This window comes from Vulpes lagopus, chromosome 16 (genome assembly GCF_018345385.1).
Source record: "Vulpes lagopus strain Blue_001 chromosome 16, ASM1834538v1, whole genome shotgun sequence".
NCBI classification, from domain to species: domain Eukaryota; kingdom Metazoa; phylum Chordata; class Mammalia; order Carnivora; family Canidae; genus Vulpes; species Vulpes lagopus.
The window spans coordinates 27256103-27400281 of NC_054839.1; the positions used below are offsets into that span (position 1 = coordinate 27256103).

General features: G+C 33.9%; 1 long non-coding RNA gene across 1 annotated transcript; it reads right to left on the bottom strand.

Annotated features, from left to right (window-relative positions):
- Positions 1 to 19397: 19397 nt before the first annotated feature.
- On the bottom strand, positions 19398 to 61013 carry LOC121476745. The gene is made up of 3 exons (XR_005984027.1): positions 60636 to 61013; positions 54433 to 54527; positions 19398 to 19506 (listed from the first exon to the last, which is right to left on the bottom strand). It is a non-coding gene; the product is annotated as an uncharacterized LOC121476745 (long non-coding RNA).
- Positions 61014 to 144179: the final 83166 nt, after the last annotated feature.

A 144179-nucleotide genomic window follows, 5' to 3' on the forward strand; every position in this document is an offset into this window, starting at 1 on the left:
GATTTTTGATGAAGTAATAGTTTGGTCTCTGAAATGTTTCTTCCTTAACTTGAATATTATAGTTTAGTAGAGAAATGTAAATTGGCTGTCATTAGATAATTGATAAATGAGAATGAATATAAATTAGCTTTGATTATAACAGTAAAATGATAATGATAGCTTAGAACAAAAAATAATAATTATTATTTGGAAGAGGATCCTATGGATAGAAAGTTTTATTATTATTTGGAAGAGAATCTTATGGGTAAGAAGCATTAGAATTATATCTGCTATGAAGTTTAAGTATTTTGTGGTTATCACTTGAACAGTTTATAAATTTATTCTAGACTTCTTTGTGTTCTGGTCTCTATTAATAATGATAATTCTGCAGCCAGAATTCTAATTGTTTTCCCTCTGCACATAATTATTGGTTCTTTTTATGGGTCTTTCTTTAGTGTGTTAGAGGGTCAACTACACGCCTAAGATTAGATTAGTTTTGATTTGTTTTGTTCTCGCCTCAACATTTTTTAGTTTTGGGACTTATATCTTTCTTTATGTCCCATGAGTTTTTAGACAATGTCACTTCAAATATAAAACTCTCAGATTCACTTTAAAAAAATTCTTAATTGTCCATTCTCTTGCTTATAAATTGCACACGTGTATAATATCTTCTTTGTCTCAGAACCTCTCTGATGTTTTCACTGTGTTATATCATTGTGATGCTTTCCAGAAAATTTCCCTAGATGTTTCTGCCAGTTCATTCATTCTATGTTGAACTATATCTAATCTGATTAATTAATCTATTAAAATTTAATTATAATAAAATAGTTCATTTCTAGATAGTCATTTGGTATTTTTCAAATCAGTCTATGCTTGTTTCATAGGGCCCTAGGCTTTTATTTTTTTCTCACTCATTATTTTATAATTTAATTCTTTAAAACATATTTATTATTCTATTTTTTAGTTTTTAGTCTATCTTAAATTTTAAGAATATTACTCATATTAGTTTGGTCCAAATAGATTTGGTCATAAAAGATTATTATCTTTGTTAATTTTACTTATAAGCTCAATTTTAGGGGAAACTTTATTTTTCTGTGGATTCTGTTGTGGATAATTTCTCAAATAAAGGTTTAATACACCTTTGGTTAGTTTCCTGAGAGTTTCCACAGTCTCCAAATATATTTATGTATTTTCTCTCTGTAAATTATCTGCTCGGACTCCCTTACATTATCCCATAATTAGCATAGGCTTGGATTTTGATTCTTCAAAGAGTTGTTTTGTTTTGTTTTGTTTACTTAAATGCCAAGACAGATATGAGGCTGCAAACCTGAATTATGTTATGGTAGGAATATTTTATTAGTAAACTAATTAATGCAGTAGTTCTCAACCAGAGAAAATCAACCTCCCTCACCCTACTCACATAGACATTTGTCCATATCTGAAGATATGTATTGTTGTCTCTAAAAATGGCTGAAATTGTACTATTGACGACTACGAGGTAGAGATCAGGAGTACTGCTAAACATCCTATCATGTAAAGGATAGTCTCGCACAACAAATTATCCAGCCAAAATGTCAACAGTGCCAAGGTTGAGAAATTAATACAATTAATTTATGTTGCAATTAAAATCTAAACTTTATATTACTGCACAGCAGGAAAGCAAGTTTTTCTCTTTTAGGTTTTTCTCTTTCTTCATAAAACTTTGTAGCAGAAAATATACTGCTGTGTAAGGGAAAAATCATAATCTTCTTTTCTGGAAAACTGAGATATTTCTTTTCCTTCTTCTAGTAAGTTTCTTCTAAGTTTAATTGATCTTTTTTCTCACCATGTTCAAGAAAATATTCATTTTTTAAATTACATTGAATAGTATTGACACCTTGGTAAATTACATAACAGTTCAATATTTTGCATAGTGCTGGCCTGAAAGACCAATACATCTTCTAATTATCATGAATAAACTTTCTATTTTTAGAATATGCTAACGTGAAAACCTGGAAAATCTAATAACTATGTATGAGCTAGTTTTTAATGGATTTAGGTTTTACTTTACGTTTTTTTAAATTTTATTTTTATTTATTCATGAGAGACACAGAGAGAGAGGCAGAGACACAGGCAGAGGGAGAAGCAGGCTCCATGCAGGGAGCCTGACATGGGCCCCAATCCCAGGACTCTAGAATCACACCCAGGCCCAAGGCAGGCACCAAACTGCTGAGCCACCCAGGCATCTCTGGTTTTACTTTGCTTTTAGAAATACAGATTATCATAATATAATTCAAAAATTATCTAATTCTATAACTCAGCTCAGTGATACTACACATAATAAATTATATTTTTCAAAAATAACATCCTGCTTATTATTTTTATTCTTTACCTGATAGATTTGTAGTAGCTTTAATTCTTAATCCGTGATTTATCATTTTTAAAAATTAATATAATGATTATCATTTATAAATGGCACATGTCAGTGGAAATAATCAAGAATCTTTCAGAATGAGGTCAACCCCTCTCAGTAACATTGCAATATATCATGATGATATGTTTCTCCATTATACGCAAATGTGGAGGACAAGATGACTTTGCAATCCCTGATTGCCTGGGAACACTGCCAAAAATTGAATTTTGTGCTACATTAATGTAATGGAGAAAGACTCACTCTTGAATGGCACTTATGGTCTCTTGTATTAAAAAAAAAAATCACTATAACCTTGACTAGCCATTAAATAGAAAACCACATTTATAAAGTTAAGGCAAATTAAAATATTTTAGATATTATAGTAAACAGATATAATGTCAGTAATATTAAGGATAAACAGATATTATAAAAATTAATTAGTAATACATGCATGCAACAAATCCAAATTAAAGTCTTATTGTATGTTGTACACTCTTTTAGGTACACATCTAGGAAATTCAACAAAAGAAATAAATGAGGTCACTCCCTCATGGAATTTATTCTTTATTTGGGGCAGGCATAAAATAAAACATTAATTAAATAAATACAAAACTATATTTGGTCATGGCAAGTACTTTGATAAAAATTAGATACTGCATTAAAAGAGTGAGTTTTATATGAAGCACACTCAGAGGAGGTGATATTATGGGTTGAACTGTATCCTCCAAAAAGAAGCCTAAATCCTTGCTCTTTTTTTTTTAAAAAAAAGGTCTCTAGATATAATCAAGTTAAGATAATTTCCTTAGGGTGGCCCTAACCCAATAAATGCTGATTTTATTATAAGAAGAAAAATTGAGAACCCAGAGGCATAAAGAAAATACCATATGGAGACAAAGGTAGAGATTGTTGTGATGCTTCCACAAAGTGAGGAATGCCAGAGATCACTAGCATTCCAGAAGTTAAGTTATGGCATGAATTCTTCATCAGAGCCCTCAGAAAGAATCGATTCTTCCAATATCTTAATTTTAGACTTTGAGACTCTGGAACGCTGAGACAATAAATTGCTGTTATTTTAACCCACCTTGTTTGTGGTGCTTTGTTGTGGCAGTTCTGGGGAACTAATATACTTGATATCTAAGTTTTGAGACCTAATTTATGACATGAGTCACCTGGATGAAGAATTAGGGAAGATAATTCTGAGCAGAGGGATAAGATATTGCAAAGACTTAAGGCACAAACAATATTTTTATGTATAAGAATCAGAAAGAATGTTTTTATAACTGTAGTTTGAAAACAATAAGGCAGAAATATAGTTTAAGAAATGATATGGATTAGGTAGGTGAACAACAAATTGTGTTTTCTAGGTAAGGAGTTTATATTTTATTATAAGTAAATGAGAAGAGTTATTTGAAGATTTTGATAATAATTAGATGTAGTCAGAAAGGAAATTTATATTTCAAAGAGTATACTCTGGAGAATGGAGAGTGTGTGAGGGAGTGGACAAGAGAGAAACAGACAGAGTGGGTAAGCATGTAGTACAGAGATCCAGTGGTCTAAACCATAAATTTTGTAATTTTTCTTGGGCTGTTAATTACTAGATATAGAAAAGAATGAAAGGTTTGTGATACATTGGTAGGAGTCAGTAACAGAGAACATGAGTGGCACGAAAAAGACAAAGAAAATTCCATGGTTTTTGGTTTGAGATCCTAGATAGTTGTTGATATCATCTTGATATTGGAGACACTCAAGAAGGAACAGTTTCAAGTGGCACATGTTTAATTGTAACATTCCAGGAAAGATCTATTATTTATAAAACTTAAAAAATTTTTAAAATGTTTATTTATTTATGATAGTCACAGAGAGAGAGAGAGAGAGAGAGAGAGAGAGAGAGAGGCAGAAACATAGGCAGAGGGAGAAGCAGGCTCCGTGCACCGGGAGCCTGACAGAGGATTCGATCCCGGGTCTCCAGGATCGCGCCCTGGGCCAAAGGCAGGCACTAAACCACTGCGCCACCCATGGATCCCAAAACATAAAATGTTAAATTGACAGTCTAGATATATGAGTTTTAAATTCAAGGGAGATGTTGAGTCTAAAAGTATGCATTTAGGAGTAATTAACCAAAACTTTATATTTAAAGCTGCAGATCCAGATACAAGGTAACATTTTAAAGGAATATATATTCCTCTGAACTACTCCTAGGAGCTGCAATATTTCGAGACTGGGTGGGATATGGAACGCACAAAGGATATTGATAAAGAATGACTTTGAAGGAGAAGGAATTCCAGACTTGATGCAAAGAGGAGCAGAAAATGAAGATCCAGAACGAGATTAGTCTAGATACAAGGTTCTAGCATGAAAGGATGGGTAGAAGTTAGTTACTGAAATGAATTAAAGACAATTCCAAGTAGAAGGATGAGCATATACAAATTTCTGAAGGTGAATGGAGAGCATAATACATTAATAAGTGAAGGGAAAAAACTCCTACAACTTTCAGTATGTTCTGGGGAAATTGATGAAGACTAGGCGAAAGATGTCTTTGGCAGCAGATCAGTTGTATTTAGTGAAACCCATAGTAAGCATGCTGAACTTCATCCTAATGCACATGAGAGGGCTTCAAATTAGGCAGGGAAAATATCTAAATAACATTAAAATATTTTACCTGTGGAGTAAAACATGGATTTGAGAGAAGTATTAGTAAGCCCCTTTGCCTCATTGATGCTTTTTCAGTCATTAATTTAATATAGCAACTGCAAGTATGACCGATAATGGAGATTACCCTATGGCTCAGTTACTACAGGAGACTTGGTTTACCCTGTGTTTTGACATAATTGTTAAACATATACACTTTCACGTGCTGGTAAATGTTCAATAACTGCTGGGTAGGGGAAGTCTCAATTTATAACATTAGCTGATTTTCATGTTGAAAATGCTAACACGATGGTAACCAATTTCAAACTAATGTTTTTTAATATCTAGCTGACAAATTTCTTTTCAATAATCAGCTCATCCAAGCCAATAAAAGGCAGTTCCAGTGCACCATTGGTTCTATTTTTTAAAATAATAACTTACTATTTATTTGCACTACTCTTTCACCTTCAAATAAGCAATTTTTTTAGGATTTTATTTATTTATTCATGAGAGACACACAGAAAGAGGTAGACACATAGGCAGAGGAAGAAGCAGGCTCCTTGCGGCACCGCAAGATCACACCCTGAGCCAAAGGCAGACGCTTAACCACTGAGCCATCCAGGTGCCCTGAGCATCAGTGTTGATTTTAAATTAGTCACTGTCTAAAATGGAAGTATGTTATTGGGAATAAATCACTATAAATATGCTAAGCTATTGTTAACTTGTATCATGGTTTGTAAATTACACAAAGGAATAAAGGATGGGATAAAGAATTCAATGTAAATAATCCTCCTAGAATAAATAATTAGATTTACAATTTTACTTCATATATAGTACTTTATTAAATAGAGACTTACCATCATTGTAGATGTTAGTTTTGGAAGATATTTTCTACTTCTATAAAAAAGTATTAATACATGATGCTTACAAATACCCCCTAAAGTTTACTGTGGAATTCTTTAAATCAGATCCATAACCTTTGTATAAAGATTTTTGTTAATAAATTGAATAGCTTTTATCAGTATTTATTAATGAATTGCTTAGGAAACCTTGAAAAAATAGAAATGACTCCTGTCAGAGTATTATAATAGGAGTTTTTACTAGAGCCCAGTGATTCCTTTAATTACCAGGTAACAGTGAGCAGCCCCAGTGACCCAGCAGATTGCGCCTCTCTTCGGCCCAGGGTGTGATCCTGGGATCCGGGACCGAGTCCCCTACCAGCTAGTTGCATGGAGCCTGTTTCTCCCTCTGCCTGTGTCTCTGCCTCGCTCTCTCTCTCTATCTCTCATGAATAAATAAATAAAATAAAATAAATAATTACCAGGTAACAGAAAAAATATGAGATTTATAAATTAGAATTATTTATAAGAAAATTAATTCAAATTATATGAAATAAGCTGTAACAACATCACCAAGTAATTGACCTAAATGAATAAGTTGACTTCATCTACTACATTTTTTATGTGTCAAATACCCTTTTGGTCTTAGGTACATTTTTAAAAGATATTATTATGAATTTTCAATGTTAAAAATATAAAATATCTATAGTACTGGCTAACCAGGTGCAAGTCTTAGAATCTGTTTTAATCACGATGTCTGTCAAATAAAGATGCAAATTAGGAGTAATTTGCAAAATCATGATAATGGTTTTCAAAATTCTAAAGCAATTCATACTTAGATGTAATAGCAAATTCTGTTAAAGATGTTTATCTGAAAAACATCTTTCCTGAAAAGTCAGAATAAAGCCTGTTGGGTGTGTAGCACCCATCATTTTCTGCAATTCAACTAGGATATGAGTTATAAATGGTTCTTGCAAATATCAGCTGAAATTCTCCATATTAAGGAGAGTGTTCAAGGGTATCCTTTGGGGGAAGGAGAATTTAGTTTTAATGAGTCAATCTCTCTTTCTGTTTGGTGTACTTTAGCTTCTCTGTTCTGAGTCTTAATGGTTATTGCTGGAATGGTCTCACTTGGCACATTTCACTGAGATGGATTGCTATTTGCTCACAAGAAAAGTTTTGTAACTGACTAATTATGTAACTCATTGCAATATTTCCCTCATTTCAAAAAACCAAAATTTGGATATAGATTTCTGTTTTTTGTTTGTTTATTTTTTTATAATTTGTCTTGATTTAAGTGTAAATACAAGATGCAACAAAATTGTCACTGAGAAAAATGACCTTTTACACATCAAGAGAAAATATTCATGTACCGTCACACAGAATATCAGAAAATAGTAAAAAAAAAAAACAAAACAAAACAAAAAAAAAGAAAAACAGAAAGAAACTTCATTACTTCACCAATATTAACATATCTGCTTTATTGTTAAAAATGTCTTCATCATAAAAAATATGTTGCTTATCAATAATGTATCATCTTAAGCCTTTTTTAAAAAAAAGAGAGCAGTTTGACCCAATCTTGTAATCAACTTTATAACATTATGGAGGACAAGACTTTTTTTTTTTTTTTTTAATTTTTTTTTTTTTTAATTTTTTATTTATTTATGATAGTCACAGAGAGAGAGAGAGAGAGGCAGAGACACAGGCGGAGGGAGAAGCAGGCTCCATGCACTGGGAGCCTGATGTGGGACTCGATCCCGGGTCTCCAGGATCGCGCCCTGGGCCAAAGGCAGGCGCCAAACCTCTGCGCCACCCAGGGATCCCTGGAGGACAAGACTTTTAAAAAGAATGTGAAAAGCCAGTTTGGAAATATTGTCTTCAATATAAAAAGTAGTTCAGGAATGTTGCCTCCAGTAGTATAAGGCTTGACCCCTTGGTTTTCTTTTTTTTTGTGATACAATACCTGACCTAAGCTTTAATTGCTGAAGCTTCAACTTCAAAGATGGCTGTCTTGAATAAACTCATTGTCAACCACACAACTAGATAAAGTGCCAACCCCTACCATCTACCCCCAAGCTCCTCAGACACTGACCATTGGGGTATTTGTTTTTTCCTCTCTGTTCTTTAAATCCCCACTCTTAAGTTTTAAGTTCATCAACTAAGATTCAGCCTAGGAAAACCTTATGCCTCCCCCTTGAGCCCAATAAAGGCAGAGTCCAGGCCCACATGTGCTCAACTTCTCTCTTTCTCTCTCTCTCTCTTCCTCTTCTCCATAACCTCACAATTATAAGTCTTCGATTTGTAAGTAATAAACATTTCCCTCCCAAAATTCCCTGATAGTTATTTCTGAGGTCATCTTGAAACCTTAGGAACCACAAAGGCTCATTCACAACACTGGTTCATTCACAACACTGGTTATCACTCCCCTAAAAGAAAAAAAAAAAAAAGGTAGTTTATATCTCTATAAATTTAAAGGTTACATTTTTCAGACTATTGTATGCTTTGAGTAATGTAATTATTTGAATTATTTTAATTCCCTGTTCCCTGTTGAGGAAACAGACATAGACTGAATATGTTTCATTGGAAAAACTTTGCCAGGGGCCCGGAAAAAAAGGAAAAAAAAAAAAAAAAAAACAAGGAAAAAATAAAAAACTTTGCTAGCAATAAGAAGAAAAAGACATTTGCCTTCCTTCACCTGCCTTCCCTCTCCCTGTAGCCTGCCTCCAAAACCACACTTTCACTCATTTTCTGCCTTCATTGAAATAGATTTGCAACAACTCTAAGTATATTTACTATTGGTTAAGAAGGCTACACTCTCAATAAGTATTTCCCCATAGATACTGTTATCAAATCAGTAGGTTCTTTCCATACTCAATACTTTTTTGTTGTTGTTGTTCATGAGAGACACATGTGGGCGGGGGGGGGGGGGGGAGCGGGGGGACGGGGGAGGGGCGGGGGGAGCAGAGACACAGGCAGAGACAGAAGCAGGCTCCATGCAGGGAGCCTGACATGGGACTTGATCCTAGGACTCCAGGATCACGCCCTGGGCCAACGGCAGGCACTTAACCGCTGAGCCACCCAGGGATCCTCCATACTCAATACTGTTCACCAAATAGCCAAATAACGAAACAGTATTTGATGGAAACAGATAATTTATTCAATAGCTAGAGAGTAGAGAAAAGGAGGTCATGATCTAAAGGCACTTCCTTCTTCCTACAATTGGAGGGGCATAGATGATGTAACTGGAGGCAAATCTAAGATGCTTGTTGTGGGCTGGATTTGGGGGAAGAGCAGAAATTTCCAGGAACTTAGGCCTCCCTTTTTTTCCTCTTTATTTGATCAGGGGTCTCCCACCATGGGACCCTCAGGAAAGAGGTTTTAGCATGTTAATACAGTATAAAGAAGGAATAATCTGAACTTTACCCTATTTTTGTCAGCCACCTTGGGCCCATCTGGTTTGATCTAGTTTCTTGTGGTCTGGCATCAGGCTTATCTGGGCAGGAACATCTGTGGGGGAGATACTAGACCAATAAAGCAGCTTTTAGAAAAATTCTCTATGGAGTTTTTTTTTTTTTTTTTTTTTTTCCTATGGGGCTTTTTGAACTCAGTCTGGTGACAATACTAGTTAAATTGAGGCATTGCTATAACTCAAAAATCCTAACCTTATAGCTTGTATTAGTTCTCCTAAATAACTAAATGCTGTACAACTCTAATACTATGTTAGTTGAGAACCAGATATTACTTCCATTTACCTTTCCATATTTTATTGGCAGAGCTCTGAAATTTACAGATAGTAAGCTTGTTAACCGAAACAAGAAAATTGATCATACTAAATTCTTCTACTTACAGAGACAAATGAGCAATTGATATGTTATCAAATTCTGCTTTAATTATATTTCATATGACACATTTTGGCATTTTATTAAAATATAATTTTATTATAATTTTGTTGCGTAAGTATACATGATATATGAATATTAAAATATAACCATTTATATGGATTTTATGGAAATAGGAACAATAAATTCATATGGTCATATCAATAAATTTGTCCTCAATATTCTGGATAAGCTTGTTCTGTTGAAAAGTTGAGCTTTGTAAGTTTGTGCCTAAAGTGGCTTTTAAAGCCTATTGTGTGACTTGTTTTCAAAGTATGTTTCATTGGTGGATCCCACAAATATCACTATTGACAAGAGTCATTCAACTAAAATATTTTTTTTCAACCAAAATCTAGTAACTAATCAAACCTATCATGAAAGAAGAAATTTTTCTAGTCAACAAGAAAGACATAGAAAATGGAAATAAGATATATAAGTAACTCTGATGTCACCAGACAAATTTTATCTGGCCAGTTATTCAAGTAAATTGCTATATGTGTTTGTGTAATAAATAAAACCTACTACCTGACATGCTCTTTCTTTCTAAGCTAAAGAAATACCTTATCAGTAAAGTACAGTAATTTTAGTACATGGATTTAATGACATCTTTACAAGTGTACAGGAACATTTTTTTAAGCTTTTTATTTACCACTCATTAGCTGTGTCCAGCTGTGTTTGCAGTTGGCAGGTAAGTGAAGTCCAGACTATTGAAATACTATGCATTGTTTTTATCACACAAGTTTGAAGCCACAGTTGATGATTTTATTAGTCTTGTTCCCAAATGGCTACTGGTTAACAATGTGTGCTGTTCTTTGCTTCAAAGTTTTGCATATTCTCAAAGAAAAGACTCATTCTTAAGATCTATTTGATCAGTAGTTCAATTCGTTCAGTGGTTAGTAAAAGTCAGGGATGAAAAACATAGAAAAACAAAGAGAGTGAATAAGAAAAAAATAAGATTAGAGGGAGAGAAGGAAAGAGAGAGAGAGAAGAGAATAGTACTATTGGTCTGTAATGAGTAAGAATAGGTTACTAGATTCAGAAAGAATTAGCTTAGGAATTTTATCGTACAATCATTTAGCTTTTGGTATTGGTCAAGTTTTTGAATGCTCTGAAACTGATTTTCTTTTACAAAATTGTTATAATACATTTTCCTACTTCACAAATTGTATATGTGTGTGTGTGATAATCAAATGGATTAATCCATATGAAGTGCTAGCCACAGTGCCTGTCACAGAGCATGCAGTTGATAAATGTTAGCTATTATTATTATATATGGTTGTGGAATACAAAAGGGATGCAGTGATGATATGCTTTCAATGTGTAAAACTGTTTCTGCTTCAAAGATGAAAAGAAACAAAAGTAAAGTACTTGTAGTTGGAAGTTAATCTATAATTTCTAGTTTTTTTTGCAATACATACATGTGGGAGTTCCTATTATGTGCTAGGCACTCTGCTAGGCAGGTAGACATTGGGGTACAAGGAGGAATTACAATTCAGTTTGGAAGAGAGAGATAATTACAAATGAATATGCTGATGTACTCTGATCAAGGTATGAAAAAGATATTATGAAAGCACATAGATAAAATGGCTACACTTAACAGTGGCATTAGAAGGTGATTTCTCTGAGAGGATCCCTGATTACTGAAAGAGTTGTTTGTACACACTTCTGTAGGAATGTATGAGTATTAGAGTGGGAATAAGCCAAAGGATTCCAAATAATAGGATCATATTTGCAAAGATCTTGATATGTGTAAGAATATAACATTTTGACCAGTACAAGGAATTAATATATAGGTTCATGGTAGAGTTTTAAAAATGTGAGAACCATATAAAGTATTTTACTTCCAATAAAACATTTCTGGTAAATTATCTGTGTATGACAGTAAAAGTTCTTTTCTATGGCATAAAATGGCTGCATTCACTCCATAATTTTCCGCATTGCATCACTTTAGAACGTTCCATTTTACTGGCATAGATCTAGATTTTTTGATGAATCTTAATGGAGTATATTATATAGTAAATAGTTTATTGCTTCCCAAATATCATGTCAGTAGGCATTTATTACGAAATGAACTTACATTTTGTAAACTTCAACATAGCATTCTTTAAACAGGATGAAACTTGGTTAAGTGTAGCTTACTACTTAACCATGTTGAAATCGTGTCATATTAAACATTTTTTTCCTGGGTGACTTATTCTCGCTAGAGTTATGATAGGGCTTATTTATGTAAGTATAATTACCTGGCCTCTGAACTGTAGATAGATCCAAATAGAAAACACTATCCTATTATCCACCTTCTGCACAATGTGCAGCTGCATGTGTCCTGGTGATAATGTTCTGTCTTCTATTTTCTCTCAAGAAAATTTCATACATTATTGAAAAAAAATGACTTTCATGTTTCATGGCATTGTTTAAGGGTAACTGATTGGTAGACTCTCTGCATTGCAATAACCATATCAATATCCTTTACTATTAAAATAGTTACTCCATAACAAAATAAATACAAATTTCACAAAGAAAAATAACACAAACTTTAAAACAGAATCATTATTTTGGAGTCTAATAATGTCTTCTTTTCTTTCTTTCTTTTTTTTTTTTTTTAATGAAGAGATTTGTATGACAAAGTTTATTCAGGAGCCACAAATTCTTCTCTGGTTAAAGGATGTTTCTCAGCATGTGTGCAGGGTATTCAGAGACAATGACTAACATTATTAAAAAAATAATCAATTATGCATGACTGAATGGAATAACTACTAAGAAACTTAAGCATTAAAAAGTCATTCTGATCTAAGGTAAGTTTAATGGAGTGCAAATCTAATACTTGTTTTATCTGACTGCTTAAAATCAAAGGAAGTGACCAAAGTTATAAATTCAGGAGAATTTTCATACTGAAGGTGTGGCAAACTAGCCAATAAGTGTTCATCTACATTTCATTACCTATAAAATAAACATCTATGAAATCTCTTTTCTAAGAAAATTTCCCATTTTTCCCCAGTCTGAAGTGACAAATGAACAGAAAGATTACATCAACTTTAAGCACCGCTTTAAAAGATAAATAGAACAGAAAGAAATCAATGAAGCATGTTTCAGCTCTCTTTTCCTATTCCAATTGTCTGAACCTCTGGTTTCCTCATAAACTTCTTTTACTCTGTATACCCACCCAAACCACTTCAAATATTTTTATTTTCTACTTGATGTAAAAATACCAAAATACAGTGTTATGTATGTCTAAAGCTTTAATAAAAGTATCAATTCAATAAATACTTATTTTGCTGTTCAAACAAACAACTTATTTTTGCAAAGACCTGAGCACATCAGAGCAACATTTATATGTATTATTTTATTTAGTCCTAATCTTCAAAATACAGTAATAAACTAAATATATGTGGTGTATATTAAAACACACACACACATAAAAATAATAACCTAATATCCAGACTATATTAGTTGATACACATTAGTTTCCATAGTTACTACTGTTTGCAGAATAATAATAACAGAAAGCAATGTGAAAATGTTTGCTTAAATGTGAAAGTTTAATTCAAAGGAAAGAATAAAAGAAGAAATTGAACTTTAGAAGATGCACTTTAAAATAAATTACATTGTGAACCTCAAACCACATATTTAACTGAAGAATTACTATTAATCATATAAATTATAATGATAACATAATTGCCTAACTCAAATAAACAGAATAATTATGGCTTGAGAAAATATCATGGTAAAGTTTTTCTTGAGTAAGGATGCCTTTAGAAATTTTGTCCTTAAACTTGAATACTCATCTGTATTTTGGGTAGACATTCAGACATATCATAGAGGAAAATGACATTCTGGAAATGCAAATAAATAAATAAAGGGAGGAAGGAAGGAGAGAAGGAAGGAAGGAAGGAAGGAAGAAGGAAGGAAGGAAGGAAGGAAGGAAGGAAGGAAGGAAGGAAGGAAGGAAGGAAGGAATGTAGGAAGGAAGGAAACATGAGAAAAGTCCCCACACTTACCCCATCTCTCTACTAGAGATAATTCCTCAAATTGGTCTCAGGGTGAAGGTCTTATTGAGAGTGGAGTTCAAGGATACTATTGCAGGTGGCATTAGAAGCACAGTGCATCAGAAGGAGGGAACTGTATGGGACTGGGGTTCTCTAGAATCTTTGAGCTCTCTTCAGTTTTAGGGTGAAACTTCACAAGGCCAAACAGAAAGCAGCTGTCACAGGATGATGAGGTCACATGGGGCCAGAGACTTTGGTATTCCAATCCATGTAAGAGAGACTTTGATAATACCAAAACATTCTTTGAGATACCTTAAAACCAACAACCACATCACATGGTAAGAACTTCTCTAAGACCTCCAAAATAAAGACTACTTTGAAAGCCTCAGAATGATAAGAAAAGCTGTCATAGGTTAATTCCCTTTTAAGAAAGATAGCATAGTTCAAATCCAGGTATTAGAAAAAGCAAGGATATTAGTGCTATAGCTCAAAGGTAGAGCATTTAATTGTAGAAATAGTAAAAGCTTGAAAAACTATTATAAATATATTTAAGGAATAACAGATGATGCTAAAGTTGAGGACTCATAGGGGAAAAATAAAAATCGTAAAAAGAGCCAAGTAGAAAAATCTATGTCAAACATAGAAGGAAATGAAAAAAAATTATCAGATACACATCTGATATTATTAGGAGATTGGACATTGAAGAAAAAAATCAGTGAACATGAACAATTTAACAATAGAAACTATCCAAACAGAAAGACAAAGGGGAAAATTGCGATAGAATGGTAGAGTTTTTGTGAGTTATTAGAAAATATCAGGGATTATGAGAAAGTTTCTAGCACTATAGTAAATATGTATCAGAAATCTTAAACAGAAGAGAGAGAATGTGGCTAAAGAATGAAGTAGTAGTTTCAAATTTACCAAATTTGTTGAAACCACTTTAGAACAAACACTAAAAGTATATAAAGATAATCATGGGAAAAATTTTAATGAAGCAAGTAGTATTTTTAAAAAGTAGATTAAATTTTTCCACATCTTCGTGAACCCAGAAGAGGTTGTTGGATCATATGGTAGTTCTATTTTTAATTTTTAAAAGAGTCTCCATACTGTGTTCCATAGTGACTATGCCAGTTTGCATTGCCACCAATGGTATACAAGACTTCTTCTGCCTCCACATCCTTGACAGCACTTATCTTTTGTCCTTTGGTAATAGTCATCTAACAGATATGAGGTGAGTGTATCATTGTCGTTTTGATTTATGTTTTCCTGATGATTAGTGATTTTTTTAAAGATTTTATTTATTTATTCATGAGAGACACAGAGAGAGAGAGGCAGAAACATAGACAGGAAGAAGCAGGCTCCTTGCAGGGAGCCCGACGTGGGACTCAATCCCAGGACTCCAGGATCACAGCCAGGGCCGAAGGCAGGCACTAATCTGCTGAGCCACCCATGCATCCCTGATTAGTGATGCTGAGCACTTTTTCATTTACCTGTTGGCCATTTGTATGTCTTTTTTGGAAAAAAGTCTATTCAAGGACTTCATCCATTTTTTAAATGGATTATGTTAGTTTTTGCTATTAAGTTAAAGGAGATTCTTATAATTTTAGATATTAATCTCTTATCAAATACATGGTTTGAAAATATTTTCTCCCCTTCCATAGGTTATCTTTTCATTCTGTTGATTATTTCTTTTGCTGTACAGAAGCTTTTTAGTTTGAGATAGTCCCACTTAGTATTTTTGCTTTTTCTTACTATGCTTTTGATGTCTTGTCCAGGAAATCATTGCCAAGACTGATATGAAGTTTTCCCTGTTTGCTTCCAGGAATTTTACAGTTTTAGGTCTTAACATTTAGGTTTTATATCTTGAGTTGATCTTTGTGTATGACATAAGATAAAAGTCTCATTTCAGACTTTAGCATTCAAGTTTCTCAATTTACCTTGTTGAAGGCACTATCATTTCCACATTGTATATTCTTGGCACCCTTGCTGAAGGTCAGCTGACTGTTTACGAGTGGCTTTATTTCTGGGATCTCTATTGTATTCTGTTAATCTAAGTCTCTGCAGATACCATACTGTTATGATTACTGTAGCTTTGGAATATATCTTGAAATCAGGAAGTAGGTGCCTGCATCTTTGTTCTTTCTCAAGATTACTTTGATTATTTAAAGTCTTTTGTGGTTCTATATTAATTTTAATATTTTTTTCTATTTCATTAAAAGATGCCATTGGGTTTATGACAGGAATAGTACATGCTCCTTCATCTTAAAAAGAAAAAAAAAGTTAAGCCAAAAAATAAAGAAAAGAGAAAACACAGTTTTAAAAAGCACATAAAATGAGAAACAGGGACGCCTGGGTGGCTCAGCAGTTAAGCATCTGCCTTCAGCCCAGGGAGTGATCCTGGAGTCCCAGGATCGAGTCCCACATTGGGCTCCCTCCATGGAGCCTGCTTCTCTCTCTGCCTATGTCTCTGCCTCTCTTTATCTCTGTGTTTCTCATGAATAAATAAATAAAATATTTTTAAAAAAATGAAAAAATAAACAAATGAAAAACAGAGAAATGGTGTATATAAGCACAAACATACCAATAACTACATTAAATATAAATGAACTATATGATCCAATAAAGGGAAGTAATTTTCATACTTAAAATGAGATTAAAAAGAGAATATAACTGTTTTATAACTACAAGACACACAACTTACATATGTATAAACTCACAGATAGGTTGAAAGTAAAAGAATAGAAAAGTGCACCATGAAATTTTAATCAAAAGAAGGCTTTATGGCTCTTTTTAATTAAATTAAAAAAAAAAAAACAAGAGATTTCACCACAAGGCAGAGATAGTAACATTTCATAATGATAAATGAGCCAGTTGAGCAAGAAGACATAAAAATTATAAATGCATATGTGCCCAATGAGAGAGTCTCAATATAAATGAAGCAAAATCAAGCAGTACTACAAAAAAAGAAAAAAAAAAGAGACAAATCCACAATTGTCTTTACCATTCATCTCTGGATTTTACCATTCATCTGTGGGAAATTGAAATAAAACAAAAAAGTTAAGAAGAATATTATCTGAATGACACCACCCATCATTTTGACTTAATTTTCATGTGCAAAACACCATACCCCAAACTATTATTTATAAAGCTTTTAAATTGAACGTAAAATATTAAACCGAGAAATCCATATGCTAGACCATAAAACAAATCTCAATAAAATTAAAAATATTGACATATTATTGAGTAATTTTTCTTACCATAACAAAATTAATTAGAAATCAGTACAAATACATACAATCTACAATGTTCATATGCACAATAAAGTCACAATAAATACATGTGTATGTATATATTTTTTAATTTCTATCTCCTTTATGTATATGTAATTTCCTTTCCTTTGAAACTTCCTTCCAAAATGTTTCACTTTTCTATAAATATATATAGAAAGGATATATTTTTTATACTTAAAGCCAACACAAGCCAGGTGGAAAGAAGGAGCCTAATTTTGAAATATAGTGCACCCTTGATCAACACAAGTTTAGACTGCATGGGTCAACTTATGCACAGATTTTTTTTTTTTTGAGAAATACACTATAGTGCTATAAATGTATTTTTTCTTTTTGATTTAAATAACAGTTTCTTTTCTCTAGCTTACATTATTGTAAATATGTAGTATGTAAAATAAATTACATACAAAATATGTGTTAACCAAGTGTTTATGTTATCAGGAAAACTTCTGGTCAACAGTAGGCTATTACAAGTTAAGTTTTGGGGGAGGCAAAAGTTATACCCAGATTTTGAGTATGTGGTGGGTTGGCATCCCTAACCCTCACATTGTTCAAGGGTTAACCATAACAAAATATAAGTTTTCAACATAATTAATTTTTTTAATGTCATCATATAAACTGAGTTCCAGTGTTAAGTAGGCTTCAATGCTTCAGCCACTGGTTTTCAGAAAGAACTGTGGACCAGCAACAGCACATAACCTGGGAGTTTACTAGAAATGAATATTCTTGGTTCCTGTCCTAGGAATTTTGAGTCAGAAACTCAGGAGTTGAGACCTAGAAAATTGTGTTTTATCCGGTTCTCTAGGTGATTGCAATATACACGTAAGTTTGAAAACCATTGGTTTTAAGACATTTCAGTTATGTTCTATCAAAGACATACATGCTCAAAGTTGCCATAGATGGTAAGATGATTTTCCTGCATTACCATTTCCTGAACAATCCTTTAAAAAAACAGAAAAAAAGAAAAGGCAAAGTCATAGATGTATATGTATCTCCAAATTTATAAAGTTGTTTACATTAAATATGTATAGTTTTTGTATGTAAATCATATCTCAGTAAAATCGTTTTTTGTTTGTTTGTTTGTTTGTTTTAAAAGCCAGCCAACAAACAAAACAAATAACTGTTTTTGAAACAGTCTCGCATTTCCAGTTTGGTAGCCTTCAAGTAAATGAAGTGCAATAGACGTTAGCTTCTCAGGAAAATTCTCCAAAAATTTGAATTGTTTGGAAATCAAAAATATAATTTGGAAAACACTTCAAGTCTGCATTTATTTCTACGGAGCTACTTGATCATTTGCTAAAAAACCAAATAATTCACCTAACATATTAATTTCTCAAACAGTGCCTTTGGTTTGAACATTTGACTCAACGAACTGGTTAATTCAGTCTGGATCTTCAAACCAGTTGTATAGAAGTATTTTGGGATAACATAGCAGCTATGATATGAAGAAAGCTAGCATTTTCAAATGCCCTCATTAAAATTGTAAGCTTATTGAATTATTCTTTTTTCCTTTGGTCTCACAAATTTATGAAGTTTAATTCAAACTCTGAATTTCTGAAGTACAAACATCCGTACTAATTAAAATTCAGTCACAACAGAGAAGCTTAATTGGGACCAAAAACCTCCTGAGAAAATTACAGTAGGTTATTTCAAGTCTGAGTATTTCAAGGACTTCTTTGTTATGCCAAGATCCAGTTATTAAGATTGCTCTTGTCCTTTCACGATTTCCCCACAATAAGTTTTACTTTCCGTATAGTTTCATAAATGAGTAACTGGAATACCACATCTAGTTCTCAGGACTTAGTAATTATAAGCAAAATTGCTTTCATTTTTGTTGCACTATGTAGATGATAAAATAGAAATAAAAGAAAGACGTGTTAATAAACACAGGGCAGGATCATCTTATATGTATAGGGATATTAGAGGCAAAACGTCTTTGGCAATTTTACTTTGTCAGCATAAACACACATTTAGGTATTTTTATAATATTCACTATGAACTAAATTGGCAATCATGTCTATTTCATGTGTAAATTAGCAATCAGTTAAGATTAAAATCAAAATTATAGATTTTGAATTGTTTGTAAGTTTCTAATTTTACTTCAGATTAGGAGTATGAAAATCTGAACCCTATAAAGCAATGATACATATGTATATATATGTGTCACTGTCAATGTTTTAGGATTGCTAGGGCATAATAATAAAAACTCCAATATGTTAAATAGTCTAAACACAAAAGTTTATTTCTCAATGTAGTTTTCCTGATTAGTATGTAGCTCTCCTTTATAGTATGAGTCAAAAGTCCAGTCTTGTAAATCATTTGAGTCTCTCATCCTCTAGGGCCTTGTTATGACAGGAATCCACCTAGAATAAGGAGAGGGAACAGTCTGGGGAGGAAAATACTCACTAAGCTTAGTCTTGAAATAGAACCCATCACTTATCTCACGTAACACCAAACAGAAGGTAGTCATATGGGTTTATGCAAATCACGAGAGTTTCAGAAACATTGAGTAGTTCTATGCTGAAAAGGAAAAAATGAGGTTTGAAAAAATGGTAGCAATCTTTGTTGCATTCCTTTACAAATAATTTGATATTAATGCTAAAATTGTACCATCATAGTTTAAATTTTTACCCATAGCGAAGTATCTGGATGATCTAAGTGATAATAGAAAGATGAGAAGTTAAAAGAAATTTCACAAAAACACACCAAAGTCATAAACCCAAAACATAGGATTGTGTGTCTGTGTTAATGTATGTACTCATGTGATGTCCATGATACTTAGCTGTAGTGGATAAGGAAAAATGTCGCTTTGTTTCTACTTGAATATAAGTTGGATATTGTCTTTAATAAGATATGGTTTGCTTCAATTATCACTCCAATACAGACACAAAGCATAGTTTAAAAAAGTGTAAGTTTCAAACCTTCCAAATATTCAATCCTGGTTAAGCTGCTTACTAAATTTGTGGCTTACTAATTGTGTGACTTTGGGCAAGTTTTTTAATCCCTGTCAGATCTAGTCTCCTCCTTTTTAAAAGGGCAAACTTTCTGCTTTGAAGATTTTGAGGATTACATGAAATAATGCATGACAACTATCTGACTCACAGAAAGCAATCCATAAATAGTAACTACTATTTTTATGCCTCTCATATTTTCAGTCCTATCTCTCTTTTGAACTAATGGTCTATTCTCCAGCTTCTTACTAGATATTTCTATTTTTTTATTTTCCTACTTTACTTTTCCAGAAACTAAAAGCATTGCTCTCTACTAACTTTCATCCAGATCCAGGAAACGTATTTAGAATGCACCTCCACCTTTATCATAATGTCACTAGTAGAGCCTCATTATATCTCATGTATAATGTATGAGTAGCAAAATAGTGTCTGTTCTCACTCTCGCTTGTCCCACTTAAAAAAAAAAATTCTAAACCTTCAAAGGCAGGTTGCAGCTTATGTGAATTTTCAAATCTTTACCATAATTTTCAAGACCCTTCACAAATTTAACCTATCAAAACTTTTTAAATTTTACTTCCTGCCATTCCTTTTTCCAGACCCATACATGTTATCTTAAACTCTATCTACACGCTTGCCTAAAAAAAACATTCTTCTTTTTGTGCATCTGTCCATCCTGGAACATCTGCTTAGAATGCATTTTCTTAGTATCTTTCTCTTCCTATGTTATTTGTCTACTCTAGGGTTTCTTTAAGACTACGTTGAAATTTGAATTAAGCAACAATTTTCTGGGACACTTGATGCATATATATTCCTTGCTAGAAAAGGGCAAAATTAGTCCCCATATTAAGAATAACTTTCAAGTAGAGAGTGCATTTTCTATTCTTACTTCCAACTATTGCTTTCAATTCAGTGTCTCCAAAGAGACATCTTGCTTTGGCATAAGTGTAGGCACCTCTCTAAAGCCTTTTGCAGGGTGAGAGCAACTTCCAGGTTGAAGCTCACATTTAGCATTATGAATCAACCAGACCTGGGACTTAGATTACTATGATATTAAACTTTTAGTATTAGATATAACAAAACACACTTTTAGCTGTTGGAGCATGCATTTCCCATTGTGAACAATAAGACATTTATTAGAATTATTGAAAGAAAACATAATACCTCTCTCTCTCTGTCTTTTTTTAGAGTTGCTTAAAGGTTTACCCACTCTTTCATTGGTACCTTGCAACATTTCTGAGATGATGGCTTGTTTTTCAGTTGTTTTTCTTTTGTTCAATTTGTCCATAGCTCATATCTTTCTTTTGCTTGTACATAGCAAACAAGAGTTTTTATATCGTATTTGTTGTATTTCTTTCATTTCTCTAATTTCCTATTTAACTTATCCATTAAGGGCAGAAAGATTTTACCATTTACCTCTCTGACGGTCCACTCCTCCATAGCAGGAAGTTATTTGTATTTTCGTACTCAGGTATTGATTGGCACTTAAAAAATATATATATATATATATATATATATATATATTATTTATTTATTTGAGAGAGTGAGCACAAGCAGGAGGAGTGGCAGGCAGAGGGAGACTGAGCAGGGAGCCCCATGTGGGGTACTGTCCCAGGACTCAAGGGTCATGACCTGACTGGCTGAACCACCCAAGAACCCTGATTGGCACTTTTTAATTCTTACAGTAGCTTTGCATGGATATAAATTGTTTTTTATTGTTCATAAAAAGTTTTGTAGACTTTTCTTATGCCAGCAATAACAAATTGGGTGAAGTGAGATGAGGAGTTTGGATGGTTTGTTTATTTTCTTTAAGACCTTTCTATTTTGGTGTTACAGTGAAGCTCAGCTCTTTAATAAATGGTACCTTTAATGGTGTGTGTGTGTGCTGGTAGGGCAGGGGGCTGATCAATGTGACTCTGCTTGTGACTCAGTGATGCTTTCTTATTTTCATAAGTTTATAAACTGAAGGGCATGATTACTTCTTTCTTTCTTTTCACCATCAATCCTATCCTTTTCCCTCCTTGTTTTGTAGATATGCTTCCACATTGCTTCCTTTGGAATTGTACACTTTTTATATCCTTTCTTTTTCATGCACCTGATATGATCCATTATCAACCTAACTAGGGCAAGAAACTATCTCTGGGGGGTAGTTTTATTTATATTTCATCAATATTGGAGTTTCTTTACACAACTTTCTCTTTTTTAGTCTTCTTTTAAACTTACTGCTCTTCAAAAATGGGCTTCACACTTGGGTCTACTATTTTCAAATATGGTTTCCCCAGTTATATGTAAATTGAATTTTACTGTCTGTTAATTGATTGTTCTATAGATGTGTGAAGTAGTTCCAATTCAAAGTTGTCAACGGGGGATCCCTGGGTGGTGCAGCGGTTTAGCGCCTGCCTTTGGTCCAGGGCGTGATCCTGGAGACCCGGGATCGAATCCCACGTCGGGCTCCCAGTGCATGGAGCCTGCTTCTCTCTCTGCCTATGTCTCTGCCTCTCTCTCTCACTGTGTGCTTATCATAAATAAATAAATAAATAAATAAATAAAATAAAGTTCAAAGTTGTCAACGTTATCTTACATATATCAAGGTGTCTTGAGCCAGTGTATTTCAGGTTGTTGAAAGTCAATGGAATTAAATATATGACCCTGATCAAATGTTTTTCATAAATTGATCCACATAATAATGAATACCTTAGTGAAGACTAGGAAGAAATACAAAGAGTAAAACTTATTCTGGGAGTAAAGATAAGAACTTAGATTGTTATAAACAAATTCTTCATTATTATTCAGGGAAACAAAGATTTCATGTGAGGAGATGACAGCAATGAAAAGAAAGCAATGGCTCATCTTTGACGATTCATTTATTCACTTGATACTACAAATAAATGCTATTTTGTCCTTTTAGGGTATATTTTAAAAGTTAGATACAATATAACAAAATTGTCATTTATGGACTTTCAGTTACTCTAGGCCATAAATATAGTTATTTGGAGGCTGACAATTCTACCTTGAATTGTATACTTGTCTCTTGAATTAAAAGGGTAACACATTTTATATTATATGTATGTAAGAGGTGCTGTAATGATCACTCTTTAATTCTTTCTCCTCTAAATCCTTTATTTTTCTTATCACATATGCATCTCCCCTATTGAAAACACAGAAAATCAATTATTTTGGAAATAGGAAAAATGATTTCACATTAACATGGTGTTGTTGTGAAAGGCATTCTCATAATCTTTGGTTTTACACTTACCCTGTCTGAAAGGAAAAAAAGAATGGATTCAGTAAGCATAAAAACCTGGAAAATATAGCCTAGTGAACGTGACTATTATCTAGATATAGCGATTATGTGCTTAACTTACACTTCAAGGAGCATATTAAGAAGTGTGATTTTAGAAAGCATGCTCTCTAGGAGTTCTATACCGAATAATTCAGTAATTCCATTCTATAGAAATATAGCATCACTTTTTCTATGCTTTGTTAAAACCAAGAAATTGAGAAAGAAATATAGATATATTAATTGAAGGTCATCTTTTTATATATTTCAAGCAATAGTCTGAAATTCACTTTACTAAACATCAGAAATGCTTATATTTCACAACAATGTGCTTCAGACAATCATTGCAGGAAAGATTTATTTGTTCACATTTTTAATTGGCATGCTGTATTTAACAGACATTGATTGAGTGCAAATCACTGGACTAGAGGACAGAGGTGTGTGTATTTGTTGGTGGGAGTGATGATAAGTATATAACTAATATAGAGGAAACAAAATGTCTTTACATTTAGCAGGGGGAAAAAGACAACACAGAATGCAGTGTCATTGGATGGGCTCTTTGCCAGTGTTTGGGTAGATTGAATGATTTTTACATCTACATTTCATTAGTTTATGGAAATTGTTGGTTTTTTTTAAGTGTTTTTCTAAGCCATGAGTGTGATTAGACTATTTATTATAATGGCATAAAAACTTAAATTCTTCTTTAAATTATTAAATTCTTAAATTATTAAATTCTTCTTTAAATTATTAAAGCCCTAATACTGTGAAGTTTTCTTCTGACCAAATTAGAAAACAAAACAAAACAAGACAAAGAAAGACAGCTCTTTTGTCTGAGCAGGATTATGAAGAAACTTCTTCTTCTTTTTTTTTTTTTACCTATTCTAGTGATGCATGGCAAATTCTAGAAGAAAATTTTTGCAATATATTCTAAGGAATTAAAATATTTTTATTATTTAAGTCCATTATCATTATCTTGATTGTATGGATATCTGCATCTGTAAAGAGACAATATTTTAATTTGTAGAAAAGTCTGCAAGTATAAAATGCAAATTTTGATGTCCAAGAAAATGAAAATATTTCAGTAATTTAAGATGTACTCAATGTGATACAGATATTCTACAGATATTTAAAAATGGATTTAAGTATCAGTCCAATCATAGGAAATATATAAATTGACCAAGGAAAATATGGGAATATACCAAATACTACCATCAGCAAAGAAAGTTTTATGAGTCTTGTTTATAAAATTTCTGTACTTTATTTCAAAATTGAGGTTATATTACATATGAGGTTAAAATTTCTATTTCTTTTTTAAATCTGAGAACACAACCTTGGATAAAATTGACATTAGCTCCTACCATTGCACCATGTACATTTCCATGTGAATATCCACATTTCCTTGAGAACATATTTTCCTTGAAACATCCTGTGGAGATGGTGATGCCCACCACTGCAAGTGCCACTGCATGTTTTTCCTGTGAACTTCTCCTGTGTGGTTCTTTTGCAGATTAGCTTGTTCATTGCTGATCAATTTCAATTTCATTTCCATAAATGCTTTAAACATGGCAATTATATAACCATAACAGAGAATTTCAGCATCAATAATTCAGTTTCTAATTTTTTCATTCAGGTGACTTTTTCTCTGTAGCTGTTTTACAGTGGTTTTGTGCTTGGTGTTTTTTGGCTCATATTTAGGTGATCTGCATATATTAATTACTGAGGAATCTGAGCAATAAGATCTTTTGCTTCAAAGGTTTTGCTTTGCTTCTGCAAGGCACCACTTTCTTTCAACCCAGATTATTATGCATTATTAATTGGTGTGCTGCTACAAAATATGAAGGGAATCTTGTTTACCTATTCTTCCCTCCTTCCTCTATCCTGCTCCTCGTTTCCTCTGTCTTTTTCTCCTTTCTTGCTTTCATTATCAATATATTTGGTTGGGGTTTTGGGTTTTTTTGTTTGTTTGTTTGTTTTTTGCCTGCAGTTGCTTTTCCTTTTCTGACCCATGTTTTCAATGAAATCCTAGCTTTAGCTGGAGGACATATTTCCAAGGGCACGTGTTCTTGCCTTCTGAATCCTGGCCAGACTTTCACAAAAAGAAGCTCTATATTCTTGGTATCACCATGTGCCCTTAACATACCGTCAACTTTAGCACTAGTTTTTCAAAGTGGAATCATACCTCCTCCTTTTAGCCTTGTGATTTATCACAAGCCTGTGAATGCAAATATATTTTATTTATGTTTATTATACCCCCCATCAAACCTTTCTTTCTAATGAAGGTCTTCAGACTCTCTAATCTGCCATTTTGTAGATAGTGGGGTCCAAAAGTTTCCATTAATATATAATTTTTGCATTGCTTGACTTCCTCAAAGAAGTATATTTTTGTATTCTGAAAAAGTAGTATCTTCTAAATACTAATCTATATAATAAAATGCACATTTTATTTTCATTTTTAAAAGATTTTATTTATTTATTTGAAAGAGAATATGAGCTAGAGAGAGAAAGATCACAAGCAGTGGGGGAAGGGGGAAGGGAGAAGCAGACTCCTCCCTGAACAGGGCTAGCTAGCCCCATGCAGGGCTTGATCCCAGACCCTGAGATCATAACCTGAGCAGACACCTACCCAGCTGAGCTACCCAGGACCCTAAAATGCACATTTTCTAATCTTACACCCAGGTGGTGGTTTTCATTTTATAAAGACTTCATTTTTTTTTAGAAGAGTTTAATATTTACAGCAAAACTGAGGGTAAGGTACAGAGATTGCCCTTACACCTCCTGCCCCCGCAGATCAGTTAGGCTCTGATAATACCCAGCAGGTCAGGCTATGGTTAACTAGTTTCTCTGAGGGCAGATTTGGTCAAATACAGAGAGCTCTTTTGTATTTCACGATGGTTCCTTTTCTCCTCTACCTATCAGAAGGGAGGCACTTTGTTCTGACACTTACTATGGAAATCTGGTCCAGCGCCTGAAGTTTCATCTCACAATATTGCTGGAATCTTCTTAAGGCTGAGCCCACCTGGAGTTTATAACTCTCTAATTTGTCCCCCCTGATCCTCCAGCAATTTGTAGATTCCAGTTCTTGTTTTCTTCCTGTGCTGATTTCTGCAGTGGTTTCCTCTCCTACTTCTGCTCTGGTAAGACATAACCCTGGGATTTTCCTGTCTGTCTCTCGAGTCTTGGGGATAGCAGTTTGCCTTCTAGCTTCCCATACAAAGCTTTTCACATTGTGGCCCATGAGTGATTATCCCTTCTTAACTCCCTCACTTTAAATTTTCCCCATTCCCATTTCATCCTGAATGTCAGCAATATTGGACTACAATTTATTTGAAATGCCCTAAGTGCTTTAAAAATCCAGCTTGAAAATGACTCCTTTGTAATATATTTTATGAATTGCTAAGATACTGAGGCAACATATTCTGAGTTCTATGGGGAAATATTTTTCTCATTAGTTATTTTTGAAAGAACACAATAACTCATACTATTCATTACATAATGCATTTACCGAATTGTTAAATACAGTGTCTTCCTATCTCTTTGTATTTATGTACAGCTCTATGTCTTTATATCTTTGTAAGTTTGAGAAGTTAGAATTATGGCAAGATAAACAAATACCAAGAGAGTTAAGATAGTTATATGAGCAGCAACTGAAGATAATCTTGTTAGTGCAATCAAATATTATATTTAACTTGGAGATTTATTGGAGTCATGCATAAGGAAAAAATAATAAATAGAAAATTCTTATTGACTACTCATAGTTAATTCTTTAAGTCTTCTTAGAGGTAAAACTATAGACTAATACCAGTATTAAAAGGAATGTATCATATGAATCCTTTTTTTATTCAATGATATTGTCATTGAATCTGACAATAGACAATATCTTCAATTGTGAAGCTAAAGCTACTTTTTAAAATTATGGTAAAATTGACATATAATATTATATGATATTATAATATGATATAATATTATATGATATTATATGAATATAATATGCAACATGATTCAGTATTTGTAGACACTGAAAAATGATCATCAATAAGTCTAGTTATAATTTTTTATATCTATCATCAAAGTTATAATTTTTTTCTGTGGTAAGAGCTTTTAAGATTTACTCTCTTATCAAGTTTTAAATCTGCAATATAATATTATTGACTATAGTCACCAGGCTGTACGCTACATACTCATGACATTTATTTATAATCAGAAGTTTGTACTTCTTGATCTCTTTCACTCATTTTGCAACCTCGCCTCTCCCTCAGCAATCATCACTCTGTTCTCTGATTTATGAATTTGGTTTTGGTTTAGTTTTATTTTGTTTGTTAGCTTTTTGGACTCCACATTTAAGTGAAATCATATGGTACTTGTCTTTCTCTGTTTGACTTATTTCCTTAGTATAATATTCTCAAAGTCCATCTATGTTAACAAATAGCAAGGTTTCATTATTTTTGTAGCTGAGTATTATCCAACCATGTATATTTACCATGGTAAATACCATCTTCTTCTCTTTTTTTAAGATGTTGTTTATTTATCTATTTCAGAGAGAAAGAGAGAGCACAGGGGGTGTAACAGAAAGAGAGGGACAGGTAGACTCTGTGCTGAGTGCAGAGCCCAACACAGGGCTCAATCACACGAACCTGAGATCATGACCTGAGCCCAACTCAAGAGTCAGACCTGATGCTCAACAAGCTGAGCCACCCAGGCACCCCTTTACTACATTTTCTTTATCCTTTCATCTATCAGGGCACTTAGGTTATTTCTGTATCTTGGCTATCGTAAATAATGCTGCAATGAGCACAAGGGTGCATGTATCTTTTAAAATTAATGTTTTATATTCTTTGGATAAATACTCAGAAGTGGAATTACTAGATCATATGATAGCTTTATTATTAATATTTTTCAGGAAACTCTATACTGTTTTCCATAGTGGCTACCCCAGTTTATATTTCACTAACAGTGCAAGAGGGTTCCATTTTCTCCACATCTTTACCAACACTTGTTATTTCATGTCTTTTTGATAATAGCCATTTTAACAGGTAAGAGGTGTGGTTTTGATTTGCATTCCCCTAGTGATTAGTGATATTGAGCATCTTTTCATGTGCCATAAGGAAAGCTGCATGCCTTTGTGGAAAAACTACCAATTCATATTCTCTGCTCATTTTCCATTTGGATTATTTATATTTTGCTTTTGAGTTGTATGAGTTCTTTATATATTTTGGATATCAGCACCTTATTAGATATGGAAATGGGCTTCAGATAAACTCCTTTCTGGGAGGTACCATGAACAATAGCAAGACCATGGGAGAGAACAAAGATGACAACCTTCACCTATGTTCTCTAAGAGTAGCTCCATCACCTCTAGATGTGTTCTGAAGCTCCAGAACAGTAAATAGGACTTTTTTTTTTTTTCCACAGGAAGACTAGGAATTTGTTTCTGTCTGCAGGCTATCCAATGCCCGGGCGGTGGTAGACTGCCAATAACAGTCTCTCTGTCAGTCCCTTTGCGGCTCAGAAATGTACCTCAATCTGCCCACCAGAGCCAGGTGATCAATGAGTGTCCCTCATTGTGGAATGCAAGCATCTGCCAAGGCAGTGGGAGAGCACAGGGCTAAGATGTCCCCACTGGCTTTAGTGAGGCAGTGAAAATATTTTCATTTTAAATGTGTAGCAATTAAAAAAAATCTACATTAGGTCATGATAGCTTTGGATTTCTTTTGTAAAAGAGTCTTAAAGTTTCTCTGGAAAACAGGTATGCTCTTTGTAGTCAAACTTCAAATATGAAGAAAAAAGCTTAAAACCTACAACAATTAATTTTTAGCATGTTTCTTGACTATCAAATATAATTTTGAAAATGGAGCTTTTGGCAGGAACTCAAAACAGTTAGCTCAACATCATGTCCCTAGGCAAATGAGACATATATGGCTTCTAGTCCAAATATAAAGATGGAAAAGCTATCATTCTATTTTTTGAATTAAAGAAATTGATTATATTTCACTTCAGATACCCAGCCATGTGGTAGAGTTTGTCTATAGAAGTAGCTTACACTGAGGACAAATTTCATTATTTCAGTTTTACATTGTACAGATGGTTAAGATAAACAGTTTATCCCCAGAGCTCTGTACCATGACTCATGGGAAATATTTTTGAATAGAAAAAATATGTTATCAATTGTCAGTTGATATTATTAACTGACTTCTTAATCATACCAGATTATCATTATGATGACTCCTGATTTTCTACATAGTTTTATATGTGTGTACATATATATGTTTGTGAATAAATTCTGTATCTACTTTGAAAAATAGACTATACAATAATTAAATGAGTTAGAGCGACACACTGAGTTATTTGTTAGTATCTCTGTAATTTTAAATAAATGTTGTCTTATTGTAAGAACACTAACTTGAGGGATGCCTGGGTGGCTCAGCAGTGGAGTGTCTGCCTTTGACCCAGGACATGATCCTGGAGTCCCGGTATGGAGTCCCACATCGGGCTCCCTGCATGGAGCTTGCTTATCTCTTCTGCCTAAGTCTCTGGCTCTCTCTTTCTGTATCTCTTATGAATAAGTAAATAAACTCTTTAAAAAAAAAAGAACACTAACTTGAGAAATATGTCAAGATATTTCATTGCTAAGAGGAGCTAGCCTGGTAAGTGTCATTATTGTCCTTATGTTAAGATAGGCTGCCTAACTAAGAAAGCATTTATGTAACCCTTAACTTTCATGTACTGTGTGAATTTTATTTTGTCCTAGATATTCTTATGTACCTGATTATTTTCAGAATTTCATCTCTTATTTCTTGGTTTTATTATTGTTGTTTTTCTTCTTTTATTGACTGGGCATTCTTACTTGCTAGCTTCCTATTGAACACTTTTTTTTTCCCTTCCTACTTGATTAAACTTCGCAATCTAATTGCAAAAGACCTCAAATCAACTTTAAAAGAACCAAAGGGCTAAATGAAACAGTTTTCACTAAACTACTTTAACACATATACATTACCTCTTGCCCTTTTTTTCTCATGATAGAAATTACAAGAACTGCAGTGCGTTTTCCCCCACGCCAAACAAATATTGCTAGTCATATGGCTTTGAAACAATGATACAGATCCAAATACACAATAACAAACAAATAGTATATATTTAGTGCTTTATACTGCAACGTGTAAGCTTTGAATATACAGAGTCTCCCTGGTGTCTGATATTAGGAGATAATAGATGTGTTGAGTAGACAGACATCTGGCCTATAGTAATGGCTGATGAAGAGCAATTGAATGAATATAGAAACAACCTTTCTTCTGTGAATTCTTTTCTTTTTAACTTAACTATTCTGTGTTTTCTTTGTCTTTCAATCGTTGCCAGCATAAGTGAATTTTCATATGTTACCAACATTTACATTTATTTTATGTACCCCAATTACAACAGAGATCGGCTGCTTAATCAGTGCCTTCATAGGCGTACAAATGTCTTCATTTTTGGAGACTGTGTGGTTAAAACTGTCTCTAGTAAGTAAGCATAGCTGCTTACTTTATTTCTACTAAGAAAATATGTTGAATTATTCAGCATCTGAAAAATCAAAAGCAATTTGCTTCATGATTTGAGCTATCAATTGAGCTTTCCTAAGTCAGTAAACCAATGAAAATAATTTTGCCACTTGGAATAATTTAGAACCAATAAAAATTATCAGCAGCAAGAGAAAACTTAATTTCTATTATGACACTATTTTATAATCAAAAGGGACAATGAATACTCTCTCCTGAAAATTCATAATTTCAAGGAGAGAGATAACTTGCTAGGCTCAAGTATGGAAGAATATATACAACATTTCTCACTGAATTTTAAAAATTTGGTGATTCTCATCTGACTATTATACTTAATTATTATGCTTAACATTTTAAGTGGTAATTAACAAATTAGTATTTTTTGCAAAAGCCTACTGACATGAAACTTTACAAAGAATTCCCCAAAATAAGTTAACTTAGATAACTTACTTTGGGCTTCATCCAAGAATTCATGAACATTTCATAAACTGCTGGAAGGAATTTCAGTGTGATCAAGATCAAAGTATTTGATAAAGCTTAAAAATCCCTTGAGTTGACTGATACAGGTACTTCAATATATGAACTGATTCATTTGCAATGTTTTAATATAGTTTTTTTAATAAGGAAATTAAAACACATAGAAGTGATGCTGATTGGCAACTGTTGTCCTTGATCAAATAGCTCCAGGGCATGTGAAATGAATAACAGCTAGATTACTGTCTTTCTGCTTTAGAAGTCACTGCATGAAAATTTGAGTAATATTGATTATAGTGTTATTTCTGTATCACTCTGAAAATAAATAAGAGAAAGTGCTTTCACTTTTTTGGTTTTTTTTTTCAAAACTCGTATTAATTGCTGATAAATGTTACATTTATTAACACATTCCTAATTCACATCTTGTACTAAAGGGAAAAAATTATTTTTTTCTGGCCAGCATTAAAGTTTTATATGAATGAAATGTGTTGTGTTCTTTGTATTTCGAAATATCCTAGCCTTTAAATTCATTTGATTCAGATATTTTATTTACAAACATTTTTATTCCCAAATTGTTTGCCAATTTATCTATGGTAAACATGCTTTGGTAATTAATATTTTTATGAATATTTCACAAAATATTTTATTTAAAAGGCATGACATAATTTAAGCCAATTAAAACTTTCTTGAATCAGATCATTCTGAGGTTATTCAATATTTCAAATAACTCAAAGGTAATAGCCTAATGAACCTTCTTATTATCTTCAAAGGCTTAAAAAACCAATATAGCTTTAAAATATGTAATCTCCTCTGAGCAAGACTACATGTAATTTTCCTTAAAATTACATTTTTTAATAGATTGAGGTAGCAGGATACATTGCTTAATGGCTGGCTTTGGTAGGGTATTTCTAAGAGTCTTAAAAATCTGGACATTTATTACAATTATTTATTTATGAATTGCTGACTGTATTCTTTGGTTAACATTACATTAATTGAATCTATGTTTTGTAGTGGTTTTAGAGCTGAGTAATACTGTATTGTATGTCTCATTGATCTCCCTTATAAATATTAAAGCAAATGAACTCTTTCCAGTTTGTTAACATAAATAATATATCTCTGCAGCCTGGAAACTTACTGGAAATTTCTTACATTTTAAGTAAAGCATTTCTAAACCTGAATACTCAAAGACAAAAGGACCATTTTCTGATTCAGTGTCTTAACCCAATAAATAACTTAGCCATGAATGAATTTAGTAACTGATAAATGAAAAATATATATTTTTTTCATTTACACATGTGTATTTTTATTATAAAATAACATTTTTTTACAAAATTTATACTGAATTTACAATTCAGTATGTGCAATTTTAAGATCAGTTTTAGAAGGAGCATAACAGAAATTCATTGACTCTAGACCACTTCTATTATGTATATGGCTAATGAACAGTTAGAAATTCTAATACGGTGACTTTGAGGGAACTCAGAAGTATTCTTCAATATGCATCACAGTCCATTAAATTAACCTTGTAAAGATAATAGGATGCTAATGTGCTCAGCGGCAACATGAGGAAGGAGTCTTTCAATTTGAATTATATAGGCCAAAGGTCATACTATCAGCCAGGTTTTCCTCAATAAATTTCTATTTGAGAGGTGGTGTGATGTATGTAATCCCAATAATTCCTTGGATAAAATGTCCCAATGGTAAGGAACTTTGAATCCTAGCACTGTAAGACCTTCAGAAAACAATTTTAATGTTCCAGATCTGTCTTTTGGGAAATGGGACATATATAATGTCCACTTGAATCTTCTTAGGATTAAATTTAAAAATCACGTGCTTACTGCTGGGAATTTATAAAACATGCTCACACATGGGCAAAGAGGCACAAATGAGAAAAGGCATCACCTCTTTGTTAACAGTAAAAGACAGAAAACAAACTATACATCCATCATAAGAGATTGGAACATACTTAGGGTGAAATATTCTGTAACCAGAAAAATAATGAAGCAGTTATAGATACACCTGTGAGGTCTCGACCCCAGAATCAGGACTGGAGTAAGATGTCAGAGCCCATGAGATCTAAAAAGATGAAGAAGCCTTCCCCAGGCCACCAAAATAAATAAAAAGTTAAAAATAAATCAGGGAATAAATGTTTTTAAAAAGTCACATGCTTAGTACCGAGCACTTTTTAAGTGTTATATTTTTGAGATATTTTTACTCTCTATTTTCACTTTCAAGGACTCCTAGAATATAAAGTGGGTCATCATCATACATGATCAGGTATTTCTACTGTTGAGCTAGGACAACCCCTGTGTCTAATGATAAATGATCAGTAACCAATGAGAATAACAGCTTCCTAAGATAGCTAAGTTTCAATTCATTCTGAGCACAGTAGAATGAATCTGAGCATCATAGAAAAATGGAGACACCTGGAGCCAATGTATTAATTGCTTAATAAAAACAAAATGTGTATTTGCTTCTGACCCCAAGCATGATGATAGATTATATTGCCATAAGTAGAATCATTACCCTTCTAAAATGAATTTCATATATCTAATCAAATAACTGGGATAGAAATAGAAATTTGTGTTGTAACATACAAACAATACATAAATTAAGGTGGGTGAATTATATATATGTGCAGGTAGGTATCTGTATACGTGTGTATATTACATATAATATGTGTGTGTTATTCTCAAATGTACCCCTAAATATTGTATGGTTCATGTTTCATGGAAGCAATTTAGGTGTGATTCAATGTTGGGACTCAACCCACCACTGTTGGCTTCATAGGTGAAATGGGTCAGTGAGCCAAGGAATGTGGGCAACATACAGAAGTTAGAAAATGAAAGAAAACATTCCCTTCTAAAGCCTCCAAAGTAACTTAGCTCTCCTGACACTTGATTTTAGTTTAGTGACCTCTTTTGGATTTCTGACCTCTAGAACTGTATGATAATAAATATGGATTGTTTTAAGCTGCAACATTTTGAGTATTTCAAACTAGTATCAATTCATGCATAATGTGAAAATTTTTATATATTACAATTTTTTGTGGTAATTTGTGATAGTGATAATCTGTTACAGCAGCAGTGGGCCCTAAAAATATCTGTTGCTTATCTGAAATTCAAATTTAGTTGGGTGTCTATTTTTTTTGTTTATCAAATCTGACAAAATAAATAAGTTTATTAGAAATTGAAAAGAGAGAGAATGGGAAATTCTGAATGTAGAGAGAGCAGTTAAGTGTGACAACCTCAAACAAATAAATGTTTGAAAAAATGAAAAGAAAGACTGGGAAATCCTGAATGTAGAGATCAGTTAAAACTTCATGGAAAAAGTCATATCTGGGTTGAGCCTTTTATTTTAATCACATAAATGTTAGTAATTTACATATTACTTTTATAACATGACTCTGTATGATTATCTGATTAATTCTAGGATCATCCATCAAACTATAAGCTCTGTGAGGGAAGAAGATACCATTAATTTTGCTGTGTATTATATCTTGGGAGCCATGCCAGGGTTCCACTGTGGAGTATGGACTAAGTCAAAGGTTTTAAAGCAATGAAAGAATGATTGATTAAAAGAATATGCTTTAAATAGTAAATTGAAATAATATGCTTTAAAACTGATTTATTAGAGTTTATTTAGAAATAGAAGTCATTTCCCATTAAAAGGCAAGACAGGGTACAATGTTAAGGTAATTTCAAATAAATCATGATTAACTAAGTATCCAGTACGTATCAAACAAGGGCATTTTCTCATTCAGTAGCCAGCTATTCAAAGAGGCACATGCAATATGTTGTTACAGGTGTTATACAATTATTTCTACCCCAGTTGTAGTCTATGTGCATTTGTTTGTTTGTTTTTGGAGGTTATGTGGTGAGGGGGAGGGAGCAAGAGAATCCCTACTGGCTCCAAGCTCAGTATCAAGCCCAATGCAGAGTTGGATCCCCAAACCCTGAGATCATGACCTGAGCAGAAACCAAAAGTTGAACACTTAACCTATTGAGCCACCCAGGTGCCCCTGTAGTCTGTGTGCATTTAGTTGTTAATTAATTCTAAAGAATTCTAATTTTAGTATATTTGAATTTTAGTATATTTGAATTGAAGTTCCTTCAAGATGAGTACAATTAGAAATAAAGAAAATTAAGAAAACAATGAAGAAGTAAAGCTGTTAAGACAAGAAGAGAGATTTGCTAATGATAGATTGGAAAAGATAAATAATAAGGGAAGAAAACACTTTCCCCTTCATGAAGAAGCGGTGGAAGGCAGGCTTCCTGCATGACGTGCTCTAACAGAGCTGGGATTCCATGGTCTGGAAGCAGCAGCACCAGAGGAAGGTCTGGAACACAGTGGTCACCAAACCCTCTGTCAGAAACATCACAAGTTTGAACACTTGGAGAGGGGATAGGAGGCCAGAGGAAAAAATATGCTGGTTATGTGCATATGTGACAAAGTCAAACAAAATAAACATCATTTTCTTAAACTTTCTGGGAAAAAAATCCTGAAAAGGGTAAAATATAAAAATTAGATTTTACATTATACATAAATTGACACTAATATAGTTAAAATAGAGTTGATGTTCTACCTTATGTAGAATGCTACTTCCATTTTATTTCACTAAACTGAACTGAAATAGCCATCAACAAAACCATTAGTTTATGAAATTGAGGATTAAATCTTGAATGCTCTATTTCCTTATAAAATCAGACTTTTAAAAAAGTATCCTAGCTATAAACTCATTAATGATCTGTCTTCATCTTCAACTTTTATTCTAAGAAATCCATTTACATGTCTTCTTAAATGTGATTATATTCTCTAGAATTTGGAAGAATTGAAGTTAATAATCACACATTAGAAAAATTGAAGGGTATTGACCAAACATCTTTCTAAAAAAAAAAAAAAAAAAAAAAAAAAAAACCAAAACATGATAGAACTAAGTGTGTGTAAGTTACTTATTTGAATCAGGGAAATGTCTCTTCTTTGGTAAAAAAAGATCATCTTTCATTAGAATAAGCTTACATTTAGATAATCCATAAGATCTTTCATGGTGATTAGGTAAAAATTTACCCAAGGAATCAGGGAAATGTCACTATAAGAAAAATGCAAGATGTCAATTACTCAAAAATTTCTAGTAGTCAGACACTGTTCAAAATATTTTTTCCTTTGTTTCTTTGTTTCCCATGCAATTTTAACCTGTTTTTGGTTTGTTTTGTTTTAAACTCAATGTGATCTAATCCAGCAACAGAAATATCTATCCTGGGAAAGTGTCTATCATTCAGGCATTAAACCAGGGAAAGTATCTTCAATTAGGATTCCTCAAAAGTCAAACTTATGTATATGGTAGATAAATTGGTGCTTATTGCTTAGTTGTCTTGTGCCAATTGATTTTTAATACAATTAATATTTCTACTCTAGAAAGATGATTGAACAAATTATAATCTTTATAGTAGTATAATTTCATTTTATGCCAATAATAAAAATATTCACTTTCTGGAGAACAATTACTAGATCATAAGCAAGCCATAATTATCAGACATGAGGCAACATTGATGAACATGATAAGCTCATACACAAAATTTTCAGAAAGAAAAAAACATAGAATGTATATACTTGAATTAGCACTTTCTTTCCAAAAAGTTTTTGCCTTATGCTTACTTTTCAAATATCCTTATACAGCTTCTGCTCCATGTTAATTTAGCTATCCTGTGCTCATTTGCATCTTTTACTTTTCAAGTACAGATTTAAATCTATATCTATATATCTCATATGAAAGTATTTAAGTCTAAGATAGAAAGAGGTTAAAGTCTTGACTTTTACAAGTTGAGTGATCTAATTTTGACTTAAGAAGCAATAAAAGCTGTTAAAACGTTTGATTTTTTTAAAAAGACATCTTCAATAAATACTCAGTTGTAACCAGCCACCCATCTAATTTGTTAAACCAGAAAGCCATTACAGCCTCCCCTTTAAAGTCATTCTTTTTTTTTTCATATTTACCTAATTACCATTTACAAAGCACATAACATTCTTATAAGCCTGATTCACATTAGAAACAGATGAAGTGGTTATAACTTCACAATAAAAATCAGTCCTGATAATTACAGTATTCAGCCTGGATACATGGGTATTCATGCATAGCTGGTGAATAATTGTGGACAATTCAAGGGTTTATAGGCTTTACAAAGACTTACTAATGCAAAAAAAAAAAAAAATCAGGAAATAGGAAAAGCCAAGCTAGTTGAATGATGCTATCTGCATAATCTCTCAAATTCATATCATTTCTGAAGAAGCATCACAACTTTGAGGACATATGTATGCTTTGGTTTATCTTCCTTCAGGCACAGACTGTACATCAAAGCAAGAAAAGAATTGATAATCATTCACATTCTGTTCAGTCAGTAAATAGTTTTACCAAATGATATGTAGGAAAAAAGATTGAATTTTTATATAAAATGAACATTGCAATCATTAACAACAACTGTATTAAACAATTCATCAATATTTATGACTCCTTTCCATGTAGATTAATAGTCTTTGAGAAACCTCATTATTTAAATGATTTGTGAAGGGTGAGGTTATTTTAAAGTCAATAATTTTTTTTTCTCAAATGTATGTAAACGTTCAGGCTGGAAGCTACATAGTTTGTGGCAAATATAAAAACATTGCTGGGAATGCTCAAGTCAAGGAAACATTGATTAAATTATTGGTATCTTCCAGCATTGTCTTAGGCCAGGGTGGGGATGGGAGAAACAGGAAGCATGTAGAATCTAAAAGAAGAGGCAACATAGTCCCCACAAAAAAGAAATGTGAAACTTGGTTTTAAAAAATAAGATATGCCAACAAAAGTTAACTAAGGAAAAAACTACTCTAAAGAAGCAAAGCAGTATGTAAAATTCGTGAAGTTCAGACTGCACCCATAAAAGCACCTATATTATTTTGGAGTACTACTTTTCTGAGAAACCTGTAAATTGTGTTACAGGACAAGTAAATTATAGCCTGTAACAAAGGATCAAGTACTACCATAGAAGAGATGGACCTTGATTTTTATAATTAAGATGTTAATTGTCTCTATCATGACTTATTATAACATTGCCCAATATGTCAGGAATTTTGAAATGTCAAATCAAAATTTAACTGCCTCAACAAATAAATTAAAAAAAAACAGAACCACAAAATACTGTAATGTAAAAACTGGCTCTATATTAGTAAAATGAACTGTAAAATTATGCATTATGCAAATCTGTTTACTTTGAAAAGTGACGTAAAATAGCTAAAATAGTGTCCCACTGCTTGATTTCACATTCCTGGTATTATAAAAATGCATTGAAGTACAATATCTGTAGATTTTTACTTATCTGACAAAATGTGATGTTTTAAGAAAGGTTTGCATGCTACTTCTTTGTATCTCTGGTAGCTATAATTTTGTAAATTGTGGGGTTTATTACTGACTGAGTCAGTTTTGTTAGGCCACAACTGCATTGCTCAGAATTATTTTACTGTATGGCCCTAGGTTAGTGTCAATGACAGGATAAATTTCTATGAGGGAGTGAAGAAAGAAGTGAAATAGGAGCCATATTTTTATAGTGTGAAGATTGGAGGAGGAGGTTGCCAGTCACCATGACAGTTTGCACATGTCACTAATGTGTTTGGCCATCTTGTTGGCATTGGTCTAATGTATTTGATCACCACCTAGAACTGTAGTTTCTCTAGTTGTCCTCTGATTTACTCCTTCATCTTCTCAAATCTTGGGCCAGGGTAATGAATGACAAATATTCTTCTACTAATTCCCAAAATGCAGAAAACCTAAACACTATGATAAATCTTGTATACTATTTCATTCAGGATGGTTTTGCTTCTTTCTGAATAAACCTTAATTTTTAGAAAAATAAGTAGATTTCACAGGAACAGGATCTTGATGATGGGTTCTTTAAATTGGGTCTGGGCTATCTGGATGTGGTTTCTACCTGATTGTATTTAAAAACATTAATGGGGGATCCCTGGATGGCTCAGAGGTTTAGTGCCTGCCATTGGCCCAGCGCGTGGTCCTGGAGTCCCAGGATCGAGTCCCACATCAGATCCCCTGCATGGAGTCTTCTCTATGTCTCTGCCTCTCTCTGTGTGTGTGTCTCTTATGAATAAGTAATTAAAAAAAAATTAATGACACTGTTTTCTGTGGTAAAATGGCCATTGGTAGTCTAAGGCATTAAGTGGCAAAGCAACTAAATTATCACCTGTAGACACCTGTATTAAATATCTATGGGAAATGAAACTTTGGAGGATCAATAAGTTGCTGTCTTAGACATTTCATAAAAATAAATATAATGCTTTGTTGATATTTTCTTGTTCACTGGGTGTCATAGGCAAAATTCGAAGATGGTCAATAAGATTCCTGCCTTTTGCTGCTCATAACTTTTATAACCCCTCCTCCTTACATAAATGCAGAAGTTGTGAATATAATAGGATATCATTCTCTTGATTAATTTCCTAATCAGTTGGCCTTTAAATAATCAAAAGGAGATTATTCTGGGTGCGCTTGACCTAATTTGCTGACTAAATTTTTCTAAAACAAGGTGAAACAGAAAATTTGTCTGCTGACCTTGAAGGAGCAAACTGCAATGCTATGGAAAGAACTGCTGAAAGTCTATAGTAGCTGAGGACAGTCCTGGTGAACAACAAATAAGAAAGTAGGGAGCTCATTCCTACAACCAAAGGAAATTAACTTTTCCAACAATCCAAATAAGTTTAGGAGAGGACCTGAGTCTCAGATAGGAAAGCAGGCCCAAGGGAGACCTTATTTCTGCCTGATGAGACTCTAATCAGAGGACCCAGTTATTCTATGTTCAGACTCCTGATCGACAGCAACCTTGACACAATAAGTCCATGTTGCTTTAAGCAACTACTTGTGTGGTAATTTTTTGGGAAATAATAGAAAATTAATAGATATTTTGTTACCTAGAAGTGGGGTGCTACTGTAAAAAGTCCCTAAAAATGTGTGAGAGGTTTTGGAATCAGGTAGCGGGCAGAGGCTAGAAGAATTTTGAGGAATATTATATAGAAAGCCTAAATTTCTTTGAACAGACTGCTAGTAAAACTATGGGCTTGCAGGATGCTATCAATGAGAGCTCAAAATGTGAGGAACATGTAATTATAAACTGGAGGTGAAAGCATCCTTGTTAAGTAGGGATGAAAAAGCCAATGTTTAGGAAGGAATGAGGCACTGAAAATTGTGATGGGCTTTTATGCCAGGGACTGAATCTCTAAAATTTTTGCTAAATCTTCTTTTGCCAGTAGAAACACTATTTTCTTCCTTTTTGAGGAGGTGGTCTACTTTTGCCTGAAAAAAATTAGTGACCTCCACTGTGGTACTATTGTTCCAAAGACTTCTGATCTTCCTCAAGGTCTAATGACCCACAATCCATTACTTCTATATCTATCACTGGGCTTAAATTCCAACAAGGCCAAAGAATAAAGTACAAAGAATTGCCATGAGAAGGTCTAATATAAACAAAACGATTAACAAGATTTTGCACATGTATGTATACAAAAATCTAGGGTCATGTGTTGAAATCAATTCTAAAAGCTTTAAGTCAGGTTTAAGAATATGTTAGATTAGGCTAAATTTAGATTTACAAAATAGATATTCCACGTTCAATATTCATCTCAATATCATAGCAGTGTTCAATAAATTTGAGCAAATGATGGCTTGGCTTAATTGGATGACAGTACTTCTAATATTTTGCTTGTTTGATTTGGACCCAAATCTGCACTATACTATGCTAAATGAAGAGGAAATATCAGAACATCTTAACTTTGTTGTATATGAAGGTATCCAAATGCTGGGGTAGACTTGAATGAATTTATCATATAAAACTTGCTAACTATGTCTTACAGAGGTTGTAAAGGACAGTCCTTTCCAAGTCTAGAAAATACATTCATGAGTAGAACCCTTCCATGCTTGAATAGTTCTATGATGGCTATTCTGTGTAAGCCAGAAATGGTAGTGGGAACTGCTGCCACAGAACTAAACTCTCCAAATTTAATGAGTATAATCAGGTCTGGACCAAGTTGTGACTCTTAATTGTCAAACACAAGGTGTGCATGTTTACCATAATGAGTGACAGTCTAAAAATCAGAATAATCTGACAACATTTTTAGCACTGACTAGTTGAACATTGTAATTCTAAAATGAAATATATGGGTAGTCTACTGAATTCGTATGATTGACTAAACTCTAAATTTCATTAACAGGGGATCCCTGGGTGGCGTAATGGTTTGGCGCCTGCCTTTGGCCCAGGGCGCGATCCTGGAGATCCGGGATGGAGTCCCACGTCGGGCTCCCAGTGCATGGGGCCTGCTTCTCCCTCCGCCTGTGTCTCTGCCTCTCTCTCTCTCTCTCTCTCTCTCTCTGTGACTATCATAAATAAATAAAAATTTAAAAAAATAAATTTCATTAACAAAAGTATTTAAATCACTATAATAGAGAATCATGGTCTCTAAATGAATTCTAAGACTTAAGCCTACCCTCTCTTGATTAAAGGAAAGGCCAAGTCTCCTTAAGGAGGGACCCTTCCATAAAGCCTAAAAATGAACACTTAAAATTTCTTTTTCCTTCCCTCAAATAACTGTGACCATTTACTAGGGTGATTGTGTACTGGCAAAGAAAAAATAATCAGATTTTTGAGAGATTGCTGGACTCTGAGATGACCTTAATCCAGGACACCTGAAATGCCATTGTATTCCACTAGTCAGATTTGAGGCTTATGAAGGTTAATTGAGCAATGGACCCATTTCACAGAGGACCTGATAGATCCTTGAACACATCCTAATGTTATTTCCCCATAATTTGGAATAGTCACACTTAACAACTGGCATAATTTCCACATTGATTCCCTGTGATCTTACAATAAGAAAGGTTTTTTTTTTTTTAAAGCCCTTAGAACTGGTTCTATCTACCAAAACAATAATTCCAAATCAATTGTGATGGTACTGCCAAGGTTAGTGCCACTCAATCTAAAAGATGGTGACTCATGCTACATTCTCGTTTAGCTTGTCTACAGGGATCATAAACAATCCAGATGGATCTTGGAGAATAATGATGGATTATTATCATCTCAATCCCTTATTGACTCCAATTGCAGCTGCTGTTACAGATGAAGTTTCATAGCTGGAATAAATTAACATATCCCTAAGCTAGCACTCGGTATGCAGCTATTGATCTGGAAAATGTTTTTTCTTCTCTATTTGTTGGTAAAAATCATGAAAAGTGCTTTTCTTTCAGCTGAAATACCAATAATATGTCTTTACTGCCCTACCTTATAGCTATGCAACTCTCATAATCCTACAATGTAGTCTAATTTGGAGCAATCTTGCTCACCTCTCCATGCTGCTGGACTGGTCTGTTACACTGATTTATTACATTAATGATATCAATGACATTGATGCTAACTGCAGCTGGTTGTTAGGATGTCACAGTTATTCTACACGTCTAGTTAGAACAAACACATGGCAAAGGATGGAAAATAGATTCCTCCAAAATTCATGGGTCTAGAAAATGTTGAAAGATCATTTCCATGTAGTATGACAACTTGCTTCTTCAAGTGTCTCCTCTCTCTTTCCTATTTACTATATTACTTCTCTTGTAACAAGGATTATAATCACATTATTATCTAGGTATTAATGGACTTCTATAAGAAAACATATTCAACTTCTTGTTAATTACTCTTTCTTTCCAAGTTAACTAAAATTGCCTTTATTATCCTTTTTTTCTATCACTGGAACAGAATTTAAAATACTTATAAGAACATCTGCTTTAAACAAGACTGTATTTCAGCATTTCCTTCTTATCCTCTTGGAAACTTTACAAAAGGATAAGAATATATTTTTGAATTTTTGAAGAACTCAGAAATTTCATTTTTAGAGAATCTTGGAGATAAATATAATCCCAAACTCAAAAATACATATTGGGGCTGCCAAAAGCAGCTGAGGCTGAGCAGAAGTTATCTGTGTAGAAGTGAAGACAAGAAGCACAGCAAAGGATGAGAACTATCCTTGACACAGCTCAAAGAACTACAGAAAAAAAAAATCTGCAATTGAAATGCTCATTCTGAAGTCAAAAGTAGTAATGAATAAAGTTACTGGTTTGACATAAAGGAGCAAAGAACATAGAGCTACACAATGAATTACAAAAATGGGCCGTATTTTCAGGAACCAGCCTGTTTCTATAGCAGCAAATAGTTCCCCAATCCTGAGCACACAGCTGCCTGAATAAAGACAACCCCACCTTGAGTCATATTGCATGGCCACATGAGTAAGTGTTGACTAACAAAATATAAGCTGAACTTCCTGGAAACTTTAAGAGATGACTCAAAAGTTCCGCTTGTCCCCTCTCTCCTACTTCCTCCTGCTTAAGATTCTGATGTAATGCCAGAGTAGTGGAGTAGATGAGAAGAGCTTTGTAGAACAATAAATAAGCTTCTCTCCTATTTAAATCAATGTTACTGGATTTTCTTTAGAATGGCAGCTAAAGTTAATCAAAATAATTCTTTATAAATATATAACGGTTCATATTGATGGCTTTTTCGAGAGAAAAGAAAAGTAACAATTCTGACCACTTATTACTTAAACAGGAAAACTTTTATCTAAAAGAACCAGTAAAGGACAGCCCGGGTGGCTCAGCAGTTTAGCGCCGCCTTCAGCCCAGGGCCTGATCCTGGAGACCTGGGATCAAGTCCCCCCTCGGGCTTCCAGCATGGAGCCTGCTTCTCCTTCTGCCTGTGTCTCTGCCTTTCTCTCTCTCTCTCTCTCTCTCTCTCTCTCTCTTTGTGTCTCTCATGAATAAATAAATAAAATCTTTAAAAAAAGGAACCAGGAAAAATGTATATGTTAAGCATGGATATTATAAACAGCAGCTGAGGTAAGTCTCAAACTGTGTTGACTTTAAAAGCCTATCATTGTCTCATGAAGTTCCACACTGTTCTTGAAATTGCAACATGACTTCTAGATTTCACAAAAAGAGAAATTTCTTTATGAAGACGCCACACAGGTATCTATATTTTTCATCCAATGACTTTAAAAAATTATTAATTGGGTCAATTTTAGTTTCTATAGAATTGGAAGATTTTCCCTGGTAATGACTGTGGGTTACCCCTCCATCAGTTAAATATGAAAACTAGCATTGACGAAATGGGCAATGAAACCCAATATTTTCTGGCATCTTTACATTGTATCTGAGGGTTATTGCCAACTAAAGATAAATACAGTAAATAATTAAAGTGAAGTAGATTTATATAACAACGCTATGCATACATGCATAACTCATAACAAATTGTTGAGCAACAGAAATTAAAATGCAATGAGATTAAAGAAAAATATCACTTATGTAAATTATAAGCAGATACATTCATGAAACAGTATCAGACAATTTTGGATAAGCATATATATATACACATGTGTTACTCATATTAGGTGAAAGGCTGTGGTAGATAGTGTGCCTAAGGAAGACAGGGGTCAGGATAGGGGAAAGAAAAATGCTAAAAGAAGAAAGGAACCTTATTTAATTGCTTAAGTTGTTAGTTTCTTCTGTTCACCATGAGCCAAAGTGTAGGGTTATTATTTTACATTGAATTATAGAAATAGAAATATATGTATATTTATAAATATGGTGTTTTGTTTTGCTTTATTATTTTGTATAGACACCTGCCCAATGTCACTGAGAAACAGGGCCATTTCTCTGATTATAAAGTTCTACTTATATATCTATGCTTGTTCAATGGCAAATGCCAACCTTGTTTATGTATGTATATGTGTTACTGTATATGTGTGAGAGCACACACATGCCTGTATACTTTGCATAAAAGAGAGATACAACAGTATCCATAGTATCTAAGCCCTAGTTTTAGAGGGTTGGCATCTATTCTATATTCTTTACATTGCTGGAATAATTTTTCCTTTTTTATGACCCCAAATATTTTTAAAGTCTAGCTTTTGTCCTGGTGATATATAAGATTTCAATTTCTAATATCTCAAATATGGATCCAACTTCTCTCCTATGCAGTGTAATCCATCAGATCATCAGTATTATTATAATCATTATAACCACACACATTTAATTATCTTTCCTCAGGAAAAAATGACATTTTGGTAATTTAACAAATGTTATACATAATTCCAGGGGTATCACATCACTGACAATTGCTCTCACTTTCTACATTTGAAACTGATGCTGCAAGTGAGTCAGAGAATTTGCTTAAATTTCAGCCTGTTTTGATACTACATGTTAAAAAGAGAATCTGTGCATTACATAGAAGGTTGGATAAAATTACCAGAAGATGAAATTTAGGCAAATTCAGTGTTAAAATCCTAAATCAGCTGAACGGTTATGTTGAACTCTTATAAGAACATTTCCTAAAATCTAGAGAAGACTCATAACAAAAACATCTAGAAGGCAGAAATGCTGGCTGCACATCATTGTTGGTGTCACAACTAGTGCAACAGAGCCAACAGAGGCACTAGAACAGAATACACAATGAAGTCTGAGGTGTCAGGCTGCAGGCAAAGCAGGTACAAGTGAAAGTAAGGTCACTTCTATGGAAGCAGGGACCACATCATGGGCGATTTTAGCAGTGGTTGATTTAGAAAATGCATAGCGAAAGCATGAAGAACTGTAAAGAAAAAAAATCCATTAGCAATGATATTGAGCAGCAAATTTGCATTCTTGTTATGTATGCTGTAAGGCTACATAATAACCTTATTGATGGTATTTAAATTGTGCTTAAATTACAATTGCAAATAAACTTGAAAATATGAATGATTTATTGGATTTGCATTAAAAGTGTGTTGTAATCTGAGAGAAGCAAAAAATTTCTTTCAATGGTCTCTAATGAACTTGTCTGAAGGATACAAGAGTGGTGAGTTCACTCTGTTCCTTAAATGGTTCAAGAAGAAGCAAACCGCAGTTTACTGCAAGATACCTGTTTGATTGGGTCTTTTATCATACTCTCAAGGTCCTTTTCCTAAACCCTCTCCTTTTTGAACTTTGGCAAGGAGACTAGATGTAACACTTCACTGAAAATATCAAGCAGCTACATTTCAGCAACAATTAAACATTAAGAAGGTATAAATATACTGTAACTCTTCTACAGATTCACTTTTATATAATGGGCAGTGAGTTTATACAATCTGATGTCTTTAACCCCAAAGCATTTTAAATAATTTTGTTGTGCAGGTATAAGTCAAGGCATCAATCATTTAATGGGTTGATCATTTTCATTTATGGGTTACATAATTTGCTGCAAGTGCATTGTTTGTAATCTCATTATATTCTGACATAGCAAAATGATGCATTGAAATTTCAAGTTATATTTCTTTTCCATTTTTAGTAAACATTTTCCTCTTATCTTCCATTCCAAAGGAAGAATCAGGCATTTCATATATCCTTGTCTAAGAAGTTTTTTAAAATATTTATTTATTTATTATTTATGATAGACATAGAGAGAGGAAGAGACACAGGAGGAGGGAGAAGCAGGCTCCATGCCAGGAGCCTGACGCGGGACTCGATCCCTGGGCCAAAGGCAGGCGCTAAACCACTGAGCCACCCAGGGATCTCCCTAAGAAGTTTTTTCAAGATAGGTAGGGGAAGCTACTACAAACACATTTTAGTTTTATATGTACATGAAAGCCCTAGCTTATTTATGAGATTTTGCTAAGTGCCCTATTGGAGAAGTGCCTTATATTTTGGAAACTATTTTACTGTTAATAAATTCACTCAAAACAACTCATTATGCTTGTCAAGTTACATGTTATCACAAAACATATCCCTGTTAAATATTTGCAGTCTTTAGCAAATCTTACTGCATGTGATGGTTTCAACAGTCTGAATATTTTTGAAGTGTTTGTTCAGTTTTAATTTTAATGTGTGTGTGTTTTAGATTTCAGACCATTGTTTCAGCTAGTTAGCTGTGGTTTTGAGGGTTAGCTGATTTGAGTGCCAAAGTATAGACATTCATATCTCAGACACTGAACATCTCATGTTTCTTTTGAATGTACACAAACTATATTTGATACGGTCAATTATATTTCTGGATTAGGATTGAAAATGTGTTGAAATTGAGAAAATTTCGCAATTTACAAATATATTAACATTCACCCTTTGTAAACCCTTGTAAGTCAAAATTCACAAGAAATGCACTATCAAATATCATAAGCCTGAACTCTGCAAGAACCTTGAGCATACTGTAGTTTGTTCACAGTGGAAGTGGTAAGGCAAAAGGATAGCAGGCAAATAGAAAATAAATTGCAATTAAAATTAAACTGTAACTCTGAACCTGACAATTATAACTCAGAAGAGAAACTCAAATGCTGTGAAGACTATGACATTCTATATACCTTAGGAATTTTCAAATACTTAGAAAGTATAATATTTTTGGTAAATAGCTAAGTTTTTCAATAATGACTTAGTCACTTGGTAAATTGTCTTTCAGCCAGTTAAATTTTATTACATATTTTCACTAAAATATGTAGATTTTTGGCCATTCATCATATTGGCATGTTCCCCTGAGTGTATGGCATATCTTAGGAGTGAATATGCCTTATTGTTGCCTAGGGAGGCTGGATACTGGGCCAATTTTCATTCTTTCAAGAAGAACACAGAAAGCTACGAAGTCATCATTGACTTTCAAGGGAAGAATCAATAACCCATGGGAAGATAGAAATACAGGATTTCTTTAGAATTTTGGCAGATTTGGAAAAACCCTAGAACCTCTATGAGAATATGAAAAGGTGATAGGACAAAAAAAAAGCTGAGATTAATGACTGAAATTATAGTTTTCTGTTGAACTAGGTTAATAGATTTTGAATTAGTTTTACATTTTTCAAATGATGTAGATCAAAGTACATTTATGCCACTTCTCTTCCTATGGTAGGAACTCCTATTTTACAACTAATTTTTACAGATGAGAATAAAATAAAATGGCAGCAATTCTAAGTGATAATCCATTGATACGTTGTTAACTTGCTATAGATAAAAGGAGGACTTCAATAGAAATAAATATTGCATCTTATTACCTACAACTATAGTTTGGTTAGTTTGAATTTATAAGGACACCTCTAATTATTTATTGGTGATTACTTCAGTATGTATTATGAAGGGAGGTAAAATTCTTGATATTTATATGCTAAAACTTTAGCAATACTGCAGAAACAATTATCTATTACCGATTATAAAGGCCATACTTTTAAAAATATTTTAATTCCTGAGGTTAGTAACCTTTAACTGTGGAAACATGGTGAGGCACTTTAATTGTTAATTATCAGGGGTAATTCATAACTTTGTTGAATACTGTAACCTTATGGGTAGATACTGGGAGTAGATAAGACTCAGATGACAGGAGAGGAAGACAAGCTACAACAGCACAAAGGTCTGGCCATGAGGTAAGACACTAGCATTTTTCATATTTCAATGATGCCTTAAGTCCCATATGAATGTTTTGACCTAAATCAAGGTGTAAGAATTAGCAGATTTTCAGCACAATCTTCTGGCCAGGAGAATTTACTAGTATTCTATTTATTTTTAAGTATATCTATCCAAAGAGATACTGTTCAAGCCTTTGGAACCAGGGATGTAAAAAAAAAAAAGTGCTAGTCAGAGTTGTTTCCATTTTTTCCCCCTTTGTTCACAGCATGAAATTGTCTGTGATTGACTGTTAGAATTCTATTGGGCCATAATCATGGTGAACAATTTTTTTCATGACCTTAAATTTTTTATTTACTCAGTCTATCTAGAGAAAATATATACTTACCACATAGAGGATGCCAAATCCAACCTCTAACTTTTTGACCTTAGCTAAAGATTGAGCCCTGAGAAAACAGGAACCACATCTATTTTTCTTGATGTTATAACCCATTATCTCAACTACTCTCTAACAAGCAGTTCAAAAGTACTCAATGAGTTTTACCAAAAGACTACACCTATCACTACCACAGATAGGGATTCCTTACAAACTCCCTAAAAAAAAGTTTTGACATGTGAAAGTTTTGACATGTCTTTGTATTTTTGCCTACATGGTAAGTAAGCAAAGGAATTTTAATATTCTGTGCTTCTAGTAACATGGTTCTCATAGGGTTTTTGTACTTACTGGATTACTTTGTTTTATAGTACAGTGTCTTTACTATATGGCAGCTTTATGTTGGGGTTATGAGTACTGTTTCTTCTGTTTAAAGGTGTTTGCTTATTTATGACTCTTGAAATCTGCAACTTGTTGCCTTCTACTGTTTACCATCAAGATTCCAAGGGATTTTTTCTTCTAACCCACCGCCCTCTCTCCAGAATGAGCATCTTCCTACAACTGTCACCTTGATTTCCACATGTTTCTATTTATTTCCTTTTAGTTGTCTGGGAGCTATTTCTGTGATCCTAAAAGCTTCAGTCCTGTTCTAATTATTCACCTGTTTAGAATGGAATATTGATATGATTAGAAAAGTTGGTATTAAATTTTGGAAAAATAACATTAAAATAATAATAAAAAGGAGGTATTAAAATATCACTAAAATTTGCCATTAAATGCCTTAAAAGATAAAGCTAAAGAGAAAATTTTCTAATGTGTTGGCATCCCAATTTTGCTAATCTCATGTAGCCACAGATAACCAAAAGATAGCAGCTGTATTTATTTCTAGACTAAATGGATTCAGAAATGCCTCAAGTACAGTAAATATCATTATAAACTTCATATCCGTCTGAGAAATTGCCTACCACTAGTAAATGGTGTGCTGCTAGAATGCTTAGTTGACTGTTACAAGTTAAGAGGAGAAACATAATAAGTGGCACAAGAAATAGCTATTATCATAATATATGGTTTCTAGCAATAAGAAATAAATATAAGAAATAAACATATAAATTCGAAAAGACTAGTAAGGCTGCACATGGAATATTGTGTTTAGTTTGAAATCTTTAATTACTTGTTAAGTATAAAGAATCCAGAGATAGCTTAGAAAAGACTGCCAACAATGATAATGAATAAAGAATTAGCTCATTAAAAATGATAAATTCATTATAAATATAAAGTTTTATTAGTCACTTTCCAAAGTAGTAACTTAAAGTCATGTCTTAGTTTCCAAATAAATTAACATTGAAAATCTGAATGACTAAGAGATAACTTTTATGGGATGAGGGATAATTAAGTAAATGAAATGAAAATAATTAATGACATATTGAGAGATAATGAGAAAAAGCCTTAAGATATTATAAAATAGTCTTCATCAGTTTTACTTCTTTTGTTTTAAAAATGCATGCATTGGGACGCCTGGGTGGCTCAGTGGTTGAGTGTCTGCCTTCAGCTCAGGGTGTGATCCTGGGATCTGGGATGAAGTCCCACATCTGGCTCCCTGCAGGGAGCCTGCTTCTCCCTCTCTCTGCCTGTGTCTCTGTCCCTCTCTCTCTCTGTATCTCTCATGAATAAATAAATCAATCTTTAAAAAAATAAAAATAAATAAAAATAAAAATGCATGTATTAAAAAAATGCGTGTATTTGTAGGACTATATCCATGAATATTGCACATGAAATATTGATTAAGAGATAATTTCTCAGATATAAATTAAGTGGCCAATTATTAGATAGAATGCAATAAAGCAACAGCAATCATAATAGTGTAACTAGTCATTCTTCTCAACTATACCAACACTCCTCCCAGTTACATTTACAAAGATGACAAACATAAAGGAGTGTGGAAGGATAAATGTATGGAAATATAACATTTGATAGACTTTTTGGAGAGATAAGTCCTTAATAATAAATTTTATTAAATAGAAATACCTGCATGAGAAAATACTCAAGTTAAAAGCACAGATTAATGTGTTTGAATTAAGTTTTGATGCCTGTAAAACATTTCAGTTAGTTTCATTTAAATCAATACTAAGTGTAAAATGCTCTCCTATGACTACTTTAAAAGTAGTATCTATTTAGTAGCTGAGGCAATTGCATGTTTCTCATGCAAAGTTTATCAATTTTACACATTTAACAATGAAAAGGAAAGTGCTTTTTTAAGTTTTAAAAAAATTTATATTTAATATAGTTTAAAAAACCCAATAAATAATAATAAGATAATACATTTTTTAATCTACAATGATTTTATGCCCATTAAACTTACATTTTTTAAAACACTGATGCAAATATTATTTAGACCTTGAAAGCAAAAGATTAAAAAGGACAAAATAACATTTATCAAAAATATGCTTTGCTGAGGGTTTTCCTAAATCATTGGTTATCAGCCAAGGCAATTTTCACCCCACATAGGCAAGGTCATTTGGCAAGGTCTGGAAACATTTTTAGTTGACAACAAATTGGAAGAGAGGAGCTGGGGAAGCTATTTGAATTTAATGGGAGAGACTAGAGATGATACGAACCGTTTCTATAATACATGAACAGTCCTCACAACAAAGAGTCATCCAGCCCAAAATGTCAACAGTCCTAGCACTGAGAAACACTGCGTCTGAGCAGTTTTGAGACTACTAGATATTTTTTCAATGTAAATTAGGAAATCAACTTTTTTTTTCTTCCCAAGCAGTATAAAATCTAGATTTAATGGTAGAATAATTCATACTTCCCTTAATAGAATTCATCTTCTTTCCCTTTTTAATCATAAATCATCTTCTAACACTTGTTGAAGATATAGCATTTAAAAATTAACATTTAAACAGTCTTATCAATACAACATAATAGAAATTGAATCTAATTTTTAAAAATGTGCCTTATTATCATATGCAAAATTACATAAACACACACATTAGGAAAAATACTATCTAACTTTTGTATAACTCCTTATAATTTACTATATTATTTCAAGTGACCTCAGTATACCCTTTAATCAATTACCTCCAATACATTGATTGTGTCTAATAGTAATCTATTTTCTTGAGCTTCAGAAGTGTTCAACATCTGCTGGTCCCCTTTTTATAGACACTATTAGTAAACTGTCCATAACCAATATGAGACTACGGAAAGCCTGCCTAGTTCACTGAGGTACTTTAATTCCTTTTATTTAATATTCACCACATATAGAAACTAAATATTTATTAAATCAATGAATGAATGAAATAGAAAGGTCTTTAATTTATTTTCAATTCTATAGTTTATTTCTGCTTTTATTAGAATATCCAAAAGATATAAAATCCTTGTATTTTGTTTATTTGGAAAGCAATACTATTTTAGGTAAGGCAGAGTTGAATTGGTTGATCAAAAATATTCATAAAACTTTATTCTTGAGTCATATAATATAAAAACATTACAGGTTAATAAACTGAAAGGTAGATTATAGTTGAACAGCCTGTGATGAATAGTGAGAAGTTGAAGGGAAACCCACTAATATGTCAAAACTGCTGAGATGGAGTCCCTGTTTCGAACATTTCTTTTGCTTTTGAATAAAATATTTACATATCTCAAACTCCATTTGTGCTTTATGGGAAGAAAAGCAGATTTTTAATTTGCATGTTTGTTAGTTTAATGGAACTAGGTTCAAATTGAATTTAAAAGCTGCACCAAAACTCAGAATTACCAGAATCTATTCACAAGAGTGAGGACAAATTAAAAGACCTTCAGTTTTCATTTATATGACATCTTGTCATCTCAACTATAGTGCTATAGAAGGTGATATCGCATATTTAATTTTGCTTAGAACTTAAATAAAAATAATATATAAAAATAAATTTAGCATTTAAGTAAATAATATAAGGAATATTTCAATCAATAATAGAAACAAAATATAAGTTTAATTTTACTTTGAAGTGTCATTTTCACATTCCCTTAGCAATTTGAAGACATAATGAGGAATTGAAGATAGCATAGTTGAGGAATTTATTCTTATCTTGATTACTTACTGGACAGATAACCTTGGATTTATTTATTTATTTATTTTTTAAAGATTTTATTTATTTTTCTTTTTTTTTAAATTTTTATTTATTTATGATAGTCAGAGAGAGAGAGAGAGAGAGAGAATGAGAGGCAAAGACATAGGCAGATGGAGAAGCAGGCTCCATGCACCGGGAGCCCGATGTGGGCTTCGATCCGGGTCTCCAGGATCGCGCCCTGGGCCAAAGACAGGCGCTAAACCGCTGCGCCACCCAGGGATCCCTAACCTTGGATTTAGATATTAACTCATTGGGTATCTTCCAGGGTACCTGGTGGCTCAATTGGTTAAGTGTCTACCTTAGGGTCAGGTTATGATCCTGGAATTCAGGATCCTGTAATTCAGGATCCAAACCCACATTGGGGCTTCCACTTAGGGAGTCTGCTTCTCCTTCTCCTCTGCCCCCCCCCTTCGCTCCTGCTCTCTCCCATTCACTTTTTGTCTCAAAAAAATAAATAAAATCCTTTTTAAAAATAATAATTCATTGCTTAATAGTAAGCTGAAAATAATAGGTGCTTTCTCCTTCATATTACACGATATTAGTGCAAAATGAATATTTTAATTTATGTGCATGTCCTTTGAAAACCTCAGATGTGAAATTTCCAGTGTATATTTCACCATCTCTTTAAAAATAAAGATTTTTTTTTAGGATACTCACGGAAGTATGTACAATGTGTTTGCTGAAATTTCCTTTAAATTATCTGGTTCTATAATTCCACATGTTCCCACTAACAGTGATAAATTAGGGCAGAAGAACTATGCTTATGTGCATCTACTGTATAAATGTAGTATTTTCAATCACTTTTTCTAACTGTACAATATTTCAGACCATGAATAAGACTTTATATATAATTCCATTAAATATTGTAGTGTATTTCCTTCCTGACTTACATGTATAACAGGATGAAAATTATTTTATCAACTGGTACATTTTGGGGACAAATAGTCTTTATTTAGAAGAATCATTTGATATGCAACTTGTAAGCACTAAATTCATGTTTTTGAAAGAAATAAACTAGTTAGATAAACGTCTCTGTGTAAGGAAAAAATACCCAGAAATTTATGGATTTTAGATATCTAACAAGCAAGGCATAAATACAGTTAAATGGAAATTGGATTAGAGGTTTACTACTATAAATGGCTGTCATAATTACATGCAATACAGTTTTAAGTATAAGTGTCCCCATCTCCCTTTCACAATCCATCCTTACCCATCCACAAGAAAATACAGTATCTACAAGCATTAAGAAAGGCAAAACGTCCCACAGTATAAATTATTTTATATATTAAAATATGTGTTAACCCAGTATGATAAAGTCCTTACCTTCCTCAAGTGACTAGGTTCATCAAGCAGCAGAGTGTAACATTTAGAGAATATACTTAATCTGCTCCTTTATGGTTTAAATTAATTTCTATTCACTATAAGAAAAAAACAAAAAACAAAAAACTAGCAAGCAAATTTCCCAGAATTTCTTTTGTTTGTTTTCTTGTTTTATCTTATTTGTCACAGTGAAGGTAAAGTTGGCAGAGTTTTATGCTGGGGAAAATGGGAAAGAATTTGATGACATGATTGATTTTCACTTACCAAGTCAGGTGCTAGAAAGCATTTTAAAGATTGAATTTATGTCCAGAATTCTGAATGTCACTGAAATATGAGAAACATTTTAGCTTTCCAATTCCATTCTTTAAAGGAATAAGTCCCTTACTAATCTGGAATGTCTGACATTTATTTTTTTTCAATGAATAATTAAATGTACTGATTAAAATGCAATTCAGATTGTCACTGCTCTGCTCAAGCCTTTCAATGCTTCCTATTTCCATTAGAACATACTCCAATGTCTTAATGTAGAACATAAGATCCTGTATGCCTTGCAGTGTCCGTGACCTTTTTCTGGGCTGCAAATAAACGAGGTCAAAGTCCTGACCCTCATTTCCCTTGTTTGGAATACTACTATGCCAGATATCCCCAAGGATACCATAAAGGAACACTTGAAAACTTTGACTATAGGTTTGACAAGTCAATATAAATTTAATTTATTAAATATACCTTTAAGTTAGGGAAGATTTCACTTAAAAAACTAATTTCAGTTAGTGAAAGGTTTATTTTCTTTTCTCGGAGAAAGTAGGTATTTTAAATATTTTACTTATTTTAAATATCTTTTTTTAAAAGATTTTATTTATTTATTCATGCAAAACACTGAGAGAGGCAAAGACATATGCAGAGGGAGAAGAAGGCTCCCTGCAGGGAGCCCATTGTAAAACTCAATCCTAGGATCACACCCTGAGCCAAAGGCAGATGCTTAACCACTGAGCAACCTAGGTGTCCCACTTATTTCAAATATCTTATTTTAAATATCTATTTATTTTAAATATTTAAGATAAATAACATATCTGTTGATTTCTTAGGAAGATACCCTTCAACATATATTTTCGATAAATCCTCAGAAATATGTAAGGCATGTAAAAAAGAGAATATTTCAACAATTCTCAGAAACTCATTACACTTTCTACAGAGAATGTACAATTTTTAAAAAGTTACCAAATATAACAAAAAGATACAAGAAAATTCATATACATATAAACAGCAGTTACTAATTTTTTAGAAGAGATATACTCTGAATTTCCCCAGTAAGACCACTTCTCTCATTGATTACTTCTTAGTCAAGTCATATTTTCTATACTTTTAAAATGCAAAAAATAAAAATAAAAAATAAAAAAATAAAATACATATTACTTTTAGCTTTCTATGCCAATATTAAAAAGGAAAAATTATATTTGATTGAAAAAACATTTTTTTTTATATCTCACTTGTTAATTCCTTGAAAAATAGTGAGTAATTTAATCAGACATCCAGCAACACTTTGCAACAAATAAATTGAAAAATACATTTTTGGTCATCCAAGTGTATCAGTCCATTCAAGTGTATCAGGATAAATTACCAGTAATTCTTTATTTTGTAGATTTACAAGGCTTCACACACTGTTTTTCACAGAAATGAACTACATATGCAAATACTATGTTAGTCTTAAATTTCTTTCTCACTAAATGCCAGAAACTGAATATATTTATTGCCATGCTAACAGAAAGACTGCACTATCTCAAATCTAATTTTTAGGGGACACCTGGGTGGCTCAGCCACTTAAGCACCTGATTTTTGGTTTCAGCTGGGGTCATAATCTCAGCATTCTGAGACTGAGCCGTGCATGTGGCCCTACACTCACTCTGGGTGACTCTGGGGTCAGCTTGAGATTCTTTCCTGCCCTCCCCTTCTGCTTCTCCCCCTACTTGCAGACTCTCTCTTTAAAATAAATAAATAAATCTTTAAAAAAAAATTTAGTAGCAACAATCATTTAATTCCTAAAGAAATGGTTGAGACAATGTACAGATTTATAAGTAGTTTATTTTTTTATGTATATTCTAAGACAGACTGAGAAAACATAAGTAATAAGCAATACTTTGTTCTGGGAAGAGTTTGTATGCGAAATGTCTGACCCATCTGTCAATATTTTAAAAATAAATAATTTGGTCAAATATTTTATCCACCATAACAGTCTGAAAGCTATAGAATAGACAGATTATTTCTAATTTCCATGGCTATGTTTTATAGATATTATTATTATTCTACAAAACAATTGAGCAGTATAGATATGAATTTTCAGTAAATATATTTTGAGCCAAAGTTCTAACTTTGGGATTCTGGGATCTAATTTGGAATTTTTTTTTTTCTTTCAGAATCACTGTAAGTGTTTTCTTAGATTCTGGTATAATCAATAGGCCACAGTGACTAGGAACTTCCACTTAGTCCAGGGGAAAAATAGCAGGCCATTTTAGGAAACAGACCTGGATCTGAATGTCAAATCTGCTATTTAATAGCAGAAAATTAGGCAGGTTGATTAACCTGTAGGTGTTTCACTTTTCATTAATAAGTAGGACATAATAACTCCTGCCTCAGGAGATTGTTGTGATTTATATACACAACATGCCACATAGTAAATAAATATTAAGTGAAAGCTACATGTATATGTATTCATGTTAATTAGGTGAAGAGACTGTAAAAGTACAGAAATAGTATCAAAAACAGAAGAAAAAGTAAAACTAGTTTCATGAAAAAATAAGAAAGAAATATGCAAAGAAATCAGAATTGTCATGCAGTATATGTTTTATGAATTTTGAAAGATGATTGTGATAAATAACACTGGGCATTCCAGCTAAATACAGAACTCACTCTAATCACAGAAGCTTCCAACCAGTCTCACTGCCTCCATTTTTGGCCTTCTATAACTTACTCTTGACAAAGCAGAAATAATCTTTTTTTAAACAACTAGACATGTTCCTTGACTCCAAACCACCCAGTGTCTTAACAATTTTCTCCTAATGCAAGATGTTATTGATAAGCTACATGGTCCTACTTTATGCTGTGCTGGGCCGCTTCCTTTTTTTGGAGGTAGGGGGGTCACTTCTTTAAGCCGACATTCTACCTGTCTCTCTCTCACTCATTTTATTTCAGGCACACAAATTACCCTGTTTTTGGGACAATCAAGGGATCGTCCTGCCATGGGGCCTTTTGCCAAAATTTTCCCTCTTCCCCAAAAGGCTCTTCCTTGGCTAGCCAGATTATTCATTCCTGTACTTCAAGTCTCTACTCACATAGACTTTTATCAGCTGAACTCCAGTTGTCATTTCTCTTTATTTTTCTACATTTCACATATTACTACCTAATATTCATTCCTTCATTCATTCATTTATTCATGTTTATTGTTTCTTGCCCCACCCACCCTAGGAAGGAAACTATAAAAGCAAATGCCACATATATTTTTGTATTTTCAGTAACTAGTAAATCAAATGTCTCAGAACACATTTACTGAATGAGTGACTGTGCTTTAATTTTTTTAATGGATTTTTTTTAGAGAAGTGGGGAGGGGCAGAGAGAGAGAGTGAGAGAAAGAGAATCTTCAGCAGTATGGAGCCCAATGCCTGAGTCAGTTTCACAACCCTGAGATAATGACCTGAGCTGAAATCGAGTCAGATGCTTAACTGACTGAGTCACCCAGTTGTTCCAGATGTGTTTTAGTTTTTAATTTAGAATTATCCATGTGTCTCTTTTTAACCCCTTTACATTTGCAATAACCTATTACTATATTCGTGTACAATTTTATTTTGTTCTTTTTAATAACTTCTAAAACAATAATAGCTATTAAAGTCTCTGAATTCCACTTTTAAATATTTTGTGTTTTAAATAGAGAGGACTTATTTATTTCATAACTTAACTTACAGATCCAACATGAAGTTTATGAACAGTTCTAAAGGTAGTGTTTTATAGTTGAGATCCATGAAGTTTTCACGTATATACATATGTACTCTGAAAGAGATTAAGTCTATCCTTTAGGTTTTAGAATTTTGCAATCTAATAAATTTGCTTTAAATTGTGGTTAATGCAGTTTCTCAGTGAATATAATTTAAATTTTAAAATCACCCCATCTAGAATATAGATCATGTGAAGTGTATTCAGCAATAATCTGTTTTTAGAACAGACTTTGAAAACCGCTGCTGGATTTCTCCATTAAGCCAGATGATCCTGAGGATTGACCACTGTTCGTTGGAGGGTTGTGCAGCTTTTTATTCTAATCGTAATGAGGTGGCAGTGTCACCATGAAAACTTTAGAGAAGCCCCCTGCCCTAGCCTGTGCTACCTTGCTCAGGACCTCTGTCTCTACCTAGCAATGAAGGCTGTAGCAGTTGCTGTTGCTTACTTGGGAAGGAGCTTAGAACTTGACAGCAGCCTTCTAAATTTGTGTCGGGAAGACATCCTTTGGACCAAAGCAAACCTATTTACACTTGACATGGTTTCTGGGGAGATGCTGCAGATGTGCCCTTTAGCACAGGTTCCTGGCCCCCAGTCAGCAGAAGCTACTATTAGGCCTTGTGTTCCTGCTGAGAGATGGAGGAACACGCTCCCTGGTTTCCAGTATTTATTTGGTAAAGCTGAGTCTGGGATACCCTTTTTTTGTTACTCTTTTCCAAACACTAAATTATTGTCACCTTGATGTACAGGTTTCAATAAAGCTTTGTAAAGATTAATATATATATGTGTGTGTATATATATATATATATATATAATTTGAACTTATGTTTAAATAATGCATATATTTAATAAAAGTAGAGCAATAAACCACCTGTTTTGTAAGTAATCAACATTTCATTAATAAATACAACCCATGTACTAATATTTCTTATGCATTAAAATTAGTGCTGATACATTTCAGTATAAAATCTAGTAAAATAAAAATAAATCAGAAGAGTCTATATAAGATTTATCATTCCTCTACTCTCTTCATTCAGTTTACTTTTACCAATGCCCTCCTGCGTGCCTGGACTCTGCTATGCAGTGATGTGTGACAATAGGCAAAAATATTTTCTGCTCTGACCATCAAAAAATAAGTCTTTTAGAGAAGACAAAAATAAAAATAAGTAGTTTCAAAATTATGGTTAAGTACCAAAACAGGAAAAAAAAAAAAGTTCAAAGTGCTGACAGGATAAAGCAAGCAACAGCACAAAGGAATCTGGGAGATACCAACTAAAGGAAACACACCCTCAGGTAGGTATGGAAAGTAAGCAGAAATCTTTGATTTGAAGGTCATAGAAACAATATGTGTCAAATAAAATGCCCAAAGAGTGTTAATAAAATATTCATAGCTTTAGTGATATTTTAATACCAAGTTTAAAAGTATTATCAATATTTAAAAGTCAAAATAAATAAATAATTTAAATGCTTTTTTCTTTCCTCCCTTTCCAGGCTCTTTATTTACAGTCCTTTTAAATCCAAGGGCTAAAATAGGAAATAAAATGGCTGTATGGTATTCACTTGCTTATTTTAGAGTAGTTTTTATATAATTATTCAGATGCATACATATGTGAAGCTAATATTTTTCAAATTGGCAAACTTTCCTTTCTTCTTTATAATTTCATTGCTAAAAATTCCCCAAAATTTTTATAAATGAAATAAACATTTCAGATTTATCCTCATAAGTAAAGAATATTTTTTTCACTTAAAACAATTGCAATTTGCTTCTATAGATCACATCGAGTCTGGCAATAAAGCCATTGCTACAGCTGCACTCACTTCAGTGAATTACTTTTTAATTACTAACAATTCTCTTCATTTGGCTTGAATGACCAGACAAGCATCTGGGAATTAAAATAAATAAATAAATAAATAAGTTGTCTCTCTAACAAGATCTTTTCTTAGCTGTACAAATCCCATTTTGTTTTTGTTATTTTTAACCAAAATAGTCAGTGCCATATTTTTTTTTCTTTCAATACTACTAAATAAATTTAGGCAGAATTCGTAGCAACACTCAATACAGGAAAATCTAAACAAATAAGGTCAGGCAAACCCTAGTAATTAAATCAGCAGGGCTGAGATCTCTCCCCAGTGGAATTTTTAAATTGCAATGCCAATTGGCACAACAATCTCAGGAAAGAGTACTTTTGTATCTGAGTTATTTCTGTGATAAAGAGCTGGGTTACCTTTCAGGGTTGTAACATTTCCACTGGCTTCAGCTCCTTCCAGAAAGCTGGGAAATAAGTTCTCTAAGATATCCATTAGGCTGGAAACATCTCTCCTTTTCTGCAACCAAGCTGGCCAACTTGCACAAAGAAGAAATTCAAAACAGTGTTTTTCAGTTTCAAAATAAGGAAAAAGAGAGCCCACAGGGAGGCTTTAACATCCTCAGGTTCTTGTAGAAGAGCATCACACAAGTGTCTGTTGGTTAATTCCCAAATAACACTGTTATGGGAGCTTTGCCCTTCTACTCTGTTATAAATGGAGGGCCATTATGTTCAGCATCTGCCTGTGCTTCTCCCTTCCTCTTTATGTATTTTCAGACTATAATTTAAAGCAGCACCTTTCCAAAAGAAACCATGTCTTTCTCTGCAATATTTAAAAAAAAAAAAAGAAGAATGTATCTGGTTAATCAAGTTTTAATGCAACATACAGTATTTTCATCAGCTTAGTAATTAAGAAGGAAAAATACCATTTAATGTTTCAAAACCAGATAAAGTGATTTACCAATCAACAATATTGAATGTTGACATTGAAAATAATCTTATCAGCATCATTTAATTTTCTGTACCATTCAGTCCTTCTAACATTCCTTTTTATTTCCAGGAATTCACATTTACCTCCTGCAGCCTTTACAGACTGGCTTCTCTCACTTTGTAATGTGCATTTAAATTTCCTCCATGTCTTTTCAGGGTAAAATAGCTCATTTCTTTTTAGTGCTGGATAATATTCCATTATCTGGATGTACCACACTTTAGGTATCCATTCACCTACTAAAAGACACCTTGGTTACTTCCAAGTCTTGGCAATTATAAATAAAGCTGTTACAAACATCCATGTGTAGGATTTTTTTGTAGACATAATTTTTCACTCTTTTAGGTGAATACCAGGGAGCATGATGTCTGGATCTTATGGTATGTGTTTGGTGTTGTGAAAAACTTCCAAATGTCCTCCCAAGTGGCTGTACCATTTTGCATTCCCACCAGTAATGTATGAGTATTCCTTTTTTTTTTTTTTTTTTTTTTTTTTTATTTTGTATGAGTATTCCTATTGCACCATATCTTCCCTAGCATTTGGTGTGTTATCAGTGTCCCCAATTTTGACCACTCTAATAGATGTGTAAGAGTATCTCACTGTTATACGAATTTGCATTTCTCTTGTAGCATACAATTTGGAATATCTTTACATATGCTTATTTGTCATATATACATGTCTCTCAAGGTTTGGGCCATTTTTTAATAAGGTTATTTGTTTTCTTCTTGTGGAGATTTAAGAGTTCTTTTTATATTTTGGATAGTAGTTCTTTATCAAATGCATCTTTTGCAAATATTTCCTCATTCTTTTGATGTTCTCATTCTCTTGACATTGTCACAGAAAAGTTTTTAAATTTAATTAAGTGCAGCTTATTATTTGTTTCCTGAATCATACCTTTGATGTTGTATCTAAAATGTCATAGGTACACTGAAGTTTTCTAAGTTTCTCCTATATTATCTCTTATGATTTCTCTAGTTTTACATTTTTCTTTTAGGTCTGTGGCCCATTTTGAGTTAATTTTTGTGAAGAGTGAAAGGTCTGTGTCTAGATTTGTCTGTCTTTTTGTTTGTTTATTTATTGCATCTGGGTGTCTACTTGTTCAGCACCATTTATCAAAGTGACCATTTGTACTCCATTGTATTCCCTTTTCTCTTTTGCCAATGATTAGTTAATTATATTTACGTGGATCTCTTTCTGGGCTCTTTATTCTGTTCTATTGATCCATATGTCTATTTTTTCAGCAATACCACACTTGCTTGATTATTGTAGCTTTTTAGTAAGATTTGAAGTTGGGTAATGTCTATTCTCAACTTTGTTCCTCTCTTTCAATATTGTACTGGCTATTCTGGGTCTCTTGCCTTTTTGTATAACTAGTTTGTTGATATCCACAAAATAACTTGCCTTGACTAGGATTACCTTAAATCTATAAATCAAGTTGGGAAGAACTGACATTTTGACAATATTGAGTTTTCCTATCCACAAACATGCTATATCTCTCCATTTATGTAGTTCATCTTTCAAGTCATTCATCATAGTTTGATAGTTTCCCACATATAAATCTTGCATGTATTTTGTTAGATTTATATCTAAGCATTTCATTTTTAGGTACTAATATAAATAATGTCTTTAACTTCAAATCCACTTATTCATTGCTTATATATATAGGAAAGCAATTAATTTTTGTATATTAATCTTGTATCCTGCTACTTGGCTATCATCCCTTATCAGTTCCAAGAGTTTTCTTGTCTGTTCTTTTGGATTTTCTACATAGATAATCATGCCATCTGTGAACAAAAACAGGTTGTTTTTTTTTAATCCCCTTTCTCAATCTGCATATCTCTGATTTCCTGTTCTTATCATTTATATTAGCTAGAAGTTCCAGTAGAATGTGAAAAAGAGTAATGAGAAGGGACTCCTTGTGTTGTTGGAAAAGTTTTTAATTTCTCCATTAAGTATGATGTTATAAGTTTTTTAAAGTATTCTTTATCAAATCAAACAAGTTCCTCTCTATTCCTACTTTACTGTTTTTATTATAAATGTGTTTTGCATTTTGTCAATTTGTTTCTTCATTTATTCGTATGATCACGTGGTTTTCTTTTTCAGCTTATTAATATTATAGATGAGTTAAATTGTTTCAAAATGTTGAACGGGTCCTATATAAGTGGTATAATCCCACTTGGCCATGGTATATAATTCTCTTTATACATGGAGTGAATTGGCTAATACTCATTAAGTAAAATAAAAATTTGGTTAAGTAAAATTAAAATTTAAAGAGCATATAGCTATCATTTTACTTTCCTCTATCAATAATAGCTCCAGTTACAATATCACTGTTTCTTGAAATAAAATTCCTACCTTCTATATGGAAAGTAAGACCAGGTTTTAGAAAAGGATATAAAAATTATTCTGATCCTACTATCTGTGAAGAGACTACTTTACATATACACTGGCAGAAGGAAACAATTACCAATGGGCTTAGAAATGTTTCTTCAAATGATAAGGCCATGTAAACCTTTATCATAACTTCTTTGGTGTAAATTTAGTACCAAAAATTATTATGAAAGTGCAAAGGTAACCATTCATGTCATTTATTTTAGACTATGAATATAGTGAAATTTCATGTATTTACTGAGGGAGAAAAATACATATTTAATGCTTGACAATGAACAATATATTATTTTGTTTTTAGAAATGTTGAGTTACAGATTAAAAGTACAATCTGCTAGAAGTTTTAAGAACATTGTGTTATGTGAAGAGTAATAGTCTATGACATACCTGTGTGATGTATTGCCAGTTTTGTATCAATTATATGAAAAGTAGAACTGTTTACAAATCAAATGATCCCCTTTGAGTTTAAACTCTCAAACTGTGAGAAAGACTTCTTGGCATGCAGACTTCTTCCACCTGTTCTCAGATGAAACATAAACGTGAACTGGAAAAGATGTGATTTTTAGTGCTACACTGAAAGCATGTATTTAAAACTTGCATGATAAAAATACCAATATGCCCCATTAGGTGTTACATACCTTAAATATTTCCCTTTACCAATCTGAGATTTTTGTCTAGATTTCTTTGGCTCACCCACACCCCAAAATCAGCTGCTTAATTTATAAATTCAAAGTAGATAAATTTAACAGTAAGAATGAGGCAATGGCATAGGAAATTGAAGGTAAATAAAATGCTGTTGGGTTAAATCTTGCTTAGTTTTATTAAAATTATTTTGATTGATTGGAATCTTCTGATTCCTATGCAATGAATTTCAGTTAATTCAAAAAAAGCCAGTTTAAGGAAATAGTTCAGTAGAACCATGGTAGCTGAAAGACTTAATTTCACCTTTCTCATGTATATTATTTAGAAGTAAGGATAATATATGAAGTGGTAAAAATGTGGTGTATGCCACCTGAAGTTATTAATGTAAGACCTGGAACATTCAGTAGTGAGTACCTTTTCTTGAACTCTTTTCATTCTCCCCTTAGATTTAATAACAGAACTGCCTTGTTAGTAAAATTGTTTGGACCGAGGGTTGTGCTGGATTCAATTGATTTAAGAACTTGTGAGTAGATTAATAATGAAAGCAATATTTTTCACTGGAAAAGAAAACTAAAGATAAAACTTGGAGTCTGTGATATCTCTCTTGACATGTTGTAAAACAAATTTCAACACAATAAAAGAAGCAAACCATCTAAACAGAAAAAAAAAGTAGGAAAAAGTCATGGTAGCACACAAGTCATGTTTCTCAGGAGTTTCTAAATAGTTTCTTTTCATTTTGTTTTGTTTTAGATTTATTTATTTATTTGAGAGAGAGAGAGAGAATCCTTGCACATGTGACTGTGAGGAGCAGCGCAGAGGGGGAGAGGGAGGGAGAGAATCTCAAGCAAACTCCATGCTGAGTATGGAGCCCAATGTAAGGCTCAATCTCATAATCCTGAGATCAGGACCAGAGCCAAAACCGAGAGTCCAATGCTTTACCAACTATACCACCCAGGTGCTCCTAAAATCATTTCTAAGATGTTCCTTGGAGTCTGAGATGTAGTATATTTCTGTTCTATTTTAAGCTATTTTAGAAGGGATTTCTATCACTTGCAACCAAGAGTACAAATACATTAAGTGTAAGTTTAAATAAGACTTTTCTTTTTGTTTTTTTTAAATAAACAGATTTTAATTTTGAGATACTTTTTTACTATCAAAATAGTAAATTTCTACTTGACTCCCTTAAAATATACATTTTAAAAATATTAATACTCTTAAATAAAGACAAATCTTTAGGAACCATATTTACAAAGTAAAAGCACAGTCAACACTAGACCATTATTAAGTCACAGAATTATTTTAAATATTAAGATAGTTTAATTGCATGAAAACAGTTTACTTTTTCCTTCAATTTGGATGTCTTGAAGAAGCTATTCCAAATATTTGTTTTAAAAACCTGTAACTCACAGCATTTTACACTGGGATTCATCCTTAGATAAACATTTCAATTATTAATTGCATGATTTTGGCAACATTTAGAAATAAATAGTTATTCTGGAAGCATTCAGAAATAAAATGAACTGTTCAACCATGAAAGTTTTTTGTTTTTGTTTTTGTAATGATGATTGAGTGAAAGAAGTACCCAGCTGCTAATTATTACTTATGATAAAGTATGGCATGGGTACTTTCAAAAACTTGTAATTAACTTTCTTGTGCATGTTTAGGGTACTTCAATTGATGTGATGTTCAATTTGGGGGCTTAAACATTACCCAACTATTTAACTATGCTGGAATAAATTTGTTAACATATAGTAGATTTTATGTCTTCCCTCCAGGCCAACAATCTTCACTTATTTTTTTGGTGACAGAGTCCACATTTACTTTAAGTTACTATTTATTTCTAATTCTTGTTCCATTTTTTCAGGTATAGTTAATTTTACCTCTGGCTATAGTGGCAGGAATATAACCCAGTATTCATAACTCAGAATAACTGACCAGAAAATTTGTTACCTAATGTAACTAGTAGCTATGAGACACTATCTCTGGACTTTTCTTTGTCCATGTATAAAGAGAAGTATATATATATATATATATATATATATATATATGCAGACTGTACTTTTCCTATGAATCTGTTGTCTGAAGGATACCATCAGGAACTACTGTGATGTCACTGCATGCTGACACTGCATGGTAATACCTTATTTGACCAAGATGCCCGCAGAGGGTCCTGGGACACATTGGAGCACCTAGGTACAGTTTAATTATAATCTGGATTTTAAGCAACATAACCTCTAAGTTCCAGTTTACTTAAAACAGTTTATATTGGGTTTTTCTTTCTATTATATTTAAAAAGTGATTAATTGGAAAATTGAGACTCCAAGAAAAATGCAAAATCTAAGTGATAAACTTATAGGGTCATGAGCAGATTGGTCTCCCTCACAACTATCTCTCTTTTTTTTCCTTTTGCCAATTCCTATTTCCAAAGCAATATAGTGTAGATCCTCAAAATAATATTTGTATAAAATAGCTTACTTCCTTGATAGTGCTAGCTAGCTACGTCACAAAAAGAAATATGACCAAAGCTGATCCAAATATATTCAGATTTAAGAAAAACTGAATAGAATATTGGGAGATCTCAGACTATCTTCTGCTTCCAATATAGTTTAAAAAGCAGATGAGTGGGAAGTGAAGGAAATATGTGGAAGTGTAGCTTTATAATAAATTTATCTCCCCTTCTTTTAATATATACACACTGATTCAATTTAGTAGTTAATACCATACTGTCCTATCAAGTATATTACCCAACTTAAAGACAATTTCTATCTCTTTTGAGGCTGTGTTGGAGGCAGAAACCATTGGATGTGGAAGGTCTGTTTGTTATTCTATGCATGATGATACATAGCTTCCAAGTTCATTTTCTCTGTTTTCCTGCCTTATTCTCTTCCATTGCTTTCTTATCTTAGACTCTCATTCCCTGCTGTGTTTATTCTATGATCTTCCAGCAGCATCAGAGGGAACTAGAATAAAAATTAAAATTTTATAGTGTTGTAATTAGAGTAACAGGTAGAGAGATCAGTGAATACATGGCTCAGTGCTAAATTTTTGCAGATGTTTCTGACTGAATTCTTGCCAACTGAATTTGAAAGCAATGTATGACTGTTTCAGGGAGCCTCAGACAATCAGCTCTCCCTTTCTGCACTTTTGGGTCCAAGTTACTTAGAAGCAACATATAAAATAACTTACATCTCTTCAGTTTGTTGAGCTAGAGAACACATTCTGAAGCTGGGTAACTTTTTCAAATCTCATTTTTGAAACTTTTTCAAAAGCATGAGTGTGTTATTATTATAAGCAAAAGTATCTTTTAAATCATAATTATCTGAGTTTCAAGCATCTGTTGATAATTAGTACTCTTATTCATACAAACTTATTTTTAGTCCAGAATTATCCCAGGCATTGTGGATGGTGAGATTATTTAGGGGCTCAGATAAAAGTATAGATATCCTTACACTCATCCCAACATTAACACACACGGATGGCAGTAGACAGTCCATAATAAGGCTTCCAAGTAATTCTTATACTCAGGTAGACTTAGGAAACAATGATTTTTTTTTCTTTTTTTTTTTTTTTGAGATTTTATTCATTTATTCATAGGCACAGAGAGATGGGCAGAGACACAGACAGAAGGAGAAGCAGGCTTCACGCAGGGAGCCCGATGTGGGACTCGATCCCGGGTCTCCAGGATCACACCCCAGGCTGCAGGCGGCGCCAAACCGCTGCACCACCGGGGCTGCCCCGGGAAACAATGATTTAGTCTTAGTGTTTCACTTTATCTTTTACATCTATTTAGTAATCAAGAGACCTGTGTCCTTCGATTAATCTGTTCCTCAATCTCTTGCTGATTGTTCCTCAATCAAAGCTCTTGCTTTTGCCTGTGTCCTTCACATAAACTATTGTTCCTAGAATTGCACTTCTTTCTCCATGTTTTTGTTTCCTTGATACAGAATGTGCAGTTATCTTGTGAAATTACTTTTTGCTTGCATATGCTACATAATATGAGAAAAAAAAACAGCTTTGACACATACATTGTCATTTAGTTTAGTTACTTAGCAACTCACATGCTTTTTCCTTCCTGTTTGGGCCCCAGTTTGTTATCAGAAGTCTATCTATATCTTCTCAAAGAATCATCAAAAAGACTAGAGAACAAGGTTTAGGAAATTGTCAGGAAAAAGGAAGGCTAGCCAATGTGAAATTCAACAAATATCATCTAACTCAAACAGACTTTTTTGGATGTCCCCAGTGGTCCCACTTCACTGGCTCCCAACATTACCTCTAATCTCCACATGGCTGCTGTGATTAGCCATTTATTTTTAATCTATCCCCACAATATTTACATCCCCAGGTAAGAACACTTAAATGGGTGATTGTAGGTCATATGCTTATTTTCAACTCTCCAGGAGCTGAAAACAGAAAATAGGGAGCCCTTCTTTTTTTCATAATGTAGGTAGAAGAAGAATTCAGAAAAGCATAGTAGTAGACTAACTTAAAATAGGTACTGTGCTCACATGCTGAGTAATAAAAATAAGAAAAATAACTATAATAATCCAAATCTTGGTTGCTCAACATCCACATAAATCTTTCCATACATAAACCTCCAGGCCAAAAAATTGCTCTCAAGAAGCATAATGCATCTGTCCCCTTTTCAATGCGAAATTTATGCATATGTGACAATGTGACCCAAAGGGAGGCAAACTCAACATTATCATATAGAATGCTAAGGTCCAGATAACTTGATGTTGTCCATTTCTCCTCTAGTTCTTATCTGATGCTATCTAAATATTATTTCACATACAGATTAAGTTGCATAGTTAACCACAAGCAACATATACTATAGTTTGGTGGAAGAAACTAATAAGAAAGCATATAGATATATTTAGATATCTCTGAAAAGAAAGGCAATTACATTAATTTTATGAAAAGATAATTCCTCATTTCTGCAGCTGATCACTGAGTCATAGTGGCAATTCATGATCATTCATCTTATTTAAATATTCTTTTATTTATTTTTTAAAAGATTTTATTTATTCATGAGAGACACTCAGAGAAAGGCAGAGACATAGGCAGAGGGAGAAGCAGGCTCCCTGTAAGGAGCCCAATGCGAGACTCGATCCAAGGACCCTAGGATCACTAAGCCACCCAAGTACCCTAAATATTCTTTTAAATTTAATCTGGAATTTGAATTCAACTGATCAGGTTCTAAGACTTTTTTTTTTTTTTTTTTTTTTTTTAAGATTTATTTACTAGAGAGAGCAGGGGGAGAAGCAGAGAAACAGGGAGAGAAAAACCCAAGCAGACTCTTGCAGTGAGCATGGACCCCAACTCAGGAATTAATCTTACAACTCTGAGATCATACCTGAACTGAAACCCAGAGTTGGAGGCTTAACTAGCTACAATGCCCATGTGTCCCTAACACTTTTTAAAATAACATAAACCTTTACTTCTGAAAGATCTGAGCCTATGATAGTACTGCTTTTCTACTATTAACAGTAGTCTTTCATTGACACTCATCATTGTGTAAAAAAAAAAAAAAAGTTAAGTATTTCCAGAATAAATATTGGCTCCATTCCAATCTTCAGAAATCACTGAAACCAACACCAAAATTCCCATTTTCCCCAAATGGCATGTCAAAAAGTAAGTTGCTGTCACATCATCTAATTCAATGGAATCATGGATCCACTAGTGGAAGCCTGTCTTTTTGAGGTACTAAAAATCTTTAAATTGCACAAGATGACAGTCATGGAAATAATAGACAAATATTTTGTGAATGTATACTTACAAATAACTATGGGAGGTGTCATGTCCTACCTCTATTTACTTTCAGATCTGGACAGAATATATTCTACACCTTGCATGATGTTGTTTACAACTGATCCCTGGCTGAGAAAGTTAATGATTTCTGTAGACACTGGCCTACTGCTTTCCTTATATTGCTGTATAAAGAATTCCTCAGTCAAAAGCAATGTTCTATAAAATAGTAAAGTGATTTGTTATCATTTAGTCAGTGTATGAACTTTGGTACTGACAAAGGCATGAAGGCAGTGTGTGTTCATTTTAAGTCAATTTCCATTTATAAAACTATAAGTCTATAGACAACTGACAATGTTGATATTTGGATCCCTGGGAAATAGTGTTAACTCAGAAGTATTCTTTTCTGATCCCTGAAATATATCAGTTTTTCCATTTCCTAGTGCTTGGTTTTCTTGGTGAAATACCATGATAATTTTGCATAGTCTGAGAAAAGATTTGTAATATAATTTTTCCGTTGTATTTTAAGGTCTTGACTTAAATATGTTTTATATCTATATGGTATTTGATTTATATATATATATATATATATATATATATATATATACACACACACATACACACACAATATTTAATGATTAATGTAAAGCAACATAAACTTGTATTTTCTGTAAATGCTAGGATGCAGACATGACTGAATATAACTTTAGGGCAGATGGGATAGAAACAAAAGTAATCTAAGTTATTGAGGTACTGAGGTCTACTGGGAAATATTTCTTTTTTTAGGAAATAATAAGATGAGATACAGTAACTGAATTAAAAAAACAATTGAGGAATTTCTGGTAATGATGGACTAGATGGTTTGAAATAACTCTTCACTAAGAACAACTACTTATTGATCCAAGCAAACATGTATTAGAAAAGAACAAGGCAGTGAGAAATTGTGAAATCAGTCTAGGAGAGCAGAGAATAATAAATGGATGAAATGGACATTTGGGACATTTTCTATGTTAGAAAATCACAATGATTTGGAAGCAGCAGCTAAGAGGGTGGGAAGCTGAGCAAAGCTTTCCATAGACTTGTGGGCTTAAAAAGATAAGCTTGGAGTTTAAGGCCATCTGGAAAAAAATCCATAGAATTTGGAATGGGCCCTCAAATAGCTACCATAAAGGAACAAACAGGAACTGGAAAGAAACAAGTCTTCACTAAAACTAGAGTTTGTTTCAGATCATCTCAATTTTATAACACTGTCAGAAGCAAAGATAAATTCTCTGTAGATAAAATTTACATAATCCAGAGCCTCAAATTATCTTAATAAGGTACAATATAATATGGCAAGCACTTGATCAAAATTAACCAGGCATATGAGGAATAGAATGTGAATGAAAGCCAAGAAAAACAACTGGCCAAAGGCACTAACCCATAGAGAATACTGATAAGAGAGTTACCACTCACAGACTTCACAATAAGCAATGATTAGAATGCTTAAGGAGCTAAAAGACAAAAAAAGAAAATGAGAATGTAAATGTAATTAGAACTGAGAGTTATAATAAATGAAATTAAGAACTCAGTAGATACATTGAAGGTCAGATTAGATACCAGTGAAAAGAGTATTATTAAACTAGAAAGTAAGCCAAAAACTCAATATTGCATAGGAAAGATGCAAGCTAACTAATTAGTCTGCCTCAACTTCATTGATGCTGTCACCAAACTCAAGATTCTTCATTCAGAAACAATGAACTTTATTAGAAAGCGAGGCAGGTAGCATGAGCTTTATGTTCATATCCAATTTACTCCTCACATTCCACAAATTCCATGGGGATGGTGCTGAGATAGACCCAGGTAGATGTTACACATATAATGAAAAAATTTTAAAAGATTTTATTTATTTATTCATGAGAGACACAGAGAGAGAGAGAGGCAGAGTCAAAGGCAGAGGGAAAAGCAGGCTCCCCACAGGATGCCCAAGGTGGGACTTGATCCCACACCAGGGATCATGCCCTGAGCTGAAGGCAAATGCTCAATCGCTGAGCCACCCAGGTGTCCCTAGATGAAACCACACTTACGAGGATTTTACACCACCCTGGAAGGAGCCCTCCACCCTCTCCCACGTGCTAGATGAGAAAAATTTGATTGGGTGACAGGAACATGAAGGTTAATCAGATTTAAACAGCTCACCAACATTCTCATAAAAACCCCTAGACTTGGAAACTCCATGGCAACCTTCTCAGGTCCCCTCCCTCTTTAGAAGCTTTGTACTATTGCTCAATAAACTTTGCTTTGCTGCCTGCCATTCTTTATCTGGTCTACCTCTTCATTCTTCCAAGCAGCATGACCAAGAACGGCAGGCATTAAAAGAAAAGAAATCTTTGAAAGACTGTGATTGTTTTCTGCAAAGACCTTTGGCTGTTTGTTAAATCATGATGATTGAATCCCTCAAAGTTTGTAATCACGTTATTTTGACTACCCTTCATAAAAGTCAGTTAAATTTGGAAAAGCAGCTGTTTATTTAAAATCAACTAAATGAATACTCTGATGGCATAGCTTTAGGGAAATAAATATTTTTGCTTTCCAATAAGTGAAGCAAAAGTTACTTTCAAGGAGTATGTTGTTTCATGTTAATTTAAAGATGCTACTTTAGTTTATACTAAACATAAAGAATACCATTTCAAGCATATGAGAATAAATATTTTAAAAACCAGAGGACAAGTGTAGTTAGTTTAAAAGTTTAAAAAGTGCCTTGGAAAACTTGGGATATGGTGTGGTTACAGAATTAGACATCTCAAATCAACTTATACATTTGGAAGGGGGGCAGAAAGATATCACACAGACTGAAAAATCATGAAGTTGAAGAACTTCTCAAAATCATTTTGGAAACTGAACGTGGGACTGATTTAATGTAGAACCAGATGCCCAAAAACTGGTTGCCCAAAAAAGTGTGTCCAAGAGATAACTTGTAGATTCCACCTTATAGTTTACCATGAGCCAGAAATAAACTAAAAATATCTCAGCCCAGATTTGTTCTGTAATTTATATTATCTTGCCAATGAATTATCTTGTCCTGAATCTCAATTTCTTCTCCAAAACTGTTGGGCCTAATTTGCCCCTCCCTTGGCCTATTTCTAACAAGAAAGATGAGTTTCTCCATCACGGAATTTCTGATTTGTGGTTCCTCAACTCCCCCAGGTGATGTTTCTATCCATTTGCTAAGTTTTAGGACTCCAAAACAACAAGACTGATGTGAATATTAAATAAGATAGAAATAAAACCAAGGCAACCATCAGAACTAAAAATACTTTGGAATCCAGTGGAGGATGCCTTGCAAATATAAGGAAGTCACACGTTTGTCATTTCTAATAACATACATATTAAAACCTCATCAAACTATTGAAAACTTATTTCTGGAAGCCAATTTTAAACTTTTCATACGTTTTAATTAATATGACTGAAATAAATGTTGAAATAAAGTTTCTGCCAATCTGAATAAATTAATTCTGAGGTAATTAAATAAATAATTAATTAATATTGAAATGAATTTTCTGCCAGTGAGTAAATCTACAAATCATCAAAAAGAATTTCAGTCATCCTGCGCTAATCTCATAAACATGTCCAATTGACTGATTGGATTGTTATTTTTGTTGCCATCATTTCTAATATGTTTGATTTTAATAGAAAATGGATTAAATGGTTCATTGAAATATATATTTGCCAGATTAGAATGAGGTTGTATATTTTCCTCCAACTGAGAGGAAAAAATGCAGATCACCAAATGAAAACAAAGGTTATTCATGCAGATCTTGATGTGACAGATAAGAAGCCATCTACCATTCCATGTGTTTGGCACAGATTCAAAGGCAGGCAGAAGAGTGGGAAAGCTTTACAGTGAAACACAAAGGAAGGACTTCACATATGCCCTGATTGGAGGTTATCGGCATGGGGAAGCCAGTATTATTGGTATATTTTTCCCCACATTATTGGCTTCCCCAGATTATTCCCCATAATATTGTTCCCTGGATTATTATTCCCTAGCTAAAAGTGAGGCATCCTATGTGATTGGTTAGGGGAACATGTTTGCCTTTCTGTGGTGATCAGTTCTCAGTTGGAAGTGGGAGTGAGAAGGGGAACAAAAATTAGGAAAGCCGGCAGTTAGTGATTAAGTCCCAACCCCTTGGAAAAACTTCCATAGAGATACAGAGGTTGTGGTTTGGCTCCCTGGGCTGCAGAGTGTGAGCCAGTTTTGTGGGTTAGTGTTCTATTTTCATGTATGGTCTGACCATCATTAATTTGCATATTCAGTCTCTCAGAAGCAAGTCTAATACAATGAATCTCAAGTTTTCTTCCATTAGGTATTTTAATCCTACCAATATATATGTCATTTTTCAAGATTCTTAACCTACTTTATTGCATAAATTTATATAGAAAGAGACATTAAACTTCCAAATACAGTTGAAGAGTTCATACTAAGTTATATTCATTTTGTAACTAGACTACAAGAAGAAACATATACTCTTTGTCACGAATATCAGAATGAACTGCTTTTTGACAGCAGATGGATAAATCGTCTTGGTAGATATTTATGTAGAAACTGGTTGCCAGAGAAACAAGTGCCTGTGAGAGGAGCATTTTCCCGTTCTTATTATATATAGTGTAAATAAGGCTTCAGGAATCTCCTTCTCAGTTACCTCCTTGCCCAGTGGCAGTTTTGGTGGGATTTTCCAAATTTATACATACGTAGGCCCAATTACTCAGAAAACAGAGAAGGCTGTTTGATCTTAACATAAATCTTCTAGGGTGGATCATTTAAACTGTGCATCTCTAGCTCAGATCTAGCCATTGAGAATAATGAACAAGATCCTTACAGAGGGTGACAGAACCAGAGGACACAGAATGATAGTCAATGAAGTTTTGTGAAAGAGCTTACTCTTATCATGAGTCAATGTCTCATCCAAAGGGTAGAGGACGAAGTCACGCTTAAGTCTGTTTGTACTCTTGTACTCGCCACTCTTTAAGGAGGAGTCTCTTCTCTGTTTTTAACTTGCTGAGAGTTTTGGAGGTTGAATTTTTCAAATGCTTTTCCAGTATCTGTTAAATTGATCATACATTTCTCTGCTTTATAAGATCAGTTGGAGAGTGTTTCTTCTTCCTCTCCTTTTGAAAATTGTGTAGGGTTGGTATTCTGGACTTTTGTTTAAAGTAAAGCCTTTGTTTTTGTTTTTGTTTTTTTTTTTTTAATTTTTTATTTATTTATGATAGTCACAGAGAGAGAGAGAGAGGCAGAGACACAGGCAGAGGGAGAAGCAGGCTCCATGCACCGGGAGCCTGATGTGGGATTCTATCCCGGGTCTCCAGGATTGCGCCCTGGGCCAAAGGCAGGCGCCAAACCGCTGCGCCACCCAGGGATCCCTAAAGTAAAGCCTTTGAAAAGGAATTCAGTCTTACAATAGATATTGAAGTGGAAACATTTTTTATATTGCATCTTGGATCAATTCTGATGTTATATTTTTATGACATTTGTTTATTTAATATGCTATTGAATTTATTGTCCTAATTCTCTCTATATATACATATATACTTACTTAGGTGTATATATATGCATGTATATATATATAATATTTACTTAGGTGTTATATATATGCATCTATATATTATATGTATAGATGCATATATACCTATATACATATATATATGAACTTGAGTGATACAAAAAAGTTAAGATAAAAATCAATGAAATGATTTTCGTAAAAACAGGCAAACCATAAAGAAAGCTAACAAAACCAAAAGTTGGTTCTTTGAAGTGATCAACAAATGTATGTAATCCCTCTCCATATATATTAAATAATAAATATATATATGTGCAGGATTATTCTCTTTTTTAAATACTTTAATGATTACTAAATGAGTTAATTTAGTAAAAATTTGTCTAAACCCACAAAAGTGTAAGATCTGCAGATGTTAGCTTCAACAATACAACATCGTTATGTTGTTTGTAGATGAAAGTTCATTCCAATTACATAAAAAATGGCCTATGGAATACAAAACTTTTTCTTGTGGTGATAATGATTTATTTTTATTCAAGTATAATTAGCATACAATGTTTATATTAGTTTTAGATGTACAACACATTGATTGGACAATTCTATTCATTACTCTCATGACATTGCTAGCCATAGTCAGCATAGTCACCATCTGTCACCATACAATGTGATTACAATATTATTGGCAATATTACCTATGATGTACTTTTCATTTCCATAACTTATTTATTTTATGACTGGAAGTTTGTACCTCTTAATCTGTTTCACCTGTTTTGCCCATCAACCCACTCACCTTCCCTCTGGCAACCACCAATTTGTTCTCTGTATTATCTGTTTTGGTTTTAGAGATCACACGTAAACATTACGTCATATGGTATTTGTCTTTCTCTGACTTATTTCACTCAGCAACAGTGCACAAGGGTTCCCTTTTTCCCACATCCCCACCAACACTTGTTATTTCTTATCTTTTTGACACCAGGCACTGGGGCTGGTGTGAGGTTAAATCTCACTGTGGTTTTGATATGCATTTCCCTGATGATTAGTGATATTGAGCATCTTTTAAATAAATTAATATTTATAAAGTACTTGGAGGGTGACTAGAAATATGTCTTTATCAAAGGAATAAATTAATAAATATCTATATACAACTCATAACAAATGGCTTACAAATAAAAGAGGCATTGCTATAAAAATAGGTACATGCTAATTTTTTTTGAATACATGCTAATTTCTATTATAATTATTTCGTGCTTTTTTTGTATTGTTTGATGTGTTTAATATCAGTTAATTACTTGTTTCTATTTAGTGCAGAGGCATATTTTTAAATATGTTTAAATTTAAACATTTAAATTTAAACCTTAAATTTATTATTCTTTAATGTTTTGCACCGGTAAGAACTAAAGCATGATTTTGCCCACTTATACTCTGACTACTATTTGATTTTAGTCTAGTTTTGTTCCTTATCTTTTATCATTATGACTTATCTGCATGTGTTAAATGTACATATATGCTATTTTAGTTATTATTTATGTACATCAACTTTTGCTTTAAAAATTATATACATAGAATTTTGAAAAAAAAAAAGCAAAAAGAAAAACTTCTCTGAGAATGAATAATTTCTTGTTCTAAAAGTTAAAATAGGAGTCTTTATCTCGGGGAAACAAACTAGGGGTGGTGGAAGGGGAGGAGGGCGGGTGTTGGAGGGGAATGGGTGACGGGCACTGAGGTGGACACTTGACGGGATGAGCACTGGGTGTTTTTCTGTATGTTGGTAAATTGAACACCAATAAAAATTAATTTAAAAAAAATAAAAATAAAAAAAATAAAAGTTAAAATAGGGCAGCCCGGGGGGCTCAATGGTTTAGCGCCTGCCTTCCGCCCAGGGCGTGATCCTGGAGACCAGGGATCGAGTCCCACATCCGGCTTCCTGCGCGGAGCCTGCTTCTCCCTCTGCCTGTGTCTCTGCCTCTCTCTTTCTCTCTGTGTCGCTCATGAATAAATGAATAAAAATCTTTAAAAAGAAAAAACAAAAAAAAATAATATAAGTAAAAATATCCTGACTTATTACTGGGGTATCAAGGAAAAGGCCAATAAAAATGATAGATCAATAATTTATTATTGAAGAGCATACATATAGGATAATTATTTTTAATTTCTAGTGTTATAATTTACTAGTGAATAAAAATCATTAAAGTGTTATTGGAATAGTGACTGATGAAGGGTATAGAGATATCAGAAAATGCTTTACCAAGTTCCAAGATTATAATAACATAAGAACTAGATACTTAAAGTTATGTATACCCCAAATAGTTTATTTTTTTAGTACATATGAATATTTATCTTTTTTACTGTATCTCATTTGGAATCTTCTTTTTAAATATTTTATTTATTTAGTCACGAGAGACATGGAAAGAGAGATAGAGACATAGGCAGAGGGAGAAGCAGCTTCCTTGTGGGAGCCTGATGTAGGACTTGATCCCGGACCCCAGGATCACAACCTGAGCCAAAGGCAGAGATGCTCAATCACTGAGCCACCTGAGTGCCACTCTCATTTGCAATCTTAAAAAATGCTCAAACAACAAATAATATTGTGTGTCTAGTAATAACTGAAAATGAATTTTTTATTCTTCAAAAATTCCTGTGAGATAGAGGAGTATATATTGTTAAGTTCTCCATTTTACTTATGAATAAGAAATTTACCAAAGTCTATGCACCTATTATTTAACAGACCTAAGTTGGAGTCAGAATGGGATAATTTCAAATTTTTGCTATGCCTCTTCTCCTCTGTGATTCTCAAATGTTAGTGTTCATACACATCTTGGTGGGGTCCTTGAAAAATAAGATGTATTCAAAAGGGGGAGGGCCCCTGGGTGGCCCAGCCAATTGAGCACCCGACTCTTGGATTTAGCACAGGATATGACCTCATGGGTTTAGTGGAATCAAGCCTGGAGTCCTGCTGGTCCTCAGTGTGGAGTCTGCTTAAAGATTCTCTGCCTCTGCCTCCCCCCGACCCATCTCTCTATCTCTTTCTTTCTCAAGTAAATAAATAAATCTGAAAGAAAGAAAGAAGAAAGAAAGAAAGAAAGAAAGAAAGAAAGAAAGAAAGAAAGAAAGAAAGAAAGAAAAGAAAAGAAAAGAAAGAAAAATAAGATACAGATCCCAGAGTCTACTCATGAGTATTCTGATAAGATTCATCCATCTGCCTCCAGGTATTATTCATAATCAAGTTGTCTGGTGACCACATTTTGAGAAACAATGCTTTTCAGCCTGTGCTTTTGTACATATTTAACTTGCATACTTAACATTCAGCATACACTGTCTCCTATTATATTTCACCTTTGAAAAGAAATAAGCATAATACCTTTGTTTTTGTTAGGTGATTGTTGAATGTGTCTGCAAACCCGCAAGGTTTTTCTGAATGCCATACATTTGCTATCAAAAATTCCTTAAAGGTTATTATGTGTGTTTTCTACATAAATAAATGGGTTATGCAGGTTCTTAAGCACCCCTTAATTAAACCCACACCCTAAACTAATTATTTTCTCACATCTTGTTTGGATTTGATTAACATCTATTCTAATCCTACAAAGTAATTTCCAGGCTCTGCTAAATTATTGTACTATAAATAAGAAATAATCATTTAAACTTCAACCTTTTCTTTTCAAAGATTATGACAATCAGGTTTGATGGTATTACCACAGAAATGTCAGCTCAATTATTTTTAGAATAATTAGCTTCATTATATACAGAAGGTACACAGATATAAAATTCAGTTTCTTGATTCTTAAGTAGCTTGAGTAGCAATCAAATCCAAATTGAAAGTGGCTCACACCTGCTACCTTCATCCTTTGTCACTCTCCTATGGAAAGATTTACTATCATAGGATCTACACAATTATTAAATATCACATAAAAATGATTTTTAAACATCAACACATATACCCAGAAGTTGCTGAATTGAAATGACCTAACATTTTTTCCCTTACATTTAGAAAATACAGTCCTACATAGGGTTGCTTGTGTTGCTAGAATACCGGAGGTATGCTGTGTTACTTGATCGGGGAAAAAAGCTTGAGATAGGACTCGAGTGTTTTGACGTGATCACTCTTCTTACATCAGTTTATCAAGACACTTTGGGGCTTTAGAGGTTTTATACATCATTGGTTGGACAGGTAATGCTTCACATCTGAATAAACATCTGTGTATTTTCCAAAAAATATGCCCATATAATTTTTTTTTGTAATGAATCAATCCCTGAAGTATTTACATATTTTAATATTATATACTAAGTTCAGATAATAAAAGGAAAGAAAATGTCTTTCAATCCTTATTTTGAGGTACTGATTCATTACAAAAAAAATTATTTGGGCTTAAAATGGGTCAAATCTCAGAGGGAAAAAGTCTTCCCATTTGATTGCTTTGCCTGGTTCCCATAATCCTCTATGCACCCCCAAATAGGGTACCCCTATGTTAGATATCTTTGCTATAGCTGCATGGAACTGTCATAGATATAATAATTTTTCTCCATATTTCAAGAGAACACTATGAAATGAACCTTCCTGTTTTGAACCTTGATTTCTTAAACAGAAGAAAAAATAATCAGGAAAAATTATCTCCCTCCTAAAAACCTGGTTCTAAATGCTACTATCTAGCTTTACAACCCTGTTTTACATACCAGAAACATGTTATTATCTCAGACTTACCTTTTATTTCCTTTGGTACCCAATCCTAACTTCCCTATGGTCATAAAGTATCTTTAGTAAGATTTGTGTGTACATTTATGCTTCAAAAGGCAAAAAGAAAATCATGTTATTTTCAGAATATCATTCCCAATAAAACACATTTATAATAAGTTTATTTGACAAAGGTAACAACCACCTGAGTGATAATTGAAACCTGAGAATTGCTCTAGCTCCATAGAATATTGCAACATTCTTGTAAAGGCAATTGCTTCTTAGGGAAGCAGGTACATAAATAAAAGATTTTTGTCATCCCCCCCCACCCGGCACCCACCACCACCAGTTTCACATTGCAACTTTGTTGATACTCAAACTCTAATATAGTTTAGTCTTGACCAGTTCTTCAACTGTTTGTTGTCATTTGTTACCTTGTCCTTCATTCAGAGATAAAGAACAGTTTGATTTCATTCCTTCTGTTACATTTTTTTTTTCAGTTTCCTTCTGCCATCAATTATCTCTGAGAGTCAACACTAGTTCCTCTTTCCATCTCTCTTCATATTCCACCTCTTTCTAGAGTGCATCCACATACCACTCGGTTAATTTTATGGAAACAAACTATGCTTTTACTATGCTTTTTTCTTTTACTATGCTATAATGTCTTGGAGAAGAGAGAGAATCTCCAAACTAGAAATCTTTTATATATAGTGTGAGAGGGATTAGACTAATATTACTGCCATCTTTGCTTCAGATTTATAAAAATTAACAGTAGAGGAAAATGGTACATTTGAAAAAGTATGTTTTATGGTATTTATTCTTAGAGATAACTGGAGAAGCTGAAATAATTTAATACTTAAAAGCTCATAATCTGTTTAGGTGAGATTTCAATGTTGATATAGACTTGATTTCTTTCCTTTATTCTCTAATAAACATAGCTCTGAATATTTGAAAACTTATAATTTAAAATAATGAGGACCCACTATTTACTTATTATTCATCAGTCTTACAATTAGCTGTTCCTATCTTAAATACCACTGGAATAATTCACATGATTGCCGATAGCTTGGAATGCCATGTTGCAGTAATATCATTTCCAGTACAGAATGATCCAATTCTGCATTAAAATTTTAAAAGAACTACTATTCATTTCAATTGAGCAAAATAGGCCTGATCTTTTCAGTTTTATTTATGAAACATAAGATTGTCATTACAAAATTTTAGAGTTAGAGCAATAAAACAATTTAAGTGTGCTGCAATATTTTTTCATATATTTAACTTGATTGTTTCAGAGGGATTATTTTTGGTTTTTTTTCATACAGCTTGATTGAGTCCATCATTTTTTCCCCCTCTGGTTACAAAATGCATTATTTATGTTACCCTAAACCATTTTGCTTTCACTTTAAAATCACTCCCCAAGTCTTTTAATTTGTTTAGTCTTCTCAGAGCTTTGCAGAGCAGGCTTATGGTCTAAAAAGGAATCTAAAGCAATTCCCCTTCAGGGCTTTTGCATTGACTAAAAGAGAGCAATCAAACTTATCAGCTGGAAACAGTCTTTGGCTTCAAGCAAATAGACCAGTTCCTTTGCCACATTTAAACAGTCTTACTGGGGCAGTCCAGCTTCCCTGCAAAGAAACCACTACCCCAGCACAAAAAAAAAAAATGAGTCTTGAATTCCAACTGGAGTGTTCATCTTAAACCAGGACCTGAGGTTTGGATGCTAAGGTCCAAGCAATATGGAACTGAGGTCATGACCAGTATTTTATAGATAATTTATGATAAACCTGTTCATTGAAAATAATTCTGCTGTTTAGAAAGCCAGGATCTTTCTATTTGAAATGCATGTTATCACAGTAAAAGGAAGGAGGTCTACTGGGATTATAGCCATATTTTAATTCAATATATATTCTATAATGGGATATCATGATAACGTGGGGACAGAGAATTAAGTTAATTTCTCTGTGAACTTAGTGGCCTTAAAAAAAATCTTTCTCAATATAATTGAGAGAAAAATAATTATAAATGATGGCTTAAGGAAAGTTCATGAAGTCCCTGACAACTAAGAGAGAGGGAAATAAAAACATGAGAGGGAGTGTGGCCACAAAGGAGAAAAGAAGGCATATTCCTCCTCCACAGGTGTGCTAAAGGGATGTATGCAAAATAAAGGAGTCCTACTAATCCACATACATAATACAAATCCTAAGAAAATTTTAAAAAGGAAAAGATATGTGTATTTTCCTTTATGTACAAAGGGACTTCTGTAGGAACTATGAAGTTACTCTTGAACAAACATAATGTAGCTTATACAGATTTTGGGTATGCTGGTCATAGAGCATATCGTCATGTCCAACATGCTTCCAAGAGAGAAGCATATGTTCAGATCTTCAACAAGAATATCACAAAGTAATAGAACAAAAATTAGATCATAAAGTAGAATTAACTACAATATATATGAGGCAAAGTTGTGGCTTTGCTACCATTCTAATACAAAGTTAGGCAAGTCAATTCATCTTTCTGATTTGGTTTCCTCATAGATAAATTGAGACAGCTGAATTGAGATGAAAGAGTTCCATGGTTTTCAAAGCATCAGTAATTATTGCTTTTTCAGTAAATAATAGTGGCTTGTTTATCTGTACTTCAATGACAGCACATAGCATTCCTTTAAGAAACACAGGTTGAAATATACAGAACTGACTGCTTAGACATTGTCTATCTCCTAAATATTAAACATTTAAAAAATAGCAATAGAGCTTTATGTAGTTTCAAATCTGAGAGCATACTGTTAAATAACACCTACTTTGACACACATATACTTTCATTCATCTGTAATTTCATTTAGTTAGTAATTTAATTCTTGTATGCAAAATAATTAAAAGTTTCCTGGCCACATTTTGTCTTATAAATCTAAAAACAGGCACCATTTAATAATAGCTCACTGGCCACAGATTTTTTGCTTTTATTGCTGTGATTTTGAACACTGAAGTTATTGTTAAAATTTTTAGACATCTGTGATCAGAAAATATTATTTTCAGATGTAAATTGAAAACTATCTATTGAGATTTTTCTATAAAGCCACACGATAATTTCAACCTTTGTCCTAAGGGAATTTATTTTGAAGTGTCTGTGTTTCTTTTTTTATGATTTTTTCAGTCTCTTGCTTCATTTCCATCCTCTGGGTTTCAAAGTTTCTTTTCGATATTTCCAATTAAGATTGAAGTTTGCTGCATTTTTTTCTTTAATGCTCATATAAAAGATTTTTTGGAACAATGCCATCTTCCTAACCCACAAAGCTGTTGCTGTGAGTAGGCTTGCTCTTAGATAACTTCTTCTGTAACACTGTTCATGATTAATTAGCATTTCTAAAGAAGTAAATGAGTGTCTTGCTTTTCATGTTTTTTGCGAAATGTTTGACATATTGTGAATGTTTGATTTTGCTGTATTGCTCTTAATATATGCTAATACATGCTTACAATGTGATAGAATAGCATAGTGATTAAGCAGGTATAAGAATCTCAGTGAAGTGATTAAACGCTGTTCTTCTTTAATAGTATGGTGACATAATAGCTTGTCTATTATTGATAATGATACTATAACAATAATCTAAAAATGAAAAAGAAATTGATTAGGTCCCACCCTTCCCTTCAGAAGCTAGAATTCTGGTATTCCTCTACATCTTTAATCTCCAGGAGGATATCTGGATATGCTGAAGTAAATTTTTCAGAAAATTTAAATGTGTTTAAGTTAAGGAATTTTCTCATTTTGTTCATTTTGGAATGAACAAATTTTGAATTTTGTTTATTTCTCACACTACCAATTCCTAGAGAAAAAAATCCTTTTCATCTTGAATGTAAGGATCATATTTTATCAGGTATTTTCACATTTACATAAAATAGACAAATCCTAATATGAAAAAGAAGAAATAACCCACAACAATATGCTCAATTGATCTTTGACAAAGAAACAAAGACAGTAAAACGGACCAAAGATAGTCTTGTGAACAATTATGTGGAACAACTAGTCATTCACCAGCCAAATAAATGAATATAGACACAGACCTTATGCCCTTCACAAAAACTAACTCAAAGCAGATCATAAACCTAACTATAGAATACAAAACTGTAAAACTAGAAGGTAGTGTAGGAGAAAACCTAGATGACCTTGGGATTGAAGATAATTTTTTAGATACCACACCAAAAACGTGATCCATGAAAGAAATACTTGAGCTAAATTTGATGAAAATTAAAAACTTCCGTTCTGGGAAAGACAATGTTAAGAAAATGAGAAGACAACACAGACTGGGAGAAAAGTATTTGCAAAAGACTATGTGATAAAATACTGTTTCAAGGGCAGCCAGGGTGGCTCAGCAGTTTAGCGCCGCCTTCCGCCCAGGGCATGATCCTGGAGACCTGGGATTGAGTCCCAGGTCAGGCTCCCTGCATGGAGCCTGCTTCTCCCTCTGCTTCTCTCTCTCTCTGTCTATGTCTCTCATGAATAAATAAATAAAATCTTAAAAAAAAAAAAGACTGTTTCAAAACACACAGAACACTTAAAGCTCTGCAATAAGGAATAAAACAACCCAATTTAAAAATGGGCAAAAGATCTCTGTACAGACACCTTACTAAAGGAGATATACAGGTGGCAAATAAACACATGAAAATATGCTCAACATCACATATCATTAAGGTGCTACAAATTAGAGCAAGAATAAAGTACCACTGCACACTTACCTATTGGAATGGCTAAAATCCAAAACACTGACTACATTAAATTCATGAGTAGAAATGTAAAATAGAATAGCCACTTGGAAGACAGTTTGGGAATTTCTTACAAAATTAAACATACACTTACCATACGATAGCAATCATACTCCCTGGTATTTACCCAAATGAGTTGAATTATACTACAAGGAAACGTCTGTAGAGGCTGCCTTTAGGCAACAGGCTTGAGCAACATAAACTTGATGAAAGCAAATGGGCCCATAGTGACAACCAAGCTGCATGCAAACAGGCTCACTGAACAACCCACATCGAAATAACCATAGGCCCTAACTAACCAATTACAACCAGGCACAGGTCCAAAGATTACCAAAAAAGAGAAAATCCCATAGGTCTCCATACTCCTTCATTCTGGTCTATAATTGTGGCTACTCACCACCACCTCACCGCAGAGTCTGTCCTTTGCTGTCCTGCCCTATGCTTCCTTACAGTTATTCAATAAACTTTTATCTCTTTTGTTCTGCCTTGGGTGAATTCTTTCACTGCTGGCCCCCATCCAATCAGAGTGCCACACAACCTGCATGTGGATATTTATAGCAGCTTTATTCCAAATTGCCAAAACTTGGAAGGACAGAAGATGTCCTTCAGCAAGTAAATCCATAAACTGTGGTATGTCCAAATAAAGGACTGTTATTCAGAGCTAAAAGCAAATGGGCTATCTATCAAGCCATGAAAATACAAGGAGGAACTTTGCATATTATTATGTAAAAGAAGCCAATCTGGAAAGACTGTAAACTGTATAATTCCAACTATCTGACATTCTTGAAAAAGCAAAATGATGTAGACAGGAGAATGATTGGTAATTCCCGGGGTTAGTGGAAAGGAAGGAATGAAGAGGTGGAGAGTAGAGGACTTTTGGGCAGTGGAACTAGTTCTATATGATACTAAAAGGCAGATACATTTCATTATACATAGACTGTATAACACCAACACTAATCCCCTAATGTAATAGGGGTTTTGGATTTTGGATAATGAGGTGTCAATGTGGATTCATTCATTTTAACAAATGTACCCATCTGGATATTGATAGTGAAAGAGGTTATGGTATATGGGAAATCTCTACACTTTTTACTCAGTCTTGCTGTGAACCTAAAACTGCACTATAAATATGATGTGGTCTTAAGAAATATTTGAATAAAAAAAGAAATATTTGAATAATAAAGAAAATGAGAACTTTATTAACAGGAAATATTTATTGTTGAAATTGAATAGTAGGCTAACATCATGACTTAGCATTCAACAACAACAACAAAAAAACTAATGCTTATTTATTTAAAGATTTTATTTATTTATTTGAAACAGAAAAAACAGAGGGATAGGGAGAAGCAGACTCCCCACTGAGCAGAGAGCTGGATGTAGGACTCCATCCTAGAACCCTGAGATCATGACCTTAGCCAAAGGTAGATGTTTAATTGGCTGAGCCACCCAGGTGCTCCCAAAATAATGCCTATTTAAATCTTGTGTTCAGAAATGAAATATTATAGTATTGATTCTGCATACCAGCTATACAAAAGAAAAAATATTACCTTCTAATTATATACATTTTTATTATGGATAAATGACATTGATATTTTTTGCTTTACTATCACAGAAAAAAAGGCTTCCTAATATCTCCTAAATATTAGTAGTAATAAGATGGACAACCAAAAATACAAAAATATGAAACATCAACTAAATTAATACACCATTGAAAAGAGTCTTTCTAATCCACACACACACACACACACACACACACACACACACACACATATATATATATATATATATATATATATTCAATACTTTACTTGAATTGGATTTTTATTATCCATTCTGTTAGGATATTTAATAATTATGTAAGGAATTAGTCCTTGGCTGAAGAAAATATAAAAAAATATGTATATGAAGAAAAAAGTAAATTTATTTTTCACCTTTTATTTAGAAATACATTGAGACTTAACAAAAGAGGCATAAAAGCAGTAAATAGTTTCCTCATGAACTCTTCATCTAGTTTACCCGATGTTAGCATCTTATGTAATCATGTTACAAACATCAGGCCAAGTAATTAACATTATTATAATACTATTAACTAAGCTCTAGACCTTACACAAATTTTACGAGGTTCCCAACTCTGAACTAATTTCCAATCAAGAATACTACGTTAAATGTATTTGTCATGTTTCCTTAGTCTCTGCTAATCTGTTATAGACTATCTGTTAAAGACTGTCACTCAGTCGTTCCTAACTTTTATAACCTTCATATTTTTCACCAACCCTTGTCTGCTATATTGGAGACTTTTCCTTAATTTAGGTTTGCCTAATAGTTTCTCATGATTATATTGATGTTATGCATTCGGTGAAAGAATGACATAGTCATGGTATCATGTTCCTCAGAGTATATTGGATCAGGAGATGCATGATGCCAATATGTCTTATTATTCGTGTTGGTAATATTGATCACTTTGTTAAAGTTGTGTCTGTCAAATTTGTGGATTCTAATGTTACTATTTTTCCCCTTTGTAATTAATAATTCTCTTTTGGGGAGATGCTTTGAGACTATAATAACATCCTCATATCTCCATATCACCATACTTTGTCTTACTAACTTTAATATCTATCAACAGTTCTTGCTTGCAATAATTAACACTATGTTGTTTGGCAAATGGCAATTTTCTATTTCCATCATTCTTTCTATGTTTATTAATTGGTATTCTATTTTAAGGAAATTATGTATTTTTCTTTTTTTATAAGAACACTTTATTTATTGTGAGAGAGAGAGAGAAATCAAGTGTGGGAAGGGGCAAAAGGAGAGGGAAAAGACTAATGCGGGGCTTGATCCCAGGACTCTGAGATCATGAACTGAGATGAAGGCAGATGCTTAATTGAGCCACCCAGGTGCCCCGAGAAAAGTATGTATTTTTTATCCATTCATTTACATCACTATAAACTCAAGGACATTTATTTTATTACCTAGGTAAAAAATCAAATATTTTCATTATTTATTTTACTCAAATTGTATAAGTCTTGGCCATTAGGAACTTTTTCAAGTTCCTTCTTTTATCCATATAACATGTCCCCATTACTTTGTGAACTTTCTTGCTTTATAGTATCACAATGGAGAAAGATAATAAATATATGTATGAATAGTAATGCACATTTACATATATATCTGCATTAATTTCTATATTCATCAATTTATACTTTAGCTGTTTATGTATATACAATTCATACATGGAAAAAAATAGCCCTCAACTTTTGACCCTACACGTATATTCAGAAAATCTATATTGAAGCTACACCTGAACAATATGAAAATATACACATCCAACATATATAATATAAACATACAAATGTATATAATACATTTATTAAATATATTATATGTGATTGTAAAATATTGAAAATAGTCTAAATACCTATATATAAAAGAATATTGAAATGATATTTGAGCTAATAAAAAATGTAAATGAATAAATGAATTATTCACTGGAAGATCCAAATCTTTATCAATTATATGTTTAAATTTATTTATTTATTTATTTATTTATTTATTTATAGACACAGAGAGAGAGAGGCAGAGATACAGGCAGAGGAGAAGCCGGCCCCATGCAGGGAGCCGATGTGGGACTCCATCCTGGGTCTCCAGGATCACACCCCAGGCTGCAGGCAGCACCGAACTGCTGCGCAACCGGGGCTGCCCTAATTATATGTTTATAAATATGAAGCATGAACAGTATTTGTAATGTAAATATGTGTGGGATACAAATATCTATATATACATGCCAATTTATATCACAAAACTGGATATATACCAATATTTTTAATAAAGTAATCCAAATAATTCTTAAGTAGTTAATGACAAAGGTAATATCGGCTTCATGTGGTATTTTATGTAAATTAAGACTTAGAATATAAACCTTCAAACATTTAATTTTGTGTGGCTCAGAGAACACATACATTTGGGTTAAAGATTTTATTTATTTATCTATCTATCTATTTAGTTAGTTAGTTATTTGAGAGCAAGAGCATTAGCATGGGGAGGGTCAGAGAGAGATGGATAAGCAGGTTCCCGGCTGAGCGGGGTGCTTGAGATCATGACCTGAGCCAAAATCACACATTTAACTAACTGAGCTACCCTGGTACCCCAAAAGTTAATATCTTATGGGTATATATTGGAATATCTTATAGAAAAATTAGTTTTGTCTCAGACTGTCACCCCGTCATCCCATTTTTTTCTTGCCAGTATTTAAATAATTCCAAAGATGTAGACACATACACTCACATAGAAACAAATATATACACACATGCATATTTTATATACTGTACATACACATATGCACATACATAAAATGAAGTACAGGCATATAAATATATTAGTATATTTTCATAATTATAAATTTACATATATAATATATAGTCTCATATGCATTTATATACGTGTGTGCATGTGTATATTTAATTGCACATATGAATTGTATCCTACATAAATGGACTATGACTTACTTTCTTAACAATCTAACTTGAAGATCCTTTCCCTTAAGTAAAGTCTTCGTATATTTCCTGTAGCATTCAGAAAAAATATTATTTAATTATTTTTATTATTATTTTAAAAGATTTTATTAATTTATTTGAACAAGAGAGAGAGCACAAGCAGAGGTTGAGGTGCTAAGGGAGAAGGAGAAGCAGCCTCCCTGCTGAACACTGAGCAGGGAGCCCGATCTGGGGCTTGATCCCAGGATCTGTGATCATGACCTGAGCCGAAGGCAGACACTTAACCAACGATCCACCCAGGCATCCCTATAATTATTAAATGATTAAGAATCAGTGACTAAGAAGTTATCGCTTTTTATTTCAGAGAAGTTGTCTCTGAAATAAAGATCAATATTTAATCTTCTTATTCTTTGTGATTTTTAAACCCAGCTTCTCTTTTATCTACTCATTGATCATATTCCTAAGTATCCCCAACTATCTGCACATAATCTTCTCTTGTCTCCCAGTAAACATAGCTCCAAAATTTTTCATTGATGATTTGTTAAGGAGACTTCCAATCTTAATTAAAACTTATTAATATATTTTTTCTTTTGAAATGTCATGGATTCGGGATCCCTGGGTGGCGCAGCGGTTTGGCGCCTGCCTTTGGCCCAGGGCGCGATCCTGGAGACCCGGGATCGAATCCCACATCAGGCTCCCGGTGCATGGAGCCTGCTTCTCCCTCTGCCTGTGACTCTGCCCCTCTCTCTCTCTGTGTGTGACTGTCGTAAATAAATAAAAATTAAAAAAAAAAAAGAAAGGATAAATATCTACCTTTTAAAAAAAAAAAGAAAAAAAAGAAATGTCATGGATTCTTACACTTGTTTCACATCACTGATTTTTACATTTACTTTTTGCAAACTCCTAATTTCCAGTTTTTCCTTGTCTTTTAATTCCATCTTCATTTCATATTCACATTTGTCAAAAGGCAGGGGAGTGATTCTGTGTTATGAAATAATAGTGTACTGGTTGAGTCAATACACTGGTATAACAAAAGACTCTAAGAGCCAGCATTTATTCTGTATGACCTAACCCTACTCCATATCTGATACAGCTTTGAAACTTTCAACTAGAGCCAAGTTGATCAGAGTTTCTATTCTCTTTAAATTTGGAACAGAGGAATATTTATTGTTGTATTTGGGTCACACTAATTTAAGTTATTCTCAATCTTTGTGCATAAGGATAACCAGGGAACTTGTTAAAATGCAGATTCTGGTCTGCATTGTAATAATAATAATAATAATAATAATAATAATGGTGACTGGGTGGTTCACTTGGTTGAGTGCCTGACTCTTGACTTTGGCCCAGGTCATGATCTCAGGGTCATGGAATCAAACCCTGCATTGAACTCCACACTCAGCAGGGAATCTGCTTGGGGTTATCTCTCTCTGTCTCCCTCTTGCTTCTCCCCTGACCCCCACACTCACTCTCTCTTTCTCTTTCTCTCAAATAAATAATCTTTTTTTTTAAAGATTTTATTTATTCATGAGAGACAGAGAGAGACAGACAGACAGAGAGAGAGAGAGAGAGCGAGGCAGAGACACAGGCAGAGGGAGAAGTAGGCTCCATGCAGGGAGCCTGATGTGGGACTCAATCCTGGGTCTCCAGGATCAGGCCCTGGGCTGAAGGCAGCGCTAAACCGCTGAGCCACTCCAGCTGCCCTCAAATAAATAATCTTAAAAAAATAATAACTCAAAGCATAAATGAAATAAGCATTTATATTTGTATATTTTATTTATATTTAAAATATAATGCCTACATCTGGGAAATTTGCTAGACACACAGAAAACAACCTACTGTAACTTACAATGAAATATTGCTTTTAAAGTATTCTTGCATTCTAATTTTTTGAGTCATGATTCAGAAAGAATTAGAAAAATAACACACAAGTACATTAAATGTTTGATCTGTGGTGAATACCTTCCTGCTTTTGCTATCAGAAATTCTGTCATCTTTATTGCCAAAGTATTACCCTAACTTTCCTTAAGTATCACACTCCACAACTGCCTTTCCACCTGTGGTTCTGATGGAATTGTCCCAATTGCTAGCAAATTGAGGGGCCATCCCTGACTGGCCTGATAGACCTAAAATGCTTGGTTCAGGGTTAGAGTACTGATTCATTGGGGCCAGTGAGATTTGCTCCTAAGATCTGTTTTCTGTTGAGGGAAGAGAAGAGCTCTCTTTGTTGCAAACATTTGAAGAACTTTAAAAAATATGGATGTGTAAGTTCACTGCAGACCAACAAAGACTGAATCTAAGGCGCTGTACATTCTATACATTACGTTAGGTAAATGCATAGAATCCTTAAATGAGTTTAATGCGCATTCCAGGTGCACTCACTGCTTTATGGTGCAGATTTACTATTAGTATCGTGGAGAACCTGGGTGTGAAGGCAACAGAGAGAAAGTCAGAACCAAAATGTAGAGAGAAATCTAGTCTTGATGACACAATTTAAATCCATGTCTGAAAACAAAAAATTATTCCCAAAGACTTTTCCAGTGCTTTGCAATCATTTCTTTTTTGGCATAAATCAGTTCAAGTTAGTTTTCTGTCACTTTCAGCAGAAATAGACCTAAAAATATGGTCAATAAAGAATATCTTAAGTACTGTTAACTTTTTCATATTTTATCACTGTTCTCCTACAATCTGTTTTGTATCCTCTTAAAATATTAATGTCGATTTCAATAAGTAACACTGTAAAATAAAAGCTATAGGGTCACCATATTTATTCCTATGATCTCAGCAATCGTCTGTGCAAGTGAAGGTGTTCTGAGTCCAAGAATGGCTACCCATAGAAAGTCTATTTCTGTCCCTCCTTCTGAGTCCCACAAAACAAACATTTTTGCTTATTTTGACTATTTCTCAGATGAATAATAAAAATAAGTACTACAAAGGGAGAAATGTTAAAATGGATTCCACTCAGTGTCCTGAATAAGATTATGAGATTTATAGCAGTATTACTTTCTCAATGAACTGGTAAGATGTTTATGATAGACTCATAGCAACCATAAAGGGCCTTTCCATATGACAAATAATTTTCATATATCATATACATTTCAACAAACAAAAAGAAGATTGCAACTAGACGAACCACGTTATGGGACCTAATAATAAGATTTGTCAAAATGCGATTGAATAAGTGTTTGATTGAAATAATCCAATTCTAAAATTAACAACTGAATTCTGACTTTTTTCTCTCTTATGAACTCTGTATCATTATTTCATGGCCATGATACTTGTCTGTGACAAAAGCACCAGGTCATCTGACAGATAGATGTATCTTCATGAAAATAAAAAAAATAAAATAAAAATGTGTTATGCAAAATTCTTCCTCAGGCCCAATATATTCTTCCAATTGATCCAGAATCTGAGGTGAAATTTAAATTTCGCTAACTTCTGTATAATGAACGATTCCATTTTTTAAATAAAAATTTCTCAGGACGCCTAGGTGTCTCAGTCAGTTAAGCATCTGCCTTCGGCTCAGGTCATGATCACAGTGTCTTAGGATCAAGCTCTGTGGTGGTGGGGGGTGGGGTGGGGTGTCTCTGTTCAGGGGGAAAGTCTGCTTCTCCCCCAGACTGTGCCCCTCCACCCTACTCATTCTCTCTCTCTCTCAAATAAATAAAATCTTTTAAAATAAATAAATAAAAATTCCTCATTTTCAATTGATTCTCATATTTATAACAGTGATTATAATATATCTACAATATTTAACCATTACAACACTGTCCATGGTTATCTATATATATAATTACTTGGCTTCAAGAGATCGATGATATCTTCTTCTGTGTCAGTTATCCATTCCTGCATAATAGTTCCAATAGTTTGTAGTTTAGAACAAGGATGTATTCTTTCTCATGATTTTGTGGGACAGAAATTCATATGGTGCTCTGCTGGGCAGTTCTGTTCCACATGATGACAGAGATTTTAAATCTTTTATTTATTCTCTCAGCTGCATTCGACAGATGACTGAAATGAACTAGAAATACGTAAAGTACACACCCACCTTGTGCAAAGTCTACCCAACTATGGCATTAGCACCAAGCCAGGATTGTATCATGTAAACCAGGTGGAGTTGAGAGGGGCTTCCTTAGGGACAATTTCTCAGTTTAGCAATTCTTATTCCAGAACTAAAAAAATGGGGTGCCTGGGTGGCTCAGTTGGTTAAGCATCTGACTATTGATTTCAGCTCAGGTTATGATATCAGGATTGTGAGATCAAGCCAGGTGTTTTGTCTCCACAGAGGGCATGGAGTCTGCTTAAGATTCTCTATATCCTTCTGTCCCTCCCTATGTTCCTCATTCTATAATAATAATAATAATGTTACCTGAGGTTTATCTAATTCTGAATACATGTGTACAAAAAACAAAAATAAAAATCTTCCTTCTTACCTTACAACCCAAAATACAATGATGAGTCAGGAACAGAAAAACAAACAAACAAAAAACCCAACTCACAGAAACTCCAAAAAGGTGGGAAATAGAAGCACGTAGCAGCCATTAGTCCATGGAATTTTATGCTTCTTTGTTTTTCTTTTTTTTTTCCAAATTTAAATTCAATTTGCCAACATATAGTATAATATCCCCTTATCCCATCAAGCACCCTTCTTAGTGCTGGTCACTCAGTTACCCCATCCCCCACCAGCAATCCTCAGTTTGTTTCCCAGCGTCCAGAGTCTCTCATGGTTTGTGTCCTCTCTGATTTTTTACTCACCGAGTTTCCCCTCTTTTCCTTATGGACCCTTTCACCATTTCTTATATCCCACATATGAGTCCAACCATAAGTTACCTGTCTTATGTTTGTTTGTTTTTATTTTTTTAGACATTTTATATATTTATTTGAGAGTGCGAGAGCGAGCACCAGCTTGGGAGAGAGGGAGAAGCAGGATCCCAACTTAGCAGGGAGCCTGACCTGGGGTTCCAACCCAGGACCCTGAGATCATAACCTGAGCTGAAGGCAGATGCTCAACCTTCTAAGCCACCCAGGCGCCCCTCCATGGAAGTTTTGAAATCTAATCATGTATATATTTTGCTAGAGAATCTTGCTTCTAGAACAGAAAATGTTCTTTAGTTAAGGCTTAGTTTCACTCCCTGGGAGTATTTCCGAAGTATTTTAGTGTTACCTTCTAAGAGCTTCTCTCTGCCTTTTGAGTTTGCTCCTTCTTGATGAAAAATAGCCTGTGTTTACAACTGAATAGCTTTCTTAGCTACCTAACTACACTGCCCTTAAAAATAGGAGGCCTATATTTCTCTTTTCTTTTACAATGCCTTGCCCCTTTTATTCCAGGCTGTTGATTCTTTCACCAATACAGTTCTCTTAAAAACGCTGTTGGTTTTAATAAGTAACACTGAAATGGACTCATCACCTCCAAAGACTCATTCATAATTCCACCTGAGATAGACATCCAGGTAAGGCTGCTATGGGATGATGCCCCTTAAGACTCTTAGAATCCATTTGATTTAGCTGCAAGGGATTGTAAAGCACTACTTTAAATCTTTCAAAGATTGTAATAAGAAACTTGCAGCCCAAGCTTGTCATTACCCTGAAGCCACATTTTACTGGAAATACTATGGACTGATATTTATCTTAATGCTATTTCTCACTTGGAGAAACTTTTTTTTTTTTTTTTTTTTGTCAGGAGTAGTAGGATGAGAAAGGATTGTATTTTCTAACTTAGCAAATATTGGATTTGAAATATTTCCTCCAAACTCTGCTGGAAAACTGAACAGCCCCTTTTTTAGTTCATCTCTTTTTCTTTATGATATATCACAGGGAGCAAGTAAAAACCAACTGGCACTTTGAACATTATGCCTTAAAATAAGTTGACTTAGCTCTCCGATGTATTGGGTATATTTTCTATCAATACATGTAACACAATCAACAGTCTTGCCAGTTTTTCTATCAAAACATAACTTGCCTGCTTTTTTTAGACTCCAATATCAGTTTTCTCACCAATTTCTGTTGCTACTGATAATCTTCTTGCTGGACTTTGCTTACTGCTTGATCCCAGAGCCAGTACCACACAGATTAGGTTTTTGTTAGAGCAGCTATTACTTTAAATGGAAGAGGAGCTAAATTCACCTCCAGAGGAAACTGGTTGAATATAGAAAGATGGGGAAAACACCGATAAAAGCTGTCTTTGCAGTCTATCTACCACAAGACCTATATCTACATGGCATCTCTCTTGAATTTGGCAATATGTCAAAAGATGAGGTTGTATGACTGAAAACTAAAATCCAGGTATTTGGTAAGTCATGGGTGTTGGGAATGCAATGATAATGGAGGATTTTTTTTCTTATATGATGTTGAATATTTTTAGTATATTGCACTGTATAACAGTTACCATTTTCTCTGTATTCGTTCCTCTAGTTAACTTTTATTTTATTTATTTTTAAAGATTTTTATTTATTTATTCATGAGAGACACTGAGAGAGAGGCAGAAACATAGGCATAGGAAGAAGCAGGCTCCCTGTGGGGAGTCTGATATGGGACTCGATCCTGGGACTCTGGATCAAAGGCAGACGCTCAACCACTGAGCCACCCAGGTCTCCCCCTCGTGCAGACTTAACGGAAGTGGTTTTTGGATAGATAAAAGTTGTTCAGGCTGTGTAAAGAAATATCTTTCTTTTGAAATGTTGCTGATTGTATTGTGATATCTATATACACTAATTAGCATGAATCCATATCTTGAAGTCCAGATAAATGCTGATTGGGAAGCAATATACACAGTACTAAAAACAGATGTGATTTTGAATACCACTTTCTGTCTTCTATGAATGTTGCATTACTCAGCTTACTCAATACGATGGCAACAGTGTATTGACAAGTTTGTTTTCTTTAAAAATTAAACATACCATTTGACTTGTAGCTTAATAACGTAGCTATTTAATAAAATCAAGTATTTATATTGGAAAAGGGAAACCCACTCACAACTGCAACTTACAGGGCCGTCCTTGAGAAGCAAACTGATCTTCCTTTATAAAAGTTTATTTTAACTCTATAATGTTAACAATCCATAAAAATGCATGAAAGTATTTTATATGGAAATTGGTTTAAATAGTGAAAAGGGAAATCTATATATTTATAACATTTCTGTAATGAAATTTCAAAGATAGCTTACATTTTAGATGCATATTTGAAACATGAATTTATTTTGAAATAACATATTAAGAGCCTAAGCATGTATTTTTTATGAATATATGTTGACAACACATTAAACTAGAGTTTGTCAAAATTTCAGCATATATTTTTCCCATGGCAGAGTTGAAATGTTGAATCTAATACTATCATTTTTGTGCCCAAACAACCTATTAAAAAGGTCAAAACAGAAGCTATCTGTTGGAGTTTTATTGCTTTGCAAATTTACCATGATTTTTCAGTGTATCTATTTCTTAATAGGAAGTGACAGCATGGCAAAGGAAGTAATTTCAGCACATTTTCGCTGTATCAGTTGCACATACTATTATTTGTGAACCTTCTAATGATTTAAGAACTACTTCATGACAATGATTTCTTCAATTTTTTACTGAATTTCTCTCTTGATGGTTCATGAGCTTTTTTTTAATGGTATACTCATCATATGTATTTTTTTAAATCCTAGTATTTTAAGCATTCTATGCACTATTAGAGATCTAAGTAAATTCCCTAAGGTCATTCATTTTCTTTTGGATATTTTTTTTTTCTAAATCTCTTGAATTAGTAACTGGTTCAAACAGCAAAATTTAGGAATCCCTGGGTGGCTCAGCACTTTAGCCCTTGCCTTCGTCCCAGGGTGTGATCCTGGAGTCCCTGGATTGAGTCCCACATCAGGCTCCCTGCATGGAGCCTGCTTCTTCCTCTGTCTGTGTCTCTACCTCTCTCTTTCTATATCTCTCATGAATAAATAAATAAAACCTTAAAAAAAAAACAGCAAAATTTTGGGACTGTAATGGGTCCATGGTAATGTAGTCAACATATGTGTCCTATCAGCTCTGAAAGAGCTTATATATGGTGTGATTCAAATATAAGGCATTCTGTAAAATGCAAAACTATGGATGTAGTAAAAGGATGAGTGGTTGCCAGAGATTTGGAAGGAGGGATGGATAAAAAGTGGAGCACAAGAAATTTTAGGGAAGTGAGACCATTCTATAGGATACTATGATGATGGATACATGTCATTATACGTGCATCAAAACCCATACACTGCATATCACCAAGACTGAAGCCTAAGGTAACTATGAATTGTGAGTGATAACGATGTGTCAATATCAGTTCATTACCAGTAACAAATGTATCAATCACTTTGATGCCTCCTCACCTGTATGAAAGGAGGACTACATGAAAATTCTGTACTTTCCACTCAATCTTTGTGTGAAACCAAAAATCATCCTCCCCAAATAAAGTCATCAAAAAAAAAAAAAGAAATGCAGAAACAGAGAGCTCTAGTAATAATAATATGAAATCTTGCCACTCTGGCTAAAAAATTAAAACCTAGACTCAGGTGTTCATAAATGAATGCAGTAAATATTTTACACTTTTGTAGCTTTCAATGTAAACTTAAAGAGCAATTGAAGCAGAGATATTCTTGACTGACAATACTTATCTCAATGCCTAATAGGTCCCTTAATGGTAGGGGTCACACAGACAGAAGAACAACTTGTATTCTGACTTCTAGTAGGTAAAACCAGTGGATAAGCCATGGAATACTGGAAGTCTCTATAGGAGATCTATCCTTTAGACACACTAAACATTTATCCCCTGAAGTGCAGCCACATACTTTACTTGTGTATATTTTTTTACTTGTATATTTTTTAAATGCTAATATCTCCAGAATCAGCACCAACAGTTGTGTAGTTTCATTATAAGAATTTCTAATTATAACTATTAAAACATGTTAACTTAAATAACGTGCATAAATATTGTAATACTATATTTATCACACATTAATATATATGTACTATATATGTAATATTATCTTACACAACACTATTGAGAAAGAAAACAAGAGAAGTCATGTCATTTGTATTATCATTTGTAAAATCCTTACTTCTCCTGATTTGCCTTTGCATATTAAAAGTTACCATTATCATTTTCAAATATTAAATCATTTTATTACAATATGCAAGTCGATAGTTCACCCAGACTAAGGTTCCAGGAGCACCAAGGGATAGCTGAATGGCTCCACCTCCTGGCACAAGATCAGATTGAAATTTCCTATGTGTGTTACAACTACGTCAGGAATTCAAACTTAGTTTTGCGTCCTAAAACATTAACATTTCTCCTTACTTCTTTTCTCCCACATATGCAAGTACACAAAGCTTATTTCTTAGAGATTAATTATTGAAACCTAGGTAGTAATTGCAATCAAAGCAATATGTTTTCACATTTAAATTATCTTAGGTTGCTAAGCACTTTTGACTCCAAACCCCAATGATTTAGTCACTAATGAGGATTGTTTTCTCTCCGAGGACTGTAAGCTTAAGTATGTCTTTATGTAGCTGATTTTTCCCCCTTCTATCTTAAAGCTCATTAATTAGAAGCTGACTTTCCCCAGTTGCAGCTTTTTAATGTGCTGCTTTAGAAGAGCTTTCTCTGCTTAGCATTAAAATGTCGCTGGATCCAAACAGCTTTTACTTTCTCTTAAACAAAGCATTTTCATAGCAACTCCAATAACACAGTAAGCAGAGAACTAAAAGAATAAATCAGTTCTGTTTCTGAATTCCGTATTCAGCTTACATTTTAAAAGCTGCTTTTAAAAAAGCAAAGAAAGGGGATCCCTGGGTGGCACAGCGGTTTGGCACCTGCCTTTGGCCCAGGGCGCGATCCTGGAGACCTGGGATTGAATCCCACATCGGGCTCCTGGTGCATGGAGCCTGCTTCTCCCTCTGCCTGTGTCTCTGACTCTCTCTCTCTCTCTCTCTCTCTATGACTATGATAAATAAATAAATAGAAAAAAAAATTTTAAAAAGTAACAAAAAAAAAATAAAAAAGCAAAGAAAATAATTTTGCAATTATTTTTCTTATTAGAATCAAGATGGTATATGCTCTGAGTAAGGTGCACCCTTAACTCTCAAATGACCAGTAGCTACAAAATTTTGGCATGTAATTTCCATAACTGTTCATTTAAGTAGACAACAACCCCTGATGAGTGCTTCCCATCTCCATAGATCATCATCTCTTCTATTAAGTATATATTAAGCATACTTATTTGGGGGACGTTAGGTACAAATAGACATACGCTTATGTTTATAGCCAGATACCACTGACATCATGGGTTCCTGCCACCTTTTATTTCATCCCCATTTCCTATTTCTAGTCTCTTCTGTTTTAGGCAACCACATAAAATGTTTGATATGTATCCTTGTATGCTTACATATCTGTAAAATATGTAGTGTTGTTTTATGCGCACCTATTTTAAATATTTCTAAGCACAGTATTTTTTTCAATATATCCGTGTTATACATGTATATTTATTTCATTTTTTATAGGTTTTATTTATTTATTCATGAGAGACACAGAGAGAGAGGCAGAGACATAGGCAGAGGGGGAAGCAGGATTCCCACAGGGAGTCGGATGTGGGACTCGATCCCACACCCTGGGATCACGCCCTGAGTGGAAGGCAGACACAACCATTGTGCCACCCAGGCATCCCACATGTATATTATACCATTCCATCCCCTGCATAAGATCCTTCACATTTGACTTCTGTGTTCTTCAGTTTTGGATATAATTCTTTTGTACAACTCACAGCAATTCTCTCACACACACACATACACTCACAAACCCTCTGTAATAACTGTTCATAAACATGTTCCCTTATTGGATGTCTATGAGCATTTTTCTGTGGTCCATATTCAAGAGTGTTTCATTCATTCCCACGGTTTGAGCATTGTCAATTTCAATAAGCTTTGCTCTCCAGAATGACAGCAGTAAGCTATATTCACATGAGTAGTGCATTGGGTCCATAGCTAGAATGCTTATTATTATCCAGACTTTAATGCTGTGCTAAATTCATGGTTGTATTAAAATACATATTTCTTTATTTTTTAAATACATATTTCTATTTACCGAGCACCTCTTTAGATTGATGCAGTAATTTGGGTCCTTTCTCTTAAGTCACCTGCTTGTAATTTTGGTTTGCTCTTCTAATGAGCTATAAGCTTGAGGGAATTCCTAGTGTGTTCTTAGTTTCAGTTCTTTGATATTATTAGATACTTGAAATATTTTTTTCTCAATTGGTCATCTTTGTTATCTCCATTCCAGATTTTGCTCTTTTAATTCCTTTTTTAAAAATGAAATATGTCACTTTTTCATGATACAGTGTTTTCTTTATAACGGTTTTCTTCTGTATCATATTTCTAATATCTTTGCAGTGTTCATTTCTTATTTAGGTTTTGAATTAATCTGAAATTCACCTTAATAAGTTGCTCTGTGTGGACCCAGAATTTAGAGAGTAAATTTCTCAAAGCACAAGTTAGAAGGATAATTCTATTGCTATTGCTATAGAGGGTCTGGGACTGGACAGACCCTCTATAGCCAGAATTGATTATTTATATTCTAAAAGATATCATTAATTTATCAAAAAAATCTTACCTGGGCTGCAGTAGCATTTTGAGAAGGGTTGAGGTAACTATTGTTTTTGGAACTGGAAACTGAGAGAAGTCTAAAATAATAATAATATTGATAATAATAATAATAACAATAACATAAGAATAGTACTTAAAAACTATGTTTCAAGTTTTTGTAATTAAAAAATTAAGTGCTCTTGCAGGTTGCTCACATTGTGCAGTTTCCTAGTAATAAATATCTTAGCCATTAGAGTTAAAATTACAGGCAATATCAATGCAAGACATTATGTTGTCTGTGCAGTTATCTTCTAACCACATCTATTTTGCAATAGTAGTTATTTGAGGTATACATGTATAAGATGGCAGTTCCCATCTTTACCTACCTAATATGGATTTGCGATAGAAGTATTAGATAAATATTTAGTGGAGAGCATATTTCAATTGGAAAAATACAAAAGGAGATCATAGTATAAGAGAATGTAATATTATTGATATATATGAACATAAGTGATATGTTTGTTAAATTGGTTTAGACATTGCTACTCTAAGCCTTTTGTAGAGCTCAAGGCTATCGGGGAAACTAAAGGCATTTGACTCCAGGTATATGGGAGCTAGACTGTTAGTCTATAAGAAAAAATTTACATGAGACCACTTAAAACCTCACAGCAAAATAATTTTATTTAGTTATTCATATATTTATTCATCCATTCAACATTTTTTAAATTAAAAATATAAGATGCCAGAGATTTCTCTAGATATTAGTGATACACAATTTTATGAACACATGTAATTAGTTTTACAAACTATATATCTTTTTTTAAAATTTTATTCATTTATTCATGAGAGACACAACACACACACACACACACACAGAGAGAGAGAGAGAGAGAGAGAGGCAGAGACACAGGCAGAGGGAGAAGCAGGCTCCATGCAAGGAGCCTGACATGGGACTCAATCCTGGGTCTCCAGGATCATGCCCTGGGCTGAAGTGGCTCTACACTGCTGAGCCACCGGGCTGCCCCCATGTATCTTTTAGTATGGGAGAAATGGACAAAGATACACATGAATAGTCATATATCATATGTTGATAAATGAAATAAGTAAACAAAATTGAGGAGTACTGGTTTGAGGAATGGAATCAACTCAATTGGAAGATGATTTAAAAGCAAAGAAACAGACTCTGAGAATATTTGATGGAAGAATATTCTAGGTAGGAGGAAAGGTTCATGAAAATATTCTGGTGTGGAGCACGCTTGGCATATTTGAAGCAATACGGGTGGAATGGAGAGAGCAAAGAAGAGAACGCAACAGGTGAAGACAAAGAATTCCAAAGTCCAGATTTGACCATCCTACTTCATTTATCTCAATCCCAAGGCAGACCAGATCAACTGCTACTCCATAGCAAAAATGGATTCAAAGGACTCTATAAATTTGTGGTTCCTTCTTTTCTTCTTGTGATAAGGTTTATATCCAATCTCCATATACCTTGTTGCCATTTGGAGAGAAGCCATAGAGAAGAAAAAAGCTGTAAAAAATTTACTACTAGCCTTTAGTATTTAGACTGAGTCTCCAGTGCTTAAATAATTGGTTCACACTATTGGTTCCTACCGATTTAACAAAATTAGGTCTTTCTCACTATACAGCAGATGAAGAGAAAGTGAGAAACAGAAGACTACTTTTCCTTTCTTTCCCTTCTTTTCCATCCCCTGCCTTTAAAAATAAAGCCATTCACATTCTTTGCAAAAACGAATGCAGGTGTATCTGTATGACCCTTGAAAATGTTCACTGATAAATCCTTCAGCTTTAGTTGAAATCACAATCCTAGTTGCTAAAATATACAAATATTAAAAGGTTTACCTGTTAATTTTTGATAGTTAATACATGTTGGAATCAATCCCATCTTTGCCTTAGATTCAGGTTCAAAACTTGATAGGAATAAAGGATGGTGTTGGAGTAAAACTGTTTAATAACTCAAAATTGGCAAATGAGATTTGATCTTTACTGAGACCAAAGACTTTCTTACTAATCCAACAGCCATTTGCAATGTAGGATTCTCAACTGGTCCACTTGATAGTTGATCCCAAAAAAGCTTGGCTCCCATGCAGACATTTTATCAACCTTCAGAAAAAAGGCCAGTAAATTGAGAATTAATACCTAGTCTTAATCTCTTTACCCTTCTCTAGCTGAATAGTAGAATTTACACTGCAACTCAGGGAAAGATGAAGCAAAAATGCAACCATCAAAGTCAGAGGAATCAAGTTTCAACAAAAAGAACATCTTTAGCTCTGATGCCTATTGCTGAACTAGACAATGGTCAAAAAGGTAGCCCTGGAATGAGTAGGTCTAGGCAGAGTGGCTATACAGGAGAAGGGAATGCAAAGAAAAAAGGATATTTGCAATAATCTAAGAGGATAAGATTTCTTCTATCCCATCCATAATGAAGTAAAAAGATGAAGACCGGAAAGAATGTACCCTCATTGGCTGAGTATTCTCATCAAGAGTGTGCTACTTGGAAGATATTACAAACTAGCAAGTCTCAATAAGGCAGGCTTCACATTGAGCATTGCAGGACCACACCTACTAGTGAATCTGGCCAGCATGTGTTAGGGCTGAAAACTTCCTTCCCTTGTGGAATTTATGTAGGAAATAATTGAATATTTATTCAAAATATTGAACCTGTATAAAATATTAAAACACAAGTTATTTTGGGATGCCTGGGTGGCTCAGCGGTTGAGTGTCTGCCTTTGGCTCAGGGTGTGATCCCTGCATGGGGGACCAAGTCCCACATTAGGCTTCCTGCAGGGGCCCTGCTTCTCCCTCTGCCTGTGTCTCTGCCTCTCTCTGTGTGTCTCTCATGAATAAATAAATAAAATCTTTAAAAATAAATAAATAAAAATAAAAGACAAGTTATCTTCTCACATGCAAATTCAAATGTGAATTTACATTGAAGTTAAGGGATTATCAATCCCAAAGTATTTGCATTTTCATTCTCATTTTTATTTGTTCAATGAGATTTTTTCCAAGTTAAAAGAATGTAAGGCATTATTAAGTATTAATTTACTGAGTTATAAAGAGGGAGTATGATAAAACACATTTATTTTCATTTTATGACCACTAAATTGTATCATTGATCATATGCCCCTCTTTGCCTCCATTGCTAAACCTAATAAAGATAAATTTGTGGCTTAACTAAAGCAAGAGTAAAACAAAGCAAAGCAAAATTACAGTGTATTTTTCTGTACTAATCTCATTCCAAATTAGTTTTCTTTTTCCTCCTTTTCCTGATTTTATAATGTCTTTGTCCCAATTTGCAAAACAATATTTAATAAAAAAAACCTCCAATTATGTTTAGACTGCTGGAAAGATTACTAGGTGTGAGAGAGAGGTCTTTCAAGTCATATTGAATCAGCAGCGATTCAGGTTTAAGGTCAAGCTCAAGAAGAATCTTTAAAATTATTTTAGAAAAAAATGTTTTTCCTAAGGTAAAGATGCCTAAGAAGAGGTTTATTGAATATGTTCACAAGTTCTCTGCCAGAGTAACTTATTTAATTCAAGTCCCAAATTAAAACTGATTGATGGTCCAAATGTAAAGTCCTTTATCTGATTAATTAGCACAGTAGTTAGTTTTTACACTAATTAAAAACAGTTTATATTTAGAGCAAGAAAAGATGAATACAGATGAATTTTTTCCCTCAGACTATGAGGAGATTTTAATATTAACAATATGCAAAAGTTAGTGATTTCTTCAATATTACATTTATAGCTAAGCAAACATTTCCATTGTTTACTCTGTAATGTTACCACTGACAGCCTTGTAAGATAGGCTGATTTATCATATTTCTGTATCTTAATCCTTCCAATATAATTTTGGAAATGTCAGTATTTGAGTTAATTTTAAGAAGAGTGTATAATGCCAATTTCCTCCTTTCCTCTAAGACAAAACTTTTTCTAAGATATAAGGCAATCTAATTATTTCCAATTCAAAACTTGCATTTTTTTCTGTCTTCTGAAAACCTTGAAAATATGTTTTTTGTTTTTTTTTTAATGTCTTAACATTGGTCATTATCATGGAACAAAATGTAGATTTCATCAACATGAATAAGTGAATAGATGGTATTTGGTATGTTAATGAACAAATAATTCAGGCTGATTTACAAAATAACCACTATCTTACTTTCAAGCATATTTTACAAATAAGTACCTGAGTAATTATTTTTTTAAGGTTTCCCTTGTATGTCTGCAATATAAAAATGCCTGTAAGCTAAGAGATTTGGACAGTTCATATGAAGGGGTCAAGTCTTTCCTGTGATCAGTATTTTGTAAGGCTACATAATCCTTTTTTATTCTGCTGCCGACATATACTATATCACAGCAGAATCTACCCCTACCCTCCCCCTTTAAAATGATTTCTGTCTTTTTTTTCTTTTCGATTCTGTTCTCACATCCCTGGGTCTTGCTCTTTTTTTTTTTTTTTAAGATTTTATTTATTTATTCATGAGAGACACACAGAGAGAGGCAGAGACAGAGGCAGAGGGAGAAGCAGGCTCCCCATGAGGAGACTGATTCAGGACTGATTCAGGTGATTCAGGACACCAGGATTAGGACTCAAGTCAAAGACAGATGCTCAACCACTGACCCACCTAGGTGCCCTGGGATCTTGCTCTTAATGCATTGACAGTTCAAGTTGGATGACTGAAAATAACTAAGATTTACAATGTTATTGGTGCTGTGAACAATGTTCTAGGTGCTGTTATAATATAGTCCTCACAACAACTTTATGAGAATGGTACAACTATTATCCACCTTTTTCAAGTGAGGAAATGGAAGCACAGAGAGACTGAATAACTTTCAAAAGACTCCAGAAATCTGGTTCAGGTCTAAGGCAAAATACTCTTTTATTGTATCATGTCTCTTTGATTTCTGAGATTATATATATAATACATAGAATATATAACTTTGCTGCACATGCCATTACTTCACCTCTATTTATATAAAGATTAAATAATGGCATAAGCAGTGAAGTTATCGGCTTCAAATCAGACCAAAGTATTTATAGAGAAGATACACACCAAAGGTAGAAAATGAGTAAGACTATACCTAAGGAAGTAAAAAAGTAAAATCAAGTTGTTCAAAATTACTAAAACATGCATGGTATAATAAGAACATTTAATCTCCTGGTTATATGCATCCCACCTATGTTTATTCTCTTCCTGTGCTTTATTCATCACATTTTAATCCCTCTGTTTCTTCTATACTCAGATCCTTTCAATAAAGTGAATTTGCCTAACTTTGAAGTCTTTGGCATAAAGATTTTTCGTTGCTTGTGGCTAAAGGAGTTATAGAAACCAGGCAACTATCTCTATGAGGAGACCTGAAGTAATTAAAAATGTCTCCAAACATAACAGTGTTAGAAGCCAAAAAACATGTATGAAATTCTAGCAATGATTAGTCTCTCAAGGGCACTAGCCATGGCTTTTTGCTAAACTTAAATGTAGTGATACTCATTGTCAACCATTTAGTAAATATTTGATGAATAACCTTACATTTACTTAGCTGTCTTCTGGTGATAATAACGTACTAATTTAAGCTACAAAGATATTGCTAATGATGATTTACCTGAGAAGTGAGATGGCTGGTGACACCATGTGTAGTACTTACGGATCTTGGCTCACACACCTCAGTGGGTACAGTGCAAGTTTAAAAAGAAATCTATATTTTAAGGCCTTGCCTAAGTGTTTTATAGAAAACAGAGCCTATGGGCACCTGGGTGGCTCAATCAGTTAAGTGTCCAACTCTTGATTTTGGCTCAGGTCATGATCTCAGGGTCATGGGAAGGAGCCCTTCATTGGGCTCTGTGCTTAGTGTGGAGTCTGCTTGAGATTCTCTATCTCCCTCTGCCCCATCCCTTGCTCATGAGCACTATAAATAAATAAGTTAATTAATTAATTAAATCTTGAAAAAGAAAGAAAGAAAACAGAGCCTAAAACAAATATCCATGTGCTATTAATGTTTTGACTAATATTATCATAGGGAAATAGAAGTGGGGGTATGGGGGGAGGAAGTGTGGCCAGAAAGGATAGAGACCAAACAGAATATAGGCATTAGGGAGCTCACCATTCTTGATAACAAGCACAGCTAATTGATTAGCCTTCAATGATGTCTTCATAGAGGCTTTATGAATTTCTGTTTTGTAGAATAGTCCTTGGGTAGGAGTAAGAAAAATAAATTTACTTTCTTGGTTCTTGCTATAGTGTTTTCCCTCTATTAGGGTTTAATGATAGTTAAGCCATGCCTTTCAAATTGTATAATTAAGCCAATTTCTTTGACCAAAAGTCTGGATTTTCTCCAACTCTGGAAATGATGGGAAGAATTAACAACACTGGGGTTTAGTTTATTACTCTGGTGCTTGGCTCTAAATCTTACACTTTTGTGCACAGGGGCTCACAGAAGGCTCATGCAAATAAATGGTCACTTGTTAGTTGCTACATTAGCCCATGAAATAGTGGCTGTATGGTTCACGACTCAGGGGTTCTCACTGCAACAGCTGAGAACAGCAGACATGGGCGTGGGAAAGGGAGTGAAACGGGAAAGATGGCAGTACTGAATCTAAAAGAAACACATATGACATGCTTAAGACATGCATCAAAATTTTAGTTTGAGTCATTGTATTTGTTATCTATTACCAAGCAACAACTTATAAAGCTGAGTGGCTTGGAGGACATCAGGGAAAATGCAAAAAAGGCAACTCCAGTGGCCCATCCCTCCACAGAAACATTAAAAAAAATGAACAAAAACTATCAGAATTAACTTTATCAAAACTCTAGAAAACAAAGGGATCCAGCAACCAAGGGAATGCTTCATCTAGCAAGGACATTTAAAAATGGTAAGCAAGCTGTGTTGTATTTTCATTTAGCTTGCCTTTCCTTCCTTCACAGCTGGATGGTGGTCTTGAAGCTGTAGCCTGGTCCCAGGGGGACCGAGCAGCTCTTAGGGACAAACAATTTGTGTTTGTATCTTCTAATCTGTCTGGGGGCTACCTAAGAACTGACATAAGCCATTTATCTCTGTTATACCTAACTTGGCACTCACTTGGGGTGGAAACACAGTAATCATTGCTGGAAAATCTTGTAAGGCACATAAGCCTCAGTTACCTAAGGCAAAATGTTATGTTCCAGGTATACAACTGAGCTCCTAAAGTCTTGAAGGAAAAACTGGAGAGATAGTTTCTTTGGGAAATTAGGATATTAAAAAGTCCCTGTGTATTCTGGGGAATCTAGAGAGCCGAGACTTTGCCTAGGGCAAGATGCATATTCAGAGAGGACCTGAGAAGATCCTAAATTTTTACTGTGGCTGATCTCCAGGTTAGCTAAGCACAATGTGAAGGGTTAGGCAGGGTTGTAAATGGCCTGCCTGAAGTGTTGAAGGAGTTCCCCAATTCCGATATATAAAATTTAGGAGATACTTTCTTTTTTTTTATTTTTGTTTCATTATTCTCTCATTTTCTCTTTCTCTCCTGGCATTCAAGGAAATTTTTGTCAAAATATTAATCAAATAGAAGTTAAGGAACAGAGACTTCAGAGGCCATACAAGGAATACAGACATTCCAAAATAGTTTAGAAAAGTCACAGGATAAGTAAACAGCTACATCCCAAAACAAGCAAGGGGAAAAACTGAAGAAGGAGAAGAATGTGACTTTTACAACCACATTAAATTATCTGGCATGATCAGTTATGAGCAAAATGTTTTGGAACATACAAAGAAATAACAAATATAGCCCTTTCAAAGACAAAATCCACAAAACTGTCCCTGAGGAAGCACAGCCATTGTTACTAGACAGAGACATTAAATCAACTTTTAAATATGCTCAAAGAACTAAAGGAAACCACAGACAGAGCTAGAGGGAAATAGGAGAACAATATATGAAGAAATATAGAACATCAATGGAGAGAGAAAATAGGAAAAGAAACAAAACAGAAAAACTAGAGCATACAAGTAGGGTAACTGAAATGAAAAATTCCCTCCGGCAGGAAAACAGTAGATTTAAGCATGCAAAAAGGAATCAGTAAATTGGAAGAGAGGGCAGTCAGAATTATCCAATTTGAAGACCAGAAAAGAAAAAGAATGAAGAAAACTTTAGACCGAGACTGTGGAATACCATCCAACAACATCCCATCACATCAATAAGTAGGATCCTTCATGCAACATTCTCCATTTTTAAAGATTTTTTTTAAAGTATTTTATTTGTTTGGGATAGAGAGAGAACACAAGCAGAGGGAGCAGCAAAGTGAGTGAGAGAAACAGTTTCCCCACGGAGCAGGCAGCTCAGCTCTGGGGCTTGATCCCAGGACCCTGAGATCATGACTTGAGCAGGAAGCAGATGCTTAACCGACCACACCACCCAGGTGCCCCCAGAGCAGACCATATATTAAGCAGCAAAATAAGTCAAAAATTTTTGCAACGTTGAAATCATAAAAAAAGAATCTTTCATGAACACAGTGGAGTGCAGTTAGAAATCAGTAACAAAATGAAAATTAAGGGATCCCTGGTGGTTCAGCGGTTTAGTGCCTGCCTTTGGCCTAGGGCATGATCCTGGAGTCCCAGGATTTAGTCCCAAATCAGGCTCCCTGCATGGAGTCTGCTTCTCCCTCTGCCAGTGTCTTTGTCTCTCTCTCTCTCTCTCTCTCTCTCTCTCTCTCTGTGTATCTCTCATGAATAAATAAATACAATCTTTAAAAAATAATAAATAATAAAAAATAAATATGTGGAAAATTCATAAATATCTGAAAGTTAAACAACAAACTTTTAAATAGTGGGTCCAGAAGGAATCATAAGAGAAAGTATAAAATATTTGGAGATAAATGAAAATAAAACCATAGCGTAACAACTAAACAAAACAACTAAAGCAATCAGAGGCATCAAAGACTATTAAACAAAATTTTAGGAGTAAATGCCTATGTCAAAAAAACAGGATATCTAAAATCAATAACTTAAACTTGTTCCTTACAGAACAAGAAAAAGAAAAAGAGGGGTCCCTGTGTGGCTCAGTCAGTTAAGGGTCTGTCTTTGGCTCAGGTCAGTACTTCTACAAAAGACTAACTGCTAACAATGTGTACTCAATAGAGAAAGACTAAAATCTTGTCCTTAAGATTAGTAAGAAAACAAGGATGTCCACTTTCATTGCTGTATTCAACATAATACTGGAAGTTCTAGTCTAAGCAATTAGGCAACAAAAATAAATAAAATACATCAGGATTAGAAAGGAAGAAATTTCGATATGGCTCAGTAATTCCAGTCTGAGGCGTATATCCATAAATTGAAAATAGGTGTCCAAATATAAAACATTTTTTTATCATGGTGACACCTGCAGGTCAGGGCCAGCCCTAGCCCAGAAGGGTGGTATGTGGAATTTCCCAGCCAGGCAAATAATGCACAGTTGGAATCAGGAGAGTGCAGCGAATGATGGCCCCTGAGTGTCTGGGTCCTCTTAAGCAGCAGGAGAGGCTGGTCTTAGAGGTGCTGGTCTGGGAATCTCAGGGGTTGCTCAGAGAATGGCTGAATCAGGCCCAGGTGCTGCAGTGTACCAATGCTCTGCAGAGAAAGCCCAATTTCAGGGGATTTCAGGAGTTTCATAGGAGGCCCCTCAAGCCCTGGGCTGATAAACACTTGGGTGCTTCTGGTGCCTCTCCCAGACTTCTCTGTATGTTTTTTGGCTTACACCACCCATCATGCAAACCCCACTGCTCTTGTGTGCCTGATCCTCACTTCAAAGTCACAGTGTGGTGGAGAGGTCTGGCCAGTTGTGGGGGATGGCTTTGGGGTGGAAAGGAAACTCCAGAGAGCAGAAGGAGGGTGGCACCTGCTCATGCCTGGGCTGCAGATCCTTAGGATTTCAGGAAAGGAAAATGTGCTGACCCAAGAGCAGGCTTCTGGTGTTAGGCCCTTGGTCACAAATTGGACAAATGCCAAATTTCATGGTCAAGCAACCCAAATATGCCTATTCATCTTCCTTGGTCCAATTGTTGCTTCAATTCATGATATCTATAATTCACCCCTGGAGAATATCGCTGCCTGTTCATGGGGCCTTTCACCTGAAGACCCGCCTCAGGACATTATTCTCTTTCTGACTCAGTGCACCTTGGCACTGTTCACAATGGCCAAAGGTAGAACAAACCCAAGTGCCTATCACCAGATGAAAGGATAAATCAGTTGTGGTATATGCAAATAATCAGAATATTATTGATGTTCTTTCTAGATCCACCATTTAACTATATTCTCTCATAAATCATTTTTTTCCTGACCTCAAGACCTGGATCTCTTCTGCACGAAAATCTACTAGTTGCCATCTTCCCAATCTCTTGGTCTGAGAAGAAATAAGGATCCTCTCTTTGTGAGACAAGTAAATCTTACTCGTCGTTTTCTTTTTTTTTTAATTTTTATTTATTTATGATAGTCACAGAGAGAGAGAGAGAGAGGGGCAGAGACACAGGCAGAGGGAGAAGCAGGCTCCATGCACCGGGAGCCCGACGTGGGATTCGATCCCGGGTCTCCAGGATTGCGCCCTGAGCCAAAGGCAGGCACTAAACCGCTGCGCCACCCAGGGATCCCTACTCATCGTTTTCTTGATAAGTTTTCTTTTCTTTCAAGCTACAGTATGCAATACCACTTGATTTGGTAGGTGGAAAGCTTTTGCTAATTCACCTTTTTCTATTCCTTGATGACCAGATCTTTTTTAAATTCAAAAGTCAAGATGACACTTGTATTTTTCATAACTGCTTTATGACACTACATTATTTCTGTGATTTGTCCAACATGTTAATACCTAGTTGTTGCTACACAAAATAAAAAGAATATTAATTATACATTGCTGTGTAACGAATTATCACAAAACTTAGTTGGTTTATAATAACCCACATTTATTACTTCAAAATAACTGTGGATCAAGAATCCAGCACAGTTTAGATAGGTTTATGTTGTTGTTTTTTGTTTTTTTTTGCTTCTATGTTTCTTGTAAGAGTATAATCAAGGAGTTGGCCAGCATTTAGAGTATCCGTGGACCAACTAGGAAATGATTTCCTTCAGGGTCACTTATATAGATGGTTGTTGACAGCATCATTAAGAACAGTTTGACCGAAAGACCTCAGTTCTTTGCTAGCTATTGCACGTGGGCCTCTCCTGAGTGGCTTTTTTTTTTTTTTTAAATCAAAGCTAGTAAGATGAAAGTCACAATTTGTGTAGCCTAATCATATGGTGACATTCCATCACTTTTGGTATATTCTATTTGTTAGAATCAATTCACTACCCTAGTCCTCACTCAAAGGGAGGGAATTTCACAAGGTTTGAACAGCAAGATGTGGATGTCATGTGGGGCCTATCTTGGAGTTTGCCTGCTATAGTACTGAAGAGGTTTTGTTTAAAAAATTAGGTAATATTTCTATTTTAAAAACCCCATGATTTTACTAAAATACCTATCTTAAAAGTGGAAGCCTATGGTAAGTAGAATAATGGCTCCCCAAAGATTTCCACATCTTGATTCCTGGAACCTGTGAATATATCATATGGTAAGGGATAATTAAGATTGCAGATGAAATTAAATTTACTAATCAACTGAAATTCAGATAGGGAGATTATCCTAGATTATCCAGATGGGTCAAATGTAATGAATCCTTAAAATATGGAAGAGGGAAGCAGAAGAGTCAGTGTCAGAGTGGTACAGTGTGAGAAAAACTCGCTCAGCCACTGCTGGGCTTGAAGGTAGAATGGAGCCACAAGCTTGGGAATGAGGACAACCTCCAGAAGCTGCAAAAGGCACAGAAAGGTTTTTTTTTTTTTTTTTTTTGTCTGTCTGTTTGTTTGTTTTTTTTTCTCTCTCTCAAAACCAGAAGGAATGAGACCTTAAGAAAAATAAAAATAAAGTAACTTTAGTTCATGAGATCCACTCCAGAATTCTGACATTGAGAACTCTAAGATAATTTTTTGTAGTTTGAAGGCACGAATGTGTGGCAGTTTGTTAGGACAGCAATGATAACTTAATACAGAGATATTTTACCATTTTACTACAAAGGGAAAAGTAAGTAAATGGTAAATGAAGCACTATAGACAGATATAGAGGTGTGTGATTAGTTAAGAATGTATTTGTATACGTGAATGTTGTATGCATGTGACTGGTAGGAGTGATTATTGGATAAGGTTAGATTGGACAGAAAATACTATGGTCAAAATAAAGTTTGTGAAGATGTAACAATTTTAAAGAAATATTACAGCCCATCATATACCAAATATGAACCAGAGAGCCTACTATTAAATCATTAAGATTAAGGATTAATATTTTATTTTAGTTTTTTGGAGAAAGCAGACTTTGAGATAGTGGAAATTACATTTGTTAGGTAATGCAAAACAATACCTTTGACAACATAATACAAGATTGGGTCTCATAACTTCATCTCAGTAGGTACATTAGTTTTAAATCACTGCTTCACTTCGATACTTTTCACCTAAATGCATTTACTGTGTTCGTGACTTTTAGTACCAACTCAGAAAAAAAAAAAAATACAGTTTTTAATACGTTTCTAATTTTCTGTATTTTTCAAAAAAGATTTTATTTATTTATTCATGAGAAACACAGAGGGGGCGGGTGCAGAGACACAGGCTCTATGCAGGGAGCCTGACGTAGGACTCGATCGCGGATCTCCAGGATCACACCCCGAGCTGAAGGAGGCACTGAACCGCTGAGCTACCCCAGCTGCCCATTTTCCTGGATTTTTAAAGTTCTGTTTACTACTAGTATCTCTACTCAGCTGCAGAGACTTGTAATTATTACATTCAACTGTGATATACTGTCTTAGACTTGTTTGAAGAGGAATGTCACCCATTATTAATAGCAGGTAGAAGTGGAGAGCATATATTATACATTGGGGATTAGATTTGATTTACAAAGCTCACAAATTGCAAAGAAAATGTGTGGATTTACAGCATTTGGTTGTTGGGCTAGGTTTCTAATTTTATATGATACTCCAAGGGAACTTTTTTCCTTATATAAAATGCCCATGGAATTCTTAAGAAAAGTTTTAGCACTTTCAGATTACAAACAACAGTCCCTCCAGGTATTGTAAAAGTAAATCATGAGCACCACAATTAAGAAACAGTTGTACTGAAATGAAAGTTATTGGAGACATTTATCTCTGATACTGTACAGAATGACAAAAGTCTATCTTTTTTTTACATAATGATCTTTTTATGTTATGAATTCCCAAATTTTTAACTCATGATGAATATACAGAGTTTTCTAAAACCAGAATTGTGTTATTTGCTAGTGGTCATGCTTTTCTTCTGCTTTGAGCTCCATTATAACATAAAGAGGATCACAAAATGTCACTTTGATAGAATATTTTCTTTTTTAAAAAGATTTTATTTATTTATTCATGAGAGATACAGAGAGAGAGGCAGAGACACAGGCAGAGGGAGAAGCAGGCTCCATGCAGGGAGCCCAATGTGGGACTTGATCCCGGACTCCAGGATCATGCCCTTGGCCAAAGGGGGCCATTCAACTGCTGAGCCACCCAGGCGCCCCGAATCTTAATGATCATTCAGACCAATATGCTCGTTTTTCAATTATGAAACCAAGTCTTAGATATTACAAAAAGTACACAAATTTACATAGTTAGAAGTAGAGCTGAGTATATAACACAGTTCTTAACTCCCTTTCCATTTTTCTATACCACATTTTCAAAGCACCTGCCTGCCTCAGGCCATTGATGAGGATCTGGGCTCACAAATTCAGAATATTATCTTTACAAAAATTTTTACAAAGCAACATTATTTTTAATGCAATCCCAATATAGGAAAAAGAATCTCACATAATAAATATTTAAAGAAACACACATCAAGGGCAGTTTTTTTTTTTTTTTCTAAGTTTGCTCTGAATGTTGCTAATTTGTTCCTATGATCCCAACCTTAATATTAGGATCCCTTACTTTCTCAGTGAAGTAGGATGCAGAGCCATCAGCTGTGTGTTGGGGTAGAATTGTGATGATGATAAAGGAGAAAGGATGAGATTGTGTTTACATATAATAAGAAAGTGAGCTTCCAAGGGCACAGAGTAAGATCAGCAGGCAGTGTTAGTTGTCTGAGATGTGTTATCATCTATTTAAAATTAAACCAGTGAAACTATGTAATTTTTTTAGAGGGTAGTTGACTTTACCTGTGATTGGGGTACTACAATTAAGTGTGATGATAAACAGAGGGTCTAGTTTACCAAGAATATTTGAAATAATCTGAGTATAATAAACCATGGAATCAAATTTGGAAAGATAGAGGTCTGTGCAACAGATATTTGTATTATATAAATGATGACAGATAATTTTTTTAGTAGTGAGTGGGAGGGATGGGAGGTGGTAGTCCAAGAAAGTCATAACTAGTGAAGTTACCTGTGATAACAAAGGTGTAACTAAAGGAATTGTGTATGTGAATCATGAGTTTAAGTGAGAAGCTCAAGATATTATTGAAGGACTGGCTAAGAGGAGTTTATATTATAGCCCAGCAGAGAGGAGGTTTTGAAGCTCTACTGAGCAACAAAGAAAACATCTGGTCCACACCACCAAAACTCTTTCTGGCCCTGAGATTTGATAACGGCAAAAACAGCTTCCTCTTGATAGTGCTACAGCCAGGTGGTCTCCAAAGCAGCTGCTAATAAAGGCCAGAAAGTAGAGAGAAAATTCAGAAAAGAGGTTATGATAGAGCAGAGTTTGCTGCTAACAGATGTGGGGTTCCCGATGGCAGAGAGAAATGTAGGAGTTGATTAGAGTAGCAGATTCTAAAAGTCGCGAGTATGATATAGAGTAATTCTGAATCTATACAAAATTGGCAAAACACAGTATTCCCCACATGGAAGACTGTATTTAGGAATGCAAAAGTTATAATGTCAACCACTAAACATCATGGAATTTATTTAGAGGAAAGACCCCTTGGCTTCCAAAAATATCCAGTGGGCTTTTAGCTTGTTTTCCAGCTACAAGGCACATTAAAATCAGTAAATTGCCAGAGGGGAAAAGCAGGAATATAAATAGAGGCTAAAAACAGCAATAAAATGAAATAGCTAGCAAACTGGAGATCAGAAAAAATAAGACTGTGAGGGAGGGAAGGAAGGAGGAAGAGAAGGGACAAAGGAAGGCAACAAAGTACTAAAAATAATATTCATGTCTATTGCAAATTTGTATGCAGGTTAGAAGCCCTCTTTACACCTGCTCACAGTATCTAGGGGTAGTGTTGCACTCTTGTAGCTTTATACTGCATCACTTTAGTTCTTCATAACAATCTTAGGACCTTCAAGGTACTATATTTACACGAAGTTTTTAGTAGCTATCCAAATTACCAGGATCCATCCTACATAGGAGCAGGAAAATCTCCATTGAATGATGGAAATGTTCTATATCTTAACTAGGTTCCTGCTTGTATGCATTGAACAACGTACTTTAATCTACAAATATTTTGGCATGTGATTTATAAGTCAATTCAGTTGATGAAAAGTACTTAAGCTTGGACACTAGCCCCAGAGTTTCTGATTTAATTGGTTCTGGGTGCCATCTGGGTATCAGGTGGCTTAAAAGATCCCTAGGTGCTTCTGATTTGAATGTGATTGTCTTCTTGGCTTAGCAGACAGCTGCCTGCTTGCTTTGTTCTCCTGAGGCCTATTCTCTGTGTGTGCATATACACCTGGTGTCTCTTCCTCTTATAAGGAAGTCCTATTGGACTATAGTCTTAACTTTACCTCTTTAAGGATCCTGTCTACAGATACAGTCACATTGGGGATTAGGGTTTCATACCTGTGAATTTTTGCAGGACAAAATTCAGTCCACATTATGTTCTCCCTGTATTGGTAAAATAGAATCACCTATGAAATATTCTTGTTAATAAATTGGATCTAAATATAATCAAAGATTTATGACTAATTTCAGGGGTACAGAAAGCACAGGTGTCTTAGAGCAGCTGCTATAACAAAATACCAGTGACTGAATGCCTTAGACAACAGAAACTTCTATCTCAAAATTCTGGAGGTTTGTCATTCAGAGATAGGGTTCCAGCATAACCAGGTTATGGTAAAGACTTTCATCATGCCTTGCAAACAGTGTGTCCTCACTTGGCAGACAGAACTCTATTCTGCTGCTTCTTGTGAGGACACTAATCCAATGTCCATGAGTTCCACCCTCATGACCTCATCTAAGCCTAATTACCTCCTAAAGAGCCCACCTCCAAATACTATAACATTTGGGGTTAGGGCTTTGATGTATAAATTTTAAGGCACCATAAATGTTCAGTCCATACCAAGAGGGAGTGGATATAAATTATATGCAAGAAATCACACAGTTGATTCCAGGGGAAAGTGCAAGCCTACTTAATGTGAAAAAAAAATTGCACTATACAAGTTAAACAGAGAAGGGATACTACATTCAAGACTGTTGCAATAGGAGAGAGAGGTTGAGTTTACTCTGCTGAAATAAAAGGTGAGTTTTAAACATGAAGGTGAGCTAGTGAAAAGTACTGGAGAATGTTATTAGGGAAGTTGGTTAGTGTCATTAGGCCATAAGTGTTTGCTAACTGGTGCTTAATTGACTCCTACCATCCCATTGAGGCTAGGAGATAGGGGTATTATATTCTCTGATAATTACATTTCAAAGTAATGGCTCCCAGGTATTTAGAAAGACATTATTGGATTGTAAAACTAGCAAAAGACTGAGATTTATATCTCAAAGAAACAGAGGAAAAATTTACAATAGCAGATTTTCTAAAGTAAATTCTCTAAGGAGAGGGAGGTCAGAGGTCTGTACTCAGGAAGAAACCTGTCTAAAATTTTATCAAGCCAGGGGAAGTTTGAGACCTTCATCAAGCACAATTAACTTTTGATTCTTCAGGAAACAATGATTTTAAAAAAAATGGATGAGGACTTACTTATGAGACTTACAAAACATAACACTGAATATACAACTTAGACATTTTAATAGACTGATCTGAGCATATCAACTTCAAAAAAGGCATTTTTATTATGTACTGAGTATTATATGAAAACTGTGTGTGTGTATAAATTTCATGTCTTTTATAGGTATATCCTTTAATATATAGAGATTAAATCAATGATATAAAAATATGCTTTAATATACATCCAAAGAAGAGACTCTCTTCTTCTCCCTTTCCATTCCATTCATCCCTCCCTGCCTCTTACCCTCTTACCCATCCATCCTTCTGAGCATACCTGGGGATGACAATTAGCATACCTAGAACTCAGACCACAATTTCTAAGTACCTTGGGAAATTATGGTGTCCAAGACCAAAGCAAGGAAAGAATAATTTAAACCTGAAATAACTTGTTTTGTGAGAAAACTAAAGAATTACTCAGAAAATGATGGAAACTTTTTAAAAGAACACAGAAGCCAGTTCCCAGGAACTTTCTTCCACCTATCAAATTGAGGTCAATTTGAGTATAAAAATACTACCATTAATGGTTTTTCACCTATTAAATAAAATAGAAATCCGTAGGTCAGATTTTGTTTATTGATTTCAACACTGAAATCAATTAACAAAAGAATAAATAGAGGGGAGTAAAAGCTCTTGCTTACCAGAGAATACCAACTGGTAAATGTAAAATGACATATTAAAATAGAAAATCACACTTGGCAACCATCATATTTATGATCAAATCATACAAGAAATATCCAGCGATGCTAAAACTAGTGGATGAGAATAGGATGAAAAATGGGATTTTACATAGTCTTAAAATATCCTGCAATAAAGCACTTATTAATTACAATGGGAGTGGGTTGAGGAAACAAGTCACTTTGCAACTGGAAAACACGGTAGACCCTGTCTTCAGTAAATCAAGTTAATATCACCAGTAATGGGTGTCCATGATGATTTTGTGATAATTTGGCTGACAATACATAACCTAAATCTAATCAATGGTGGTACTCCATAAATACACATAGAGAGATATTTAACCAAATTATTGTTTTGTACTAAAAATTTTGGGGTCATGAGAGCCAAAAATACCTGAGGAAATATTTTAAATTGTGGGAAAGTAGGAAGACATAATAAGTGAGTGCATTTTATGGTTCTGGCTTGGATCCTTTTGCTGTAAAATAAAACAAAATAGTATTGAGACCATTGGAAGGTCTCTGGGTGATGGGTATATGGAAGTTAGTTGTATTATTTTTGCTGTTTATTTAGCATATTTGTGGATATGAATATATTTAAACAATGTAATATGTAAATGGAAAAAGTTTCTTTGAGTTTGGAAAATAGTCATTCTGGGATGCTCTATTTTCTATATTCTAAGTTTGAAACTGATGATTTATAGAAAAAATTAAAGCAATATATTTGTTCATCTTAAAAAGTATGTGATAACAATTTCAAACACATATAAAAGTAGAATTGAAAATTAACTCCCATCTTTTTTTTTCTATTGTTTCTTTTAATTACAGACAAAAAAATTAAACATGGCAAATGTGTTACATTTTTTTCGAAGCTATCCTTCATTTATTTAAATTTTGAAACATTTTCAAACTTACAGAAAATTGCAAGAATTAAAGAGAAAGAAAGAACACATGCTTTACACTCAGAGAACAAACAGCAGACTCTGGAGAACTAAGTTTCTCCATGGTGGTGTGTTACAGCTGGCTCTACTCCTTTATATTACTAGGTTGCTATGTGTGCTATATTGTGCTAAGTGGAATTTTACCAACCTGCAATAGTTTCTGCATAACTTTATATTGAGAATAACTTTGGTATATTGCACCATAATTTACATGAGGTTCTTCAACTGTAAAATCTGATACTTAGACTTTTATGAGTAACTCCTAGACATGGCCTATTATAAGTTCATTCAACATGCCCCTGGAAATGGAATGGTAATTTTATATTACATTTTATGATGGTGCCCCATCTCACCTATTACCTCAAAAAGTCAGAGTTGAACTGTTTAGAAAATTAAGAGTTGAAAGCAGATCCTCTTTTATTATAGCAGTAATTATCATATAGCACATATTAAGAATCTGGTGAGTACCGAATATTTTGATGTTAAGCTGTTGTTCTTTCTTGCATTTTGTGAAGTGCTTTGAATACTGCATTGTTTGGTTTTAAATAAACCACCTTTGTACATATATAGCTAATCAGGTCTTCCGAACCAAATAATTTTTCCTGAATAAAGATATAAGGTAGTAAGTGCCTTTAACAAATCCAAATTATACAGTCTAGTGGTTTTTATTATGTTTTTCCATTAAATGCAAACCTATTATTTGTTTTACTACACTATTTTTATAGTGAATCTAATTTAGTTACTACCTAGTGCAATCCAGAAACCAAAAAGCTTTTGAAGACTCCTGTTCCATCCATATCTAATGAGTTAGATACTGAAGCTGGCCAATACTGTTATTTCAGTATCTCTGTAATATGATTAGATTTTTGCACTCCATAAAATATTCAATGACTCTCCATAATTTAGAGAATAAACACTAAATAGTTTTATTTTTATTTATTTATTTTTAAAGATTTTATTTATTTATTTATGAGAGACCCAGAAAGAGAGGCAGAGACACGAGAAGCAGACTCCATGCGAGGAACTCGATGTGGGATTTGATCCTGGGACTCCGGGATCACGCCCTGAGCCAAAGGCAGACACTCAACCACTGAGCCACCCAGGCATCCCACTAAATAGTTTTAAATGGTGGTACAAGGCCATTCATGGTCTGCACTCACCACTTTCTCCCAGAGGCACCCCTTGTACCAACACCTGTGAATTTTTTCACAGTATTTAAGAGTTTTATGGTCTTCCATGGTGCCTGCCTTGCATTATCTTTTTTTATACTGGGGATCAGCACTGCTTTCAACTCCCTCCCTACCATGTCTGCCCAATATCCTGTGAGTTGTTGTTCATCACTGAAGATACAGCTTAGGCATCTCCTTTGCTAGCTTTACTTGACCCACCCATGAAATACTACCGTGTTTCCTTTATAAACCTCTCTCTTTAACACTTGTCTTGCAATATTGGAATTATGTGTTTACATGCTTTTCCCCCAATTATATATTTATCTAAGCTCTCTGAGGACAAATATTCTTTCCATTTATCTTTGTGCAGTCTCTGTACTAAAAAAATTATTGCATTAATTTAGAAAATGGTTATCAGAATGATAAAGGGGGAAAAAGTATTTGAAGCCCATTAAAATAGAACCCAGAAACTGATGCCCAGGTGGCACAGTCGGTTAATTGTGAGATCACAATCTCGGGGTTGTGAGATCAAGCCCTGTGAGGGACTCCATGCTCAGGGCAGAGTCTGCTTAAGTTTCTAACTCCCTCTGCCCCTCCCCCTATTTTCTCATTCTTTCTCTCTAAAATAAATAATAATAATAATAATAGAACCTGGAAAAAGAAAGAGAAGGGAATTAGAAAACATTCAGTTGGTTCTATAGAGAGCTCATAAGTATAATTTTATTTAATTAATTTTTAATTGAAGTAAAATTGGTATATGACATTACTGGTTTCAAGTATGCAACATAATTTGATACTAGCATACAAAACAAAGTGATCACCACAGTAAGTCTTGCTACCATCTGTCACCATAAAACTGACCTCCTCATCCTTTTTACTCAATCCCCCACCCACTCCCCTTCTGATGACCATCAATCTGTTCTCTGTATCTATAGTTTTTGTTTTGTTTTTAGAATTTTAATGTATGTGAAATAATATAGTGTTTGTTTTTCTCCATCTGATTTATTTAGTGCAATACCTTCAAGATTCATCCATGTTTTTGAAAATGGCAAGAGTTCCTTCTTTTTATGGCTAAGAAATATCTAGACCACATCTTTATCCATTCCTCCATTAAAAGACACAGATTATTTCCATATCTTGGCTATTATAAATAATGCTGCAATGAACATAGAGGTACATATACCTTTTTCAGTTTATGTTTTCATTTTCTTTGATTAAGTGCCCAGATGGGAAATTGCTAGATCATATGATAGTTCTATTTTTAGTTTCTTTTGAACTAAAATATAAATTTCGATAATGACTGAAGCAATTTACATTCCCACCAACACTATAAGAGCATTCTCTTTTCTCTACATCCTTGGCAACATGTGTTATTTCTTGATTTTTTGATAGTAACCATTTTGACAGATGTGAGATATCTCATTGTTTTGATTTGCATTTCTCTGGTGATTAGTGATGCTGAGCATCTTTTTATGTCAGTTAGCCATCTGTATGTCCTCTTTGGAAAAAGTGTCTATTGACATCGGTGCTTGTTTTTTTTTTTTTTTTTAAGATTATTTATTTATTTCAGAGAAAGAGTGTGTGCACAAGTTAGGGGAGGGGCAGAGGGAGAGGGAAAAGCAGACTACCCCCTCCCCATCAAGAGCAAGAAATCCAATGTAGGGCTCCATCCTGGGATCCCTAGATCATGACCTAAGCTAAAGGCAGCCACTTAACCAAATAAGCCACCAAAGTGTCCCCATGCCTATTTTTTAATTTATTTTTTATTACTGAGTTCTTCATATAGTTTGGATATTAGCCTCTTATTGGATATATGGTAGCAAATATCTTCTCCCACTCAGAAGGTTATTTTTTTTTTATTTTGTTAATGGTTTCCTCAGCTGTGCAGAAGCTTTTTAGTTTGACGTAATCCAGTTTATTTTTGCTTTCAATGTCATTGCCTTTCGAGTCAGATCCAAAAGAAATATTGCCAAGAATGATGTCAAGGAGCTTACTGCTTATGTTTTCTTTTAAGAGTTTTATGGTATCCAGCGTTACATTCAAGTCTTTAATTCATTTTGAGTCCATTTTTGTGTATGTTGTAAATTAATGGTCAGTTTCATTTTGTTGTATGTGGCTGTCCAGTTTTCCCAGCACCATTTATGAAGAGATTGTCCTTTCTTCATTGTATGTACTTGTCTTTTGTTGTAAATTATTTGACCATAGGTATGTGGGCTTGTTCCTGGACTTTTTATTCTGTTCCATTGATTTATGTGTCTATTTTTATGCCAGTATCCTACTGTTTTGATTACTGTGGATTTGTAGTATAATTTGAAATCAGGGATCATGATACCTCCAGCTTTGTTCTTCTTTCTTGAGATTGCTTTGCCTATTCAGGGTCTTTGGGATTGCTTTGCCTATTCTGGTTCCAGATAAATTTGAGAATTTTAGAATTGTTTCTTTTCATTCTGAAAAATGCCATTGGTATTTTGATAGGGATTGCATTAAATTTGTAGTTTGCTTTGAGAAGTACGGACATTTTAACAATATTCTTTCTTTTCATGAGCATGGAATATTTTTCCATTTATTTATGTCTTCTTCACTTATTTCATCAATGTCTAATAGTTTTCAGTGTACAGATCACTCACCAGCTTGGTTAAATTTAGTCTAGATATTTTGTTCTTTTTGATGCAGTTGTAAGTGCGATTTTAATTCTCAGTTCTGATAGTTTGTTTTTAGTGTATAGAAACACGATTAAGAGGCACCTGGGTAGCTCAGTGGTTGAGTGCCTGACATTGGCTCAGTTAATGATTCCAGGATTCCGGGATCAAGTCTGGAATCAGGCTCTCCTCAGGGAGCCTATTTCTCCCTCTGCTTGTGTCTCTGCCTCTCTGTATTTCTCATAAATAAATAAATAAAATCTTTAAAAAAAGAAACACTCACTGTCAACTTTTGGTATATTGATTTTTGTATCCTGCAATGTTACTGAATTCATTTATTAGTTCTATGAATTTTTTGATGAAATCTTTAGGGTTTTATACATATAGGATCATGTCATCTGCAAATAGTGAGTTTTACTTCTTTGTTTCCTATTTGGTTTTATCTTATTTTACTTTATTTTATTTTTGTTGCCAAATTACTGTGGCTGGACTTCAATACTATGTTGAGTAAATGTGGCAAGAGTGGGCATCCTTGTCTTATTCCTGATCTTAGAAGAAAAGCAGTTAGTGTTTCACTATTGAGCATGATGTTTGCTGTGGGTTTGTCCTATATGGCCTTTATTCTGTTGAAGTATATTTCTTTTATACCCACTTTGTTGAGAGTTTTTCTCATAAATGGATGTTGCATATCATCAGATTCTTTTTCTGTATCTATTAAGATGGGCATGTGATTTTTATTTTTTATTTTGTTGCCATGTTATATCAAATTGATTGATTTATAGATGTCAAACCATTCTTGAATCCCTGAATAAATCCCACTTGATCATGGTGTATGATTCTTTTAATGTAATGTATTGTTGAATTTTGTTTGCTAATATTTCTGAGGATTTTTGCATTTATGTTCATTAGGAACATTGGTCTTTAATTTTTTTCTTGTGGTGTCCTTGTCCAGTTTTGGTATAAGGATAATGATAGCTTCATAAAACAAGCCTAAAAATATTCCCTCCTCTTTAATTTTTTGGAATAATTTGAGAAGGATAAGTATTAAATTTTCTTTGAATGTTTGGTAGAATTTACTGGTGAAGCCATCTGATCCTAGATTTTTTTCATTGGGAGGTTTTTGATTTGGTATAATTTTAATTCCAATGTCCAGATCTTCAGTTTTATTCTTTTTTGAAGAGTTAATAAATAACACCATTGAAATTTGACTATTGAAAAGTTTTTTATTTTTTTTGAAAAGTTTTGATCATAAGATGTTGAAGCTGATCATCAGTTCTATAGGAATGTTATTTTCTAGAAGAGCATTATAATATGTTATAAAAGATAGTTTTGAACAATTAAATATCCATTCAGACTTATCTCCTTTTTTTTTAAAGATTTTTATTTATTGTTTGACAGAGAGAGAGAGAGCACACAAGTAGGCAGAGTGACAGGCAGATGGAGAGGGAGAAACAGACTCCACACCGAGCAGGGAGCCTGATGTGGAACTCGATCCCAGGATCCCAGGATCATGACCTGAACCGAAGGCAAATGCTTAACCGACTGAGCCACCCAGGAGCCCCGACTTATCTCCTTTTGAATCATCTCTCACCATAAGCATTTTCCTGCTCTTAAAATACCAATATCAGTAGTTAATAATTAAATATTGAGCAATTATTATGTTCTATGTTTTATGATTATCTCAGTTAATTTAATCTTCAAATGAACTGTATGGAATAAATATTGTCTTTATCCCTATTTGTGATATGGGGAAATCATAAAGTAGGGTATGAAATATACTTTCAAGATCACATAGCTGGTAAGTAGTGCTGTGATGTTTTAACCAGGAAGTCTAGCTCCTGAGCAGTAAGACTCTAAAATATTGCCTACATATACCTATATCTTAAGGAAACTATATATGAATCAACTCTTCACTTTATTACTTTCTAACTAATTCTAGTTAATTTATGGCAATTTCATTAAAATATTTTTTATGTTAAAACTAAATAACTTAATGGTTTCCCACATATTTATTTCCCTTAGAATTTTTAGTGTAGAAATACACAGATCTTCCTCTTATTTATGTATTCATCTAAAGATTTTATTTCATTTGAGAGAGAGAGAGCACAAGCAAGAGAGGACAAGAGAGAAAGAGAAAGAATCTTAAGCAGACTCTGTGCTGAGCATAGAGCCTAATGTGGGGCTCAATCTCAGGATCCTGAGATAATGATCTGAGCTGAAACTGGGTCGGACGCTTAACCAATTGCACCACCCAGGTGCCCCACAGATCTTCTTTTTAAATATGTGTGTGTAATTTCCACCACACAAAGTAATAAAGCTCTATATAACCATATAGATTTTTTTCTTATACACATTCATATATGTAAAATAAATCAAACCTATCATTTTGGCATTTAAATGTCAACCACCATATAGCATACTTTTAATCTTTTTTATTTATCTTCTCTGATATTTTTATAGCTTATTTTATGCTTATAATTATATCTATAATAAAACCTCAATCTGAGTGTGTAAGAATGAACTACTAGATTTTCTGATTCAATTCTTATTGATGGAAAGGGTTCCAAAATATTTGACTCAGTGAAAGACCAATACATTGGAAACAAGATTTATGATTTACCTGCCGATTATTAGACAATGTGACAATGTCTAGAGTGCATCATACTATTTTGTGATTTTTCATAATTTATCAAGTTTTTCTCATGTAATAAATGGGTAGCAAATGAAAATGAAATAATGACATATGATGTCAATTACAAAATGGTTTGGTCAACTCAGGCTTTTTGTGTGTGTGTGGATATCATTGAGATTGTTTATAACATATAGCTTTTAAATCAGATCTTGTCACTTTAGGAATATGAGATTCTGTGAAGGTTCCATACAATTTCCTCTAAGGTTTATATTTGATAGATTTAATGTCTTTGCCTTTATACTTTATACACAGATTTCAGGTTCAAAACAAACAACTAAAGCAATGAAAAATATTTTTTCTTACCTGGGAGCTGCAAAGTAGACTTCAGAGTGCTATATCAATCCATGTTGGCTGCAGTAATTCCAAAATATCAATATTTTAGAAACACCAAAGTTTATTTCTTTTCCACACTCTGAAGCTGTCTATCATTGTAACTACTTCCTAAATGTGTCTGCCTGCAAGTACCACATACTATTGCCATTCATGTTTCATTTAGCAGAGCATGTCATTTGACCACACCTTATCAAGGTAACTGTAATCTTCCAGTATGCCCAGAAATAGATTGGGACTAGGTATTGGCAAGAGTGGTAATATCTATCAAAGGTACTAAGATGGTAGGGAAAGACATTTGTGTCATAGGTTGCTCCTATTATGCCTATTTTACAATTTTTGACATTTCTACAGTTTTGTCTTCTAACATATTTTTTTCCTTTCCCAATATATATTATTGCTAATATATGTTATTAAGTTTGTACTGCTGTAAATCTGTTTTTTTTTTCTCATGTTTTTGGGCTGCTTGGTACTTATATTGGAGACCTCAGGGAAGCCCAAGAGTATCATATATATTTACAGAAGATAGAGCATTTTATTGGACTTAAATATTTTTAAAGGATTATTTGCTGCTCAATATGAATCAAAATTTGTTTAATTAAAATAGTTAAATAGCATTTATTTGCTGTTAATTATGGCTTAGAAGGACAAGATGTTAGAGAGTAGAAAATCAGCTGAAAATGTCAAGCAATATAAAAAGGATGATATCACTAAGACTATACAAAGGTTCTGAGAGTGGGAAGAAGCAATTTTTATTTATTTATTTTTAATTTATGATTGAGAGAGAGAGAGAGGCTGAGAGAAGCAGGCTCCATGCAGGGAGCCTGACGTGGGACTCGATCCCAGGTCTCCAGGATCGCACCCTGGGCCAAAGGCAAGCGCCAAACCGCTGAGCCACCCAGGGATCCTGGAAGATAAAAAGAAGATGAGAGCAAGAAAATAAATTTCCTGCTAGATTTAGATCTTGAGGTTAAGAAACAAGAGAATAAATCAGGACACATCAAACTGTGTCCAAAACATCTGAGTAAATTTGAGGATTTACCTTTAACTACTATCATCTTCCTCTTATACAATCTCCTTGGAACTTGAGACTTGAGGTTTCTTTGTTTTGTACTACTCTCATATAAGCAAAAATATGTAGGAATTTCAAATAAAATTTTTATATAAAATGTTTCACTGTTACATCAGATAAGAGAACTGAAAAATAACTTTAATTCTATAAAGGAAGTTGCACATTTCAGTTAAACCGCTGCATTTCTGTTTATAATGAGGCCTGTTACAATGTAATTTATTAAAAATACATAATTAATTTAACCCTGTATGAGATACTGGGGTTGATTGCCTAACTAGAGCTGAGTCTTCACATAGTGCTGAGTTGCCACAAACTAGAGGCAACAAAAAAATAAAATAAACTTTTGGTTCTAAGAAGATAGATATAAATGCCCCTATGAGGCTCTTAAACACACTCACCATTTCAAATATTTCTTGCCTTATTCCCTGTACAATATGAATATGATAATAATAGCTATAGGCTTGTAAATGTATCATTCAGGAGCAAGAATATAACATAAAAGAATGAAAAATACAGGAATTAAAGAAAACAATATATTTAAATCCTTTTTCTCTTACAACATTGCTTTACTTAATTTCATTAAAATTCAAGCAATGCTTTTAGCTTATAGGCTAAAGAAAATATTAGTTATTTAAAATGACAGTATGCCGGGATCCCTGGGTGGCGCAGCGGTTTGGCGCCTGCCTTTGGCCCAGGGCGCGATCCTGGAGACCCAGGATCGAATCCCAACATCAGGCTCCCGGTGCATGGAGCCTGCTTCTCCCTCCGCCTGTGTCTCTGCCTCTCTCTCTCTCTCTGTGACTATCATAAATAAATAAAAAATTAAAAAAAAATTTTAAAAAATAAAATAAAATAAAATAAAATGACAGTATGCCATTTAAATTAAATTGTATTGAAGAATTAATATATATTTTGAGGGCAGCCCAGGTGGCTCAGTGGTTTAGCCGCCTTCAGCCCAGGGCGTGATACTGGAGACCCGAGATTGAGTCCCGCCTCAGGCTTCCTGTTTGGAGCCTGTTTCTCCCTCTGCCTGTGTCTCGGCCTGTCTCTTTCTCTCTCTCTGTCTCTCATGAATAAATAAATAAAATCTTTAATTTATATATATATATATATATATATATATATATATATATATATATATTTTGACCTGTTTACTAGAATGTATATTTTTTGAGCTATAGTTGTAACAGGCTAGTAGGTACAAAAGAAGGTACTTTGTAAATTAAAATGCATTATGATGTTTTAGTATATTATTAATAAGGAAGGTGATTACATGTATATCAATACTTAAGCTTTAATATAAAATTTTATTTTAGAGTTCATGTCATGGATTTCAATTATTACTAGGATCGTCTGTAACAATAGAATTGGCTATTTTAGAACATTTATCTCCCTACACAGATCCACATATATCTTTTTATATTGCAGTCTCTGGAATGTCAAAATAAAAAAATAGTGAAAAAACCATTAGAATTTCAGTAATGGAAAAAATAAGAATATAGTGTATTTAGGTAATAAATGATTGCCATTAAAAACAGTTGCTAAATGTATGTTATTTTTAGCAACTTCTATATTTTTTTCTAGATTCCTGTTTGGGCATGGGTATCTATGTATCTTCAGCTGCACCTGCTGTTTTCAAAGTGTATGAAGATATTCATATATGCACATATATGAACAAAGTATATGAACACGTTCAGTATGCACACATACAGTTTCTCGAAAACTAATTCTTGAAGACTTCAAGTAATTTTAAGTTGAAGTTCATGTGAAAAGACACAATATCATATAGACTGCTTCTGTCAAATTTATTTTCTTTGTGCTTTCAACAATATTGATTAAGAATCTTTTTTAATACTTATCCCAAATGAATTTATAACATATTTTCTCTAACAGTTTTTCTGAGAATCTTAACTTATATGTAAGTTCTACTAATAAAGGCAGACATGACTTTTTAAAGGTTAATAACTATACTATTAATTTTGGCTTAAAAAAAGACAAAGGAAAAACAAAACCCAATAAAGCCCTCCTACCAAGATCTACTTAATTTTGTATGTTTTACAAATTTATTTTTTTTGTAGTCCTCCTCCATCTAGAGAGATTATTCAAGAGAAAATGGAATGGGCATGAGACCCAATGATAAGTGATCTAAAGTGTTGGTGTGAAAGACCATACATTCTAAAGGAAATACTAACTTTTCTACTAGGACAAATTATTCAGAAATATATAATCTAGGTAATTAAATCTAAAATATATATGTTTTCACAAGAATAGGACCATTTATTTACAGTTCCTTCAGCATGTTTACTTTCTCTCTTTTGAAATGGAATTTTCTTATTTTTATTTTTTAAAGATTTTTTAATATATTTATTCATGAAAGACACACAGAGAGAGACAGAGACATAGGCACAGGGGAGAAGCAGGCTTCTTGCAAGGTGCCTGTGTGGGACTCAGTCCCAGGACCCCGGGATCATGTTCTGAGCCAAAAGCAGACGCTCAACCACTAATCCACCCAGGTGCCCCTGAAATGGAATTTTCTAGTGAAGGGAACAAAAGGCTGAGATGGCTGGTAGTTCAGGTCTTGGCATTCACGAAGGAGAGCTATAAGATTCCATAGAATAATGGAATCTATTGAGCCCTTAGTTACTACTCAGTATAAAATGACAACCAAATAGGCAAAAAGATACTTCTCTCGGTAGCTAAATCTCCCAGAGAAATACTTAGCAAAAGGTGTCCTGTTTGAAAAGGAAGTATCCAGAAGACTTGTCACTTTTTCTAGGTTAAGGGCAATTTCTTTTATATTTGCTTCAGGTGATTTTAAACATCTCTACTTGAAGGTGTCTAGCTTGAAAATAGTGCTTTGAAAGGTTTTAGGTGACACACTAAACTGGATTCAGACTTTACTCAAAGTTACCTATTTATTCACATAAACTAATTCCTCTTGTGATCTCCAACTTATTGATACAAACTGGATTCCACATTCAGAATTAATAAGGCCAGAGACCATGTTTTAAGTGCCATCGTACTGCTACTACTGAGAATAGTGGATCCCACATCTCTGGGTTTTGGGCATCATGTGTTAAATGGTGGTAACTAAGTCCATTCATTTTTTTTTTTCCTATTTAGCCAGCTGGAGATTTTTATGTTTTCTTATCTTCTAAGTTATTTTTGGAATCTTGAGTGTTGCCAATGATTTTATCTTCTTGTGGAAGTTTAGCTTCTTATATAGTACTCATTCCTTGAATTAGTGTAGGAAGTATCTTCTGATAGTTTAGAAAGATCAAAATTAGATCAGCATTTTCAAGGCTGGCATTGATTTAATACACGGTAACAGTTGCTAGACATTCATTTGATATTCGGTAATACTCATCGTTAAAAATAAGTTTTCAAATAGTGAAATAACACTTTATTATACACTTCTGAAAATTCAAAGTATATATCAGTATAATAGTTCTGAGATTTCCTACAGTGAAAACATTTATTGATTTTTAATACAGCATTTCCAGTCCTTACTCAAGTATGAAAAATACTCAAGAATCATTGTTTCACGAGGCAGTTCCTGGCAAATTTTGGCTTAATATGATGATGCATGACTCAATGATGGCTAGTATCAATAGATAACATTAAATCAAAATTACATATTATTTCTACATATAACCCAGGGAAAGGTGAAGATTCCCATTATAAATTTTTAGAGTTTACAAATATAACAAAAGTTTTCTCTCTCTAAAACTGAAGAATTGTAAAAATCTATATATGTCTAGTAGAAGAAAAGAATATACAGAAAAAGTCAAGGCACATTTAATACAGATCTTTGCCCCTACTGAATGTTTAAACACACACACATTTCATCTAAATACTCTTTTGTAGAGATGCGTTCAAGGTGTTGAAAGAGGAGTTTTTTTTTTAATTAAATAAATGAACTACCTTAGCATTTATAGGGGATGAGAATGAAAATATATAGAATTTTTTCAAATATTAATACTTTTTTTGGAGCAACACCGAATATGGATTGAAAAGTATAAACAAAGATTAAACACCAAGATAGACTAAAAGTTACTTGGTCTTGCCAAAACACTATTAAATTAATATTGGTGTAGATACCTGGAGAGTCAGTAAAGGTCATACCATGGAAGGTCTTATTTATAAACCAAAGATTATTTGTTCTTCATCCTCACAGCCATGGAAAGAAGCTCAAAAGATTAGGAGAAGGATGTGTTTATATTGACTTGTAGAAGGATCACACTGAAAGCATCAGTGACTGTAGTGCACAAAAGTAACTGCTGAGATAAGAGTTGTGATTGGAAGTCTATTGAAATAGTGACCCAAAAGTATACTTAAAGTGAGAAGTTGTAGAGTCTGAGGGAGCGGGAGAACACTACATTAGAGGCCTAGTTTAGTGGCCAGTTGCATAATAATACTATTGACGAAGATAGAGCTAGGATGTGGAAAAGATTCAAGGTGATGGGAAATTGTGATGTCTAGTAAGGTCAGGTTCAACTTTTAGTGTCTTGTGAAAAATGTAGGCGTGACTTGCCATCGGATATAGAAAGTGTCTTGAGAGCAAGCTGAGAAATACAGAGTAAAGATAACAGCATTACAAATCACAAATACAGGGGCACCTGGCCAGCTCAGTGGTTGAGCATCTGCCTTTCGCTCAGGTCATGATCAGGTCTTGGGATTGAATCCCGCATCGGGCTTCCTGCAGGGAGCCTGCTTCTCCGTCTGCCTATGTCTCTGCCCCTCTCTCTGTGCCTTTCATGGATATATAAATAAGAAATCTTATTTTTTAAAGAATCACTAATATATAGACAGTGTATCAATGTGTAGATGAAAAGCTAATGGGGACATGGGTTGAGAAGGAGCCATCACATCACAGCCATCACCAGAAAGATCTCTAGAAAAGTGTTATAGAAGATGTGCTGTGAAGCCACCAAAACAGTGGGATCATTTATGGTAAATTCAAAAAGGATTAGTTGAATTTGGGAGTTAGGAATTCATTGTTACTTGCATAAAAGGATGTGGTTTGGAAATAAGGAAAATTTAAGCCTCAGTAGATTTAGATATTAAGTTTTCAGGTTAAGGAATATTTATAGAAAATTTTCTTTGTTGTGTTTTCTATAGAATTAACTGACTAAATTTCTTGGATTACAAACTTCTGACAAGAGAGGAATTCAAAAGATACATTTTTCATGTCTCTTTTTGGTATTTTGGTAAACAAAACCAGAACTGCTATGCAAATTAGAAATAGGAACTTAAAACAAAATTACCATAGAAAACTTCTTGTTCAATCCTTTATTTTACAGACTAGGAAATCAATGGATGATGATGTGGAGAAAATGGAAAACGTACTGATCGTAAGTTGTCTTAATTAAATAATCTTCTAATTATTTAACATATTTGGAAAAGGTAATACTCACATATTAAAATGTGTATGAGATCCATATGTTGTTTTTTTAAAAATTTTTTATTTATTTATGATAGTCACACACAGAGAGCGAGAGAGGGGCAGAGACATAGGCAGAGGGAGATGCAGGCTCCATGCACTGGGAGCCCAACGTGGGATTCGATCCCGGGTCTCCAGGATCACGCCCTGGGCCAAAGGCAGGTGCTAAACCTCTGCGCCACCCAGGGATCCCGGAGATCCATATGTTTTTAATTTTATTATTGGCAAGCAGAGATTTGCCTCAACTGCATCATAAAAAATAGATTGAGTTAGGAGACTTTGTTGACATTTACCAAGGTGTCATCAAACAGGTAATTGAACTTAATTTTTTCTATGCTTTAATGTCATGATGACACAGTTACATAATAAGTGACACAAAATTAGAGGTTATAATTATTTTTCTGAATTTTTGTTTCTTTCAACTAAAGAAAAATGAAAAAGGGAAAATCACGACTACTGACTTGTAATAAATCTGGGCTTTATTTTTTATATTACTTTCTACACAGAGTGATTTTTCTTTAGTGAAAACAAGAAATAATAAAAAAAAAAAAATAGATAGTCTTTCCCTGGAGTAGCCAGAAAGAGCAATTCACTAGTGACCATTGTAAATTGCTTCAGTACAATAAAGGATGTTGATTCATAGGCCCTGCAAAGACTGAGGACTTAAAGCAGTAAAATGCCAGAACAGTAGGGCGATATGATGCAAGGGGAATAAGATCAGTAGTAAAGTGGAATGAGAGAAAGCACTGATATAATCTGATGTGTAAAACTTCAGACCTGATGCAATTTTTAAAAGGTAGCATGGTTTAAAAAAAAATGCACTGTAGACACATAAAGCAGAATGGTTAAGCCAAAAACAGAGAGAGAGAAAGGAAAAAAAACCCAGCAAACCAAACATGGAAGAGGATTACAGTTGTGGGAGTTGAGAATGAAGAAAAAACCTGAATAAGATTGACACCAGAAGATAATGAGAGGTGAAAAACTTTGAGACACAGTGAAGAGGGAGAGCAGCAAGCTAACAGGACAGAGAGGGGAAAGCTACTGCAAAGTAATCCAAGAGTAGCAGCCATGTAACAACAGGAAGACAGGAAATCACACAAAAGGCAAGGGGGAAAACCATCTACAGGGGACCCTAGCTGGTAAAGAGTGGGGAGATGTTGTTTTCCTTTTAGCAGTAGAGAGAAAAGCAGTATCACATATTTCTTGAGGGTTTGCTGCATTTATGCAAGAAAGTTGCTATCAGTTGAGGTAAAAAGCACATTTAGAAAATCTGCTTAGGAGCATACCTGGCTTTTTTATTTTTGTACATAGGGAAGATTTTGATATGTTTATTACTAAGTTCTATTAAGAAAGCCATGAGTTTCAGGGTAGTATGACAGGGAATCTAACATTTGTAAGCATGTAGCAATGATTAGGTATAGTAGAGAATGCACACTTAATCAGTTAAATCTCCCCAAAGTAAAATAGTTTTCACTGAGCTACCAAATTAAATCGCAACCCAAGAGGTCAATTCAATTAGATTAGTCAGCGCCTGATTCACACTGTAGGTGAGAGGTTATAGAGGACACTTTTAGACCTTCCATGATTCCAATTCAATTGATAGAGTTGACTACTTTCTCCTTGTGAAAATTCTCTTTTTATGGCTTGCATGACACTTTTTAAAAATTATTTTTTCTCCTTCCCACTCTAAATTTTTACCTTCCCCTTTCCCCCCACTGATATGTGTATGTGTGTGTGTGTGTGTGTGTGTGTGTGTGTGTGTGTGTGTGTGTGTCCCCAAAGCAGCTGTCCACTCTCTTTATATTCTCTGCCCCTCAAGCTCTTCTACTTTCAGGAATGCAGTACTTAATCTATTTTTTAAAAGATTTTTTAAAATTTATTTATTCATGAGAGACAGACAGAGAGAGAGAGAGAGAGAGAGGCAGAGACACAGGCAGAGGGAAAAGCAGGTTCCATGCAGGGAGCCCGATGTGGGACTCAATCCTGGGACTCCAGGATCATACCTTGGGTCAAAGGCAGGCACTAAACCACTGAGTCACCCAGGGATCCCTGCAGTACTTAATCCAGGAAAGTTACTCCAAAATCTGTATCAGTAGCTGTGAAATTCCTTTAGATTTTCCCACTAGAAAATAGTGAAATAGAACATTTCACTTTTATACTTTATTGACATGTTTGCCACAGTATAGCTAGTACTGAACTTATTTCCTTTGATTTTTTTTTTCTATTTTCTATTTTTACTCTCCTATATCACGGTCATCTCAACTACCAGACTTGAAAACTTGGAAAACTGGTCCCTTTGCCTTATCCTTCACAAGTAATTATGTTAAAGCATTCCAATACTCTATATGATTCATTGGTGCATTCATTGAACAACATTCAGCTACCATTTTCTAGGTACTGATGCAGCAGCTGGGATTTGGAGGTGGGGGAATCATCCACATCCCTTACCTCATGGATAAAAGGTAGCAGTTTAAGTAGCATGTATTTCTCTTGTATAAAATCTGAAAGGAAATACATTTCTTTCCTCTGGCTCAATAAAAAGCCACTCATTTAAAAACTTTGTGTATGGAAAATTGTAGTTAAAAACAAGTTCAATCTGGAGTTGCAATTCATTGAGATTCTTGAAAGTTTTGAAAGAGACCATTTAAAAATACTCTATCAATCAAATCAAATATGATTCAGCATTTGAGAATGAAGATTTTGTGAGATGCCCCCTTTGGTAGGCCTGGGAGTGATACAAGTTTGGAAGTCTATCTTACTCTCTAAAAATCCCCAACAGGAGATTTTTACAGTGTCCTTTTTATTTTTTTAATATTGTATTTATTTAATCATGAGAGAGAGAGAGAGAGAGAGGCACAGGCACAGGGAGAAGTAGGCTCCATGCAGAAAGCCTGACGTGAGACTCAATCCCACGTCTCCAGGATCATGCCCTGGGCCAGAGGTGGCGCTAAACCACTGAGCCACCTGGGTGCCCTACAGGGTCCTTTTCAAATGGTTCTGTGATGCACCGCTTATAGTCAAGTATATTTCCCAAATATCACTTACTGTACTTTTTCCTCTTTCTCCTGGGTAAAATAGGAAAAAAAAAAAAACATGACAGAAAAGCAAACACTTGAAACCGTAACACCTAAGAAAGCATTCTGAGTTTTGAATGAGTCATGTTTTAGATAAAACAATCTAATTATTCTTGCCTTTCTTTTTGTGGGCAGCATTGCCTCTTTGGTACATTTATCTTGCTAATTTCCACCTCTCCTCTTGTAAGTTTTTCTATGTATATGTATTGTGAACAATGAAATAAGGGCACTGTAGTCTGATACTGTCCTGCCTTTCTTATCTTTGTGTGTTACCTAAAACCCCTCATCTGAACTGTCATTGTGGCCTCCTAAAGCTTCCTTCGGCTCTACGCTTTTTTTTTTTTTTTATTTAGTCTTATATTAGCTGTGATGTCATATTACACAAACAAAATTTGTTAAATAATTACTTAGAATGCACAATAAATTAATAAATGAATAACTCAGTGATGGCCCAGATGTCATTAAATTTTTTATATTAATAACAGGAGTATTTTGTAGACATTCTATAATCAGGTATAAGAGGTGTTTATTAGAAAACAAAGATATCGAAGGGAGTATTCATTAAATATATTGATAACTAGACAGCTGTTTTGTATATTATTTTTTATCTAGTCAACTTGAAAGGACTGGCTATAATTACCTGTGCATATTTCTATGCTCCAATACAATTTATTTATTTATTTATTTTATTATTATTATTTTTTTATGATAGTTACAGAGAGAGAGAGAGAGGCAGAGACACAGGCAGAGGGAGAAGCAGGCTCCATGCACCGGGAGCCCGACGTGGGATTCGATCCCGGGTCTCCAGGATCGCGCCCTGGGCCAAAGACAGGCGCCAAACCGCTGCGCCACCCAGGGATCCCGCTCCAATACAATTTAACTATTTCCTGTCACTTCTGTAGTAATTTCCTGTTGACTTATCGGGTGAAAACACAAAAGTGAATTCCAAGGTCAAGAAAGATTACATGTTGTTGTAATCCAGTTATCTTCTATCATCAAAGATTAGCATCTCTGGCTTAAAACATTTCTTCAGTTTTTCGTGTGGCAGGTTTATTTCTTTCCTTTTACTGTATCTCTTCAGGTACACGTATTCTCACACACAAACAGCCCTTCTCAAGAGGAACTACCTTTTATTTGTCTAATGTATAACCAGATTGAAACGTGTCATAACAAGCATGTTGGATTTTTTAATCTTATTCATGGGAATTTTACAACCAAAACTTACTAATCATTCTGATTTTTTAACAACTGTGCACATTCTTTGACTGGAGAAGTCTGAGACCTACAGATTCTGATTAAGGGGAAGAAGATGCCTTTTTATTTCTCACTGTAGGATAAGTTTTGGTTTGGGTTAACATGCAGAATGCTTGGTCCATGCAAGGAAAACATTATACATGCAACAGAAGCCATTCCAATTATTGATTACCTCCATCACCTATTTCATCAATTATACATATTAGGTTAACTTTCCAGCTAGGCATGGCCACATTAATACATAAGTTCCATATTTATTTACAGTTGTCCGTGGTGTAAGAACATAAAATACTGTCAGGAATATTTTATATGATAATAGAAAATACCAAGAAAGTTATGTAGATTCAGTGAAACTAGCCTGAGACTAGCACAGCATTATCCAAAAGGTTTGAATCAGAAAGTACTTGACGGGATGAGCACTGGGTGTTATTCTGTATGTTGACAATTGAACACCAATAAAAAATAAATGTATTAAAAAAAAAAGAAAGTACCTAGGAGAGTCATACTTGTTCCTGCTTCCCACAGTCCCCATCACTCTGTATTTTCTTAAGCATCCTACTTTCCACTGAGAAGTTAACTCCCGGAATTCTGAAGTCATATCCATTTGAGACCCCTTTAAAAAAAAACAAACCTCTTTTCCAAAACTGTTCTCCCCACCTGTGCTCACAGTATTAATCTTTCTCTTTTTGTAGCAAAGAGAGCCTGTCTTGGTTTCATCATCCCCTTTGGCCTAAAAGCTTCCTCAAGCCTTTTGTAAAATGGCAGTCCTTAAATCTGAGGGTGCAATGAACTAAATGCAGGAGGAAAGGCAGCAAAGTCGACAAATATTTATGATTGGGATCTAAGTCTTCAGGATGTTCCACGGAGATCTAATATGCAGTATTGAAGAAAGCACAGACTATTTCTATTTAAAATAGTAAAAGAAATGAATTCTTGGCAATTTATAATACAATTAAAGAAAAACACACTTGAGTCTAAAACTTCGCTTCTTATATAAACATAAAATTTTAGCAGCTGGAAAGGACATTTGTCCATTTCTTTCAGTAGCAAAGAAACTGAGTCCATAATAGAAAAATGAATTGCTTAATTCCATGATCCAGGGCGTAGCAGAACTAGTTATATAAGCCATGTATTCTCAATGGTTTGTAAGTTTTCATTGAATACTTATGTTTCAGGTAATAAATAGGCAGCAAAGTGCTCACAACAAAGCTGGCTTCCTGACTCCTTCCTTCCATTGAAACAGCCCTCCTGCGTTAAATATTGAAACAAGTTGTTCAGTATGCACTTTCCATTTTCTACTGTTCTCAGTCTCATTTTTCAAGTTAAAACTGCTTTATTATTGACCTTCCTTTCTAATATTTTTAATGACCAAAAAATTCCCACTTCATTTTAAATATGAATAAAGTTAAATTAATGCATTGGTACCATAGCTGCATTTGCCTCATAAAAATCAGAATTTTTTTAAAAGTATGTTCCTATTTAAAAAACGATTCATTCAGACATACTATACCTTATTATTTTGTGAAAACTGCATTTTGGTATGAATGCTCAATAAGTAATATTCATAATTTTAATAGCTTAAGTATGTAAGGAGCATATTGAATCAAATTATAACTCACATAACCCTTTTATTTTAAATTTCCATAGATTTTGGTTTTTGTAAGTATGGAAAGAGCATCCTTTGTTCATGTGCAGTGTTTTCCCACCTTTATACGTGTTTAATGCTAAATACAAAGTGGAGATTCTAACTTATACTTTTATTTAAAATTACTAAAAGCTTATAACCAATAAACTTTTATTAATGTTATATTTCTCAATAAATCTATATATTTCCAATAAGATTAACTGATGCTGTGATGGTAACCTTGAAAAGATTGGGGATAGTTTATTACTAAGCCATCTATCCACAAGATAAAGTCGTGGTGTTCTTCCCTGTAGCATTGGTCCTCTCTGGTTAATTTAATTGGCTTGTAGTAAATGACTAGAAGCTGACCTAATCTCTAAATATTGCTCTGTGAAATGTTCTGTATTTTGTGTCTTCTACTTACTTTTGTGGAGTCGATATTTCTCTACTCAACTGCAAACCTAGTTTTGTAGTCCCTTGTTACTTTCCTTAGCAGAGCAAGCACTATATTATTTTTTTTCTAACCGTAATAGTTGACTGCTGCCCTGCAGCCCCTAATCACCTCAATTCCCTTTGGTTTTTTAAACGAAAAGATTGGAAATGCACATAACTGAAACTTTCACAAATTCATTGAACCTGAAAAGCTAAGAAAACCTTGTTAAATGCTGGAGCAGCACACAAGAAAAAGTCTGAAGCAATTCAGGAACATAGCACAGAATTAGTGATTTCACCGCATGAAAAAAATGACTCAGAATGAAAGAAAAAAAAAGGATACCTAAAGTAGAATGGAAAGTAGAAAATAAGGATATTTTATATTAATAAATTAAAATATAGTTCTAACTTCTAGCTTTAAAATATGTGCATACACATATGTAAATGAAAATGCTGGGATCCCTGGGTGGCGCAGCTGTTTGGCGCCTGCCTTTGGCCCAGGGCGTGATCCTGGAGACCCGGGTCGAATCCCACATCAGGCTCCCGGTGCATGGAGCCTGCTTCTCCCTCTGCCTGTGTCTCTGCCTCTCTCTCTCTCTTTCTGTGACTATCATAAATAAATAAAAAATTAAAAAAAAAAAAAAAAGAAAATGCTTGCTTAAAAACTATTCTTAACTCTTGTATGTGTTAGATCAAGTTTTAGTTTTCCATAATCTTTATAACCATGCTTTTGGATGTGATAATTTATTTTCAAATAATTACTTTGTTTTATTTTTTGAAAATTCATGAATAAGTGGGATTTCAGAAGCTGAGAAAGCAAAAGAGCTTAGGAATTTTTTTCAGGAAAATATTTCAAACTTAGAGCATTGGAAGATGAATTGTGGAATAAATCCTGAATGAAGCAAAAAATTGGTGGCAGGCCAAGGAAATACTTTATTTAGAGCTCTCTTTACAATATATGCAAGGCTTTTATGACATATGTCACATTTTATCTTGTATTCTATTACTTTGTGTCTTAACTCCAAAATCTATCCTCTTTGAGAGAAGAATTAAAAATGGCTTTTCTTTCTTGTTCTGTGGTATGTAACATTCTGCTTTATTGATATTACTATGCTGAATAGAACGAGAAAAGAAAGGGAGGTAGGAAAAGAGAGGGAAGGAGGAATGTTCAGAAAATTTTATGAAGATTCTGTGAAACAGAGGTTAGAAATGATACATAAATCAGGACAGAAGTGATAGAAATGTTTGAAAAAGTCAGGGGGACAATTCAAGCAAATATCCTGTTTCTGAGATGACATATTTCCAGTCTCTTTTAGATTGATTATGTTGCTTCACAAACATAGTTTTCACATAAGAACTTGATTAACTGTATACTAAACCTTCCAGAAGACTTACCAAACTGAACCAGAAGCAAACCTAGGTAGCAGGATACACATTAGTCACTATATCATGGGCAGTATATTCAAATTGTGAGTAATAATTGGATTAGAGTTGTTACATTTTCCTTCAGTCTCATTCTAGAGCATAATTAGTGGCCGAAGTTATGCTACACTTTTATAATGCAGATTCATTGAAATAACAAGCACAACACTGTTTTTAATGATAAATAAACCAGGGTCATTTTTGTATTGTAAAAACTATTAGCTACATGAAGAGAAGCAGCTTAAAGTGTTTTCTTCTCACTTTGCAAATAAGTGGATAGACACACACACACCAACAAGGAAGGATATTTATATAGAACCATATAATGTGAGGGTATGTATGTATTAGTGTATGTAATGTATATAGTGCCATTTCCACCATTGGATACAATAACAGATATTTATTATAGAGGCAAGAAATGAAATTTTTAAAATGGCTAATTATAGATTAACACAACACCACCATAACTGGATTTGCTTCATAGAAGTTAGGATATTAAAAAGATTTATGCTGTATAGGTAATATCCATTATTTTAATGATTTAAGTGTGTGAGGAGTGTGGAGCTGGATTATAAGTCATCTGAGCCTTTTACTGTATATTTCCATACGTCAATAATACGATCTGACACTAGGAAGGTGTTCTCTAAAGGATAAAAATGATAAAAGTGATTTATTACTAAAGCACATACCAACAGCATAACATCTGAAGTTCCTTGCTGCAAAAAGATGGCCAATGAAATCAAATAGTTCTCACATGCCACAGGTTAATGGTGAAATATTACATTATAGGGCATTAAAATGTTTTTATTTTATTAGTAGACTTTATATTTTAGAGAAGTATTTGGTGTACAGGAAAATTATGCTGAACGTACAAAGGATTCTCATATTCATTCCTGTCACCCCACTGCACAGTCTCTCTTTGTAAGGTTTGAATCACTGTGGTACATTTATTGTAAGTGATGAGTCAACATGAATGCATTATTAACTAAAGCCCATAGTTAACATTAGGGTTCACTCTTTGTGTTGTATAGTGTTACAGGTTTGGACAAATATAGTGTCTTGTATGCACCATGACAGCATAGTTTGACTGCCCTAAATATCCTCTGTCTACCATGCATTCATCTTTCTCCTCTTCCCTACTACCTCCTTCCCCACAAACTCTGGCAACCACTAATCTTTTCACCATCTCTCTGATATTACTTTTTCCAGAATATCATATAGTTGGAATCATACAGTAGATAACCTTTTCAAATTGGCTTCTTTCAGTTGGTAATATGCTTTTAAATTCCCTCCATGTTGTTTTGTGACTTGATACATCATTCCTTTTTGATGCTGAATAATACGCCATTGTATAGATGTATGATAGTTTGTCCATTCATCTCTTCAAGGACATTTAGTTTGCTTCCAAGTTTTGGCAATATGAATAGGGCTAATAATAAACATTCATGTGCATGCTATTGTTTGGACATAGTTTTCCCCTAGAAAAAAATGAATATGTAGAAGCAATATTGCTAGAATACATGGTAAGTTTATGTTAATTAAGCTTGTTAAGAAACTGACAAATTATCTTCTAAATGGTTGTAACATTTCACATTCTCATCAGCATTGTATGAGAGTTACTTTTGTTCTACATCCTCACCAGCATTTGGTGTTGACAGTGCTGTGGATTTTGGACACTTTAATTATGTAATAATACCTTATGTTTGTTTTAATTTGCAAATAAAAATGACATGTGATGTTGAACATATTTTCATATACTAATTTACCATTTGAATATATTATTTGATGTAATGTCTATATTTTTCCCATTATTGACTTGGATTGTTTGCTTGCTTGCTTGCTTTCTTTCTTTCTTTCCTTTTTTTTTTTTTTTTAAAGATTCTACTTATTTATTCATGAGAGACACACAGAGGGAGGGAAAGACATAGGCAGTGAGAGAAGCAGGCTCCCTTGGGGAAGCCTGATGTGGGACTTGATTCCAGGACTCAAGGATCATGCTGCAAGCCAAAGGCAGACTCTCAACCACTGAACCACCCAGGTGCCCACCCAGGTGTTTATTTTCTTATTGTTGAATTTTACATTTCCTTTTTATATTTCAGACACCAGTCCTTTTATCACCTATGGTTTGAAAATATTTTCTTCAAGTCATTCTCTTCTCTTTATTTATTGAACTGTGTCTTTTCCATTTTTAATTAGGTCCCATTTATGATTTTTTCTTTCATGGATCATGCTTCTGGTATTGTATCTAAATAGTCATTGCCAAGCTCAAGGTCAGCTAGGTTGTCTCTTACTTTATTTTCTTGTCTACAGCCGTACCACCCTGAACGTGCCCGATCTCGTCTTACTTTATTTTCTAGAAATGTTATAGTTTTGTATTTTACATTTAAGCCTAAATCTATTTTGAGTTAAATTTTATGAAAGGCATAAAATCTTGGGCTAGATTCATCTTTTTGCATGTGAATGTTCAGTGTACCATGGCATTTGTTGAAAAGACTGTCTTTTCTCTTTTACCTTTGTTTCTTTTTCAAAGAACACGTGACTCTATCTGTATGGGTCCATTTCTGAGTTCTGTGTTCTATTACATTGATCTATTTTTCTATTTTTTCACTAATATCATACTGTATTTTTACTGGAACTTTATTGTAAGTCTTGATGTTGAGTAGCTTAAAAAGCATACTAATTAGTAAAACTTTTAAATCATGAACATTATTATATCTCTCTTTTTACAATATGGAAAAAAACTATAAAATAAAAAGTCTGTCTCTTGGAACTTAGACTGTATGCTAGTTAAATTCAGAGGCTGAAGCATTATTTTTGCACTTTTATAATCTGTGACTTTTCTTTTTATTTTTGGGCAATTCACTTGCCCATTAATCTCCCAGGGATTTTGTGCTGTGATTGTTTTAGTAGGTCTCATTTTCAAAATTATATTTGAATAGAAAGCAATGGCCAAATAGAACAAAGCCAGTTTTTAACTATATATGTTTATATATAATTTTGAGTTTCCTCTTGAGAGATTAATGTGTGTTGGAGTTACTGCATGATGGTAAATTGGGTGTGCAAATTATATACCCATACTCACCCATGCATGTATTTCCCCAGATCAAACAAAGTGGAATTAGGAAAGAGGAAATACTGAAAGGATGAGAGGAATCAGTTGTCACTGTTTCAGAGTAGTCTTAACTATCCAATAGAAATGCCATGAAGGAAAGTGATTCATAGACCGTGAACTATCTTCTTGAGCAAAATACTAGAGTACATAATAGACAGAATAAAGTTTTAATGGATCATTTGGGGAACTATAATTGTAGTGACGGGTTATGTTTTAAGTAGAGGAGTGGTTTATAGTAGAAGATTATATGTGAAAGGAAGGACAATTGAAAAGAGATAAACCTAAAAACAAACAAAAACCCTCCATGGACATATTATCAACAG